Source organism: Antechinus flavipes, chromosome 2, assembly GCF_016432865.1.
Source record: "Antechinus flavipes isolate AdamAnt ecotype Samford, QLD, Australia chromosome 2, AdamAnt_v2, whole genome shotgun sequence".
NCBI classification, from domain to species: domain Eukaryota; kingdom Metazoa; phylum Chordata; class Mammalia; order Dasyuromorphia; family Dasyuridae; genus Antechinus; species Antechinus flavipes.
In genome coordinates this window covers 227,351,456-227,476,385 of record NC_067399.1, presented here as the reverse complement: position 1 = coordinate 227,476,385, position 124,930 = coordinate 227,351,456, and the positions used below count along the sequence as shown (strand labels likewise).

General features: G+C 35.6%; 1 protein-coding gene across 1 annotated transcript; it reads right to left on the bottom strand.

Annotated features, from left to right (window-relative positions):
- Positions 1–11,070: 11,070 nt before the first annotated feature.
- DNAJC27 (DnaJ heat shock protein family (Hsp40) member C27) lies at positions 11,071–65,859 on the bottom strand. The gene is made up of 7 exons (XM_051976357.1): positions 64,604–65,859; positions 49,832–49,914; positions 41,812–41,881; positions 36,327–36,491; positions 25,232–25,354; positions 20,012–20,172; positions 11,071–14,578 (listed from the first exon to the last, which is right to left on the bottom strand). Exons 1-7 carry the CDS (start codon positions 64,688–64,690, stop codon positions 14,446–14,448), a joined length of 822 nt encoding a protein of 273 aa, XP_051832317.1. The 5' UTR covers positions 64,691–65,859; the 3' UTR covers positions 11,071–14,445.
- Positions 65,860–124,930: the final 59,071 nt, after the last annotated feature.

The following is a 124,930-nucleotide window of genomic DNA, read 5'->3' as shown; positions in this document are numbered from 1 at the left end:
CTTAAAAAATAAAAAGTAGAAAAAGGAAGTCATTCACTTCATTTCCTATAGACTTATTTTGGATAGGCAACATGGTGTGGTGAAAAGAACACTGGGTTCAAACCATAACCCATCTCTTATTACCTGTGTGAAATGGGACAAATCACCTAATTTGGGGGAATAAGTGGCCTCACCTTTTTCATAAGAGGTTGGACTAAATGGGTTCTTAGATGTCTCCTTGGCCCTAAGATCCTATGATTAAAAACACATCTAAAAACTCTTCCAACTCGAATATTCTATGTTTCTAAGATTCTATTATTAGGGGGAGTCAGACTTCATTCAAAGTGTCAACTCATGGATTGAAGACGGACTTCAGAGAAGTATCTAGAGACATCTCATAGAATTTCCCTAATCCTGAACTTAAAAAAAAATTAACAATTTTGTCAGTACCTTAGATCAAGTCACAGAGGGCATGCTCATCAAATTTGCTAATAAAATCAAGTTTGCAGAAATTAGAGATTTAAGGTTGGAAGGAACAGTAGCAATCATCAAGTTCTATCCTCTCAATTTTCAAATGAGAAGTTGAGATCCAGAGAGATTAAGTGATTTGCTTAACTTCACAGATGCATTAAATTAAAGATTTAATTTAATTTGAACCCTGGTCCTCTCACTTCAAATCCTTCCTTTATGTTTGCTATGACAAATTGAAGGACTAAGAATCAAAATTATCTCAGTGGACTAGATAACTGAACCAAAGTCATAAAGATGGAATTTAGAAGGGTATGCAAAATCTAGAATTGTTGTTTTTCAAATAGTACAAATGTATGATGGAAGTAAGTATTTATTAAGAATTTGCTATGTGCTTTACAAGATGTCTCATTTGATTCTCACAACAGCCCTGAAAGGGCATCATAATTATTATCCCCCATTTTACAATTGAAGAAACTGAGGCAAACTAATGTTAAATAATTTACCCAGAACCACACAGTTACTATCTAAGATTCAGTTTGAATTTAGATCTTCCTGACTCTACTCCAGCATTCTGACACTATGGCACTATAGTACGCTTCATGTTTAGTGGGAATGAATTGACTTGCCATCAGTTAATATAAAAAAAGATCTGGGGTTTTTAGATAGACACATATTTTAAGGTGATTCAACAATAAGTTGGAGATGCTTTTGTAATTAATGTTAGGTCACGTTAATTGAATTCAAGAATTTGTCTAATAGCATCTCGCACAATGCTTTGCACACAGAAATTACTTGTTGAGTTAATTATCTTCCTTGTTCAAAACACTGTGCTAGAGACTGAGGGATATAAAGCTGGATAAACCCTGTTAAATATCCCTGTTCCATTTTGACATAGGTAAAACCAGTGTTTCTGGGTTAGCTAATCCATGTGCCATGCCTGAATAAAACCCCAGGTGGCGCCCCAGGTTTGAATTACCAGCTCAGGAACTATGTAGGTATGAGAAGGACCTAGCTCCTAAAATCCTCTCTCTTCACTGTCAATCATCTGAAGTCAAGACTGGTCCCTCCCATCCTTTCCCCCTAAAATGGGGATAATAATTATGATGCCCTTTCAGGGCTGTTGTGAGAACCAGATGAGATATCTTGTAAAGCACGTAGCACAGTGTTTGGTACCTAACAAATCTTCGTTAGATGGGGAGGGTTCACATCCCTTTTAGTGCCCCAGCCCAGGTTTCTATCCAGTCTTAGTGAAATCCGAAATTCCAACTCCCGATCTAGGTCCAACGTTTCCCAGGTGTGGCCCAACATTATTTATTGGTGGGCGACTGACCCATAAGTCTTTTGGTCTAAAAGTAAAAGCCGGGGAGTAGTCTTTGTGGTGATTCATCATATTTGCTTCTCATCATCTGGCTGAACCTGTAGCCAACACCAGTCACTGTATATATAGGCTGTTCAATGTCCTTCTAGTCTTCTACGCTCTGAATTCAAGTCACCAAACATTTATTAAGCACTGACTCTGTGGCAAGCACTGTGCTGAGCACTGGGGAGACAACAAAAGGCAAAAGACAATCTTTTGCCTCATAGGAGCTCACAATCCAATGGGGAAGTGGGGTGTGTGGGGAGACAACATGCAAACAACTATGGAGAAGCAAGTTATATAGAAAATACATTAGAGAAAACCCATAGAGAGAAGGTATAAGCATTAAGAGGAATCAGGAAAGGTTTCTTGCAGAAGGTGGGATTTTAGTTGGGGCTTGAAGGAAACCATGGAAGGCGGTGGAGATAATAAAGGAGAGTCCTAATGATGGGAATCAGTCTGAAAATGTAACCACGAGATAAAAGGTCAGGAGGACCCAGGACTTGCTGCTTCTTATAGATCTGGCATCTTCCTCATCAAGCACAGCGCTTCTCTTTTCCAATATCCCCTTCTTAATGGGACTTGTAGATAATGTAAGGATTCTGTTTCAATCCCCTGTGACTATTTTATTCTATACAGCTCATCTTTTTAGAATCCTCAATTAGAAATTTCCTTGACCATATTTGTTATAAGGGTTTTGTTTTTCTTTCTTTTAAGTAAGGGAGTGGGTGGGAGAGAAGCAAAATAGATTTTTTTTGTTAATTGAAAAAATAAAGTTAATTTTTAAAAGATGTAGAGATTTGTGTTTCCTCCATTTAATGTGTCAGGTTGTTGATTGAGATCTTTGACCTCGTGTATATGTAATTAACACATTGGAGAGAAGAGTTAAATAAAATAGGTAGCTACTTTCAATAAGGAACCAGGTTTTGTATTTTCCTATCTCTTTCTCTCTGATCTTGACTACCTGGCTACTTTCTGCTGCTATTGCATGCCATCATTTAGTTTTTCTTTCTTTCTTTTTTAAATAGCTTTTTATTTACAAATTATATACATGGGTAATTTTACAGCATTGACAATTCTCAAACTTTTTGTTCCAACTTTTCCCCACTCCCTCCCCCAGATGGCAGGATGACCAATACATGTTAAATATGTTAAAGTATAAATTAAATACAAAATAAGTATACATGTCCAAATCGTTATTTTGCTGTACAAAAAGAATCAGACTCTGAAATAGTGTACCATTAGCCTGTGAAGGAAGTCAAAAATGCAGGCAGGCAACATTTATTCTTTCTTACTGCCTAGTTCAAAGCCCGGTTTTATCTCCCCCCTGGGGGAGTACAGCTATAGAGTGAGAGAGCATTATTGTGTTCAATTCTGGGAACCACGTTTTAGGAGGAATATTGATAAGATGGAGACTATTTGGAGGATGGCTACCGGAATTGGGGAGGGGGTAGGGAAAGGGAGAGAGGCCAAGGGTTTCAAAACAATGTCATTTGACAATCAATTAAAAGAACTAAGAATACGGAGCCTGAAAAAAGAAGAAATTAAAAGGAGATGTAATTGCTGTATTCAACAACTTGAAGAGCTGTTATATAGGAACAAGTAGACAGTGATATTCCAGAAGATAAAAGTAAAATCAATGTTTAGAAGTTACAAGAAGCAGATTTCAGCTCAAAAATAAAAAATAATAATTTTCTGCAAGAAGAAACATACCAAAAATCAAAAGGGCTACTTTAGGAACAAATAAGATCCATCCTGCTGGAATGTCTAAGAAAAGTTGTCAGAAATGCTGGTGTGGGCTCTTGTATGGGATGGGAGTTTAGATTAGATGGTTGAACCACGAATTGAATCACAAAGTTTAGATCTAGAAGGGACTTATAGAATACATTCATTTTAACTAGTGAAACCATGATAAAGCTATGCATTATTGGTGCAGCTATTTTGGAAAGCAATTTGCAATCATGTCTATAAAGCTAGCAAACTGTGAATACCCTTTGACTCTGCTATACCACTACTAGGCTTCTACTCCAAAAAAATCAAAGAAAGAGGAAAAGGATGTTTATACAAAAATATTTATAGCAACTCTTCTCATAGTAGCCACACATTGGAAACTAAGGGGGTGGCATTTTCCATTCCAAGCCTATTGGAATTGTCTTGAATCACTGCATTGCCCAGAAAAGCCAAGTCCATCATAGATCATTTTGGTTCCATTTTTTAAAATCTTGTTTTGTCTTTTCAGTGACTCACCTTCCTAATAGTACTTTATCCTCATAGCAATATGGTTATGCAAAACGACCGACAAATTAACCATGTCTGACAACACATTTCTCATCCTGCATCCTTGTACCAAGAGGAGAGAGACATGCTTCACTGTCAATCATTTAAAGTCAAGATTGGTCCTTCCCATCCTTTTCCATTCCCTTTTTCCCTCCACATTCTAAAATTCCAGCTAGCTCTCAGATTCTAGGATTCTAGTTCAGGCACATTCCCCAGCACAGCCAGTTGAGAAAAATCTCTCTAATGTTTGAGGAGGCAATAATAAGCATCGACAAGACTGACCAGGCTGTGGGGGACTATCTAAAGGTCCCACGGTCTCCATAGTAACCCTAGCTTAAAGGTACCAACTATAGAGAATAAACATAGTTTATTTTATTTAATGTAATATAATAAAAATGTATTATTTGTACTTGATCTATAAGGAAGTTGAGATTATTAATTGAGCATTTTAGTGTATAAAGAGATTTCCTCAGATGAGGATAGAGAAAAGATCTAAAAGGCATTACTAGTTATGGTAGTCCTATCTTTGGATGTTTTGCTGTTTGGAATGTTAGTATTACAGAAAGGTCTAACCCCTAATTACCAACATAATAAAGCCCCTTGGGAAAATAAAATGGAAACCAAATTTTTATGCTTGTATTACCACTTAAAATAGGAGGAAAAATCCCAATGCTGCCTGAACCTTGCTCCTGCAGGAGGAGCTACTACACCACTATAGCCTGGGAAGGAATCCAGCAGATGCAGCTGGGCAGGACTGTGAGCTGGCCTTTGGCTTTGATTTAACTTCAGCCCTGGGTAGATCCGAGATCACTGACAGGTCAGGGAATGGGCTACTGTAACTATTCTACTCAAAGAGAAGTTCGAAGGAAATCAAAGAATTGTTCATACATTTTTTCCCAGAAGTCTGTTTAAAAAATGGAAATAGGAAATGCTTATTTCTCAGTCGAACAAATAGTAATGCATGTTTCCATTCAATTCAGTTGCATTTTACATCTAAAAAGGAAGGGAAGTAGTAAGCAGTGGCACAGTACAAAGCCATGGAAGAGGGGTGGGATTGTACAAAATAAGCTCACTGCAGTGACAGTGAGGGTGGGGTGGGAGAGAATTGCTTTGGATTTTGAGTGGTGTTACATAGCCAGAATACCAAGTGAGACAACTGATTTTAAGTGCTTTACAACCTTAAATCACTACATAAATGTCACATAGAATTATAAGATAATTATATAAACACGCATGTGTTTATGTATATATGTATATATGAATGCATATATATGTTCATGTGTGTACATGTATATACACAATGTGTATATATACATGTGTGTATGTATATATCTCCCCTAAAGCCTTGTATCAACCTCTGCTTTCACCAATTTGCCATATCCTTTAATCCATTCTATTAATTTGCTTAACTGTAATTATTATACCTACCCTTTCTTGTCTTGTCTTGTCCTGCTAACAACCTTATCCTTTTGGAGTCTGCTTCTTCAGATTTGACTCCCTGATCCTCCTTAATCCTCTTAAACCCCTGATCTTCCTTGATCCTGTTTTTATTTCCCTTTCTTCCTTTCCTTTTTGTTTTCTTTCATTTATTCATTCATCTATCCATTAATTTATTTGATCCTACTTCTCTTTCAACCAGAAATAGAATCTGAACCAATATTTAGGCCTAGAGAATGTTCCCTTTCAAAATTTCTTGTTTCTGCTAAATTATCCTTTATGTCTTCTCTGAAAAGTGCACCCCAGCCTTACTTTCTTAGCCAAATCCCTTTAAGTCACTTACATGGTTTTCTTTTTTTTCCTTATTCAACTCAAACTCTCTCTTCTTCTACTTCTCCCATAGAACCTGGACGTGACATTGGGGAGAGAGAGGGAAGGGTTGGTAACTATGAGATTTTATAGATGGCAGAGTAGTGTAATTGTAGAGCAAGGTTTTAAGGAACCAGCTTTGTGGGTGTGTTAGCTATTGAGACCCAATGTTTACACTGCATCCTAACTGCCCTTCCTTTGGGGATGGAATCTGTGTCCCTTAGGAGTTCTGCATGTATTTCTGGCTCACGTGGTATGCTAGCCCAGAGCTAGAGACTGGCTGCAGTTTAGAGGCTGTGAGAGGATAAGGTGTTGATAAATTAGAGCAATCAAAGAGTAAGTGACGGCCAAAGACATAAGATCCAGAGTTCAGAGTTCAGAGACCCAATACCAACACATACACAGAGAGACATTCTCTCTCTAGATGCCAGTTTTTTTATCTATAAAATAAGAAACTAGATCATCTTCAAGGAAAAATACCCTAAAAATTCTGTCTGAAAATGGAATGAGCTGATTGGGCTAAATAGAAGGTTCTGTCTGACGGAAGGCTTTCAAGGAAAAGTTAGGTGATCATTTGTTGGTAATGTTTTAGGAAGGATTCTCCTTCAGGTATGGGTTAGATGTGATCGGACCCTCCATGTTTATCTTGTTACCTTGGGCTGATAAATCCTGGAGATTTCTTGGGATCTTATAAGACAAATTTTTGTCAGTTTTTAAAACAGTTTAACTCGTAGTTTCTGGATGCAATCTATTTATTTTATTCTCCAATTTCAACACCTAAAATTTACACAGTATCTAGATCACCATTATAAGTCTGGGCATGGTTTGGAAGAGAAATGTCATTATAAAGAAGGCGTTTAAGGTGTTAATGAGGTTTTAAACTAGTTTTACATGTGTTATGCCAAGATCTTTATATAAGGTAAAAATACTTCTTTGAATGAATGAATAAGGGAACAACAAAAATGATTAAATAAACAAATGAGTCATACCTAAATTACCAAACCCTGGACAAATTTATGAGTGGGAGTTTATAAACAAAGATCCCTACAGGAAAGGGGGAAGAGAATTTTTCTCTCTTCTTCCTTTCACTGCTCCCATCTCTCATTACTTTGAAGGGGACACGAACCAATGGGAAACACAGTTATCCAGCAGACAGCAGAAACACACTTTGTGAAAAGAAGTGAATATAAAGGGTCAGTCATTTGGCAAAGGAAGTAGCTTCAAGAAGTGTGATTCCCCTTGGCAGCAGAGTAAGTCTTTGGAGAGAAGCAAACCCTGGGAACCTAGCCGAGCAACCCTGTAGCAGAGATTTTGTATTCACAGTGACATGTGTGGTCTGTAGAAAAAGACCTTGCAGACACAGTAGTACCAGATGCTGTGAGCTGGATTTGGAACAAGTCTATAGGAGTGCTTCCTTTCATTGTATTCTGCATTTGATTCCATTCTTTACATGAAGCATATGCTGTTTGTGGAAGAATGTAGCCCAAGTTGATGAGGACATTCAAGTGTTCAAGTGACTTCTACCAATTCAAGAGTCTCATTAAAGCATCATCAGCAAATCTGTATTATTCAATATTATGTTATTATGTTTTATAGGATTATTGTTGAACAGGTCTTTGCTGGATGCCCACATTATAACCAATTTTTCCTTAGCCTTGATACTGCTTTTTAAAAATACTGGCATGAAAATAAGCAGCAGATACCCATTCTTCTTGCAGGAATGAGGGGATAGTAGGATAGGGAAAGAGAACTATTTGTAATCTTGAGACAAAGTTTGAAAATAGTGTTTCTTATATGCTAGTAACCACAGGGGATTCTGGTTCTTTACTATAACTCAAAAAAGAATAGCAGACATATCATGACATAGAAGGTAGATATTTAGCTTTACAGAGGGAATATAATGTAGTAGCTAGAGTCTAATTTTAGAAACAATAAGACCAAGATTTAACTCCTTTCTCTCACATAGAGTAGGTCTTAGGTCACTTAACTTTTCAGAGTTGCATGCTGTTCTCTTGATTTTAAGTTAGGTGAGTTGCAGATTCTGTAGAGGTGGAGTTTCTAGGCTTTGAAGTCCCTATGATATGGTGCAGCCCTTAGAAATAACCTCAAGGATAGTTTGGCCTTGCAAACAATGTAATTAAAAATAATGTATTTCATCCTTTGGGTTATCGTGCCCCAGTTTATATAACCAGGATGTTGGGCCCACAGATACTGTTGGCTGTCAGATGATAACAGGGTTTCTGAGACTAATGAGCAACAGTAATGAGGTGCTTAAAGTTAACGCAGGTGCAGAACAAAATTGAGTGCCCACCATTGGACCTAGTGACATTTCAGGCCTAAAAACACACTTCTGGATGGCTCTTCGTGCCCACGAACTCTGCCCAGGGAACTATGGATACTACACTTACATACAAAATCAGAAACAGACCACTCCTCAATTTTACCTCTAAGGCATAAAATTAACATATCCCTGACATGAAGTACCTGGTTTCTTTAACTTATCTCTATAAATTTATCTTCTTGCTCCTGGCCTTTTTTTAGAATTTACCCTGCTTTAATTGACATTACAATTGTAATAAATCTTGACTTGGAAATGGGTCTGAGCTGCAAATTCTTTTGAGACACCTTGTCTCTCACTTTGTTTGGAACTCCAACATTTTGGGGATCTCCCTTGAGCCCTAACACCTACACTGGTTAATTCTCTCCAATATCTGATATTTTTTGGGTCCTCTGTAGTACATCTCACCTCTCAGTTCCCCTCCCTTTTGGGGCTATATCCCACATGGCTGTCTACTTGGCCTGTCTCTTATCCAAACTCTCAGTGATCTTTACATAGCAGATTGTTAATGTCTTCCGCATAAAGATCTGTTGGGCATGTGTCTTGAATATTGTTACAAATCCTATTATATTTTACTTTGACGGGGGCTATGATTTCATGAATGTGGGTTTGTCTTGTCATGATGCAGTTCACAATCTATGCCCTTACATGCGCTTGTAAATTCTCCTCCTCCCCTCCCCAGGCAATTGGGGTTAAGTGACTTGCCCAGGGTCACACAGCTAGGAAGTGTTAAGTGTCTGAGACCAGATTTGAACCCAGGTCCTCCTGACTTCAGGGCTGGTGCTCTTATAAATTCTTAACCAAGAAGTCTCTCTTTTGCATTGGGAAGCTTCATTGGAGCTTTTGGCATTATATGGACACCACTGGTGCACCAAGCTATGGGTTATCCAACTTTCTCACCTGATGGGCCTTCACTCCTCATGAATCTCTGATGAGATCCTTTATACCCTTTTGTCCATAAGTAAATGAGAACAAAAGTATACTCATCAAGCATTTTTCTTGAGGGTGACTTGCTACTTTAATTCTTCAAGAATGCATCATCCTTAAAACATAGATAGCATTTTTAAAGAGAAAAGATTGGTGTCCCATTTCCCAAAGTTGTTTTCTTCCTCCTATTCAGTTCTGGGTCCAATTTGCTATCCATATATAGTATCTCTATGGATTGACCATCTAACCATAAAGAACACGGATAATAATCACCTTTCAGTCAATTACTTTTCCTCCCCATGTGGTTGGTGAGATCAAACCTTTTTGAATAATCTTAAAAGAGATGATTCTATTGTATTCTGAGGCTTAAATCGATCAATACAATGTCATCTACTAATGGGAGTACCTGGAGGATTTTACCATCTAGAAAATTTTTCTTTAATTTATACTTTGCCCTGGATATTCTTTATAACAAAGGCAAACACCTTTAATAAGAATATCTTGTTTTATTATTCTCTTGATATTAACAATCACAAGGCCACGTGTTCATAAATCTTAAATTTTAAAAATTAAATGTATTTGCTTTAGTCAGCAAGTAGGGTTGGCTGAATTTTTCACTTAATAAGTTAAATGATTTCTCTGGCTAAATAAATCAAAGAGCAGTAACTTATTAAGGGCCTACAGTGTGCCTGATATTATGCCAAGTGCCTGGGATAAAAGAACAAAAAAAAAAATCTGTTTTCTCTAGGACTTTACATTCTAATGGAGGAGACGTGTATACAGAGTAAGAAGATACAGAATAAATGTAAAATTATGTTAGATACAATGTAATTAAAAAGAACATTAATATTACCAAGAGTAAGGATGATCCTGCATTAATTCAAGAATCTATTCCTCTGAACTTTCACTCAGATGTGTACAAGGGTACCAACACATTTTTTTCCATGTTATATCTTTTTAAGCTTCAATATTTTATCAACCATAAATGTTCAATCTAATAACCAAAGCATCAATCTCATTGTCCGAGTATTTGGAAAGAAGACTCATAAATACAAATTTCACATTTTTTAAGGCAACTTCAAGCATATAAAACAAGACTAATGAAAAAAATAGTATTTTTTCCAAATTTTGCACAGAAAGTAAAAAGCCTCTAAGCGCATGAAAAATAATCATTTGAAAATAAAGCTTTATTAGAAATATAGCATTAAAGTAATCTAAATAAGCAGTTTATAAAACTATAAACTTCAAGTTGTCTCCTAAACTACTTAAACATAAAGTTTAAGGAATCAATATATTTCTTAAAATATCGCAAACCAAAACATCAATTCCTATATTAAAAATAGAAATTTAGAAAGCAAAAAACCTCCAGTGTGTTTAAGAAGTAATAGGTAAATGAATTTTATATAAGTATATAATCTTTAGGGATGCTGCTGGTTTTTTTTTTTTTTAAATAGCTGAATCCCTTAAATTTAATGGATTAAGTATATAACCTTAACTAATTCCCTCTGCTTGGCATGGATTATACTAGCCTAAGGTACACAGGTTTCTTCCACAATGTTTTTATGACTCATGATGTCATAATAAGCTATGATGGCTATCATTAAAATAAATTCATTCCATATACTAAATTTTGAAGCCTTTTTTCCTCTTTTATTTGAAGGTTTAGATTTTTAAGTTTTCTGAGTACCGACTTTGCACTGCTTTGGTAATAAACTTCTAAGTTCCCTATAGTGTCTTTGCATTTATATGAAGTCTTCTCTTTGTCCAGGAATCAATTAACTAGATTATTTTACTCTGTATGTTCAATATAATGTGGACAACATATTATCCAACTTAAGAAAACCAAATAGAAAACTGCACCTTTTGATAAAGCTCAAAGCACTTTAATAAGTTTAGAATAACATAATGGAGCCAATCATTCAACAACCATTTATTAGGAAACTAACAGGTGCAAAGCAGTGATGATTATTCTCCCATCTTACAAGTGCAAAAATTGAGGCATCTTTTTTTTTTTTTTTTGTCCAAGGACATACAAACATACAAGTATAACTGGCAAGTGTTGCAGTCAATGATTTAACCTATTGTATATTTTATTAGATAACACTGCATTATACACAAATGTAGAATACAGACAAAACTAGTGTATTTGAAGTTTGGCTTTACCTTATAAAAATACATAACTTAAAGGCAAGTAACAGTTTCATTCAAGACATAAACACTTTTAAATTAAACATTTTTAGTCATTTCAACAAAAAGAAAAATAGGTATACTCAACCTAAAGATTTGAAACAAGGTTATGCATGACATTCACATTTTAAGAGGGAACAATACCAGAAGGGTGTCATCACAGAAAATGCTATGACTTATTGGAACATGTCCATTTTCCAAAAGAAATAATTTTTATCAATATGGCCTTTATTTGCATGGCTTGAAACTGCAGTTTGGTTTGCTGGAAACAATATGATTCATAAAACATCAGAAACATGACTTCTTTTCATATCTAAAGTGAGCATCTCTAAATTGTTTCAAAACAAAACTTTAAATTTCTATGACCTATAAAAAGCTTTAATTAAAAAAAATTTCTATGACCTATGCTTTCAAATTCCTCTATTTTTCCTTTTCAGAAAATTGGTAATGAAAGGCATCTTGCTGGATCCTATCTGGCTGAAAGTTCAACATATGATATATTTATTTATATATAGATATATATATATATATACTCTGCTTGACAAGTTTGACAATGGTACTAAAATGGAAAAAATAGAATTACAGTCTGAATAGCAAGTCAAAAAGAATATAAATGTTAAGGTATTTAGGTATGTCGTTAAATTAATGCTTGAGCTTTGTAAACAACTGCTAAAATGTTATATCCTAAAGAATGATTTGTTTTCCAATAAGAATTGCATTAAACTATTATTTTTATCCTTATCCTCTATGAAAGACATTAAGTCCTCTGAAAGAAACCCAACTGGCTCAAGAACTCTTACAAGGTTGAACTAATGTATACATATTTTCAGCAGGAGGTTGTTAGATTTATACTTTGAGATCTGCAGGTTTTCTTAACAGAAATATGGTTTAAAAGCCAGTACTTGCCAAACTATAATTTCCTAGTAAAACATGCTCTCTTGTACCTTCAAATCCTGCTCAAGGATCATAGTAGTAACTGCCAGGATCCTGAGCTTAAAAACTAAACAAAACAAAAACTTCTCCAAAACATAAAGGACCCAGAATGTTAGTATAGCAGCTATATTTCTGAAGTTGCTAATTCTGGAAATCATAGACTTATAAGACCTATGGATCAAGAGTGAGCTTTAAATCTCAATGAACCATATTTGCATTAAAAAGATAACAGCTGAGATGCTCACTGGAATTCTACTTGCCATATTAACCACTCATGCACTGAAGCTGGGCTAAAGCAATCCACCTATTATGATACCAAAAATGGGTAGTAATTTTGCCCTTTATATTGTGCCAAAGAATTCAGGATGCTCTATGTACATGGCAATTGGCTAATGATGGTATGAGAAGACTCCCTTATTCAGCTGATCTTTTTACAAATTCCAACACTATATTTATTTAAATATGATAAAGACACATAAAGCACATGCCAAGCCCATGAGGACTCTAATTTGGCTAAGGACTTGTTATACAGGTATACTATGTAGGCAACTAATCTGTGTAGTTCAGTGATCTGAGACTAGTAGAGCCAAAGGAAAACCTCACACAAGCAAGTTATTTAAAAAGTGCTGAGACCCTCAAACTGGGACTGAGGACCCTGTAATAAACCCTACTTACCTGAAAACATATCCAATCATATCAGACCCATAATTGTGGGGGGGAAGGGGAAGCAAAAATAATCTTTAAAGCATCACTACATAATGACAGCAAAGATTGGAAATAATGAACTTTGAGTTAACTAAAACCAGAGCAAAATGTAGCCTGATTCTAGCAGCATGAAAATATGGCAGCTTTAAGACATATAATACCACTAGGCTCTGACAATTTGGTCTGTCTTTCCCCGTAGGCTGTAAAGTAAGCTCTTGCCAAGTCTAAAGGTCCAACTATTCAAGCTTTTTGTATAATAAATGTGTCTATAGACCTCAAAGGCCAGTTAAACCTTTTTTTTTTTTTAGCAGCCAAAGAATATGAGGCATACTCAAAAAGTAGTCAGATGTCTTACATAAAATTACATTTGAAGATCTTTATTAGTTTGTAGCCATGAGACTTTTGCGTGATGAGAAGGGATGCTATGGTGGTAAACATGATGGTTTTCCTCTAGGTAAAATTAATGTTTATTGTTTTTGAATAAATATTGCTATATAAAAACTTGGGAGTCCAAGAAAAAAAGTGTCAGAAAGCACTTTCCTCTTCTCTTCCAACAGAATCTTTTTTCCATTACCATTCCGATATTCCCTACTAGATCTTTCAGACTGATTAGTTTAGGTAGCATGTCTAAACTAGAGGATGGAGAATATATTAACTAAAAGTATAGGGAAGAGAGAAAGAATCAGGGTGGTAGGTGAAGAGGAAAGAAAAGGAGAGTTGTCTTGGGAAGAGGAGGGGAGTGGTAGAGGAAGAATCATTTCCATTTCCATCCATTTGTGAAGAGAACTTCAACCTGTCCTGAGAGACTAGGATTTACTCTCCTGGTGTAAGATATTGAACTATATCCTTCAGGAGATATTGATGAGTGTCGGCTCATGAGAAGGAGTTTAATTTAGAGCAATTCAGCCCATTTCACTGAAGTCAAAGAGATAGAATGAGTTCATTAATTCTAAAGTGGCGATTAACATGCCATGCCACTCCAAATTCCTAAACATTCTCCTTTCATTTTGAGAGTAAAAACAAATAAATTCTTTCATGATGTCATATTATGGGAGAATGTTCTATTCCCTGCTTTCATTCTTGATTTATCACTCAAGTGATGAACCAAAGTAAAATATAATTGAGAGGTGACTCTCACCCCATGGAAGCCGTATGGCCTCACCTGAATGAAGTATCTATGAAATGATACTACCACCATGTTTATAAATAAAGAGAAGAGAGTTATCAGACTGTAAAAATGGGCAAATAAAAAAATGAATGATATGAATCACAGCTCTTCACATCTGAAAACAACAAATTTTTTTTCTTCAAAAATTTCCAAAAAAATAGTGATAAGAATCTGAAATTGTGTATACACAAATGCACAGAGCAACAATCCTGGGTGAGGTCTCAATTCTTTTTCTCTCTGGAAAATGGAATTATCTAGTGGAGATAAGTACTTGTCTGTTTCCTGCAGCATTCTAGGTTATTTGATGTTTTTTAGGAGGGCTGTCCGGGCATTCACAACTGCCTTGAAGGCATCTTCACTCCCTGGAGCCATACACTTGTCTGGGTGGAGAAGTACTGCAAGTTTCCGATAAGCTTTGTTCACCTCATCCCTAAAGAAAAAGAAGATATTTATTATTAACAACATGGTTAGCCTTTAACCATTTTATTTTGATTTCTAATAATATTTCTTTCAGTTATGTTATTTAATTTAAATAATTGAAATTATGTAATTTAAGTGAAATAATTGAAAAGACCAAAATAGGCAACACATAGTAACAACAATTTTATATTAATTGGGATGCAGGGCAAGGCAGAATAGGGTAGCAAAAAGAACAATGAACTAGGAGTAAGAAGATTTTTGTTTAAGACCTGGATTGGCCACAAACTCTATTTGTGACTCTGGGAGACATACTTAATCTTCTTGGGCATTAGTTCACAAAAACAAAATAAGAGAGGTAGTATTTCTAAAAGTACATGATTAAATAATTAGAGTGGGAATTGATCAGGAAAGGTTTCATGGAACAGGTTTCTGAAGAAAGGGAAGTTTATAGATTAGCAAAATGAGGATTTTGCATTTTACTTGGGTTAACAGCAAGTACAAATGTATAGATGACAGAATGAATAGAATATGGGCTAGGTCCTACAGGTTCAACATTGTTGGAAACAATGAGAACTAATGTTGCTCTGCAGAGACAGAACTAGGGATGGGCAAAGTAGACTGCAACTCATGGTACAACATGCAGGATTGCATAGTGAGAAACTTTTCTGAAAAGGATTCTGTACAACTAAGCACATTTCTAATGCCTGACTTTATTCTCTGTACACAGGTCTTTGTTTGTGGGAGATTAAGCCACATGCTGCAGTGAAGGGCTGAACCCAGAGTCTGACAACTGCAACTGCGAGATGAAGACAGAGTAGATTCTGCTCTGAACTACCTGGGCCCACAGGGAACGAAGGATTCCAGCAACAACCATCAAAGTACTAAGGATGAAAAGACAGAGTGGGCCAGACAAATGCAGCATTCTCTGCATTAAGGTAACTGACCTAATTTCGCCTAACCTCTTAGATTTTGATGATCTGAAAACATATTGATACTAACTTGGTCCAGTCTTCTGGTTCTTACTTCCTCTCCCCCCAACTCAGAACATCCTTCATCTGCCCTTTTCTCATGCTGATGTTTGCCTACTTGTCAGCACATTTTCACAGTGCAGTCTAGTAAAGAGTATATTAGACTCAGAAAAGACTTAGATTCAGATACTTTTACCATTTGTTAGCTGGGTATGACCATAAGCAAGTCACTTAATCTCTGAATCTTGGTTTCCCCCTCTGTAAAATGGGGAAAATCATCTCACACAGGGGACAGTTATGAGGTAAGTACTTTGTAAATATTAAAGCATAACACAAAGAAGAACTCCTACAGGAGAGCACAGCATACATTGGAGTTTTCTCTTTGTCAGCAGGATAAACAGGACTGAACAGGTCCTAGGTTCAGTTCAAAGTGTTCAAGGCCCTTCCCGACCAAGGACACTCTACAGTCTCAGTCACAGTGGCCTTAGGCATATTGTGCACAGTGAGACAGACTGTCCTACCTTATTGAAAATAGCTCCTTGCTGAACAACGGTATGGGTAAAGGTTTCTTTCAGGAACTGGAAGGGATTTCTGACATTCCTCTAAGAATGAAAATTGCTCACAAGATGATATGCAAAACAAGTTAATGTATATAAAGTGTTTCTTACACCTTAAAGTACTATATAAATGCTAGGTATTATTGCTTTTATTATTATTATGTGCCATCTCTGGTAAGGACAAGGAACCTCCTTCCATTCCCGATAGAACACTTATAATCTGGTAGATTAGTTTTTGAAAATTCTTGGCTATGCTCTTATGTAATGAATGAATTAGTCCAGGCGGATGTACATACTAATAAATGTGTTGTCTATACTTATTTGATAATATTTGACATCAAGTTTTATATTGTCATGAGAAAACTGGGGTAAAGGATATACTTAAGGGTATCAAGGCCAGCATAGCTTTGTTATATGGAAATCTATCCTGGTAGGGGATGACACATGAACTAATCTACGTGCCATTATAACTTTTTCTATAGCCCTAGAGTCTGTTTCATAGTCTATCTATTTTTTTATTGCTGATTTTGAACCAGAGAGTCTAAGCTTTGGTGAACTCTGGAAACTTCTACTAACTTTATGGACTTGCTCTTGGTCCAGAGATCTGAACAAGTCCAGAGACCTGTTTTAAATGATCATTGGTCACCCACTACAGTTTGGACCTGTGACCCAGAAGACTAAATAGTTCTATTTAGTTCTCAATAGAAACCACTTTCAGGTCAGCCTAAATGTAACCCATCAACATCATTTACAGTAGTACTCGGGATCAACTGGCTGAGAAAGGAAACTCAGAAGTCAGATGAATAAGAAGACACAAGACAAAGGTGTCATGGAAGTAAAGGGAGGAAAAAATATCCAGGAGCAGGAAGTGGTTAACAGTGTCAAATGTAGCAATAAACTTAGCCTGAGGAAAAAAAAATTAACTGCTAATAAATTATTGTGTTGGTGTATAGAGATAGTTGCCATTGAATGGCAGAGTTGGAAGCAAGATAGAAAATATGAGGAGATGGGATTAAGAGAATAAAATAGAAGGATCTCCTTGGCAAGAGAAGGTTCTCCTCTTCAGAGACTATAGCAAAATAGACGGAAGCACTATGTAGAGAGATGCTGATATACAGCGTCAGGAAGAAAATGGAGCTCAATTTTCTCAATAAGTAAATGGTAAAGTCCAGCTAAGAATACCAGGAGAAGGGTATAATAGAGAGCATGAGACTGAAGAGAAGAATTGAAATAGCTACTTCAAGGAGCATATTCCTATGAAATATGAATAGGGTAGGAAAAAGAATTGCTGTGTAGCATTTGAGATTGGATCACATAATTCTGTGGCAGTTTGTGACATTTTCCAATGACAATGAGCAGTACACAAGTCAACAATGAGAAGCAGTTAATGAAGACAACCCAGAGTTCAGTTTTAGTAAGGTATAAGTAGCATAAGGACAAGGGAGTAAAAGATTTAAGGGTAGAAACCTCTGAATAATCGAACTAGTCAACTACAGGGTCAAGTACTTGAAAAGAGTAAAGGAAAGTCAGATTGATAGGAGACCAGGACAAAGTGAAAGAGCAAGAGGTCAATGAAGATTAGGTTTAGGCAGAGTAAGGTAAAAATAGAGATGAAAGGTTAGGAGGCTATAACTAGAAATACAAATTTCAGACTTCAATATTGGGGAGGTAAAACAGTTCTACTGTTCTGTAAATTTATGGTATGACTATCCCTGTGGAAGGCTGAGATAAAGAGAAGATATGACAAGAAAGCTGAGGAAGCAGATGAATTAGGAAGTCAAAAGTTATGAGAAAACACCAACATACATGTATACTGAAGTATCCACATTTGAGGAAAAAGCTTGGGCATAGAAGAAGGCTGTTACCAAGGTACTAAAATAATGATGGAGAATGGCTTGAAGATTGGTAGATCACAGGATCACAAATTAAGAACCAAAAAGAACCTAACAGCTAATTTAATCCAACCTCTTCATTTTCTATCCCTGGAAAAAGAGATCTGGAAAGATCAATTAACATGCTCAGGGTCACATAGGTGGTATATAGCAGAGGCAGGCAGAACACAGGCTCTCTGACTCTAGGAGAAACACTATTCGGAGTACATAGCACACTACCTGGCACAAAGTAGGCACTTAACAAATGCTAGCTAGCTGACTGCAACAAAGACCTAGATAGAATGAACTACACAGAAGGAGAGCTTGCTGAAAAAAGGGAGTTTCCAACTTGGTAGGTATTGATCCTGAATCACAGGGATGTAGGCAAGGGTAAAGGAGAATTTTCTCTGCAGAAGTTGGATGAAATACTAGACAAATCTATAATTATGGGATTTCTACTTCTAGGGTCTTATGATGACAGAAATAGGGAGATGGGGAAGAGAAATAATGTCCATCTGTTCCTTCTACAAACACCAAGAAAGAAGATAATGGACCTGCAGGTAAACCAGGTTAGACAATTGGATCAGTAATAATTAGAGATAGAGATTTCAGGGACCTAAATGAATTCATATTTGACACCAATTCTTTCATCCCACTGCCCAATGGCCATCTATTATGCATCCCCTGGGAATACCTTGAAATTGGAATATTAACTAGGCTCCTGCATGGGCCTGATATCTGAGTCCTGGTCCTAAGCAAAGTTTGATAGTGAGAAGTCTGACATCTGGACATCTATTATAGAGAGTTACAGCTAAATAAAGAGAAATGAGTAATACCTAAACATGCATTAGCAGGTTTTGTGACAAGAAGGTGCTCAAAGGCAGGTAGGAGAATTAAAAGGGCAGTGTCATAAAACCAAAAGAGTATCCAGAAAGAAAGCGAAATCAACAGTGACAAATGTTGCACAGAGACCATGAAGATAAGAACTGAGAAAAAACCAAGAGAATGGGTAATTAAGATAGTAATAGTAACTTTGGAGAGAAATTTCTTCTGAGTAATGAGATCAAAAATTAGATGACAAAAAAATGAAAAGAGAAGAAATGAAGGCAACGAGCACAGACATGCCATAAGGGGATGAACTGATAGAATTAAGGAGGTTTTGTCTGGAAGATGTAGGAGTCAAGAGAATATTGCTATTCTAGTATCTTAAAAACCACCATGGAGAAGAGTGATCTTTTTTCTTCTCAGCTCTGGAACTAGAAACAAAGGCTCTAAGTTGTAGAAAGGAAGATGTAGTTAATATTGATGTAAAAAACAAAACAAAACAAAACAAAACAAAATTCTTCAAGGCAACTCAGTGGTACAGTAGATAGAGTACTGGGACTACAGTTGAGGAGACTGGATTCTTGAGTTTAAATCTGACCTCAGACACTGAGTAGCTGTGTAATCATGAGCAAGTCACTTAACCTCGGTTTGCCCCACTTTGCTCATCTGTAAAATGAGCTAGAATGAAAAATGGCAGACCACTCTAATATCTTTGCCAACTGAAAACAACATTTCTTCACTATGAACTGGAATCAGCTTCCTTGGGAAAGAATGGGTTTTTTCAATTTCTCTCAATTGAAATATGGACAGAGGCTGGACAACCACATGTGGGGGAATGGTAGTTAGATATGGATTGGACTAGATGGCCTCTCATATCCCTTCTAACTTAAATCTTGTGCTTACTATATAATTAGGATTCTCCTATAAATCTGACTCATAATTAATACTGAGGCACTCACTGTGGCAGACTGAATGGAGAGCAAACTTCAGACAAAGAAATCCTGGGCTCAAATTTCACTTCTGCTGATCTGTGTGAACCAGGGGAGCAAATTGCAGACTGAAGCTTCGGTAACTCTTTAAGATTCTAAGCTAAAGAATCTTAGTCTGCACTGGTCAAATTTCCTACACCAATGAAATCACTGGTTCATTAAAACCCATCTATTGAACTGACCAGGAGTCCTAGGATGGTACCCAACACCATGAATCCTTGAAATATTTTTACCTTGTGGCTCCAGGTTTGACTCCCAACATATCCCAGCTATCTTTGCTGTTTCGAATCCTGCGAATGTTATCAGCTTGTTCTTTGGTGAAACTTATGCTGATATTTGGTATAGGACGTTTCCCTCCATTTTCACAAAAATCAACTATGGCAGAATAAAACATCTGTAAACAAAGCATTATAGAAGTGATTTTAGGAACAGTGGACTTGGCACTAATTTATTATGCCAATGAAACTTGTTAAAACTCAATTATCTTTACAAGTTACAAATGAAGGTGTTAAAGGTGTTAAATAAGTGTCCAGTTCAGAAGTACAAACAGTGGAGGCCCCCTTATTCAGCCCAGTTCACCAGCAGAAAAGGGTGATTTAGGGAGCTCTTCTCCCCAACTTTTCTGCCAATATCATCATCCCTTTTTTCTTTCTCTGCTATCCTCAAAAGGAGAGGATCAGGTTCTCTTCTTCCTCCTGACCCTTAGACTCATTTTTCTCTTCTAAATGGTTGTGGACCTAGCTCTTCTGCCACTGTTGCTTCTTCATTCACGAAGAGGACCAGTGACATCACAGGATGACATCTTGCCTAGTACATGAATTCGATTAAAGGGAGGTAGAGCTGTGCAAAGTCATAAGTCTCCCTCTCCCCTCTACAGTCCTGGAAGTCCAGTGGCAAGACAAAAAGTCAGGAACAACTGGCAATGGCTTGGGATGCAGCATCCTGCCTCTTCTGGACCTCCCATGACATCCCCAATATGGCTAATCAGAATACTTGGATGAGCAGGGAGTTACCAACAACGAATGAAAAAGTATTGAATTACTTTCTATGTGCAAAATATTGTGGTAGGCACTGGGGATACAAAGAGAAAAATAACTTACACCTCTCCCCCCACCTTTGTCCCCAGTGAGCTCACACTCTAATGGAGATAAACAACAATGCAGGAATTTGCAGGTATAAGTCAAATAAAAAACCCAGAGGTTCTTAGGGTATAGTAGCAGTGTACATGCTAATGCATTATTTTTGTATCATATTCTTTAATAAAACATGTCAGTTTTCTAACACTGAAACATTTCACAGAACCTAGGACTTCTAACACTAAGAACTTTCTTTTCTGGATCTTCAATAACTGTGGTTGCTGAGGAAGCACAATTGCAAAAAGAGTTAGTTGCCAGGCTACTTCCTCATAAGGGCTATTTATCCCAAAAGAATGACTACTGGGGTAATCCAGAAGCTGGTTCAATAACACAGAGGGAGAGGGGAAATTGGATTTCCCTTTTAGGCTTATCTCCTTTCATTAAAAATTAGCAGGCAGTTGGCAGAGGTGATAGCAGGCTCCTTCTCCATAGGCGTTACTCCCCTAGAGGACTTCTATGGTAGCCAGGCTGGAAAAAGAGCTGGTAGTCTGGAGGGTGCTGCTGTCCCCAGGACTCTTGGGCCCACTTGCTTCTCACTGATTGTTAGTTGACAGCTAGTATAGGTAGTAGTGGGAATAGCAGGCCCCTTTTTCACAGTGGCTAATGCTCTGAAAGTTGTTTGGTGGTCAGGCTAGAAGCACAGCTGGTAGTTTGTGGGGCACTCATGTTTCTGGGGTTCTTAGGTTTGTTTCCCTGCTCCTAGTTATTGGTTAGCATTTGATATTGGGAGTAGCTGGGCCCTTCTCCACAGAGGCTGCTTTCCTATGTGCTGTATTTAGTGGCAAGGTTGGAAGGAGAGGTGGTATTATGGAAAATACTACTGTTCTCAAAGCTCTTAAGCTTGCCTGCCCTTCCATGGCAATTGAATGGCAGTTGGTATAGGTGGAGACAGGCAAGGTAAGTCCTTTTCCCACAGGGATTACTTCTTGGATGATGGTTATGGAAGTCATACTAGAGTAGAGCCAGTGGTCTGAAAGGTGCTGCTGTTCTTTGGACTTTTAGGTTTTTTTTGTTTGTCCACAGCAGTTGACTGGCTGTTGGTGTATATGTGGAAGAGATGGCAGGCCCTTTCTCCATAGGATTGCTATCCTGAGTAGTAGATGTGGAAATCAGTTGAAAGTAGAGTCTAAAGGACTGAAAAGTGGGACTGTGAGGCCTTCTTCCTTCCTACTTTTTAAAATTATTTTCTTTGAAATTTTTAATCCTTTTTTTGTGTATATCAGAAGAATTTTTGTGGTCTGACCAAAGACTGACCAAGCAAATTAATTTAGATGGCAATATGTTGTACATGGTTTATAGTAATTTTGAATAAAATTTCTCTCTTCCTGCTGGGTTTTGTTGACGATATACGAAAAAGCTAATGATTTGCATGGCTTATTTTTCCTTTTAAAAAAATTTTTTTTCTTCTTTTTATCCTATGCTTGACATACATCAAATAACAAATAATTTTAACATAAATATTTTCATATAAAAATAACAGAAAAAGGTTTGTACATGAAACTAAGCATTTCCATAAACAAACAGCTTGTTCTCTTTTTTAAAAGTATATGACAAATTAAATGTGTTGTTTCAGAAAAACTACAATGTTTATGTCTTTCTCCAAATTTCCATCTATTTTATTCCAAGTTTTAAAAAAATTCAACAACTCCTTTTTTTTTTTTTTGTTTAAACATCATTATTACTCATTCACTTCCCAAATTCCCTCTATAATTAAAAAAAAAATCCAACCCTTTTCTAGTGACAAAAAGACTGGCAAAAAAAACTAATTTATATGTTACCCATATTTGAAAATGTTTATCTGATACTGTGCTGATTTCTATCACCTCTCTGTTAGGAAAGATGCTTTATCATCAATTCTCTGATCAGAGTTTTTAAATCTTTTGATTTCTTTATAATTATGTAGTGACTATAAAATTTTTTGGCTCACTTCATTGTATCAATTCATATATGTCTTTCGAGATTTGTATGCATTCTTCCCTTTTGTAATTTTTTATGACATAATAATACTCTATTACATTCATATGCCACAATTTGTTCAGCCATTCATCACTTGACAGGCTATTGCTCTCCTTTACTGAAAAAAAACAAAAACCAAAAAATATCAAACATCCCATGAGTGGCTTTGAAAACAGCTCTATATTTAGGGATACTAACAATCTAAAAAAACTAAACAATGTCTTTATGTACTATCTGAAAGAACACAAATATAGATTGATTACTTCCTTTTCTCAACAATATTTCTGAGATTTTTCTCATCTCTCATGAGATTTTTATCAGTTTCTGAGAATTTTTTCTATCTTAAGTACAAAATTTATATTGTTACAGAAGAGTTATGGGAGGTTCTAGGACCTTATTAATAGTGTGAATTTGAACCACTGAACTTCAAAACATCTATAGTCACTGCAAGTAGGTTATTTCCTGTTAATGCTGGGTTTCAAAGTTGTTCGGTAAGAATATTGACTGTGAAATCATTTTTCAGCCCAGTTAATTTGGAATAATCTTACTATGATATATGGCAGGACTTTTAAAGACACAAAATAAAACAATATTCATTGATATTCATTTAGTTACCAACCTATTAAGAATCACTCACTCAAAGGAAAAGGTTGACACAAGTAAACCTTTAGCAAATCATTGATGGCTCTGAAAAATATACATCATGGATGCATTTTCATTCCTATACTTTGAGGGTATAAGTCTGGATCTACTTGAGCTTTATGTAGACAGTTTTCTTTTCTTGTTCAGAGACTAAAAGGGACTCCAAATTGTACCACTCAGTCATAGAATTTTACAAAGTTCTGTCATCACAGGAATCAGATGTTGGAATTATTCTAGGAGGGGATTTAGCTAGCTAACTGGGCTTATACCCCAAAGAGATACTAAAGAAGGGAAAGGAACATGTGCCAAAATGTTTGTGGCATCCCTGTTTGTAGTGGCTAGAAGCTGTAAAATGAATGGATGCCCATCAATTGGAGAATGGCTGGGTAAATTGTGGTATATGAATGCTATGGAATATTATTGTTCTGTAAGAAATGACCAGCAGGATAAATACAGAGAGGCTTGGAGAGACTTACATGAACTGATGCTAAGTGAAATGAGCAGAACCAGAAGATTATTATATACTTCAGCAACAATACTGTATGAGGATGGATTCTGATGGAAGTGGATTTCTTCGACAAAGAGAAGATCTAACTCAGTTTCAATTGATCAATGATGGACAGAAGCAGCTACACCCAAAGAAAGAACACTAGGAAATGAATGTAAACTGCTTGCATTTTTGTTTTTCTTCCCAGGTTATTTCTACCTTCTGAATCCAATTCTCCCTGTGCAACAAGAGAACTGTTCGGTTCTGCACACATATATTGTATCTATATTGTGACATATTTAACATGTATAGAACTGCTTGCCATTTGGGGGAGGGGGTGGAGAAAGGGAGGAGAAAAATCGGAACAGAAGTGAGTGCAAGGGATAATGATGTAAAAAATTACCCTGGCATGGGTTCTGTCAATAAAGTTATTTTAAAAAATAATAATTTAGCTAGTTAAACACTCAAGCTAGACTGCCTACTTTTGTGCCCAACTTAAACCAATGCTCTCCTTACATTCCTCCTACAAATCAAGGTTTATGATGATGTTGGGAGGAGCCCAACCCTCTGAAGAAACATACTTCAGAGTCAGGACAAAACTTTCAGGGACCCATATCTCATTATCTCTCTTAAAATACCTGTGGATTCACATCCAAACAGTACCTACGCTCTCCATCTCTATTTCTCCTGCCCGCTTCCTCAGTTTATTCACTGTATACTATCCTTTCACTCTTCCTCTGATTTGTGCCACTAATCATTCTAAGTACCACACTAATTTTTCATCATCTCTATATACTCATACTTTGCTCTCAACAACACACTTGGTAACAACCTCCCAGGGACCTCAGAAATTGCCCTTACTAATCTTTTATAACTCAGGAGGGAAGAGGATTATCAATAGTCATTGATAAGGTCTCAGATGATACCCTTTCTTAATTTCTCAGTAAATTGCTAATGTTCAGTTAGGGGTCAAAGGAAGACTTTTGGAAAATTCTTGTCTTATTTCATATATATGATATTCATGATATTCATATCAGTCTATAATAAGTAGACTGAAAGACAGGTAAATAGAGAGAAATTTCCCAACTATCATGAAGAGGCCTATTTTCTAGGAACAATGAATGACTCACTCATTCTCTTAATAAATATATTTTCTTTTGCTTTGCTGGTTTCTTAGAATTAAAACTAAAACATGACATAATTCTGGCATAATCCTTATACGACTAAATTACCTGGAACATCTCATTGATTCCTTCTCCGGTTTGTGCTGAAGTCTCAAAATAAAGGAACCCTTTGCTTTCAGCCCAAAGACGTCCTTCACTTTCATCTACACAACGATGCTTGGTACAATCAATCTTAAATGAGAAAAGAGAAAGTTGTATGTAATAATTTTTGTATTCCTATTAGAGTGGATTAGCCAAATATTTCATTTAAAATAAGCACCAGTAAAGTTAAGTGATGTTCCAAAGCATTATTAGCAGGAATGAAGGGAGAAAGTGGAGTAGAGAAAAATAAAAATAAATAGGTAATAATGACAGAAAGGAGGAAAGAGAAAGAGAAAAAAAAAAGAAACAAATTCATTGAGTAGAGAGCACTGAAAGTGATCAACAACTGCTTCAGAAGCTACTCAATCATTAATGTTCTAGTTTACCTACCCTATGCAAGAATCAACATCAGGAGTTAAATTATAGAACAATTGTATAATGTATATGAAAAAGAAGAAAAAACAATTATAATTATTGAATCATATTAATAGAATCAATGATATTAAGAATGATTATAGATACTTTGTTCTTCTTGCTGAGTATTCAGCTGATACATAATTAACTTTCTAACAACATTTAAATGGAGTGATCTGTGTCTTCTGGGATTTTACAGTCTATTGTGCTGTAAACGGGACATATATCACATTGCCTATCAATGGATCTCAATAATTAATTAATTGAATTGTGGAACCATAACAAAATACACCAAAGACAGTTAACATACTATTATGGAAGGTTTCCTTTGCGCTTTCTAGTACAACTCATGTAGGAATACACACATGTTTGATCATGCTGATCTTCAAAAATAACAAGAAGAATAACATTTTTGTAACACTTTAAAGTTTGCAAGAGAACAACTAGATGGCTCAGTGGATAAAGCAAGAAGCCTGAAGTCAGGAGAATTCATCTTCCTGAGTTCTAATCCAGTCCCAAACACTTCCTATCTGTGTGACCATGGACAAGTCACTTAACCTTGTTGGCCCCAGTTCCTTATCTGAAGGAAATGGCAAGCCACTCCAGTGTCTTTGCCAAGAAAATTTTAAATAAGGTCATGAAGATTTGGACATGACAACATTGAACAACAACAAAGTTTGCAATGCATTTTACATTTGTTATCTCATTGTAACTTTACAACAATCTTATGAGAAAAGTACTCTAGGCATTATTATTGCCGTTTTGCAAATGAAGAAACCAAATCATGCCTCTGAGTGGTTAAACAACTTGTTTACCATCACACCGATAATAAGTGACAAGATCTGAAGACAGATCTTCTTGACTTCAAGTTTAATGTTCTATCCACTATGCCATACAACTTGAATATTACAAACCTGAGGGCAACGTCACAGTTTTAATACAAGGCTGCAAGTCTGTCCTTCAAAAGCAACACCACCTTTCCTTGGGACACATTTTGTATTTGCACTTTTGTCCACTGTAACGGAAAAGCTAGGAATAGTAAGTCAAGTCAGTACTAAAAAAAAAAAGTTAAATTGCTTGCAGATAAGCTGTGCTGGACTATCATTATGAGGTATGGTGGCCAGCAGGTAGGAGGAGATTTGAGAATAATGTAGTGGAGTCTTGTAGCAATTTGGATTGCTTACAGAAAGCTTCTAAGTCCCAGGTGAGAAACGCTCCGTTTGAGGGTTCGTTGACTCTGACTGAATGGTTCCTATAATGTCTATCTAGCAAATAAATTCTCAAGAAAATAGGGGAAGGCCTTAGAAAGTGATGTCAAGAGTATAGCTGCTAATGAACTTATAGCATATCACTGCTGCCTACTTCTCTCATGTATGTTACGCTACATAAAAGTCCATACATTATTATTGTGTTGTTGCTCTTGTGCTTGTCTGAAAGAAGTGAAATCTATCATGATTTTCTAAATCTCTTTCAAATATTAAACTTAATTAACCAAATAAGTTTTATTTTAGTTTTTAAAATTTTATTTTATTAAGAAAACAGAAAAGGAAAATAACACAAAACAAAACAAAATTGTCATGTACCCAGTAGAACATCAGGAAGGATTCAAAATATATACCAATTTCCACTTCAAGAAAGAATATATAATAGTAGAAGAAATTGTATTTGCATGTGTCCATCTTTTCTTTGCTTCCTTGTAGGTTGCTCTTTTTTTTTCTTTGCTGAGCACTTTTTAAACTTTATTCCCATTGAATCTTTAATTTTGACTTTGTTTAAAATCAATGATTACTAGCTGTACTTTTTTTTCTTAATAATTTCTATTTCTGATCCTTGTTGTGGTATTTGTATATATCTCTTCTTTGCTAGATTGAATGTAAATAGCAATTGTTTATGCTTTGGCCAAAACTCTGAAGGTCTTCCCCTCCCAGATTTTTATATTTGGACTAAGTGAAAGGAGATTCTTGGCCTCAATTGCTACTCTCAATCACTGAATGGGGGCAGCCTCAGTCAAACTGAGATTTGTTAAAGATCTTAGCTGCATCCAGGACCATCTCCAGTCATGCTGATCTCTATCTGGCCACTGAACCCAGAAAGCTCTGGAGGAGAAAGTGAGCAGGTGACTTTGCACAGCCCTCCTTCACTTAAATTCATTTCACTTATGTCATGACATCACCTCCCTGATGCCATGGTTCTCTTCCAGAATGAAGAGCAAACAACAATAATCCCTGCTAACTCTTCTGCTTTAATTCTGCTTCTTGATTTGCCTTGCTGCTACTTAACCTTCCCCCACCCAGGGATCCCTCCTTTGTCTTCTTCTCCCACTTTCTGCTTTTTTCCCCTCCTACTTCACCCCCTTTTTAAAATAGATTTTGAAGGGTGCTATACTTTTCATGGTATATATATATAGTATTGTCTATTTAATCCATTCCAGAACTGTGAACCTTCCCTCCCCCTCTAATGCCTCTATTTTTCCGCCATACCTCATTTGTATAACACAATTACTATTTTTATCTTTTTGTAGATAGTTTTGCTTTTTTGAGTCAGATTATACTCAACTCTGGCCCAATCTTTCTTCTGAACTACCCAACTGCTGATATCAATCTTAAACATATAGTAACATTTCCATGTAACAAACATAAACAGTTAGTCCATTTTAAGTTCCTTGAAACTGATCTTTGGGGGCAGCTAGGTGGTGTAATGGATAGAGCATCAGCCCTGAAGTCTAATAAGAAGTATTAATATAAGTACCTCCAACAGTGGAAAGAGTGGATGTGCCTCTAGGTTCACTTCAGCTCTCCCCTCTGATCTGGAATCCCAAATCAAAAATCGTCCTTCCTGCAAGTGCCGGCCTCACTGCCTTGGCAGTTACTGTGTGTGCTGGCCCCTTCCTGCCTAGGGTCTCATCTCTGCACTGGGCTGGTGTTCTTAATCAGCAGAGGTTCACTCAGTCTTCCTGAGCTCCACAAGTATGACAGGCTAAGCTCCTGCAGAGCTAGCCTAGAGGTGTTTACACTTTACACAGGTTAATCTCTGGCCTAAGGTTTTTCTTAGGTCTTTTTGGGTTGTACCAGAAGGACCCCTATTCTATCCTAAGTCTTTTGGATTTTTCACCAGACTATATTCACCCCGAGAAACAAATTGGTTGTTTGCGAGGAAAATCTGGAAAGCTTGAAATTTACTGAACTACTCCCATCTTTCCAGAATCCTCCTCTATTTTAGTTTTTAGTTTTTAGTTTTATTCTAATATCTCCTAAATGCTTATAGATCAGAATATTGTCTTAAGGATTTTCAGTTTCTTTCTTTCCATTTTCTCCTCTGTTCTGTCTTCCCATCTTTTTTTTTTTTGCTTTCTTTTTTTTTTTTTTCCTTCTGAGGCAATTGGGGTTAAGTGACTTGCTCAAAGTCACACAGCTAGGCAATGTTAAGTGTCTGAGGCCAGATATGAACTCAGGTCCTACTGACTTCAGGACTGGTGTTCTATCCACTGTGCCACCTGGCTGCCCCTTCCCACATATATATATATATATATATATATTATATATATATATATACATATATATATATATATATATATATATATATTTAATTTGTCTTTATTTTGATTTTAAAGATATACTTTTCTTCAGTATTTTCTCCAGGAGAAAAATGACTTGGGTGTCCCTGTATTCTTATGGGAAGAAAAATCAGAGCTGGAGAAAATGAGGGTATTTCTAAAGAAAAAGGCCCAGGAAAATGTCAGAAGTGGTGTCAGCTCTTTTCAAGCTCCTTTTGCTAGTGGGTGGAATGGCTTCTGTGACATTTCAACATCATTGTTATGATGATCTCATGAAGACCTTATACAAAATATATAACAAGTGCTTCCACATCATTAAAATTTATAGCATTTGTCACAGCATCAAGGGAAGATATCTCTACACCCTGGAATTCAGTGACTTCTCTGGAATGCATGAGCTCTAGGAGCCAAAATTTAAGTATGTTGGAAACATGCATGGAAATGAGATGCTGGAGAGAGAGCTGCTGCTCCAACTTCACGATTTTCTGTGTGAAGAGTACCTCCAGAGGAACAAATGCATTGTCTGGCTGATTCAAAACATGAGAATTCACATCTGACCTTTCATGAACCCTGATAATTATGAAATAGTTATACACCAAGGCCCAGACACCAATGGGTATCAATGGCCAGACCGAGCCAATGAAATAGACATAAACTGAAACTTTCCAGATCTTAACACCCTACTTGTACTACAATGAGAAGAGAGTTGGTGGGGGGAAGGGAGAAGGAAGACAGAGGGGGAGAGGGCCAACCATCACATACCCCGTCCAAAAAAATGAGTCACCACTAAAGAATTCACTGAGCAAAAAGACCTTGTCAAGGCTTCCCAAGGCAAAACCCTCCTAAAGAAGATAGCATTCTGAGAAACTGGACCCAGAGAGGTAGTTCTTGATTGTGTAGCAGGGTTTAGTTAAGAACCTAAAAAGTAGAGCCACACAGACCAAGGCAAGAAAAGAGGGCCGAGAGGTATACTTGATGAGAATCTATTATTTTGCTTGATATTAAATAAGACGAAGCTATCTATTTTGTTACCTGTGAGGAATTTAAATACAAAAGTAATTTAGAAGAAAATATATTTTCATTTGTCTTTTGTTTTTATATTACTTAAAATTTCCCCATGATTTTCTCTTTCTTTTTTCAGTGAGTCATACCATATTACAATGTTTTCTAAAATACAGTAAAAATGATTAAATCATTAAGCAAAGTACGTGCCTATGGATTTTAGATTTCTGCAAAAGAATGGGGGTAGGTGTTTGCTCCCATTTCTCCTTTAGTACCATATTTTTTTTGGTCATTGTCAAGCCCTCCAAAACTGACTGTTTTTATCTTTTATCATCTTTGCCAATAAGCTGAATTTGAGGTGTAGCCTTACAACTGCTTTTGCATTTGTTTTATTATTAGAGATTTAGACTATTTTTAATATGATTATTAATAATTTGTAATTCTTTTGAGAACTGTTTATTTATATCCTTTAATTATTTATCTATTAGAGATAGCTTTTGATTGACTATATTTCTATTAGTTGTCTCTACGTAAGATAACAAACTTTTATCTGAGAAATTTGAAAATAAAATTTTTCCCCATTTAATGTTTTCCCTTTTGATTCCAAATCCATTTGTTTGTATAGATTTTCATGTAACCAAAATTATCTATTTTAACTTTCATACTTTCTTTTCTCTTTCATTTGGTTAAAAAATAATTTCCTATTCAGAGCAGGAAGAAGTATATGATCTATTTCTCTCCTAATTTTTTTAATGGTATGAAAAATTCAATATTTAAATTGTGTCTCCATTTGTTATAGAATGTATTTAAAATGTTGATCTAAATCTAATTTTGCCAGACTGCTCTCCAGTTTTCCTAGTAGTTACCAAATAGAGTGTTCTTAAGTAATTTATTTTAATTTTTAATAGATTTTTAGTTTTCCAAATACATGCAAAGATAGTTTTCAACATTCACCATTGCAAAATCTTGTGCTCCAAATTTTTCTCCCTCCCACCCTCCCACAAAGACAACAAGCAATCCAATATAGGTTAAATGTGGGCAATTCTTCCAAACATTCCATATCCTTCATGCTGCACAATAAAAATCAGATCAAAAAGTGAAAGATAAAAAAAGAAAAGAAAAAAAGAAAAAATAACAAGTAAACTAACAACAACAAAAAAAGTGAATATATTATGCTTTGATCCACATTCAGTATCCATAATTCTCTCTCTGGATGCAGATGGCTCTTTCTATCCCAAGTCTATTCAAATTGCCTTGAATTATTGTTGAAAAGAACCATCACAGTTGATCATTACATAATCTTGTTGCTATGTTCAATGTTCTCTTGGTTCTACTCACTTCACTTAGCATCAATTCATGCAAGTCTTTCCAGGCTTTTCTGAAATTAGCCTGCTCATCATTTCTTACAGAATAATAATCCAATGCATTCCTATATTATAATCACTCAGCCATTCCCAATTGATGGGCCTCCATTCGATTTCCAGTTCCTTGCCACTATAAAAAGGGCTGCTACAAACATTTTTGCACATGTGGGTCCTTTTCCCTTTTTTATGATCTCTTTTGGATACATCCCCAGTAGAGACCCTAAAGGATCAAAGGGTATACACAGTTTGACAGACCTTAGGTATGATTCCAAATTGTTCTCTAGAATGTTTAGATCAATTCACAAGTCCACCAACAATGTATTAGTTTTCCAGTTTTCCCACATCCTCTCCAACATTTATCATAATCTTTTTCTATAATTTTAGTCAATCTAAGATGTATGAAATGGTACCTCAGAATTATCTTAATTTGCATTTCCCTGATCAATAGTGACTAAGAGCACCCTTTCATGTGACTAGAAATGGTTCTGATTTCTTTATCTGAAAATTGTCTGTTCATATCCTTTGACCATTTATCAATTGGAGAATGGCTTATATTCTTATAAATTCGAGTCAGTTCTATATATTTTAGAAATGAGGACTTTATCAGAAACAATGGATATAAAAATTTTTTCCCCCAGCTTTTTGCTTCCCTTCTAATCTTGGCTGCACTGGTTTTGTTTGTACACCACCTTTTAATCAAAATTATCCATTTTGCATTTCATAATGTGTTCTAGTTCTTCTTTGGCCATTTCCTCCCTTCTCCATATATCTGAGAGGTAAGCTATCCCTTGTTTTCCTAATTTGCTTATAGTATCACCTTTTATGTCTAAATTATGAATCCATTTTGACCTTATCTTGGTATAGGATGTTAGAAGTTAGAATGCATAATTTCTGTCATACTGTTTTCCAGAATTCCAAAATTTCCAGCAATTTTTATCAAATAATGAGTTCTTATCCCAGAAGCTAGAGTCAAACACAAAGATTACTAACGTCATTGACTATTATGTCTCATGAACTTAACCTATTCCACTGGTTCACTATTTTATTTCTTAGATAGTACCAAATGGTTCTGATGACCACTACATTATGATCACCACCTATGTCTAGGTAGGACACCTCCTTTTGCATTTTTAAATTAATTCCCTAGATATTCTTTACTTTTTATTCTTCTAGATGAATTTTATTATTCTTTTTTCTAACTCTAAGTAATTTCTTGGCAGTTTGATTGTTATGGAACTGAATAAGTAGATTAATTTAGGCAGAATTGATATTTTTATTATATTGGTTTGGCCTACTCATCAGCACTTAATATTCTTCCAATTATTTAGATCTAACTTTATTTATGTGAAACGTGTTTTGTAATTGTGTTCAAATAGTTCCTGGCTTTACCTTGGCAGGTAGATTCCCAAATATTTTATATTATCTACAGTTATTTTAAATGGGATTTCTCTCTCTCTTGTGGTTGGACTTTGTTGGTAACATATAGATGATTTATGTGGGCTTATTTTATAAGCTACAACTTTGGTAAAGTTGTTAATTGCTTCAAGTAGTTTATTAGTTGACTCTCTAAGTATATCATCATATATCATATCATATATCATATAATCATCACATCTGCAAAGTGATTATTTTGTTTACTCATTATTTACTCTATAATTACTTTAATTTCTTTTTTCTTCTCTTATTGCTAAAGCTAACATTTCTAGTACAATACTGAATAATACTGGTGATAATAGGCAATCTTGTTTCCCCCTTGATCTTACTGGGAATGCTTCTAGTTTATCCCTGTTACATATAATGCTTGCAGATGATGTTAGATAGATGTTATTGATCATTTTAAGGAAAACTCTATTTATTTTTGTGCTAGCTAGTGTGTTTATTTGGAATGGATGTTGTATTTTTGTCAAATGCCTTTTCTGCATATGAGATTATCATATGATTTCTGTTAGTTTGGTTATTGAAATGGCCAATTATGTGGATAGTTTTTCTGATATTGAACTAGCCCTGCATTCCTGCCCGGTATAAATCCTACCTGGTCATAACATAACATCCTGGAGATAAGTTGCTATAATCTCTTTGCTAAGGAAATTAGTCTATAATTTTGTTTCTAATTATTTATAATTTTTCCTTTTACCCAATATCAAATGATTTTGACTATTGCTGCTTTATAATACAGTTTGAGGTCTAAAATTTTTATTGTCATGGCACTGATAACTTTATTATTTCATTTAATAAACAAAATATGGTTTTCCCAAATGGGCGTTATTTTGTTATCTAGCTTTATAAAGTAGCTTTCTTGGTAATCTTATTAATATAGCATTAACCCTGAAATTAACTTTGGTAGTACTATGCATGTTTTTGATTTTAATATAATTATACTGCTTTGATGTTTTACCATCATGGTGTAAATCCAAAATGGTCACAGCAAATGACTCCTTAACACAACTACTATACTCTGACAGAATTTTATTTAAAATTTTCGAATCAAAATTCATTAATGTTATTGGTTTATAGTCCTTTTGTGCTTTTTCTTTCCCTTTTGGTATCAGGTCTTTGTTTATTGCACAAATAGTTTGGTTAGAATGCTTTTTTATTAAAATTTGGAAAAGAGTATTATAATGGCATTGTTATTTAAAAAACTTATAGAACTTTTCCTTAAGCCTATCTATAGCAGAACTTTTTTTTTTATTATTATTTATGTAGTTCCTTTTGCATCTAGTTCTCTTTTCTTTTATGAGATTGGATTAAGATTTCTATTTTATGTTTTTTTGGTCCAATTGTTTTATATTTTCCAACAATAATTCTCTACTTCTTTTCTGTTTTCAATGCTATTATGTAATTGTGCATAATAGGTTCTGATAATTATTTTTTTCCTCTCTTGGTTTAACTGTGATTTCACTTTGTTCATTTTCTATTTAATTAATTTGATTTTTTTGCCCTTATATAAGTTAGAATGAAGAAGGGACCCCGAAACTTTAAAACTCCTTGAAGGAGTGAGGGACCCCACTCGAGGGAAATAAGACAAACAGTTTCATTCTGTTATCTAGGTGGGATTGGTTCAGTTAAAGAAACTCATTCAATTCAAATTCTGGCTCAAGCTGAAAACCAGCTAGTAGCTGAGCCAACTTGGGACTCCACCCACTAGCCCCCTTCAGCTTGTAACCAAAGTTCCTATTATAAAAGGGCCAATCTAAAATCCTCTCTTTGCAGAGGTTCTAAAAATGCCATGCTATGCCATGCTAGGCTATCCCATGCTGTGCCAAGGAAACCTCTGCCTGCTAGAATAATATTCTTTTCCAGTGTTACCTTCTCTTTACCCTCACCTATTTCTCTAAAGAGACTCTATGCCTCTCTGTTAGGATTACTAATCTTGGTTCCCAATCCCTATAATAAATCTCTTTTATCAATCTAAGTTTTCGGGTTTGTAAATTCCTTTACAGAGAATCTCTGCGCTGCCAGAAGGGGGTTCCCCAAAACTCCCTACCCTTGTGCCGAATCCCAAGGGAGTGCAGGGGAGCCAAACCTCTCCATTTGGTTCCCTGAACCCCGAACTTGCCACTAGACCTTATCATTTAACTCCCTGACCACCAGAAACCCTAATCTCATTTTGGTTCCCTAAATCTAGACCTTACCATTTCGTTCCCATACTGGGAGCTCCAAAAACTAGACTTCACCTCATCATATTTTGGTTCCCTGATTCATCAACCTCATCAAGAATACCAAAAGTTTTATCAGTCTTTGTTAAGTCTTTTCAATGAATTATATTTTAGTTTCATCAGTTCTGTAATTTTTTCAGTTTCAAATTTATCTAATTCTGTTCTCATTTTAAATATTTCCTCATTTGTGCTTATTTTTCACCTATGCATTATTTGCTAGCTGAAACAGAAAAGTTATCTTACTGAAGTGGAATTTGAGCTGAGTTCTTGAAGGAGATCAAGAAATCCCACGAGATAAAGATGATGAGGGTGAGCTATAAAGGAAGTCATGATATTTTCATGGAAAAGATTCCCAACAGCAGCTATCTTAAAAGTCTGTTTTTAAATTGTCTCTGATTCCTTAAAACAATGATATCAAAGTTAAATGGAAACTGCATACTGATTTAGACAACTACAAATTAACATTATATTTTATTGTATTTTAATTTGTTAATCTTTTCCCAATTACATTTTAATTTGGTTCCAAGTCTCTGGGAAAATATTCAAGGCCATATGCTGCCCTGAGGATACAATTTTGATACCTCTGTCCTAGAAGATGTGAAAGTTCACACACTTCCCTTAAACTTCCCTTTCAGCAATTTTTAGTTCAGAAGATATGCTCAAATTCATATTCCATATTCATATTCTAGCCCTGGTCTCTGAGGCTCTCTCCAACTAGAGAGTCTGTGGCTTTCAATTATATGGGGGGATGATCAGTCCTCATTTGATGCCCCAAGCACTGAGACTTCCAAGAATCATTTTATAAGAGTTAACAACTAACCTCCAATGTTTATTAAGCAGTGTGTGCAGTATTTGGCACTTGATGTTCAGGACCCATTCCTTCTCAGTATCACTGTTAACAATATTCCCCTTCTGTTCAGAATGCTGGCAAATTCCTTAAAATGTTGCCAAATCTCTGGTAAAATATATTACTGATATAAAATGTTTTTCTCCAATGGGTTATCAAAACTGAAAGCCAGAACTTCAAAATATTATATCTAATCCTTTGATATGTTCAATAACAATGTAATTACCTTATTGGCGCAGACTGTAAATATAATGTTGTCCATGTTTCCATGAGGTCCAAGCTCTTGCTTCATTTCTGCCAGCCAGCTATCAAGAGCCTCAAAAGAGTCCTTCTGGCTAACATCATAAACCAGGATGACACCCTGTGTGTCTTTGTAAAATTCATTTCGAACCTATAAAAAGATAAAGACATATATTTAGGTTTCTCATCTGTTCTAAAATTTTTCATAAATTTTGCACATATAAAAGCAATGCAATCAGAATAACAAGAAGAGATATACAACAGGAAAAACATCTTTTTAAAAAATTCCAAAATCCCAAAAATATGAACTATAGCCAAGTTACTTTTATCTAAGAAATGTATAGTATTCTTCAATCATGTTTCATAAATAACTAAAATGAATATGTACACGAAATGAAACATGGCATTAGAGTAACCAATGGTCTCGTTGTTTAACTCTTTACACTAATACATAGATGGAAGATAAGTTGAGAAAAGCAAAAGACTAGTAAGTCCTGATGCAAAAGAAAATTAACAGCCTAGAGGACAATAGATACAATGTTTATAATGATGCAAATGAAAATAATATTAAAATTTAGGTTAAATGCAACTAGTCTTGGTTTCAGATAATCAATTTAACTACTTTTTTAGGGGGGTTTTGTATAAAAGGCAGCAATAAAATTTTTTTAAGAAAAAAATTAATAGCATTATCAGTAAGTTAAGTGAGATATCATATAATAGTGGATAAAGAGCACACCTCAAAGGCAGGATGACTTTGATTCAAAATCCTACCTCTGACAGCATATCAGTTGTGTAACCCTGCTTAATAATCCCTCATGCCCTTGGCAATGCTCTAAGACTTAAGTTGAAAAGTTGGTACTCTAGTTTAGGTAACTCTCTAACACTGCAAATTGCAAAGAAGAGGCTGAAGGAATTTTCTCATCCAGGAGTTTCCTACATGACTGAAACCACAGATTCAGTACTTATTTTTATCAGTAAATTTCAGAGAAAGGAAGAGAGGAAAGGGCCTAGATTCAAAAAGTACCATTTCTGCCATTTTGAGGCAAAAAAAACAACAACAACAACAAAAAACATTTTAATTCCCAAGCTTAGTTTGCTTACTTCATCTTGTTGTTCAGAAAAACAAGGCTGAAAGATGACAGAATTTCAGGTTATAAATAAAATCAGGAGAAGGAGGAGAAAATTTATACTTATCAGGTTAATTTAATCTGGCCTGTTATAATTATCTAAAGTTAAACATCTGTCAGACAGTGCTAACTCTCTCATTAAAGCTAATCAAACTGAATGCATATTTGAAGGGTGGTCAGCAATATGGTATCTATATTATGTGGGGAAGTTTTTCCCTTGGGATGACATGCTAAAGATGGCTTTCTAAGATATAAAACAGGTGACCAGAAATAAGCCCTTGGTAAGTCATTTGGATAATTGGAGAGAAGACTCTACTAGGAAATAATGACACTGTTAAGGAATAATCAGTATGCAGTGGGATCTAAGCTATCAGAAACTGGGACAAGTAAAGGGCTGCTAAGATTACTGCAAGTGCTATGTCCTGACATATATTAGGTGAGAACAAATTTCAGCTACAGAAAAGGGAAGTAATTTTGACTTTTGAGAAAGAAAATGTTTCATAGAACAAGGGCTACATTGGCAAGAATGTTAACTAGATCTAGCTACTCTAGATCACTTCAAAGAACAGATTTCTGGTGGTGATGGATTTAAGCAATTTCTACTGATTTTTTCAATTCTGCAACACTACTCTCTTTAATGTGGGTTTTCTTTTGGCTCTTTCTTCAGTCTGTGTCACTTCATACAAATATTCTCATGTTGCTCAGAATGTTTCATATCCATCATTTGTATGGTACTCAATTGAGTGAAAATACATTTCATTTTGTTCAATTGTCCTCTAATCATTGAACATTTTGTTTCCAGCTTTTGCTATTACAAAAAAATAAAGGTGGCATATTTTGTAGCAGTAAAGAACTGGAAATAAAGTAGATATTCATTGAATAGAGAATGGATAAACAAGCTATAGTTACATGAATGTAACATAATATGATTATACCATAAGAAATGACAAATATAAAGAAGAGAAAAGCATGGATGTTTACAAATTCATTTGGTGAAATAAGTGGAAGCAGAAAAACAAAATATAAAATGATAATATAAAGAAAGAACAAAAACATGAAACTAAAAACTGTAATTATTAATGACTAATTAAGAGCTAAGAAAATGCTGCTTCTCCTGAGTGCTGCCTTACTTTCTTTGAAAAGACAGAAGACAATGAACATGGCATATTGCATGATGTTTGCTATGGCTGGTATTACTGAACTACTTTTCTCCTTTTTTTTATTTGTTACAAAGCATGGATCCCTGGATAAGAGAGGAAGAAGGGACAGAAGTGGGAATTAAGGTGATGTAAAAGCTAATGAGATCATTAAAAACTTAAAAATAAATATTGCTCTTAATATTTTTGTGAATATTTACTTTTCTTGTTTTTAAGAAGCATTCTTAGATTATGGTCTCAATAGTGGAATCTTTGATTAAAAGGAAGTGAACAATTTAATAATTTTTCTTATGTAATTCCAAATTCTTTTCCAGAATGACTTTAGAAATTCACTATTGCACCTGCAGTATCCGGATTAGCGTGCCTCTCTTCTAATAGTCCCTCCTACAATAAGCCTTCCCATTTTTTATCTTTTGCTAATTTTACAGGCATATCCTAGACCTCATAGATATTTTTAATTTGTGTATTTCTAATTATTAGTGATTTTGAACAACTTTTAAAAATTTATGCTATTAAATCAACTTGTTTGTATTATTATTTGTTTATATTGTTTGGATTGATAGTTTGTATTTTTTTTTTAAACTTGTTCATATCCTTTGATTGCTTGTCTTAGGAAATGGCTTCTTCTGGGCATTATAGCAGCACAAAACTGAAAACAAAGTGGGTTCTGAAATTATTGAGAGAAGACTTTATTTTTGTTGTCCCTTTGGATTTCTACTTTGTCTATAGGTCATAAAGGGAATGTTGTTTGAATGATAAGAAAAGATTCTAAATAAAATGGACACCTATACACAGGGATATGTGCTGTATAAATAGAATGGTATCTTATTTTTGCTCCAAAAAATAATTATTAGGAATATGTAGAAATATGAGGTTTGTACAAACTAAAAAGCAAAATGGTCAGTCAGAAAGATATAGGTTCAAATTCCACCCACTACCCTTTATTGGTTATATGATCCTAGCTATATGACCCTAAACATCACTTAAACTCTCTTTCAGCTTCTTCATCTATAAAATTTAGATAATACTTTTAGTTCTCACTTTATAGGGTTGTTGTAAGGCTCAACAGAAATGTATTGCAAAAGCTAAGCAAATCTTATAGCACTATATAAATGCCAGTGGCTATAATTGCTAACTGAGGCAGAGTTAAGTAAATAGTCAGAAAGATTAACAAAACAGCTATAATAAAGGAATAGAAGTACTTCCTCTAAAAGATAGCATTGCAGCCCAGTCCAGCCCAAATCACCAATATGGCTCCACTAAATCAAGTTTAGGTAGTGGCTTATTTGATTTAAATAGTACCCCTTCTACTCAATTCTACCCTCAAACATTCCTCCTTATCTTCCTTCCCTTGCCCAGCCCAGCCTAGCCCAGCCATACTGTACTTTTACTGGTAAGTTTTTTTTTGCACTTCCCTTACTTATTCTAGATAATATTGTGGTTTATAAGACTCACTATCTTTGCATCTTCTTACTCTTCCAAACATTTTCACTTGAGGTACTGTGATCTTCAAGCAACACTGGATCCCTTCCTTTCCTTCTCTGGGTTATTTTTCATTTTAAATAATATTACTTCCATTTTTACATCTTTTAAAAAATATCTACATTTCTGGATACATCTCTTACTCCAGAGACACTGTTCTTCAATGTACCATGAATATGTTCCAAGGAAGGGAGGTAGAGGGAAGAGTCATTTTGAGCTCATAAACCTGGAAAATTTGGGTAAGGGAGATAAATCACGAGTGTTTTAATTTCTTGCTGAGAGAGAATTCACATAATACTTAGGGCAGAACTCAGGAAAGGTCATTTTAGCACTCTGCTATGAAAGAAGGATTGAAATTTATGATTCATATTACTGGATTCCTAAGACATAACCAATTATTATTAACCCTATTTCAAGAAATGACATAAAAAACTTGAACAAATAAGTATATGTAGTTAGGTTACTGCTCAAAAGACAAATTACAAGCATAATTTAGGTTTACCTAGTCTACATTTATAGTATAGATACTGCTGGTCTCCAAACACCTTTGATTTTCGCTGGCTATCCTTTATGCCAAGAATGTTCCTTCTCATCTCTGTCTCTTGGCTTCCCTTAAGATTCAAATAACTCCATATTCTTGAATAGACCTTTCCCCCATCTCCCATTCCCTTATTTCTAATGTCTTCCTTTGGAAAGCAGGTAGTGTTATGCCACAGTCAGTTTCCATAATTATCCTGACCTAGTCTCCCTGCTTCTCAGTCCTGCAAAACCTCCCCCTACCTCTTTATTAGAATATTTGATAAGGATAAAAGATCTTAGATTTTAGAATATCAGAATGCCTCTCCCCATCCATAGTCATGAAAATTTCATAGTCATGAAAAAAATGACTATTGGAATGTCAGATATCATCTTATCAAGATGCCTCTCCCCATGTCCAGATGCCTCCCCCTGATTATGTCATCTCATCTCCAGAGGGTCACACCACTGCTCTGACTCCGCCCCCGCCTCAGTCTACCCAATGAGTCTGAGCCACATGTGTATATAGGTCATTGAGAACTTTCATTATTTGCTGGATTCTTGGAGACCATAGTCTCATTCAGCCCTGGGACCAAACCATGGATCCATTTGGTCCCAGTATATCTCTCCATTTAATAAATTATTAAATACTCTCTAATCTCTATCTTGCTCAGTTTCTGCGGCATTACAGTAGCTATGTGGCAGAATAGATAGAATGCTGGGCCTAGAGTCAGGAAGGTTCCTCTTTCTGAGTTCAAATCAGGACTCAGATTTGTGACCCTGGGTAAGTTGCTTAATTCTGTTTGTCTCAATTTCCTCAACTATAAAATGAGGTGTACAAGAAAATGGCAACTACTCCTATATCTTTGCCAAGAAAACCCCAAATAGGACATGAAGTCAGACATGACTGAAATAACTGAATGATAACAACATCCCTTGGAGAATATATGCCAGTTACACTGTATATTATATGTTCAATTATTTATTTACATACTGTCTCCTCCACAAGAATATGAGCTTCTTAAGGGCAGGGACTATGTTTTTGCCTTTCTATAGTATCCTAAGTATTGAGCACAATAATAAACCAAATAAGGACTTATTGGCTAACTAAAAAATAAAAAAAACAAAGAACAATGACCCTACATTCATGATATTGCATATAAACCTTCATAAAAATTTTTTTTCTTACCTCATAGAAGAATGGATGTCCAGCCATATCAAAGATGTTAACTTTAATTTCTCTGTCTTTGATGTATACTCTGAAATGTCCAAATGGAAATCATTTCAAAAGAAGCCAAAGTTTGTATAGAATATTAATAGGGCTCTTCAAATTTGCATGTCATTTGTAAATTTTCTTTTAAAAATTATTTTAATTTTTTTTTAAGTCTAGACTACCTCTGTATCATATCACCTGAGCTGGAAATGCAAGGGCTACTTGCAATCTTCCTCTGATTGACTCAGGAACTTTGACTAGTTAGTGCTGCCTTAAGCAACTTCTTGCCTCCCCCATTCCCAGGTAGTAAACAAATGAATTCCAAATTTAATGCAGATACCAAATCAGTTTAGCCTGCTACAGTTCAGAATTTAAAAACTCAAGAGAGATCTACCAGCTACAACTGATAGCCTCAATAACAGATTTCAGGTGTGTACCACCACTCCTAGCTACTTACACATTTTCAAAAGACAAAATTATCTTTAAAAGTACATATTTCTGGATATGGAACATCTTGCACAATATACAAAAAGAAGCTCCAAGTGAGTATATGACTTTGGTATAAAGGATGATGATAAACAAATCAGAGAATCAAAGAAGAAATTACCTGTCAGAATCTGTGGACAGAGGAAGAGTTTATGATCAAACAAGACAAAGACAATATCAAAAGAATAAAAGGAACAATTTAGATCACATAAATTTAAAGGTTTATGCATGGACAAAACCAAACAAAGCTAAAAATGGAAGAGAAGCAGGTAATTTGAGGAATTTTTTTTCTTGTTTCTCTGCTAAAGGTTTCATTTCTAAATTGCATGGGAAACTGATTAAAATGTATAAGAATGTAATAAGAGCCATTCCCGGATTGATAGCTAAAAGATATGAATAGGCACTTTTCAGAGGAAGAAATGCAAGCTATCAAAAGCCATATGAAAAAAATGCTCTAAGTCACTAATAATTAGAGAAATGCAAATTAAAATAACTCTATGAGGTTTTACCTCACATCCATCAGATTGACAAAGCTGACAGAAAGAGAAAATGAGAAGTGTAAGAAAGGCCATGGGGGGAAAAGGTAATTAAAGCACTTTTGGTGAAAGTGTTACTGGTCCAGGGATTTTGGAAAACAATTTGGGAATCATATTCAAGAAGTTATTAAATTGTGCATACCTGTCAATCTAATGAAACCATTTCTCATGCAGATTAGATTTATACTCCAAAAAAGATAAAAGAAATATAGGAAGTGAGCAGAACCAGAACTAGGAGAACAATTTATACAATGACAATGTTATGGTAAAGTTAAACACCTTAAAAAACTTTAGAACTCTGATCAATTCAATGACCAATGATTATTTCAGAGTTCTCATACAATCTCAAGTAGATATTATCTCATGGATTTCTACTAGATTCAGTGCATTTTTGAGACATGTTTTGGGATATGGCCAATAGGGGAAAATTAATTTTGTTTGACTAAAGATGGATATTGTTTTTCTTTCTTTGTGGCAAGAATGGAGGAAATCAGGAAATGGAAGAGAGAGAAGGTGGATTTTCATCAATTGAAAAAATTTTTTTTAAAAATGCACCATATAACATTTCTCTTAAAAAGAAAAACAAATGTTAACTGTTTTCCAAGAAAGCCCAAGAACCATTGTTCTTCATTAAATTTGACAGATAACTATCATATTTTAAATACAGCGACATTTAAGATTTATGAAGCACTTGTGATTGTGGAGTAGACATTGTACTGAACATATAAAATACATTATAAACCTCAAATATTTTGCCCTTATAAAGTATTCTATATGCAAATAGGCATGCTTTTACAAAAGTAACATCAAGACTGAACTATTAGTAAAATCTTTAAGATAAATAATTAATCAGGTAAATAATCTATACTTGTGAATAACATTTAATGAAAAGTAAATTCGTTTTTCTAAAGTACCATGTGCTTTTTCTGGCTCTCTGGGAAATTTATTAGCCAAAGAAGTTGTCTCTTAATTGTATCCTTAATAATATTAGTAATACTGGTATTTAATACCATTAATTTGAAATAATTATGACCACTAATACAATTTGTATTGACCTCATTAATTCTAAGATCTAAAAGAAGGAACTTCTATTGATGATGTCCTAAATGTTCCTGCCTTCTTCTGATAGCGGAATTATGCCACCCTCTAGATCTATGGCTATGCTGGCAGAAGCAATTAGAGACCAGAGTTTATGACAGATTCATGGCTAATGTATGTATAATGAGGGCCAGAAGAAATATATATTTGCCTACAGTCTTGCTGATCTGGATCAAGAAGGTTTGAAACTGAAAATGCAAGAGAATTGGATTATCTATTGAATGAAATAGAATAAAATTATTAAATAAAGAAAATTACCCACAGATACCCACTAAATCAGACCCCAAAGAGATCAATGTGAGAAGAAAATCAGTGAAAAGGTCCAATAATTCACATGAGATAATAGCCAAGAAGTGCTGTAGTTAAATTCATAGACTCAAATCTCTATACACAAATGCACAAGTAATTGTACTTAATAAGTGAATTAGAAATCTTAATGTAAGAAGGTAAGTTCAATCTCATAGTTATTACTGAGGCTTGCTAGAATGTTATTCATAGTTAGAGTTGACTAAAAAAAGATGTAGCTTATTCAAAAGGAAATAAATAGTAAAAAGTGACAGTGGAATAGAATTAAAATCAGTAAGGTTATTACTTATTACTAATCCATAAATTTAAGTCAAAATATGATAAAGGATCAAAGGATAGAGAAAAGCAATTCTGAGGTAAGAGCATACTAGAAAAGAAGGAATGAGATAAATTTGGGAAAGAGTTAACAACCCAAACAAGCAGACATGATAACAATGAAAAATTATGCAATGCTTTCCATCATCCCAAGATACTTCCTCAAACGAAAATCTATCTTTTTAAAAAATAAACAGCCCAGATTTACCATTAAATCCTTCTCTTTCATCTTCACAGAGGACCATATGTTACAAAACAATTTTTTTAAAAGAAAGAAGAGGAAGAGAAAAAAATTTTAGTGAAATTTATCAACACATTGAAAAATCAATTAGTCGAGGAGAATCTATTAAACTCCTACTTATATGCGAAGCAAATACTGTGTGAAGCACTGAGAATACAAAAAATGCAAAAGGCAGTCACAGTCCCTGTATTCCAGGAACACACAATCAAATGGGAAGGTAACCATTAAATTATTATGTACAAACAATATGAAAAATGTGAGATAATCAAGAGGGACAAGGTACTAGCATTAAGAGGGCTTGGGAAAGGCTTTCTATAGAAAGAGCATGGGGGGACAGCCAGGGAAAACATGCATAGTTAGTTAATAGAATGTTGAATTTGAGGAACAGCAAGGCTGACAGTGCAACTGGATCATAGAGTATAAGGAGGAAGTATAACATAAGAAGACTGGATAGGTAAGACAGAGTCAGGTTATGAAGGACTTTAAAAGTCAAAATAGAGAACTTTATATTTTACTCTGGAAGTGATAGAGGATCACTGAAGTTTACTGAATGAAAGGATAGTATAGTCAGACCTGCATTTTAGAAATATCAATTTGACAGCTGAGAGGAACTTGAAGTAGGAAAAAGCTTGGGGCAAGGAAAACAATCCTTGTCCATATCAGAGGTCATAAGAGCTTGCACTAGGGTAGTGATGGGGTCAGAAAAAGGGGTTACAAAAGTAAAATCACAAGGACTTGGCAACAAACTGAATATGGGAGGATGAGAGTAAAGAATTGATGTATATGATATCTAGGTTGTAAAACTGGATAACTGGGATGATGGTGGTACTCTTGATAGGAAAATTAGGAAGAGAGAAGGGTTTGGGAGGAAAGAAAGAGTTCCATTTTGAACATGTCAAATTTAAGATATCTATGGGACACCCATTTTGAGATGTCTACTAGGTAACTAGAAATGCAAGTTTGGGAGTTAGGAAAGAAGTTAGGGCTAGATAAGCAGATTTATGAATCATCAGTACAGAGAAAATAAGCAAATCCAGAAATGAGATACTAAGTGAAAGAACCAAGGAGATAAGAAAGCCCAGGACAGAGCCCTGGAGACAAGGACCTGACTTGGGTTAAAATCCAACAAAGGAGACAGAGAAATGAGATCGTTTTGCCTTAGTAACCTATAGATAACAATATGAAGAAGGTGACATGTCAAAAACTGAAGAGAGGTCTAAAAGGATGACTGAGAAAAGGATTTGGCCAATTAAGTAATCACTGGTAACTTTGGAGAGAGCAGTGATTTTCAGCTTACTGATATCAGGAGCCAAAATGTAGAGAACTTGACATTATATTCAATAAACCTCATCTTTTCTTTTCTTTTTTTTTTTTTTGTTTTTGCTAAGGCAACTGGGGTTAAGTGATTTGCCCAGGGTCACACAGCTAGAAAGTATTAAGTGTCTGAGGTTACATTTGAACTCAGATGCTCCTCAGGAACTTCAAGGCTGATGCTCAACTTCATCTTTTCTTTAAGTCTCTCAGTACCCTTTTTCAAGGTTTATCTTAGGTTCCTTTGACTCGTGTTTGCATTTGAAAGTTCCTATACAACTCTGGTCTTTGTTTCAGAAATATTTAAAGGTCCTCTATTTGTTAAGGCTACATTTCTCTCTTTAGAATCGTATTCTTGGTGTTGTCTCTATCATTTGTTCTTTGGAACGTTGTATTCCAAAATTTCCTCTTATTTTTAGCAGAATTTATGACACTGACTATGGATTTCAGGGTATAGAAATACATTTTTCTGGATTCTTGTACTATTTTTTCTTTGATGTGGCAACTCTAGATTAAAAGTTAAGAGTTTATATAGTACTTCACAATATTATCTCATTTTATTCTCACAACAACCCAGAGAGGTAGGTGTCATCACTGTCTCCATCTTATAGTTGAGGAAACTGAGGTAAATTGAAATTAAATGTTTTTGCCCAGAATCACACAGCTATTAAGGCTAAATTTGAATTCAGGTCTTCTTGACTCCAGTTCCAGTACTTTAACTACTGCACCATCTAGCTATGAAAATTGAGGCCTTTCCTTTGGGGTTTCATTCAGGAGATGGCAGATGCATTTTTTTCTGTTTTCACGTTGTCTTCTAGTTCTAATAGAATTTGGCAGTTTTCTTTTTTGATTCCTTGAAATACATTGAGAGGCTTTTTTTTTTTTAAGTTATGGTTTTCAAGGACTCAAGTGATTCTTAAATTACTTCTTTTTTGACTAGTTTTTCAGGTCAGTTGTTTTTGGTATCAAAGACTTCACCTTTTCTTTCTTTTGTTTTTCTTCATCTTTTGATTTTGTCCAATATTTTTTGCTATCTCAAAGTCACTGATTTCTTTTTGGCCTGTTATAGTTTTCAAGGAATTTATTTCTTGGATAAGGCTGATTACTTTTTCTTCTAAGCTATTTATTCTCCTTCCAATTTTTTCAAAATTTTTATTTCATTAAAAAACAATCTTGCTCAATTTCTTCCATATATTGATATAATACTCAAGGAAAGCCCATTTTCCCCTTTCATTATCTCCCTGGAGTTATTGCAGATGTACTTTCTCTTTGGGGTGATTTTTATATTTACAATAGTAGATGTTTTCTTTGATTTCCTTACTTAAGTTTTAGTTCTTAAATTAAGGCTTGGTTCAAGAACCAGGCTCTACTGTATTTCTGAGTGGGATAATTGGCTCTGCTTGGTCTCATCCTGGGTCGGTCCCTTGGATTCCTATGATGATCTCCCCCAAGTTTAGTTCCTCACCCACCAGATCTTTAAGTGCCATTTTGCTAGATCTTAAGAGTCTTCTCTAGCATTATAAGATACAATACCCTGAGACTCTGGACCAAGGATATCTTTGAATGTTGCTACCCTACTTATTACTGCCCACTGCCAAAGTCCTCACCCTGGGGCTTTCTGACCACTCTGAGACTTTTTGAGTAGATCCTCTACTCTTTCTGCCTCTGGACACAGAGCTCTGAAGGCTTTACACATGCTATTTCTTGGGTGCACTGATAGCCTACACTGCCTTGGCACTGGCTTTGTCAGCTTCTCTTTTTCCTATTACCTTACAGCTTGTGGGATGACACAGATATGAAATGTATAATATGACAAAGTATAATGGGCTACATTCAGGAAAGATAAAGACCCAAATCAATATTATCACAGATTCACTTAAGCACTAAAGCATGCTAAGCTTAAGTACTTCCAAAATAAACACAAAATCAAATGTTTGCCTCTCTTACGCTATCCCTACACTCATCATCAATGGTACCACACAGATGCTCTCCTCCCAAACTACTGGTACAAATGTTGACAAAGCAGAATGGCTCACCATGGCACTATTGGCAGGGTCTATTCATGTCCCTATTTGTCTGCCAGGTACTTTTGTACCTTACTGCTTCCTGATGGAAAAAACATATTTGATAGTTTTTTTGTATCTTGTCTCCCCCCCACCTGCGGGGCACACAATTAAAAAAAAAATTCTTCCAATGCAGCCCCCTCTTTTCCCACTAAGAAACATGAAGCCCAGAGAAGTGAAGTGAATGCCTGACCTCATAATTCTAGCTAACCTCTCAATCAAATCTAAGCAAACAATACTTCTAAATCACTGACTGAATGCCAGGCACTGTTCTAGACACTGGGGATACAAACTCAAAGAAACAATCCATCCTTTCAAGTAGCTTCTTATCTCTTTACTCTAGGGTCAATGCTATTTCTATCACACTCAGCTGCTTCCATCCTAAAGAACGTTTATTCTACAGGAGGCTATCAGATAAGAAGCACAAATGATCATAGGAATTATAAACAAATAAGGGGAAAGAACATTTCTCCTAGCAAAATTCTTTAACTTCTACTGAAATCTTTTTTGGATTGTTCACTTGGGCTGGGGAGATGACCCTAGGTTTATGAAGATTTTGCAGGATATGTCAAGTTCTACTGGGTCATACCAAATAAAAGAAAATATGGATCAAGTACATTGTACTTATAAGTATAGAGTCCATATGTTTGTTCCTTAAGACTCAGGAGAGCTGAGCTCACAGAGTGAGCTATCACGTGATCAATACTTTTTGGCCACAGCAACTCGTGAAAATCATATGCTAAGGGACTGCCTGGTGTATTTGTGAAAGGAGCACTTGGGTCAATGAAATCAGAAACTTTTAAGTATCAAATAAGAAACAAATTATAAATTTTCCTCTTGATATTTTGGCAATTCCATTTGGGGTTTTTTTTTTTTTTTTTTTCGGTTTGTCTTTTTGAAGTAATTGAAGTTAATTGATTTGCCCAGAGTCTTATACTTAGTATGTGTTAAGTATCTGAGGCTGAATTTGAACTCAGGACCTCCTGACTTCAGGGTTGGTGTTCTATCCATTGTGCCATCTAGTTGCCTTGGCACTTCAGAAGTACCAAATATGTACCTGCTGAAAAGATAACATATGGGGATATCTGTGGCTTCTTGAAAAGTTCCATCTGAATCTGCTTTACTTGACTACAGTATACTTTTTGTTACAAGGAAGGACTTTTATTTTGGGGCAAAGAGTTGAGTAGTGGATTCTTTTACCACCTCATCCCATCCCCCCAAAAAGAAGAAAATATCAGAAAATATTAACAAGATATTTAAAAATATACAGAAGTATATAGAAAGAAGCAAGTTTTGAACAAGATATAGGAAAGAAAGGCAGTTTTGATACTCTTGCATTTAATTCAATATATACTTTGAAAAGAAATTGTCCATAATAAAATAAAAATTCAGTTTCCCATACAATTCTCTTTCTATTTTTTAATATGTTGAGACATTTGCATTAAGAGAAATTAAATTTTTAAAAATGTTCCACCTATCAATTTAAACCATTCCTATATATTTGCCTTTATTCCTATTTTCTTCAATTATATATTATCATGGTTCTTGCTTTGAGAGTGAATTCTATACTATTAAGTATAAAGAAACAGGATTTCTGATTTTCTGTGTAACTTATAATCTAAAAGAAATAATATACTCACTTTGTGACTCCATAGTCAATTCCTATCGTTGCTAGGTATTTGGACACAAATCTCTTCTCACAATAGCGTTTTATAATACAGCTCTAAAAATAATAAAATACAAATATGTGATAAATATATATAGGTACATTTATAAAAATAAAAATTCATTGTTATGTTCTATTAAAGAAATTGATATTAAAAAGTAACAATAAAAATACTTGAAGCAATCAAGAAATAAAGTGCATATAAGAAGAATGTTAAGAATGTTAAAGAACAACTAAAAAGAACCTTTCTTGAATATTATGGAAGACTTTTTTTCCTAGAAAACTGGAATGTATAACAAAGAAGAAAAGGATAAATGTCTAGAAAACAAACATCCATAATGCAGTGGGATGATAAAGGGATATTTCATTTACATACAAATGATTCAAAGTTCCTGTAGCACTTAAAATTTTTTTAAATTTGTTACTCACTCTATTTCCCAAAGGATGAAGTTTATGAAATTAAACAAAGTAATATGAAAATCAATTTAAATTAATTTTAAAAAGAGAACAAAACCAATTCAAGGGGGCAGAGAAATAGATTTTTACCAGGCAACTGGGATAAGTTCCTTATAGCAGTTGAGCACTGAAATAACCATTAAGTTTCTTGACAACCAAGGCAGAAAGGGGAGCATAATGAACTACACAGTTCTTATTGTTTGATTTAAAAAATCATCAAGTTTGCCTAAAAGTGAAAACTTTTTCCTACCACTGAACTCTAAGAAAAATTTATCACATAGAAGATTTTGGCTGACAGAATGCAGAATGTCTTCAATTAGTTTTTAAAACAAAACACCTAAATATTATTTAAGTGGGCATATATTATGGTTGCTTTCTATAAAAGACCAATTAAAATATGAAATCTAAATTCAGTGAAAATACATCTTCAGGGAGTTGAGATTATATAGTCTTGACATATTGTTTCATAAGACAATTAGAAAATTTAGAATGGTTTCTGCCTTCACATCTTTACCATCACCAGAAAATTTTCTACCTCACTGATCTCTGAAATTTCCCTAAATTCAATCTCTATTTCTTGTCATCTTTCCCTCAGTCTTACTCTTGCTAAAATGTAACATTCATTATCAAAATCCAAACTTTCTAGCTTTCTCAGTCTATTATACCTGTTCTGGACCCACTTTCTTTCCTTTGTAGTCATGGCTCTGTAGTTCACCAGCTCATTATTAGTCTCTTTCAAAAAAAATAGGTGTCTCTCAAAAATATTGATTTATTATTAATCTATAGTTTCATGCTGCCCAGAACGAGTGGACTTCATAACCAAATGACCATCTGGGTCATCATCACCTTCGATCCTCCTCTCGTGTCCTGCTCTAAGATCACCCAAATCAACAGATACTTCCCTTGTCCTTTGGCTAATTCCATCCTGCACTCTTAATTGGAGCTATTTACAGTCCCCACCTACAAGGTGAAAACCATCTTCTCCCACCTTTTCTCAGATTCAGCTCAAATCTCTTTATCCCCAATTCTTATCCTTTGCTTTCTCTACATCCTACTATGTCTTCTGGAAGTATCATTCTATCATAAGCTAATTCCTTTTTGTCCTAGATTTTTTTCTTCTTACATTCTAGCTTTTGATACTCATAAAAACCTGTCAGTTTTCCCATATACAAAATGAAGGAAATAATGCTAGTACTACCTATCTCACAAGGTTGTTTTGGGGACAAAATATTTTACACATACACATGTAAATACTTTGTAACCTTAGAATTATAGAAACATAGGTTGTTGTTTTAAACATATTTATTCATTCAAAATAAATAAAAGCTATTTACTGTTAAAGGAGTTGAATTATTAATATTTTATTAAGCCCTTAAGTATGTTATTGTTTTTATGAAGTGAACACTCAAAAAAACTTTTACTGACAAAGCTAGTCCTGGGAGAGGAAAAAGATGCTAGCTTTATGACAAAAATAGGGAACAAAAGAGGCAAGGCACTATTTACTAACAGAGTAATTACATGTAACTTTATTGTTGGAATCCTTACTAACTGCTAACTAATTAGAGTTGATCTAATCTTACAAGAAGATGTTTTGGGCAGAACCTGAAACAAGGTACTAAGTAGAACTAAGTTCAATGAGTTCACACCTCCCTTGAAGCTCGTTGGGCCAGAGAGCACTATGGGAGAAAACCCATAATCCCTCTCTCTCATATCCCACAATTCCTCCCTCTTGGATAAAAGAAACAGACAGAAGCTCTCGGTCAGATTTCAGTAGAGTTACGCCAGAAGCCCTCTCTCCGAGGCAAGGCAGAATATTTTCCATTTGGCTGGCTGGTGGCAGAAGTGTTCTTGAGAGAGGAAGACGCTACAAGTCAAGATTTCACTGGAATGACATGAAGACTGGAGCTGGCTGGAGGCTGAAGAAAGTAGAGGCAGAGGCTGAAGGACCAGACCTTTGGATTTAAAGACATTTGGAGAGAGCTCTTGGAACCAAGCAGAGAGATAGGCCTCTAAGCTAACCGGGCTATATTGGAGAAAATAAAAGATCTGAACTTTCATCACCTGGCTGTATTTTGAGAAGAAAAAGTTCACAACATTTTGGCGCCCTGAACGTGGGACAAACAGACTCCTCAGTGGATTTCAGTGGAAAAGCTCCGATCCTGATTCAAGTGGAAAAGCCTCTGATCCTGATCCAGTGGAAAAGACTCTTCAACCCAGAAATTAGAGTGAGTACAACAAAGAAATTTTGTTAAAAGAGTTAAAGTAGAATTTCATCTAAGATGGGACAGATATTTAGAAAAGAGCCTGTTTCTGTTCAAGGAAAATGTTTAGAGAGCATTGTCAAAATTATGAAAAGCCAAGGTTTAATTATAAGTTTACAGCAAATCACTGAATTTTTACAAACTGTAAAGGACATATGTCCTTGTTTCTCTCTTGATAAGGAATTAGATCTAGATGAATGGAAATTGGTTGGAGAGGATCTTTGTCAATTCTATGATAAAAATGGGCCTAACTCAATAATTAATACATATAATGTAATACAATTGGCTATAAGAAGTTATTTAAGTGATAGAATGATGAAAAGGAAAGTACAGGAGGAAGAAATGCCAACTTTACTAGGTGAAAAGGAGGACGAATCAGATGAGAATGGAGTTAATTACAATTCTGAGTATGATACTTCACAGCAGGAGGAATTAGGTGATTCCACGTCTCATGACCCTCCCCCCACAATGAACCCTTCATGGGTGGAACAAGGGGGAGGGAGAGAGACAGAAACACAGTCAGCTTCTCCTATAAAAAATGAAGGAGAAGATATAAATGCATATCCTGTGATTGAAGAGCTCAACTCCTCAGGTCAGAAAGGGAGAAGATACACTCCTTTTAATTTGGAAAAAATTAAAGATTTGAAAAAGGGTTGCACTCTTTATGGGGCTACATCATCTTATGTGAAGATGTTACTGGATAATTTATCTTATGAAATCCTAACCCCGAATGACTGGAAATCCATAGTGAAAACTTGTCTAGAACCGGGACAAAATTTATTGTGGCTTTCGGAGTTTCATGAATTATGTAGGATTCAAGCCCAACGCAATAGGCAAACAGGAGCTGTTGTACAAATCACTTTTGACCAACTAGCTGGTGAAGGTCAGTATGCAGAGAGTTCAGAACAGATTTATTATCCCATAACAGTGTATGAGCAAATTTCTAAGGCTGCAATAAAAGCTTGGAATTCTCTCCCTGGACAGAAAGATGGAAATAATGCTTTCACAAAAATAGAGCAAGGTCCCAATGAACCTTTTGCAGATTTTGTGAGACGTTTACAAACAGTTGTAATAAGAACCATTGGAGACAATGCAGCAACAGAAATAATGACTAAACATTTGGCTAAGGAAAATGCCAATGAGATTTGCAAGAGAATTATATGGGGGCTAGACAAAAATGCTCCTTTAGAAGAAATCATTAGACGCTGTGCCACAGTAGGCACAAATGCTTATTATGCCAGACTATGATGAACATGGAAAGACAAGGTCCTTCTTGGCAGAGGAATTCTAGAGAAACTCGTCGATGTTTTCACTGCGGAAAAGTTGGACATTTGAGAGCTCATTGTAGATATGGAGATAGAGTGAGAAGACAGGGTGAGAGAAAACCCAAAACCCCATGTCCAAAATGTAACCAAGGCTTTCATTGGGCCTCTAAATGTATATTGACCCAGAAGAATGAGAGGCAGGGCCCAGCTCCAAAGTATCAATCAAAGGACAGGTGGGCATGATAGCAGCTGAGGTTACACCCAGAGAGACTTTAGAAATTCAGAACTTTGATGTCATCAACCAACAGAAAAGCAATCAGGATTACAGTTGGGAAGAATACAGGCCTTTTAAGACAACAAGACAATATCCAATGCAAACAGCTCCAATGTAATTACCAGATGATGAGGAGAAATCCCAAAAGTGGTAAATAGAAGAGAATTAGATAGGTTAACTGCTTGGGGAAGAGGATCTGCTTATATTTCCACAGGTGGAAGAAAGAATCAGATGGCTGACAATGAGACTGTCAAAAGGACTCTTAAAATCTTCAGAAATCATTGGGTTCCCTGAGATGAAAAATTGTTGATGAGACTTTTGCAGTACTTCAGAGCTTACAGGAATTATTAGATTCCTGGCACATGAACTAATGGACAATGGATTCCTTATGGACTATTTCTAGGACTTATGGACATTTGTAAATTTTCAGGTCGATTTATGTTGTTACATTACTACTAGCCTGTGTTATATTACTATGTGCTTATGTATTTTAAGCAATTGCAAGAATCATTGGATTTCTTGAGATGAAAGATTGTTGATGAGACTTTTGCAGTAGTTAAATTTTCATGTTGATTCATGTTATTTGTTATATTACCACTAGCCTGTGTTATATTGCTGTATGCTTTTGTAAATTATGTATAATGCCTCCCATATTGATGGATTTATGTATACCATGTATATCTGTTACAAAGTTCTGGCCCATATTGATGGATTTATGTGTACCCCTTCAGAAACCCCCTATGTTTTAAAACAAAAGAAAGGGGGAGATGTTGGAATCCTTACTAACTGCTAACTAATTAGAGTTGATCTAATCTTACAAGAAGATGTTTTGGGCAGAACCTGAAACAAGGTACTAAGTAGAACTAAGTTCAATGAGTTCACACCTCCCTTGAAGCTCGTTGGGCCAGAGAGCACTATGGGAGAAAACCCATAATCCCTCTCTCTCATATCCCACAATTCCTCCCTCTTGGATAAAAGAAACAGACAGAAGCTCTCGGTCAGATTTCAGTAGAGTTACGCCAGAAGCCCTCTCTCCGAGGCAAGGCAGAATATTTTCCATTTGGCTGGCTGGTGGCAGAAGTGTTCTTGAGAGAGGAAGACGCTACAAGTCAAGATTTCACTGGAATGACATGAAGACTGGAGCTGGCTGGAGGCTGAAGAAAGTAGAGGCAGAGGCTGAAGGACCAGACCTTTGGATTTAAAGACATTTGGAGAGAGCTCTTGGAACCAAGCAGAGAGATAGGCCTCTAAGCTAACCGGGCTATATTGGAGAAAATAAAAGATCTGAACTTTCATCACCTGGCTGTATTTTGAGAAGAAAAAGTTCACAACACTTTATATATAAACCACTGTCCCTTAAGAAACTTCTCTGGAATGAACCATTCTTCCCTCCTTCTCCTCCTAATCAGAAGTCCAAGAGCTTGGACACTTCTGTGGAACAAAACTGAAAAAAATTCTTAAGAATTAAAGTTCATGGGTGAACTGGGATGCAGCCAGGTAGCAGCACTTTGGGAGGAAACTGGATACTAACTGTAATCAATGAAATGATTCCAGAAATTGTTCTCTGACCCCCTTTCCTCCCTCCTTTTAAGATTTGAAGTTGATGGTTTGTCTCTTTATTTATTTTAGGGTGATTTTGGGTTTGGGGGAGATTCTATTTTAGTTTAAATGATTTGTACAATATCTTCTGAGGTGAAATTTGATATATTTTTTCCTGATGAATTAGAAGTATTTGACTATATTATCTAGATTTGATTTGTTGACTTTTTTTTTTTTTTGCTAAAGACTATTCTTTAAGATTTTACTTCTGATGAAACCAAATGGCAGTAACTAATTTGTTTACTTCACATTTGTATTTTATATTTTCCAGGGGGAAAATATTGCAAATTGTAAATAGTTAATATAACTATCATATTATGACCTGTGATGTTGGCAATATCAAACAAGGTTGAAAAGAGAAAAAAATAAAGTTTATTTATTGTTCAAAAAGGAGGTGGGGCAGCTAAGTGACGCAGTGGATAGAGCACCAGTCCTGAATTTAGGAGGATCGGAGTTCAAATATGGTCTCAGACCCTTAAGACTTGCTAGCTATGTGATCCTGGGCAAGTCATTTAACCTCAATTGCCTCAGTAAAAAGAAAAAGAAAAAAAGAAAAAAAAAGAAAAAAAGAATTAAAGTTCATGATACTCCCAATTGTTCTATTACAGACAGGAAAATACTGGCAATGGTTTAGGCTACCAAAGCCATAGACTTTGATGAACTATGTTTTTATTTCTCTTTATCCTTATATTTATCTTAGTATAATGACTTCCAAAAGAGTGCTACAATCAGAAAAGATAACAATTAGCAATGACTGTAGCTTTACCTAAGACACAAAAAAGCTTTATTTTTCACCACATTGATCTGGCTAAGTGCTAATATTCACATACAATGCCTAAGTTTTACATGATATGGAAGGTGAGGAAGGATGGTGACTCTAAAGTCAATGTTTCTACTATGTTACAAGCAACTATGTACAACATAATATACTTCTAGTTTTTCTCTCTTTTCAAACTAAGAAGTAAACCAAAACTGCATTTGGAGTCCTTACATTCCTTTTTTGTTTTTTCTTTTCCTCAGTTAAACGTTCTTCAAATCTTTTTCCTGTTCCTATCATCTAATGTCTCCTTTCTACTTAATGATGCTATGCTATCAAAAAAGGAAAGACTATTCATACTGATTGTCCCAAGCTTATGTGTATTCTCAAAGAAACACATAATGCTGGATCTAGAAGGGAACTTAAATGCCATCTTTTCCTGCTACAAAATTAGTGACCAGAAGTTACAGTCAAGATAGTGGAGTAAGACAAAGCAATACAGCTCAAATTCCCCAACAACTCCAACAACACTCTAAGAACACCAGACCAAGCAGTAATTGTAAAATTAAAAAAAAAAAAAACCCTAAAATAAGTCATCTTTCCAGATCAAGATTACAAATTCAAGTTAGTAAATTGCAAATTCAACTTTGGGAAGGTGACCACAGCAAGACCTGCATAACATTGGTCACTAGGATCATGGACTCAGTACCCAGAATTCTGAACTAAGCCAATAGCATGGAGATGCCTTCATCCAATCCCACAACTCCCACTTCTAGTTTAGTGCCTAAAAGATGAACTTAGCTCCTAGAAGTGATTGTGGGCCCTCTCCAGGACAGCATCACAAGGTTCTCCTAGAAGGGCCAAGTTCACAGACTCAGCCTCTAGACTTCCCAACTAAGCCAGCAATGCCAGAATGCTCAGAACAGACTGCTGGAAGAAGAAAATTTTTTTAAAAAAGAAAGCGCTCTTATGAGATCAAGGACACAAACTTGAGAGAATAACTTCAACATATCTACTAGCAAAGGCTCAAAGAAAAAGACAACTTGGGCATAAATTCAATCAGACTTCCTACAAGAAATGAAACAACAATTTTATTTGTTTTTTAAAGAAGCTAAAAATGATTTTATAAATGAAATTAGAGCACTAGAGTAAATGATTGGAAAAGAAATGAGAGATAATAAAAAAAGAACTGGATAGGAATTAACAGCTTGGCACAAGAAATATAAAGCCTTATCCAAGCAAAAAGAAGAAAGGAAGGGAATCAGAAGTAATCTGATGCAATGACCAAATCATTCCAGAGGACTCATGATGAAACATGCTACCCATATAATGATACAGAGGTTATAAGACTTACAAATAAGAACTGACACACAAAAATTTTTGAGCATAACCAATGGAGGAATTTGTTTTAGTTGCTTACATATGATTACAAAAAGAATTCTGTTTTTCTTTCAGAGTGAGGGAGAAGATGGAAGAGAAGAAAAAAGTAGATTTTCACTGATTGAAACAAATCTAAAATTTTTTTAATCTCAAAAGAAATATGCCAGATCTCTTGGAACCACAGGACAAAGTAAAACTAAAAATAATCCATATCCTAAATAAACCTCAAAAATAAAACTCCCGGAAAAAGTCACAAGCAAAATCCAAAACTTTCAGGTGAGAGGAAAAATCCTGCAAACATCCAGAATATGCTAAGGAATAATTATCAGGATACCACAGGATCCTCATTTTAAAGGAGTGGAAACCATAGATTAGGTTGTCTAAAAGATAAAAGATATAGACTTACAACCAAGAACAACTTATCCTGCAAAACTGAATATAATCCAACAGAGAAAAATGGATTTTTAATAAAATATTCATTCCAATCATTCGTGATGGAAAGACTGAATTTGATGATATAAACTATGAACTACAAATTAAAGAGAATTAAGGTGTAAAGAGAAATGTAAAAAAGACAAAGCAATAATAATAATAATTAGGCAATCAGAAAAGACTTTAAAAGAATAAAGTGGTTGAATTATAATGGAGGGGGTGATATAAGAATGCACTAAGAACAGTGATATCATCAAGAATCACAGTCAAATAAGATAGTGGGCCTAAAAGTGGTTTTTGTTATAATCTGATGATTTTAAGTGAGGAAAGGGAAGGGAGGGGAAGACAGAAAAGAAGGGGGATGGAGGGATAACATAAACTCTCATAACTAGGAAGAGCAACAAATAGAAGTTTAAACAACTTACGGGGTATGGGAGAGGGAGACATCACTTGAATCTAATTTTGAATTGACGCAGAGCCTAGTAAGCAAAACAAAGATAATTTTATACTATAATGGGATAAAAATGAATAATTTTAAAGAACTCCAATCAATGTAATGATCAGTCACAATTACAGAGGATTGATAATTTAGAATGCTACCTATTTCTTGATAGGGAGGTGATGGACTAGACATACAGAGTAAGACATGCATTTTTGGAGGAGATCAATGTGAAAAACATGATTTTCCTATTATGCTTATTTGTTGCAGAGGCATGAAGTGGACAGAGAAAGGCAAATGTTAATTGAAAAAATGTAACTTAAAAAGTATAATAATGACCAAGATTTGCCTCAAAGAAAAGCTATGGGAAAACATCTCCCCTTCTTCTGTGCAGAGGTGGAGAACATACATGTAGAACACTACAGATAATCATAGATTTTTCAATAGGTTGGTTAATTCTATTTAACTTTTTTCTTTTCTTTTTTTCCTTCTTTATTATAAGAGAAGATCTTCAAGGAGACTGTTATGGTAAAGAAAGGAGGTCATATAAAAACAAAAGAAAATAAATTATTTGGTCCAAGACCATCAATTAACTGAGGCCCAGAGAGGCAAAGTGATTTGCTCTTAGTCATGCAGCTAGTTTCGAACAAAAACTGGGAACAAGATCAAGGTTTCTTTTTAAACAAACAAACAAACAAACATTTGAGACTGACCTGTAGGAATGTAGTTTTAACTAGTTCAGGATAGTTGTAACAAGCAAAAGACAAAGTCAAAAGGGGTCATCTGTGTCCAATAATCTTCTACTTACCAAATCCAATGACTGTTTCTCAGTCCTCATTCTTAACTTCTCTGTAACATTTTGACCAATCTCTGCCACCAGGTATTCTTTCCTTTATGGGTTTTTATGACCCAGTTCTCTCTTGGTTTCCTTACTGCTCATCTTGAATGCTCTTTTTCAGTGTCTTATTAGATCACCTGCCTCAGCTCTGGATATAGCCCAAGGATCTAGCTGGGACTGCAAAAATTATCAATGCCAATCTTTTTTTTTTTAAAAAGTAGGATAAAAATGATTATCTAGAAATGAAACCTCCAAAAAAGTGATGAAAAGGCAAAAAAAGCACTTTAATACCCTCAAGTCATGATGCCTGAATGAACTGCATTTCAGCACTGAAACAATCTGTAGACTTAATTGTTGAATCAACGTCTGATTGTTGGAAAAACTGCAGAGAAGGCTGCAGGATGAAAAAGAGGCTAATGTCCTAATTTTCAAAAAGGAGAAGGTGAATTATTTAAATTACAGTCTGCCCATCTTGATGCACAACGCTGCAAAAATTTTGAATTATTGAAGGTCTGTAAGAACTTGAAAAGAGAGCTGGTGATTATTTTAAATTTAATGTATTCATCAAGAACAAGTCATTACAGATTAAATTCATTTTTTTTTGACAGGATTATCCCTATTTGGATGAGGAAAATACTATGATATAGTACACCTAATTTCAGGGAGCAATTTGTCAATCTACTATTAAAAGAATCTTATGGACAAAATGAAAAGAAAGAGATGTGGCATTGATACAGTACAGTTAGATTACTGTTAAAATTCAAAATTCTGTTACCAAGGATCCAAGGAGTTGTAACAGATTAATGTCAAACTGGAAGTGGGTCTCTAGTGAGGTATATAATAGAGCTCTTTTTGTCAATTTCCTTCAATGGCTGGAATGAAAGTAAATATGGAATATTCACAAAATCTACAGATGGCATAAAGCTATGCTACACTTGATTTGCTTGCAATGGAGCTTGCAATCCACTCAAACTCTCAATTCCTTTATACAGGGATTATATATAATCTTCAAAGGCTTGAATACTCTGTGGAGGATGTTAGAGTCAAACACTGCTTCAGGTACAGATTGACCTCTACATGACCTCTGAGATCCCTTTCAATTGTAAAATGTTATGATTTCATGTTTTTATGGTTAAAATGTAATGAGGGAAAATAAGTCCTGAAGGGTGGTGGGAATAAATTAAAAAGGAATCAAGGGGTTCATTCAGACATATGAAGAATTGATGGTCAAGGGAGAAGAAGGAAGAGCAGCCTGAGTGAAGTGGGGAGAAAGGACATTCGGAAGATAGTGAGCCTTGAGAGCCTAAGGGAAGGGAAAGAGGACCCCAAGAGGAAAGGGGAGTAAGAAGGGAGAGGTACTAGAGTCATCTACTTCAAAATTTTGTTAGGACATGCCTGGTTTCTTTTACCATTCTCTTCCCACTTTTTCTTCCCTCTCGTATACCACTCCTCCCCTCTCTATTCCAAACTGTTAGTCATGTCCCCAGTGAGCCTAGCCTAATTCTGTCTGAAGTGTCAAAGAAAGAGGTGGGGGAAGAGGATAGCCAGCCAAAGTAAAGTGACTAAGGTGAAATTCGCCTGAGGGAAATTTCACAAGGATGGACAAAAATAAAATGTGTACATTAAACTGAAGATTTAGACAAGGGCAACTCTGTGTGCAGCCTGATGGAAATTATGCACCACCCAAGTTTCCCCCTGTTTCATCAAGAGGCTTTTCCTATACCAAGCAAGTTTCTTAAGGAAATAAACCGGGAAAAGGATAATTCCATCAATGATGGACAAGAAAAATTTCTAAGACATAACAGCAAATCAATCAACAAGCACTTATTAAGTGCCTACTATCAGCAGGCACATAACTAGATGTTATGGATACAAATACAAAAATGAAATCCTGTCTACCTTCAAAATTGTTATGTTCTACTGGAGAGGTACATGTTAAGAGAAAAAGCCAAAATAAGTCAAGAAGCATTTATTAAGTGCCGACTATATACCAGGCACTGTCTTAAACTCTAGAGATACCAAAAAATAAGATGTAGGGGGGAGACACACAACAGTTCCTGCTCTCGTGGAATTCATAATTCGATAGAGGAGATAATACACAAACTTATATGTAGGAATGGGATAAATATGAGATAATCAAGAAAGAAAAAGCACTAATATTAAGGGGGACCAGAGAGACTTTTTATTAAAGGTAAAAATTTAGCTGGGACTTGAAGGAATCCAGAGAAGCCAGGAGACTGATGAAGAGATAGTTAATTCCAGGGATGGGAAACAGAGAAAATGAAACAAGTTGGGAGATGAATTGTCCTGTTTGAGTAACAGCAAGGAGGCCAGTGTTACTGAGTCACAGAGAATATGGAAGAATGGAAGATAGAAGAGAAGAGAGAATTCATCTTTCCCTCAAACTTATCCCTCTTATGAGCTCCCCAGTTATCCTCTCAATAACCAAGGTTAAAAATCTCAGTGTCGTATTCAACTCACACTCTCATTTACCTCATACATCCAATCAGTGAACAAATTTTGTCAACTTTTTAAATTACTCAACATTTCATGTCTATGCCTTCCTTTCCACTTATTCAACCACTACTTTAGCTCAAGTTCTCATTAACTCTAGGTTGGACTATTGCATAATAACTCAAGTCTTTCCCAACTCCAATCTGTCCTCCATAAAGCCACCAAAGTAACTTTCTTAAAGTTCAGGTCTGACTACTATCACTCCACCCAACTTCCAGTGGCCCCATATTACCTTTAAAAACAAATATAAGTTTCTGTGTTTGGCACTCACAGCTCTTCCCAACCTGGCCATTTCCTATTTTTCACAAACCTTCCTGAGAAGGTATCAACTCTTTCATTCAGCCAGAGTGATCTATTGGTGTCCTCACAGTGGACATGCCATTTCTGGGCCTTTGCATTGGCTGTTTCCTATTCCTGTAACTTACTTCTTCACTTCTACTTCATATACCCCTAGTTTCTTTCAAGATTCAACTCATCCAATTCTGCAAGAGGCTTTTCCTGGCCATCCTAGCTTCCCCTCTGTTTTGTATATACTTTATATTATGCAGCTAACCAGATATATCTGTTTTCTTCCCCATTAAAATACAAGCTCTTCAAGAATGAGGACTATTTAGTTTTGGTCTTTATAGAATCTCTGTAGAATAAACAACAACAATAACAATAACAATAAGCATTTATATAATGCCTGAAGGTTTACAAACCTTCTTAACAATCTTGGGAGTTAGTGAATGTCTGAGGTTGGATTTGAACTTAGGTCTTCCTGACTCCACTCAGAATTCTGTGCCACCAGCTACCTCAAAGATAATTAGGATAATTATAGGATAATAGGATAATTTTAATAGGATAATTTAGAATAATTTTTTTTAAGTTTCACAAATCCATGGCTTTATTTTTTATGTTTTTATTTAAAACGAAAGAAAAATTAAAAAAAAATTTTAAGACAAAAAAAGGAAAAAAAAAAAAAAAAAAGCATTGTCATGTCCCCAGCAGAACACCAGGGATTTAAAATATATAACAACAAATTTCCATTTCAAGAAAGCATATATAACAATAGAAGCCAGAGATAACATTTGTTATGTATCTCACAGGATTCTCATAGGATCAAATGAAAGAGCAACAAAGAATTATGCAGAGTTTAAAGCATAATGACTTTTATATTAATAAAAAGGTCACTGAACTCAAGTCAGTTGGCTTGGGTTTAAATCCTGACTATGAAATTAATCCCTATTTAAAAATCCTTAGTTTAATAATAATAATAATAATATATAATTATAAATTACATATTATATAAAATAATCCCTAAGACAGGATTAACTATTAGGTATGACACCAACTGACTGGAAATGTGGGGAGGCTGAGTTAGAAGAATGTACATTCTCATTATGAGAATTGTTTTAAGATAGAAAGGATGTCCCTCCTCATATAAAGAACTCTTCTCACTTATTTTAAAGCAGAGAACATCAAGGATGATTCCCTACATTAGGAAGGAGGGTCCTAAGGTCACAAAAATAGAGCTGGAAAAGACAGGTCATCCTTTTCAAGCTCCTGAAATCCAGAGAAGTAAAGTAATTTGTCCAGAGTCAATTAATGAGAAAAGTGGCATAAACCCAGGTTTCCTGCCTCCAGATTTTAGGGATGCTTCTTTTTTACTTCCACTGCTCGGTCTCCCTGGTTTCTTTCAAGATTCAGTTCAAATGCCATCTTTTTGCAAGAGGCCAATTGTCCTCCATCTAATTATGCAAATACCTCATAAGTGCCTAGTTATTTACATATTATCTTCTTCGTAAGATCATATACTCCTTGAGGACCAGGGCTGTCTTAACACTGAATCCACAGGAGCAGGCACACAGTAAGCACTTAATAAATGCTTGCTGGCCGAACCACACAGCTTCCAAACGGACCTGGCTGAATGACTTCTAAGGTCCCTCCCAAATTTCAGATTCTAACAATAACTAGCATTTGTAATATGCTTTAAGATTTGAAAAGCTATGTGATCTCATAGTTTTATGCCTGGAAGTTGGGACCACTTGTTGGATGACGTCTTTAGAAGACGTCAGAACCATCGCTTCCTTCTCAGATATCCTAAGATTCCATCCTAAGCTAGGGCAGTTATTTTGTCTTTTATAGGGACTGTATTTGAGGGGCTGGCCAGCTTAGGGCAGGCAGTTGAAAGAGCTCGGGCTCTGGAGTCAAGGAACTAGGTTCCCTATTTGATCCTGTCATCTTCTACCTGTGTGACCTTGGTCAAATAACATTAACTTCTCGGGGATAAAGTTTCTTTTCTATAAACAGAGGGAAGCTAAACTCGAAGATCTACTCCTAAAGTTCCTAAAAAAAAGGTCCTCTTCCGCCTTCCCAAGCTTGCCCCCGGCGGGGCAAAACGATGGATAGGCCTAAAACCTTTGAGTGGCCGCCGCAGTAGCCAATGGGAGACGGCTCTTCCGCCTAGCCCCGCCCCTCACAGTACTCCTCCCTTCTCTGCCCCGCCCAGCCCCGCCCCGCCCCGCCCCCTCCTGGCTCGCGGTACTCACTTTTCCCACTTCTGCGTTGCCCATGGAGATGACTTTGATGCGCAGGGACCTGCCTGGCTCTTTCCGCTTCGGCATACCGGCCTCCATTTGCCTTATGGCCGCGGGGCTAACGAACAGGTCGCAGTCGTTTTTTCGCTAAGCTCGCCAGTCTCTCAGGCCTTCGCCGCCCAATCGGGGAGCCGCCGCAGAAGCCGTCGCCGTCACCGTTGCTACCTCAGCAACACGACCCGCCATAGCGGGCCAGGCTGCCAAGCGGCAGGCGCGCCTTGAGCCTTAGGCTCGCGACGAGTCTCGCGAGGACAAAAGAGGGGTCGTGACGTCACTTCCTCTCCCCCTACCAGTAGTCGTTCTGAATCCTTGTGGGCCGCGAATGTTATTCCATTCGGGTTCTTTTACGCATTGATTCGCGAGAGCTTTATTTTTTCTTTCTCCAGCTTCCTGTGGAGGCTCAATTATTTGCAGGCCACCTTTGTTAGAAACCCCCTGGTTAGAAAGATTGCGATCCCTGCCCCCTTTTCCCCCCCAGTGTAGGCCACTTTCCTGTGTATGCTGAAGGGCCTCGGAGTAGTGGGATGTGCCCCAGTGGCTCAGCTGTTTGGGCCTGTTTCCTCAGCAAGACTGGAGACTTAGACTATGCAGTGTCTTTAATCCCTTCTCCCTGCGTTAACACCCCTTTTCACCTCACTTTAAGTCATCTTTATTAAAATATAAACTCCTTGAGAATGGGGACTGTCCGGTCTTGCTTTCGTATTGCCTGGGCTTGGCACTTGGGAAATCTCTTTAATAAATGTTTTGCCTTTCGAATGGAGTAAAATAGGTTTTGTTATGGCTGTGTAGGGCCTCAAGATGCTTATAGCAAGGTAATAAAATGTGTTCACCCCAAGTTGGGAATTTTTCTTGATAAAGATACTGGAAGGGGCAGCTAGGTGGCGCAGTGGATCGAGCACCAGCCCTGAAGTCAGGAGGACCTGAGTTCAAATGTGTTTTCTCACACTTAACACTTCCTGGCTGTGTGACCCTGGGCAAGTTACTTAACCCCAATTGCCTCAGCAAAAAAAAAAAAAAAAAAAGATAAATAAACTGAAATGGTTTGCCATTTCACCACTACTCCAGCTTCCATTTGGCAATTTAAGGTATTTAGTAACCCTTCTACTACTCCAAAGCCGATAATCCATGTCTCACTGGACTGGACAGCCCCGTATTTCTTACGCAGTGTAAAAAATAGAAAAAAAAAAAAAAAAAAGAGGAAGCCACAAGAAACTATGAAATTGAGAGAGTAAAAATGTGCATAGAGGCAGTTACCAAAAGAAGTAGGATCAGGAGTCAGGTTGTGTTGGCTTATTGGAAAAGGAGGATGTGGGAACTGATGCTATGTTTTCCAACCCCTTCTGATACATCTCTGTTGCCCCTATTATCTCCAAAGTGTGAATTCTGTTGTCTTTTTTCATTCTTTTGACTCCCTCATGAGAACCCTGTGCTTTTTAACCTGGATGTGAAGAACGTCTACTTAACTTTTATTTGTATGTTCGCTTTGTCTTCATGGATTCTACACATCTGCTGGTCTGGGTGTATTTACTGGCCATACCCTTGTGAGACAGCATTTACAGGGAATGGCATTGCTGGAGAAGAAAGATCAAAAACTGAACTGTTTAGCTAGTTTGCTGTCAGGGAGCTGGGAACTAAAAGCTTTAAAAAACAAATAAACAAGGGGCAGCTAGATGGCACAGTAGACAGAGCACCAGCCCCGAAGTCAGGAAGACTTGAGTTCAAATCTGACCTAAGACACTTCACATTTCCTAGCTGTGTGACCCTGGGCAAGTCACTTAACCCCAATTGCCTCAGGAAAAAGCCCCCCCTCAAAAAACAAAACAAAAAACAATAAAAAAAGATACAACCTTCTGTTGTATGGGGCACCGACAGAGCTTCGATATTTAGAAATCTATCTTAGCAATTACTCAATAGGAGATTAGAGAGGGGGAGGTCAACCAGGGGTGCCTAATCACCACTTTACTTTTCTATTGTGGGCATTGCAATAAACTGTTGGCTTTTTTTGAGTAAAAAAAAAAATGACCTTCTGAAGCTAATTAGAATAAATAAAATATAAAATATTTTAAATACATATAAAATAATAAAAACCTAAATGATCTCAGTGATATGATTAGCCCTAATTATAGTCCTTAGAACTTTTGCTTATCAGAAGGCATTCATAGAATGTTAGAACTATAGCTGTCTTAGCATTTAGTCCAAACTTCTTATTTTACAGATAAGAAAATGGTTCAAGAGAAGTGGAATGCCAAGTTAATGGCAAAGCTAATATAAAGTTTGGATCTTCTTGTTAATTATACTAACATACATTTCAGTTAGCTTTGATAAATAAAAGCTTTTTGATCTAGTTGCAAGCATAATTTGACCAAAAAAAAGTCATAATGTAGTACTTTTAAAAAGAAATATGGGGGCTGCTAGATGGAACAGTGGATAGAGCACCAGCCCTGGAGTCAGGAGAACCTGGGTTCAAAGTCACTTAACCCTAGTTGTTTTGCCAAAAAAAAAAAAAAGAAAAGAAAATATATTTTAAAAAAGAAAATATATTTCTTTCAGAATTGAAAAGTGCATGTATGAATTAAGAATTACTTCCTAGGTCTGTGATTTCATTGGTGTGGGACACTTCTGGAATGGAAGTCCTTAATAACATTAAAATATCATTTTTGATGTAGAACCTTGAGAATGACCTTGATAGCAGAGAGTTGAGCTTCCCAGATCACATAGTAAATTTCAGAAGCAAATTTGTGGTTTAGAACAAGATACTGAAAAGTGCCAATGATTAAGCCTTGTGAAGCATTAAATCACCTTTCCTTCCTTGAATTATACAAAGAATTATAAAAACTCATCAGGTTTGCTAAAGGGCCTTTGATAGAACAATTAAGAGTTTCCCACTAAGTAAAATGAAGAAGCAGTAACTTCTCTTTCTACCACTAGATGACTCTCTCCTACAAAACATGGGGAAATATGACTTGGTATAACGTTAGGAAATCTGTGGGAACAGTTACAAAAAGATTTTGTTTATTGATAGAGTAATTAGCATCATGTTTCCCATATCCTGGACACTCTTCTGACTCATCTTGTCATGAAAAATCCCTTCATCATCAGGAGGACCAACTCCATCATAGGCATTCCTGAATACTCTTGTTTATCTGTGTATTTGTAGTTCTATCCATCTATCCCAAGAATATAAATTTCCTGAGGACAGGGATTATTTCAGTTCTGTCTTTTTTTAATCTCTAGAACCTAGCAAAGTGCAGGTATATAAAAGGTCCTTACTAAATGCTATTGAATTGAATTGTTGAATTCAATTCCCCACTTCTCTAGCATTTTATTACAGGAATTAATATTAGAGACTCGGAGAGTATAACTAATATTTTATTGAGAGCACTCCCCTCCTCTCACACATATGAAAGCCATCCAAAAGCCCAATTATGCCTCATTTCCCCCTCATCTTTATACTGGGAAGTAGGGAGTAGAAATATAGGCATTAAGAAAATGGGGTAGCTAGGTGGCACAATGGATAGAGAACCAATCCTGAAATCAGGAGGACCTGAGTTCAAATGTGATCTCAGACACTTAACACTTCCTAGTTGGGTGACCTTGGGTAAGTCACTTAACCCCAATTGCCTCAGCAAAATAAAAAGAACAGAAAAAAAATTAATGGAACACAGAGTAGTATATAATAGGGAGTAGAAATATAGGCATATTTCTCTTGTTTTAAGAAAATAATGGAACACAGAGTAATATATGTTGTTTCAGCTCCTCAAACTTTATTTTCTCCATGACTACATGTTCAATTGATGCCCTTATTAATTTACTAATAGAGTTGTAAGTGCAAAAAGGTAGGTCATTTGGCCAGCATCAGATGCCTAAGAGTAAGGCACGTAGTACGAGAACTATATTGAAGAGGCCTCAGGTGACGTAACTCTTCAAGGAAAATAATGCTCCAGCCTAGGATTTATAGAATGGTCAATTGTCCTTATAAAGACTTTGTTATCTCAACAGACACTACAACTTTTTCCTATTTTCTCTACCCAAGATTTTTAGATGGCAATCTCTCCAACATTTTGATACTGTATTGCCTTAAAATCATCAGGCTCTATATATTTTATGATTAACTGTGGTTATGTTAATGTATTTTGATTGCTCTTCCAGAATATTCTGTACCAACAGATCAAGAAACAAACCAAATCTTAATTTTTTTCATTAGAACAGAATTACAAAACAAATTTAAAAAGCAAAAGCCAGAAGTAGAATTGATTTATGATTTTCTCATTATTTTATATTATACTTAAACTGGACTCTTTGCTATTCCCTGTTTGTGACATCCCATCTCTTGCCTTCATGATTTTGTACAAATAGTCTCCCATACCTTAAATTCTTTCCTTACTCCATTTTTCTTAGAACCCCTGCCTCCTTCCAAAAGTGAGCTCAAGATTCACCTCTTAGAAAAACTTTACTGATCCCCCCAGTATTAGTCTATGTATTCCCTACTCTCTATCACATAATCACAAAATTTGAGATTTGGAAGGGTTTTCAGTGACCCAACATATCTATCAAGTGGTCCTCCAGTCTCTAATTGAAGACTTTCAAAGAGGAAATACATAGACTTTGTGAAATGTAGTCCATGTCCTCTTCTAGACAGCTCTAATTGTTAAGGAAGTTTTCCCCTTGACATTAAGCCTAAATTAATTTCTTTGAAACTTCCACCCATTACCTTTGGTTTTGTCCCTCTGAGAAGAGGGAGCAAAAGAACAAATCTAATCCTTCCTTCAAATATTTGAAGACAATTATCATATTCATCCCCAAACTGTTCTTCCCAGGCTAAAAATGCCCAATTTCAATTTATTTCATCTTGGTAGACCACCTCCGAATGCTTTTAAGTTTATCAGTTCTCTCAGACAATGGTACCCCAAACTAAATCTAGATAAATTCTTATGAGGACAAAGTGCAGAGGGAAATTCCAGAAACTGGGCTACTTTTAATGTAATACAAAATTATATTACCTTTTTTCCTGCCATATCACACTGTTGATTCATATTGAGTTTGCAATCTATTGACATTGCCAGATCTTTTTCAGAACAACTGCTATCCATGCCCTCCCCCATTTTAGATTTGTGAAATCGGTTTTTTATACCTAAGTGAATACTTACACCTTGTTCCCCAACATATACTTTTTAATCCAGTGACACTGGAATACTGGCCATCCACAAACAAGACACTCAATATCTTAGTTTCAGGCATTTTTTTCTGGCTATCCACCTAGCCAAGAACACTTTCCCTCCTAGCTCTGACTATTGGCCTCTAATTTCCTTACCTCCAGGAAGCAAATTCCAATGCTTTTCCTCTCAAATATTTTCTAATTATCCTGCATATAGCTTGCTTTATATATATTTGTTTGCATATGTCCCCCATGAGATTGTAAGCTCCTTGGGATCAGGAACTGTCATTTGCCTTTTTTGTATCCCTAAAGCTCAGTATATATTAAGCATTAAAAAATATTTAATGATTGGGGGCAGGTAGGTGATGCAGTGGATAGCACACTAGCCCTGAAATCAGAATGACCTGAGTTCAAATCTGATTTCAGACACTTAACACTTCCTAGCTGTGTGACCTTGGGCAAATCACTTAACCCCAATTGAAAAAGAAAATTTGGTGATTGATTCTTTTGAATTTCATCTTATTTAATTTGCTCCACTGTCTTATAGCCTGTCAATATCTTTTTGTATCTAATTCTGTCATACAATGTGTTACTTCTCAGTGTTTTATTACCTGCACATTTGACAGGTGTGCCATATATCTTTATTCAAGTCATTGATAAAAATGTTACATCATACAAGATCAAGCACCAAACCTGGGTCCTCCACTGGAGACAACCTGCCACATGTACATTAAACCACCAGCAAATGTCCTTTGAGCCTAGCCATCTAATCAGTTCTAAATCCATATGATAGTATTGCACAATCCATATTTTCCATCTTATTAGAGAAATATTATGAGATACTTTATGAAAAGCTTTGCTGAAATCCAGACAAATCACTATGTATTTAGTTTGTACATAGTCTGTTTTTACTAATAGATAAACATGATATTTCCCCCTTTTAAGTTACCCAAAGGAGTGTTTCATTTTTATCTTTAATTCCCACCACTATCACAGTGCCTGGCAGACACAGAAGCATCAGTGAATTGTCCTGAATCTTTTTTGGCTCCCGTGAAACAAAGGAATAAAGTCTTCCAGCTCCTGGGCTGGAGAGAAAAGAGCCACTGGGACAACACGGGTATGATGTGTGCAACTCCTTTCACTTCTCCCTTTCTGAGGAGCTTACTGCATCTCCCTGCTGCCTTTGTTACTCCATCCCCAAAGCAATGATTCTTCTTTGCCTCTGAAATGACTGTAGCCATTATCTACTCTATTGTTTCTTTTTCCTTAGAGAGAATGTTCATGTTATTTTTTGAGACTCTCCAGCCAACATGCCTGGGGATAATCAACATATTTCTAGCTCTTTTGTTAGCTTCATGGTCCTGCCAGGCCTCGTACAAAATGATTTCTAAAAAGTTGTGTAGACTCTCTTTTGCCCCACTAATTAGCTTCCCCACTTCTTCCTATCTAAACGTGCCCATCACATTCTCTACAGGAAGTCCCTCGTGTCTCGCTGGTAGGTTAAGACAAGTTAAATCCTCTCAACTCCCATAATGTCCCTTGCACTTTGGCATCAATAAGCCACAAGGAGGCCACTTAGTAATGCTGAATGGAGTCAGGAACCTTGGCCCTGCATTCCTGCCACTAAGACAAAGTCCCAATTCCCTTTATAAGACTTTTGTGCTCTTTTTTGGTTGCTCAGTACATCACATTTTTGTGCTTTCTTCCTGGTTCTCTGCTATGATCGAGATATCTGAATCCAGGGAGGTGAGGCATTAATTATTTTATTAGGTTAACATAGGTATAATCTCTTAATTTGCTATGGATGAATCCTAGACATTAATTGGTTTGTTAGGACTTTTAATATTCTATGACAAAAGTCAAAAACAAAACTTATCAGCCCAATATTCATCCATGCCTAGGGTCAGGAAGGTTTAGTTTAGTCTGATTTTTTTTTTTAATTTTTCAGATTTCCTGATGCTATTGCTGTGATAGTTCCTGGTATCCATGGAAACCGCACAGAAAATGTGGGAATGAAGAGCAAGGAAGAAGAAAGCAGACAGCAGCCTAAGGAAAGAGCATCTGTGATTTGTACAGGATGCCTCCCCCTCTCGGTACCTTTAACCAGTTCCTTGCTGCCTCATCCACTCACCTGCTTTCTACCTGCCACAAATAACAATGATTCTTTATCTTCTCCCTCACCCATGTTCAAGTTACCTTAACTCAGCAGTTGGAAGTTTGGCATAGATTCAAAAACAAAAAGACTCCCTATGAATCTGGGATAGTCCACATTCATGTACCTAGAAGTCACTTCTTTATTGAACAGGAAAAATGAATGTCACAAAATCCATGCTTAAAGTTTATTCACTTTACTCATTGGAGCATCTTCTAGACTCTCCCTCAGAGCATAATTATTGTTACTTTAGATATAATTTTAACAATCTGGTGATGTGAGAGTGAGTATATCAGACACAAAGATAATATATGTGCATATATATGCCCATATATGAATATATGAGTACATATGTGTATATATATAGGACGTGTGTGTATGTGTGTATACACACATACACATAATACACATGAAAGTGCAGAGTGCATAGTAGTGCAAATGGAGAGAGCTGTCTTCAAAGTCAGGAAGACTTAACCTCAAGTCTCACTTCTGAATAAATGTTTGACTCTGAGCCAGTCACTTACCTTCTCATTGCTCCACACATTCTCTAAGACCATAAATTGCAGAGCGCTTGCTATCTTACCTTGTTAAAGGAAACTTCCTCAATAGAAATTTCTTATACTAATAAAATGACAGATATGGACCAAGAAAATAGTGTACTAAAAATATCAGAAGCAACAAATTTGCAAGGATGCATATGTGTGCCTGACTATATTATGTCTGAGAACCATTCTGGGTCTGTCTGTCGGCATGAATCTGTGTTTGAATAGCCATGTGGAAGTCTGTAAGTACATCAAAGTGTGTGATGATGGTAGATGAGAAAGAGAGCATGTGTAAGTTTTAATTTTGTGTCTCTGTTTGTATGTATATTTATCATGTGTATGGTTATATGAGGGCATCTGTGAATAAGTTTTCTGTCTTTTTATGCTTTGGTGGAATGTGTGAATGTGCCTATGAACTTGTAATCTGTGAGTGTGCATTTCTGTGACTATATGGAATGTGTCAGAGCATCCATGATAGAATTTGAATTTCTGGATTAGTCTATGCATTTAAAGATACATTTCCTAGTCCAAAAGGTCAACTATGTTTTTGTCTTTGGGTCTTCCTGTATCTCATAATTTCCTTCCTTCCTCCTACTTTGTTGCATCCAATTTTCCCTATCCTAAGTTTCCTATGTACAGCTCTGCTCTCAGCTTATTGCTAACTATTTCCTACTGAGACATTAATTAGCAATTGCTAAAGGTATCACTCCTATAAGGAATAAGAATTTTAATTCCTTTTAAGGCCAATTTCTCCCAGAAACAAAGGCCTAGGTTTTTTAATACCAATATTCTATCAATGTAGTATGTTGGCTAGTCATTCTTCTCTAAAAAGTTATAAATGAGCATTACCCAGATAATAATGGCAAGATGTATGGTAGAGGTGAACAGCTGCAGCATACAACAAATAAAGATCTATAGAGCAGAACCAGAGTAAAGTCTGTCATCAAAGACATCTGATCAAAAAAGAATATAGGTTAGTCATTTAGAAAGAGCAAAAGGTAACTGATGTGATAGCCCTGGTGTTTCATTGACCCCTTCATGATATCCAGAAAATGTAAAAATGGCTTCAGTATGTTAGCTGATGTCTCTATCGTGAACATCTCTGTGATAGGACATGGACAAAAGTAACTCCTGATAGACAGGTAAGGATGGGCTGAGAAGTTTATTGTAGAAAGAAACATCCATGAGGATAGAACCATATATGTATTTGAGAGTAAGGGATCCTGGGAGTCCAGAAACTTTCAAGACTCCAAGAATGAATCCCTAACATGAAATTTCAAAGCGGAGTGGAAAGTTAAGAGAGCCTACCTGCTATTTTCCATATTCTATTTTGTCAGCTTAGAAGGCTTATATGTGTTATCTGCTTATGTGAATACATTCATATAATTTCCCTGTCTTTCTCAGCAACTATGGCCTTCTAGTTTATATATATATATATATATATATATATATATATATATATATATATATATATATATATATATATATACTTACACACATATACCTATAGATGCACATGTGACTCTTTTTATAAACATCCATTTCTTTTCCATTGTGATTTAAAAAAAAGATAGTTTTTATTGCAAATTGTGCACATAGTAGTAAGTCAAAAAACATGCACATACTATGTTTCTAGCATGTTATATGCACTGAGGATACAAAGAAAGTCAAAATCAGGGTCTCTGACATCAAAGAACTTGAAGTCTAATGGGGAAAACAACATACAAGTAATTCTGTACATATAATAGAAAATAATCTCAGAGGGAAGGCTCTGGGGGGGACCCAGAAAGGTTTCCTGCAGAAAGCAGGATTTGAGCTGAGTCATGAGGGAAGTCAGGGAAGCTAGAAGATGGAGGCCAGGAGATAAAACATTACAGACCTGGGCCACTGCCAGTGGAAAGGTAGAGCGTTGGGAAATGCAATGTTAGATGTGGAAAATTGCTAGTAGGACAGTATAGTTGGATTGTAGAGTTCTTAGAGGGGTATAGAGAATAAAACACTGCAAAAGTAGGAAGAGACCAGGTTGTGAAACGTCTTAAATACAAAATATTTTGTATCCTTCATGAGGAATTTTTTCGACTGGATAATGGACATGGTTTGATCTTTAGGAAAATAGCTTTGTAAGCTAAGTGGAGAAGATAGATTGGTGTGGTGAAGAGACCAACCAGATTTGTTGTAACATTCTAGGTATGAGGAGGCAAGGGTCTGCATCTGCATCAAGGAGGTGATAATAATAACAACTACGTTTCTGCTTCCTCAGGTCTCTAAGGGAAGCTGTCTGACTCTCTGATCTTGGACACAGTGCTTCAAGTTCCAAATCCCCAGGACTGTTACTCTATCATTCTGAGGGCAACAAGGTTAGGAAGAAACTTAAATTATTTTATGGTCATTACCTTTGCTGATCCTTATCTAATGGAATCATGGAGTTTTGAAGCTGAAGTGGACCGTAGAAACCATCTGGCCCAATCTTTTCATTTTACAGCTGAGAACACATAGCTAGCTCTCTATCCACAACACCAAATTGTCTCTTGTGAACATCAAATAAGAAAAAAAGGTTTTTTGGTAATTATGAAGTACTATATTGATATAAGTTTCTATTTTCTGTACCATTCCTTTGGCAACTTAATCATATATCTGACATGAACCTGTCTTTATGGTAAACACTCCCATACACAGAACCAGAAAGAAGACTAAAGATATATATATATATACGTATGTATGTATGTATATATGTATGTATCAAATCTATCATACACTTGGAAGAGAGAGGGTGATAGGGAAACAAGGGTGGCCAAATGAAAAACTGAAAGCTAATGAGGAGGCGTGTTGTCTTTCTTGAGCATGTATCTGACACATGCCTGCAAAGACTCATCAAACCCACTAAGTTCTGCCCACTTCTGCTGATTCATATAGGAGCAAATAATAGATAAAACCTGAGATGTGTCTGTAATGACTTTTTAAGTCTCAGGTGTCTTAAGGGCACAGGTGGTATCTTCTCCTCTTTTTTCAATTAAAAGTCTTGACTTTGGAGGGAAAAAAGCTGAATAAATAATGTTTCCTATTTCAGATAATAAAGCTGGTCCATGACCCAAGAGTTATAGGGGATTTCAACTATCCAGAAAACAAATGGAAGTCTAATGTTTCTGAAAGAAGTTGTTATCTTTCAGTCATTTCAATCATGTCTGACTCTTCATGACCCCATTTGGGATTTTCTTGGCAGAGATATGAGCGTAGTTTACCATTTCTTATATTACAGGTGAGGAAACTGAGAGACAAGTGTTTTGTCAGGATATACATCTAGTAAGTATTTGAGGCCAAACTTGAATTCAGATCTTTTTGACTCCAGGCCTGGCACTCTCCCTATTGTGCCACTTAGCCATCCCAGCTCAAAAAAAGAATAATAAAGTCTTGACAACTTATTAGTAATTTTGTTTTTCAAAAGGAAAAGAAATCAATAGAGACCTACTCTAGATGTGATTATGACTGGCTTTGGATGTGAGACATATCAAAACCATGCCATCTTGGAATTTATAATAGCAAAGGAAATGAATATTGAGTATAGTCAGATATGTATCCTAGAATTTAGGAAATTAGATTTTAAATGTAGGACAGCTCAAAGTCTGAAAAGTTTGTTGCTGCCCACTTTTATATGTAAAAAGGAAAAATGTAGGTCAGAAGAGTAGAGAACAATGATCTTTTCCTCTAATCTTAACCTTTCACTTGTCCAGATTAATTTATACTGCAATCATAAAATATTTTGCAAGTGAAATGAACTCTGTGAGACAGCTTCCACCATACCTTTTTTATCCTTCATTTATCAGATTCCCATTAAATAAGTTTTTTGGGGGTACACAGGATATAGATAAGGAATTAAGTTATAATTACAACAATTTTCTAAGTCAGATAGAAATTTGAGGCAGAAGCTTTAATTCTACTAGAAGTAGGAAGCAGAACAAAGAAGGATTAAGATGCCTATGGACTCTACCTACTTGAATAGTCTGTCTTCCAAAACAGTTTAGACCCTATCAGTTAAGACACTGAGAACTGACTGATTTCTTTCCCTATAAAGAATAAGATTCACAAAATTGAAGCCTGTAAAGGCTTTTCTTTCTCACTAAAATTTAAATTTATATTAACATGATGTGTCTGTTCCTCTTTCCCCCTACTTCTAGATTATTAAAAAAAAATTAGCAAAACCAAATCTTCCTCTTTTGAGGATAAGATAGGAGGTTGCCCCTCCTTAGCCTTGTGAGGTGGAAAGAACTCTAGATCTGGAGTCGGAGGACTTGAGTTTAAAATATAGTTCAGAACTTACCATCTTTGTAATCTTAGGTAAATCACTGAATCTCTTTTGGTCTTGTTTTCCTCAACTGCAAAATGAGGAATTTGGACCAAATGACCTTGAAAGAACTTTCCATCCCAAATCTACACTCTTCATAGATGGGTAAATGGGATTGTGTCCAAAGAAAAACAATTAGGATGGTAAAGGCCTTTAATTCCTGTGGGATTGATTGAATTGAGTATGATTATCATGGAGGACAAGATAACACAAGTGAAAATTGAAAAGAGGTCCATTTAGATTTGGATGTCAGAAAAAAAATTCCTAACAACCATTTCTGCTTAAGAATGGAATGGACTACTTTTCAAAGTGGTGGGCTCTGTCTCCTTGGAAGTTGAAATGATCATTTATCATGTATATTACTGAATATCCTATAGACATTTTATATATGTCTAAAATTGAACTCTTTATCTTTCCCCAAAAAAGTTCCCTTCTTCCTAAGGTTCCCATTATTATGGAGGACTCCACTAGCTTCCCATTTACCCATATCCAATCTGTTTTCAAGACCTGTTGATTTTACCTTCATAACATCACTCATATACTTAGTTTTCTCTTCCCTGACACTACCACTATTAGAGGCAACAGCTTATTGGTGAGTTTGCTTGCTACAAACATCACCCCCAGTCTATCCTCTCCTCCAATATCAAGGTGATCTTCCTAAAGTGCAGATAGAACCGGGTTTCTCCCTCATTCCATAAATTGCTTTGACTGGCATTCAGAGAACTTCATGAAAAGCTCCTTGCCGCCTTTCTAGTTTTCTTATCTACCTTTGCCTTTCATACTCAGGGATCAAATGATTTTAGCCTCTCAAATGACTCTGGCCTCCTTGGTTTTTTTCAGTTCAAATCACTCCATCTTTCACTTCTGACCGGCTCTTCCCCATGTCTGAATTTCTCTCTTTCTCTCCTCACCTCTATTTCCTGATTTCTTTTACTTTTTTCAAGACCCCATTAAAATCTCACCTTTTACAGGAAGCCTTTACCAATCCCCCTTAAATATAGGGCCTTCCCTATTAATTGTATATTGTCTGCATGTCAATATGTATTGTCTGTATCTTGTATAATTGTTTGCATCTTTTCTTCCCTATTTGATTGTAAGCTTCTTAAAGGCAATAACTGTCTTTTGCCTTTCTTTGTGTCCCCAGTACTTAGCACAGTGCCTGACACATTGTAGTCATTTTATAAATGCCTATGGACTAATTGATTGACTAAATGAGAGTAGGGTTCCCCTTTGTGTATGGGTTGGGCTATTGACTAAATGACTGACTACGTAAGAGTAGGGTTGAACTAACTGGTCACTGATGTCCCTTCCCATTCTCAAATTCTCTAATTAATTCGATTCTATAATTCTATTATTTACAGGAAAGGCCCAGTAGGTGGCAGTAGTAACAAAAGCCCAATAGAGGAAAAGAATATTGGATATTAATAGGTGGCTGCCAGTAGGGAGCAGGTTGAGTTAAATAACATCATCAAAAAGAATTGGTGGCATCAGAGGCATGAGCATCCCAAATAACTGGACATGTGTGTTCACTGAATACATGATCTCTATATGTGAGCATTCTATGTGTCCACTCTTCTCCTGATGGTATTTAAGAGAGTGTATGTCCCAGGTTTATGGAGGGGATGCTCTTTTGCTACTTTTCTTATTATTCTGTATCAGTAAATGTCTTTGAACTCATTATATCTTCTGGCTGACTAGTATCAGTAAAATATCAGTGAGGGCTCTTGACTATGATTTTGAATGGAAATAAATAGATTCACAGAGTTCCCTGAAGCTGGGGTAGTTTTTCTAGTGGTTTATATGTCATAGAGATTTTCCCAGGTGAAACAAAAAATTTGGAGATGGGTTAGATGTGATATCCTCACTAGAAATAAAAAAGTATATAGCCAAAGGTTAATGGGAAACTATCAAAGGCAACATTTGAACTATACAACTTCAGGTAATCTTGACAACAAAGAAAAGAAAGCATTTAAGAAACTCATGAATTCATAGAAAGTGCTTTTATGTGTTCAGATTTTTAAAAGACAAATTTAAAAGAGGATATATAATACAAAAGAAGAACAGTAGCCTGCAAGAAGAGTACTACAAAGTTGAAGTTGAAAGCCTAGAGAGAGGAAAATTCTCAAAATATGAACAAGAAAAGGTTTTTAAAGTTAAAATTTGTCACAAGGAAAAGAACAAAGAAATGATAGGTCCACTGTTGACAGATGGCATAATAAAGAATAAAACTATTCTCTCCTAATTTTCCTCTCTAATTAAGCAAGAAATTTCATCTTTAAAAAAGGAAGAATAGAAAAATTATACAAAAGGAAAATGTAGCCCAAAATAGATGAAGAGATATTTTAAAAAGTATCTTTTCTGTTTCTTTTAAATGAGTTAACATCTCTGGGAGCAGACAAATTATATCTTAAGATTTTGAAAGAGCTTTCAGATGTGATTAAAAAACAACCACAACCCAGACTGTAATTAAAAAAAAAATAGAGAATGGAAAAAGTGCCAAAGGACAAGATTTAAACAAGTATTGTCCTTATTATGAAAAGAGATGAAACAGACACGATAGAGAAATAAGCTTGAAGTCAATATATCTGGCAGAACTAAATTGTCAGGGCAAAATCTTAACAATGATTGGTGAAATCTTGAAAAAAGGAGTGCAACTATTGTTAGGCATATGCCTCAAGAAAGTAAAAATGAGAAAGATCCTATATTTGTAAAAATATTTATAGCACTTTTTGTAAAAGTAAAGGATTAGAAACAAAGTGAATACTCTGCAAATGAAAAATTGTTAAATATGTAATATGTTGCTGTGTGTCATAAGAAACTGAAAAAAGAATTTAGAGAAATATGGGAACTTACTGAAACTGATCCAGAATAATGTAAATAGAAGCAAGAAAACAATATGGATAATTACAACAATATAAATGGAAAGAACCAAAAAATGATGGTGAAAGCTTTACAATTATAAAGAATAACTCTTTCCATCTACCCATATGAGTACAAAGGAGCAAGAAATGAGTGAAGTGGCAGCAAGGTCGATATTCAAACAAAGTGTGCCCACCAGAAGTGGCCCACAATCTACAATAAGAAGTGGATCTGGTGTGAGAATCCAGTCAAAGAAAAGCTATCAAGATACTAAAAGAACATCAAACTCAGCTACAAAATATCTGAAAAAGCCATCAAAGACACCTAAATTGATAAGAAGTGTCCCTTAAAGAGAAAGGATCTTTTTTGAATAAGGATCTTGTCTAACATGGTAATTAAGATGAAAATGCAAAGGGTAAGTGTCACTCATTATAAGTACCTGCATTATAGCTGTAAATACAATTGATTCAAGTGCCACAAGGACATGTCATGTACTTAACGCTTTGTTTCTGAGATAGCTAAATTAGGAGCAGCAGCATAAAGAGTGGTGATACCCAACCCTTGAGCAAGATGGTGAAGTTAATTGTGCTATAGTAGGTCATTAAGGTAGCTAAGACCAAGAGGTAGTTTTGAGCCCTTCGTGTGTGTGTGTGTGTGTGTGTGTGTGCGCGCGCGCGCACTGAGCACCTCAAGTAAAACAAAGATAAGGTAGACATATATCTCCTGCCTTCTATGACCTTATGGCTAATAATACAACATAACTAAGTTCTTATAAGAAGCACAAAATTCTATGGGAACACAGAATAGCAAAATCTTAGAGATTTTCTAGTACAGCCCTTTCATTTTAGAGTTGAGGCCCAGGGAGGTTAAGTGATTGGCTGAAATTAAGTGGAGTGCAGAACTGGGATTTGAATCCACAACCTCTGATTCTGGAGTTATTTTTTATTTTTGCTTCAATTTATCTCCTAATGAAAATTTTTCCCCCTATAAAGGCATAACTGCTTAATTGGCAAGCATATGCAAATTACAATTATGTCACAAATCATGGCAATATCACTTGTGGGAATATTTCTGTTCACCTGGGTGCATTCATTTTGTACTTTATCTCTATTAAGATGTCTATTTGAAAATGGATAAGTATGTGAGCAATCACAAACAGCATCGATCAGACAGTTACTTTTCTACTAACCAAGGCCAATAAGAAACTGACAGAGGAATTCCATCAATTCTAATTTTTAGCCAAATTAGAAGCTGTGGTGACAGCTTTAAGAACATGTTACAGAGGCAAGAGGACTATATTGGAGTCTTGGCTATGACAACCACTCAGATTCTCAGTTTCTTTAACTCTAAAATGAGTTTAGACTAAAGGAATCAAGTCAATAAGTCGAAATCTATGAGAATTTATTAAGCATCCATCACAGTACCAGGCACTGTAATAAATGCTGAGGATTCAAAGAAAGGTAAAAAACAATCTCTGTTCTCAAGTACCTAACAGTCAAATGAGGGAAACAATGTGTAAGCAACCATGTGCAAACAAAATCTATACTTTAGATCCATACAAGACCCATAAATTAGAGATAATCAACAAAGGAAAGTCATGAAGATTAAGGAGACTTTGTAAAGGCTTCTTGAAATTTGGCTGAGAACCCAAGAGACCAAGATGAGGAGGGAGAGCATTCCAGATATAAGGAAGAGTGGGAAAAAAATGCTTTGACTTGGGATATGGGGATACTTCTATATGTGGAGCAACAATGAGGTCAGTGTTATTGGATCACAGAATATGTGGAGGGGAGTAAAATGTAAGAAGATAAAAAGGTAGGAAGAGGTTAAGTTGTGAAGATTTTTGAATGCCAGGGAATTTTATATCTGATTCTGAAGGTGATAGCTACTGAAGTTTATTGAATAGGGGAGGGACTTTTAAGGGCATTTCCAGATCAAAATCTATTATTTTATATCTTAGATGAAACACAGAGTTTGGAAATAACCTGCTCATTCAAATTCACAAACGAATCTATGATTTATTAATGTATATGTCCCCTCCAATAACACATCCAAGTGCTCCACTTGTCCCCTATACTCCGCTCTGCAATTCTACCTGGTTCTTCCCAGCTCATCACTTCTAATCTAATGATCATGCAACTAACTCAAGCCTTCACTGAAATCACTTTCCTCAGCTTCCTCTTCCCTCTGACTAGAAAGTTGGAGAGTGGAATACCAAATTCCTCCAAATGCTTTCCTTGGAGGGCAGAAACTGGATTATTGCTCAATCTGTTCTGTTTCTGCTTCTTTGCCTAGTTTCAACTCTAGAGGACAAGATAACCTTGCTCCAATCAGATACCATTTTCCTTTATGTGTCGTCCTTTTATATGTTGTCTTCCCCTCCCCTATTAGAGTATAAACTCTTTGAGGGCAAGGACTATCTTTCTTTTTAGTACTTAGCATAGTGCCTGGAAATAGTAAGGCACTTAACAAATGTTTATTGGATTGGATTGAATTGTCCACCTCCTCACAAGGGACCATACAACATGCTTTCTTTGCTTTATCTTTATATGCTAATGGAGCAGATGAATGGCCCATCAGTTAACTTTGATCTTGTTACATTACCAAGACATCTTTTTCACTCAAACATTATTATATAATTTAACTTTTTCCTCATTGTTGCCAATTTGTTATAAGTCACAGTCTACTCACATGCACCATTTATTCCATTCTAAATACTAAGATACCAAAATAAAGAAATTTTCTTATAAAGTGTACTGGCTTGTTTAGGGATTAGGAAGGTTATGTTCCTTCATTACACAGAGATCCCTTCTATTATACCTTAAATCATATAATAACTAAAACCAAATTTAATATTCATAATTTACATTTCCATGGGGCTTTACCATTTCCACTTCTTCCTCCCTCACAATAATCTGGAGCAGATAATGAAAATATTCCTACTCTCATTTACAAATGAGGAAATTGGGTGGACTCAGGGAAAGAAGTAGTATAGATTGTCTGGAGCCTAGTTTGTGAAGGAGAGTGAGGATCCAAAGAAAATTGACGTCAGTGGATAGAATCGCCTTAGATTTTATTCTGTAGCTGAAGGGGAATCATGGAAAGTTTTTGAACAAAGAAGTGATAGGAAATGTACTTTAGGTAGATGATTTTTGTAGTAGCTAACTAGAGTAGTGACCATGAAAACAGAAGAGAAATGAATGTGGAGACCCCAGACATGAAAGAGATAGATTAAATAGGTCATGAGAACTAATGTGAGAATTAAGGGATAATATATGTGTATATCTATGTTGATAGTCATGGAATAAGACCAGTTCCTTCTGGCAATTTTTTTATTAAAAAAAACACCTAGCTAAGCTGAGTAGCATCACTACTTTAAGAAGTAATTCTCAGCTCTTAAACCAAAGGACAGCAGTAAACAGAAGACTTTATGTCCATAGAGATTAGGATATCTATTAGACCTAAATTTTTCCATCGTATCTGAGTCAAAGCATATTATTATAAAAAGTATCCTGAGAAAAGATATAAACTTATAGATTACCTAATGGTCATTAAAATTATATTTGGTTTAACAACTAAACATCTTCCTAAGCAAGGGAATATGAAGTTTATGAAAAAAGAAAGTAAATGTAGTGTTTTATGATAGTTTTAAAATATGTACTTAAAAATTTACTCTATAGGCATTTAAATAAACACATATGTATGTAGATATATTCCTCTATTTATATGAGAATACATTTCTATATGACCCATGATCAAGAACCCAAAGTTCTTGGTTTATATAAATGAGATTCAATTTGGGGTACTTCTTATACAAATTCATGCTCCCAACCAGAGTGTTTCCTTAAAATCAGTCAATCAAAATTTATTAAGTACTTACTTCATACCACATTGTGCTAATCACTAAGATACAAAGAAAGACAAATGACAAGAAGCTCACAATCTAATAGGTTACAAAAGAAGTGAATAAGAATCTTGCATAATTGCAAACAACTATGGACATACAAGCAATAATCAGAATAAACTGGAAATCATAAACAAAGATAAGACACTAGAATTAAATGCGGGGAGGGGTTGAGAAAGGCTCTTTATAGAATGACATTTTAATTGGAATCTGAAGGAAACTAGTCTTTTAGTGTCCCACTTTTTGTGACTCAATGGACCATAGCACATCAGGCCCCTTTTTCCTCTAATGTCGCTTGAACTCTATCCAAACTTATGTTCATTGCTTCCATGACACTATCTATCTATTTCATCTCTTGCCTTCTCCTTTTGCCTTCAATTCTTCTCACCATCAAGGTCTTTTCCAATGTTTTCACAATATGTGGTCAAAGTATTTAAGCTTCTATTTTAGTATTTGCCATTCCACTGAATAGTCTGAGTTATTTTCTTTAAGTATTGACTGGATTTGCTCTTCTCAGTGTTCAAAGGACTGTAAAAAGTTTTCACCACAATTTAAAAAGGACAATTCTGTGGCACTTAGCTTTACTTATAGTTCAACTTTCACAGCCATGCATTATTACTAGAAAAATCATATCTTTGACTATATGGACCTTTGTCAGCAAAGCAACATTTCTGCTTCTTAGTATGCTGTCCAGATTTGCCATAGCTTTTCTTCCAAGGGGAAAGTATCTTTTAATTTCATGTCTGCATTTGCCATCTGCAGTGATCTTTGAGCCCAAGAATATAAAATCCAACACTTTTTCCATTTCATCTCCCTCTATTTGGCAAGAAGTAATGGAAATAATTGACAAGATCTTAGTTTTTTTTTTAAATATTAAGCTTCAAATCATCTTTTACACTCTTCTGCCCTCATCAAGAGGCTTCTTAATCCTTCTTCAACTTCTGCTTGTCATCTTGGTCCCGCCTACATAGCTGAGATTATTGATGTTTCTCCATGCAACCTTAATTCGGGCTTACATGCCAATATTAATACTGATGATTCTCAAATGCACAACCTGTCTGCCTGACACAACCTCCCTATTGATTCCAATCTCACATCTCTCACTACCTTTCAGACATCTCAAAATGGATGTCCAGTAATACCTTAAATATAACATATCCAAAACAGATCTCATTAATTTTTTCCCTATACATTCTCAACTTCCTGCCTTCTCTTTTCTTGTAGAGGGCAACACCATCCTCTGAGTCCCTCAGGCTTGAATTAATGGTCATCTTTAACTCATTATCTCTCACTCCCCAATATCTAATCTATTGCTAAAGCCATTGATTTCACCTTTGCAACATCTCCCTAGTATGCGCCCTTCTCTCCTATGACACTACTGCTGCTTTAATGCTTTTATTATCTCATGCTTAGACTATTGCAATAGCCTACTAGTGAGACAGTCAGTTTCAAGTCTCTCACCACTCCAATCCATCCTTTATTCATCTACCAGAATGATATTTCTAAATCACAAATCCAATCATATTGTCCACCTCCCTATTCAATAAACTCCAGTGGTTATTACCTCTATGATCAAATACAAAAAGCTTTTTTTCACATTCAAAATCCTCCATAACGTAGTTCCTCCTTCTACCTTTCTAGTTTTCTTACACCTTATTACCTGCTGTGTACTCTCAGATCTAGTGACATTCAGCTTCTCTGTTTTATGACCAAGATGCTCCATCTGTCTATTCTGGGCATTTTCCTCTGGGTGTCTCCCAGCCCTGGAATGCTGTCCTTCTTCAACTCTGCCTCCTTACTTTAATCCCCCACTTTAAGCCTCCACTAAAATACTGATTTTTACAAGTAGCTTTTCCCACCCCCTCTTAATTCTAGTGCCTTCCCTCTTAATTATTTTCTACTTATTCTGTACATAGCTTATTTATATATACCTACTGTATATTGTCTCCTGTTTGCATCTAAATTCCTTGACAGCAGGAACTGTCTTTTGTGTCCTCTGTGTTTAGCACAGTGCCTGGCACATAGCAGCAGTTTAATAAATGTTGATTGATTGATTTAAGGACTTTGAAAGCCAAACATGGATTTTATATTTGATGCTGGAGGTGATAGGGAGTAACTGAAGTTTATTGATTAGGATGGTGACCTGATTAGACTTGTGTTTTACAAATGGTTGCTTTGATAGCTAAGTAGAGGATAAACTGAACTAGGAAGGGACTTGTGGCAGGCAGACCCATCAGCAGGCTGTTACAATAGTCCAGACATGAGGTGATAATAGTCTGCAATAGAACTGTGGCAGAGGGGAGAAGAGGGTGTATATGAGAGATGTCATAAAGTAAACAACATATATGGGTGAGGGGAGAGAATCAAGACATTGCTTCCTGCACAGAATAACCTTTCCATTAAGCATTTGACAATGGCTTTTGCCTTTCTTGTCTATAAAAATTGCCAGTTATAGTTCAAAATGAACAAGCCTTGATGCATTTAGTACTTTGCTTATTCAGGAGAAATCATGATCCTAGTCCTTAGGAATTTACAATCCACATAATAGAGAGTTTCTTTTCTGTAATGAGCTGTTCTGTAATGAAGGGTTCGGACTAGCTGACCTCGGACGTCCTTTTCTAGCTCTCGAGCCTGTGATATAGTAATTGCAATGTAGCCTCTCTTTGCAATACTTATTGACAATTAATTCTGTTCCACAACAATATTAGCAGCCTGGCCCTTGGAGTTCTGGAGTCTTAGTCCCATTCTAAGCCTTGCTCTATAATGAAGTGCATATCATTAGATGAATAAGCAAGTGAGAATGTGGGGAAAAGAAGGAAGGAATTTTTTTTTATTAAAGCTTTTTATTTTTCAAAACATATGCATGGACAATTCTTCAACATTAGCTCTTGCAAATCCAATTTTCCTCCCCTTCCCCCCCCAAATGGTAAGTAGTCCAATATATGTTAAACATGGTTAGAAATATATGTTAAATCCAATATATGTATACATATTTATACAATTATTGTGCTGCACAAGAAAACAAGAAGCAAAATAAAATGCAAGCAAACAACAAGAAAAAGAGTGAAAAGGCTATGTTGTGAACCACACTCAGGGAGTGGAGGAATTTTTAAGGGTGCCAAACATAGAAGTACAAACTGATAGTCATGCTAAACTGTAAATTAGGTGATCTCATGCCTCCTTGTCAGAGGCATACAATGGAAAGGAGTAAATCATGACTTATTGTATATAAACCTTTATTGTTCACACATAACATTCCTCCTTTTTATTCTTCTCTCTTTCTTCCTTTGTCTTTCTCTCATTTCTCATGTCTGTCTCTCTCTCTCTCTCTCCCCATTCCTCCTTGACTCTCATCCTTAGGTATTCTAATTGCATAAGACAGTGTCTATCTATTGTCTCCCTCTCTGTGTCTCTCTGCCTTTCTCTTCCCCCTTTCTTATTCTCTCTCTTCCTCCTTTTTCTTCTATTTCTCTCACCCACACAATTTGAGTCACAATGTTGGGTGAGGTTTCCATCTCAATGGCAAGATGCTTAGTCAGAGCTCTCTGAGAACTTCTCCTTGCTCATTAAGTTGCTCCCTGACTTTCCCTGCCTGTTAAAAAAAAAGTGTATAATCAGTTCTTGCTTCCTGTTGACATCTGGACCTTTGAAGAAGGCTGCTGGGGATTTTTTGGCTCATTTTATTGAAACAGTTTATACCTTTCCTAGGTTAGTGAAAGGTGGGGATCCAAGTAAAGCCAAGAACCAGTAGCACTGACAGGCAGCCATAATGAAGGGCAGGGACAGCCAAGACAGAATAGAGAGTAACTAGCAGTACCAAAACTGTGACTTTAAGAGGTAATGCTATTGTAATGGAAGGAGCAATTTAGAGTGTCAAGTAAAGAATCAGCAGCTGCAAAGAAGCTCCTGGTACTCAATAACATTTAGCAGTTTAAGGTTTGCAAAGTTCATTTTTCACAACAATAACAAAAGGTAAATAGTTCAGTCTTATAAGTGAAGATCATAGATTCAGAGCTGAAAAGGATCTCAAGTATTATCTTATCTAATCCCTTCAATTTGTGACCCAGAAGAATGATATATTTACCATAGGAAGCTGATAACAGAACTGAGTTTTGAACCAAAGTCCAAATAACAATTTCAGGTTTCCCACTATTTCCCACTCTCATGGGTCTTTACTTTAAATATGAATAAATTATCCCGATATAGACTGGCATTTAAATAAATTATTTCAGGAATTAAATTAGCTGCTAATTTTTCTGAGTGTGTCACTGCAGTTTTTATGCAGGCACATGTTAGATCTGGATTAGCCTGTTTGACCTTTTCTCTTTTTTTTTCTTTTTTCCTTTTTTTGGGTTGTTGTTGTATTTTTATATATTTTGATAAATCTTTTTCTGTCTGGAGGTCTTTTTTAATGAATATTTTAATTTTTCCCCAGTTACATTTTAAAACGATTTTAACATTTGTTTTTAAAAATCTGAGTTCTAGATTCTCTCCCTTATCTCCATCTCCAACCCCCATTAAGAAAATACATGTGAAGTTATACAAAACATTTCCATAAATCATGTTGTAAAAGAAAATATAGCTTTCTCCTCCCTCCAAAAAAAAAAAAACTTCAAGAAAAATAAAGTGAAAAAAGTGAAAAAGACAGAGAGAGAAAAAGAATATGCTTTAATCTGTATTCAAACATAATCAGTTCTTTCTCTGCATGTGGATAAGATTTTTCATCACAAGTCCTTCAGAATAGGATTATTGTATTGCTGAGAAAAACAGTCATTCATAGCTGATCAGCTTACAACATTGCTATTATTTTGTACACAGTACATTTTTTTCTGAGAGCATCCTGTTCATCATTTCTCACAAAACAGTAACATTCCATCATAATCACATACCATAATTTATTCAGCCATTTCCCTATTTATGGGCATCCCTCAGTTTCCTTTTTTTTTTTTTGCCCTGAGAAGAGAGTTGTTAAAAATGCATATTGTCCTTTTCCTTTTTAAAAAATTACTTTGGAGATTCATACCTAGTAATAGTATTAATATATCCAAGGATATACATGATTTTGAAGCCCTTTAAGTATAGTTTATATAGTTTTTATCATTTAGTAATTGAGATATAGCTCTTATTTTTTTATAAATTTGACTCGGGATGTGGGAAAACTGGAATACTAATGCATTATTGGTGGAGTTGTGAACTGATCCAACCATTCTGGAAAACAATTTGGAACTATGCCCAAAATGATCCAGCAGTGTTTCTGCTGGGCTTATATCCCAAAGAGGTCATAAAGGAGGGAAAGAGACCCATATTTGCAAAAATGTTTTGGCAGCCCTCTTTGTAGTGGCAAGAAATTGGAAACTGAGTGGATGCCCATCAGTTGAAGAATGACTGAATAATTTATAATATATGAATATTATTTTTCTATAAGAAATGATCAGCAAGATGATTTCAGAAAGGCCTGAACTGATGCTGAATAAAATGAGCAGAACTAGGAGATCACTGTACATGGCAACAACAAGATTATAAGATGTTCAGTTTTGATGGACATGGCTCTTTTCAACAATGACATGATTCAGAACAGTCCCAATGATCTTGTGATGAAGAGAGCCATCTACACTCAGAGAGAGGACCGTGGAAAGTGAGTGTGGACCACAATGTAGCATTTTCACTCTTTTTGTTGTTGTTTGCTTGCATTTTGTTTTCTTTCTCTTTTTTTTTTTTTTACTTTTTGACCTGATTTTTCTTGTATAGCAAAATAATTGTATAAACATGTATACATATATTAAATTTAACATATATTTTAACATGTTTAACATGTATTGAATTACCTGCCAACTAAGGGAGGGGATGAAGACAAGGGAGGAGGGAAATTTGGAACACAAGAATTTGGAATTCTGCAAGGGTCAATGGTTAAAAACTATCCATGCATATGTTTTTCATGCAGTCCCTTCTGTGTTTGAGAAATGAGGCCTTCAAAATGTTTGTAGCAGCCCTGTTTGTAGTGGCTAGAAACTGGAAAATGAATGGATGCCCATCAATTGGAGAATGGCTGGATAAATTGTGGTATATGAATGTTATGGAATATTATTGCTCTGTAAGGAATGACCAGCAGGATGAATACAGAGAGGCTTGGAGAGACCTACATGGACTGATGCTAAGTGAGATGAGCAGAACCAGGAGATCATTATACACTTCGACAACGATATTGTATGAGGATGTATTCTGATGGAAGTGGATTTCTCTGACAAAGAGACTTAACTGAGTTTCATTGGAGAAATGATGGACAGAAACAGCTACACCCAAAGAAGGAATACTGGGAAATGAATGTGAACTATTTGCATTTTTGATCTTCTTCCCGAGTTATTTTTACCTTCTGAATCCAATTCTCCCTGTGCAGCGGGAGAACTGTTCGGTTCTGCAAATATGTATTGTATCTAGGATATACTGCAACATATTTAACATATATAGGACTGCTTGCCATCTTGGGGGGGGGGGGAAGAGGGAGGGAGGGGAAAAAACGAAACATAAGTGATTGCAAGGGATAATGTCGTGTAAAAATTATCCTGGCATGGATTCTGTCAATACAAAGTTATTATTAAATAAAATAAAATTAAAAAAAAAAAGAGAGAGAGAAATGAGGCCTTATCAGAGAAATTTGCTTCAAAATTCCTTTTTACAATTACTATTGCTAACTGTATTTTCCCCCATTTACTCTATTCCCTATCCCTCCTCAAAAGTATTTTGCTACTGACCACTCCTTCTTTCAATATGTTCTCTCTTCTATCACCCTTCCCCCTTCCCATATTCCATTCCCCTCCTACTTTTCTGAAAGGTAAGATAGATTTCTATACCTGTATTGAGTGTATATGTTATTTCCTCTTTGAGTCAATGTTAATGAGAGTAAGGTACACTCACTACCCTCTCCTCCCTTCTTCCCCTTCACTGTAAAAGTTTCTTATAAAGAAAAAGGTTTTGACACTTTTATGGCAGATAATTTACAGCATTCCACATCTCCCTTTCTCTTTCTACCAGTACATTCCTCTCTCACCCCTTAATTTAATTTTTTAAAGATATTAACCTTTCATATTCAACTCACACCTGTGCCCTTTTTTATATATACTCCTTCCAACTGCCATTAGGAGAAAGTTCTAAAAAGTTACAGATAGCAAGGTAAACAGACAAAATTTTATTAAGTCCCTTATGACATCACTTTCCTGATTACCTCCTTTTAAGTCCTGTACTTGAAAATCAACTTTTATATTCAGCTCCTGTATTTTTCATCATGAATACTTGAAAATCCTTTATTTCATTGAATTTCCATCTTTTCCCCTAAAGAATTATACTCAATTTTGCTGGATAGGTGATTCCTGGTTGAGATCCTTGTTTTCTTGTTCTCCAGCCTTCCAGTTCTTTAATGTAGAAGCTGCTAAATCTTGTGTTATCCTGACTGTGGCTCCACTAAACTTGAATTGTTTCTTTCTGGATGTTTGCAATGTTTTCTCTTTGACCTGGGAGTTTCAGGATTTGGCTATAATGTTCCTGAGAGTTTTCATTTTAGGATCTCTTTCAGGCAAATTCTTTCAACTTCTATTTTATTCTCTGAATCTAGAATATCAGGATAGTTTCCCTTGATAATTTCTTGAAAGATGATGTTGAGCTCTTTTTTTGATCATGACTTTCAGGTAAACCAATAATTTTTAAATTATTTCTCCTAGATCTATTTCTAAGTCAATTGTTTTTACAATGAGATATTTCACATTTTTTCTATTTTTTCGTTCTTTTGGTTTTGCTTTATTGTATTTTGATTTCTTAGAAAGTCATTAGCTTCCATTTGCTCGATTCCAATTTTTAAGGAATTATTTTCCTCAGTGTGCTTTTGAATCGCCTTTTCCAATCAGCCAATTTCACCTTTTAAGGCATTCTTCTCATTAGCTTTTTGTATTTCCTTTTGTACTACTCTCAATTTCATTCCTATTTTTTCCTCTATCGTACTTGATTTTCAAAATCCCTTATGTGCTCTTCCATAACCTGAGCCCAATTCTTATTTTTCTTGGAGGCTCTGGAAGAAGCTTTACCTTTGTTATCTTCTTCTTAATATGTGATTTGATCTTCCTTGTCACTCTAGTAACTTTCTATGGTCAGAATCTTTTTCAATTTTCTGCTCATTTTCCTAGCCTATTACTTGGCTTTTAATTCTTTGTTAAATTAGGGCTCTGTTTCCAGAGGAGAGGGTGCACCGTCTCAAGCTTCAGGGGTTTTGTGCAGCTGTTTTCAAAGATCCTTCAAGAGACCTGACCATAAGCATTCTTTTCTGCTCTGAAACTGTTAGGAGTGTCTCTCACTCCACAATAATTGTAAAATCTAGTGTGCTACTCTTTCTGTTGTTGTTTGCTTACATTTTTGTTTTTATTTCCAGGTTAGTTTTACCTTCTTTCTAAATCTGATTTTTCTTGTGCAACAAGATAACTGTATAAATATGTATACATATATTGTATTTAACATATACTTTAATATATTTAACATGTATGGGACTGCCTGCCATCTAGGGGAGGGGGTGGAGGGAAGAAGGGGAAAAGTTGGAACAGAAGCTTTTGCAATGGTCCTTGTTGAAAAATTACCCATGCATATGTTTTGTCACAAAAAAGCTATAATGATAAAAAATTAATTTAATTTTTTAAAACTCTAGTGTGCTAGTAACAGTCCTTTCTCAGTACTAATAAAGAGATCTTTTGTGAGCTAAGGCTTCTTGAAGCAGCCACCACCATCATTTCCCACTGTCTACTTTTGATATTCTGGTTTTCCAAGATCCTCTCACTTTACTGACACATTTTTCCTAGTGACCTTCCAAATAGTCTTTGATGTCTCTGGGTTGAAAGATTTAGAAATATCCAGTGCTGTTGCTGATTCAAAGGTCCCTAAGCCTATTCCTGCTTTGCTAGCACTTGGGCTGGGGCTTGATCCAGGGTCAGGGGTTGCCAGTGCTTCCTGCAACTGGGCTCCCACCCTGCTGCTACAAACCTTTCCTGCTGATCTTATGATTTGTCATTGGCTGAAAAATTATTCTACTCTGTCTTTTTGTACGTTCTGACACTGATTTTCTTAGAGTCATTATGTAAAAGAATTTGGAGTGTTTGGGGGAAAGCACAGTTCTTGCCTTTATTCCACCATCTTGGTTCCACATGATCTAATATCTTTCCAGTTTGATGCCTTATTTTTTTTTTTTATTTGTCTACTTGAGTATTTTATTTTTTCCAATTACATGTAAAGATAGTTTTCAGCATTCATTTTAATAAGATTTTGAGTTCTAAATTTTTCTCCCTTCCTCCCTTCACCTCCCTCCAAGACAACAAGAAATCTGATAATAGATTATACATGTACAATCATGTTAAAATATTTCTATTTTAGCCATTTTGTAAAAGAAGAATCAGAACAAAAGAAAAAAATTACAAGAAAGAAAAAACAAAAAAAAAAGGTGAATTAGTATGCTTCACTCCCCATTCAGACTACATAATTTTTCTCTGGATGTGAATAACATCTTTTGGAATTGTGTTTCTGAGAAGAGCTAAATATATCATAGTTGATCATCACATAATGTTGCTATTATATAATATTTTTTACTCACCTCACTCGGCATGATTTCATATAAATCTTTTCAGGTTTTTCTGAACTCTAACTGCTCATCATTTCTTATAGCATAATAGTATTCTATTACATTCATATACGATAATTTGTTTGACTATTACCCAATTGATGGACATCCCTGCAATTTCCAATTCTTTGCTTCCACAAAAAGAATTGTTATAAATATTTTTGTTCCATGTGTGTCCTTTTTTGATTTCTCTCTTTCTTCTTTTTTTTTTTTATTTTGGCATACAAAGTTAGTAGTGATATTGCTGAATAAAAGGGTGTACACAATATGAACAACCCTTTGGGCATAGTTCCAAAATGCTCTCAAAAATGGTTGAATCAGTTCACAATTCCATCAACAATGTATTAGTGTTCCAATTTTCCTACATCTCCAAAATTTATTATTTTCCTATTTGGTCAGTCTGAGAGGTGCAGGGTGTAGAGTTGGTAAACCAACCTCAGAGTTGGTTTAATTTGCATTTCTCTAGTCAATAGTGATTTAGAACATTTTTCCAGTATGACTATAAATAGCTTTAATTTCTTCATTTGAAAATTGCCTCTTCATTTTCTTTGACTATTTATCAATTGAAGAATGACTTTTATTCTTACAAACTTGACTCAGATCTCTATATGTTTGAAAAATTGGGTCTTTATCAGAAACATTAGTGATAAAATTATGTCCCAGATTTTTGCTTTCCCTCTACTCTTGTTAGATTGGTTTTGTTTATGAAAAACTTTTTTAATTTAATGTAATAAAAATTATCCATTTTTGTATTAATAATGTTCTTTGTTTCTTATGTAGCTATAAGTTCTTCCCTTAACTATAGATCTGAAAGATAAACTATTTCTTGATCTCCTAATTTGTTCATAGTGTCACCTTTATGTCTAAATCATGAACTTATTTCAATCTTATCTTAGTATGGTGTGAGGCATTGGTCTATACCTAATTTTCCCAGAAATTTTTGTCAAATAGTGAATCTTTATCCAGGAAGCTGGAATCTTTGGATTTATCAAACAATAGATTTAGTCATGTATTACTGTGTTTTCTATAGCTAACCTTTTCCACTGCTCTACCACTTAGTTTCTTAGCCAGTACCAAATAGTTTTGATGATTGCTACTTTATAATATAGCTTTAGATCTGATAGCAGGGGTCCTCAAACTTTTTAAATAGGGGGCCAGTTCACTGTCCCTCAGACTGTTGGAGGGCTGGACTATAGTAAAAACAAAAACTTTGTTTTGTGGGCCTTTAAATAAAGAAGCTTCGTAGCTCGGGATGAGGGGGATAAACATCCTCAGTTGCTGCATCTGGCCCACAGCCGTAGTTTAAGGACCCCTGTAGGAGTAGGTCATGTTCCTTTTAATTTTTTTCCTTATTAATTCCCTTGACATTATTGATCTTTTGTTCTTTTGGTAAATTTTGTTATTTTTTTCTAGTTCTATAAAATAATTTTTGGTAGTTTGATTGGTATGGATGATTAATTAATTAATTTTTTAAAGCCTTGAATTTTTCTTTTTCTTTTTTCTTTTTTTTGTTGTTTTCTTCTATGAATTTTATTTTATTTTAAATAATAGCTTTTTATTTTCAAAATATATGCCAAAAAAGTTTTCAAGATTCATCCTTGAAAAACCTTGTGTTCCAAATTTTTCTCCTTCATCTCCCCCACTACACAGCAAATAATCCAATATGTGTTAAACATGTATAATTCAAGGTGATTAATTTAGATAGAATTGTAATTTTTATTATATTGATAATCTATCCATGAGCAATTAATAATATTTTTTCAATTGTTTAGATCTGAATTTATTTATGTGAGAAGTATTTTGTAATTGTGTTCATAAAGTTCCTGGATTTGCCTTGGCAGATAGACTCCCAATTATTTTATATTGTCTACAATTGCTTTTGGTGGAATTTCTTTTTCTATCTCTTGCTGGATTTTGTTGGTAACACATAGAAATGGTGATGATTTATGTGGATTTATTTTATATACTGCAACTTTACTAAAATTGTTAATTGTTTTAAGTAGTTTTTAGTTGATTATCTAGAATTCTCCAAGGATATCATTATATCATCTGCAAAGACTGACAGTTTTGTTCCTTTATTGCCTATTCCAATTCATTCCATTTCTCTTTTTCTAATCGTAATATTGAATAATAGTGGTGATAATGGATATCCTTGTTTCACTCCTGATCTTATTGGAAAAGCTTCTAGCTTATCCTCATTACATAAAATGCTTGCTGATGGTTTTAAATAAATACTACTTATTAAGGAGTTTTAATGGAAACTCCATTTGTTTTTATGCTCTCTAGTGTGGTAATAGGAATGGATGCTGTATTTTGTTGAAAGCTTTTTCTGTATCTATTGAGGGAGTAATATGATTTCTATTAGTTTTAGTATTTGTATGGTACATTATGCTGATATTTTTCCTAATATTGAACCAGCAATGCATTCCTGGTATAAATATCACCTGGTCATAGTGTGTTATCCTCATGATAAATTGCTATGATCTCTTTGTTAATAGGTTATTTAAATTTTTTGCATCATGTTGTGATAAAGGAGTCACCTGCCAGTAATTGCTGGAAGTCTAACTCAGACCTGTAGAAAGGATCTTTTCATGTGAGAGGATGATGATGATAAAATGTAATATCTTTCTGGAGGTCTCTGTTCGGGTGCCAAAATGTACTGACCAGATTAGCTCTCGGGAGGATCTTGGGTCCAGCCCAAGTCTTTGGTCTTAGTGGAGGGGTGAAGTAGGCAGGAGAGCCACAAGATTGGTCAAGGATGGAGTGTAAATACCTCAGTATGATTACATCATGATACTCAGACAGGCATAGCCCCAGGAGGAACCTGGGACCACAAGTGCATTTGAAGTGTTGATGATCAACATGTCCTGCAATTTACATTAATTTTCACAGCTGTTGAAGCGCTGCCAACACTCTCATCTGTTTCTATTCAATGGAAAACTGATACACTAGTGTAGGTAGAACAGTGGCCCTTAACAATGAAAAAATTCAGGCCTTATTAGATATAGTACAGGAGCAACTCGACCAAGGACATTTACAACCTTCTCTAAGTCCTTGGAATTCCGCTGTATTTGCTATTAAAAAAATCTGGAAAATGGAGGATGTTGACTGATTTGAGAAAAGTAAATGGACAGATGGAAACTATGGGAACTCCTCAGCCTGAACTTCCATCTCCTACTCAATTGCCTAGAGAATAGACATTTGGCAGGGGGCGGGGGGGAGGGAGGGAGTTATAGACATTAAGCATTGTTTCTATTCTATCCTTCTGGATAAGGAGGATATGAAAAGATTTGCCTTTTCAGTACCCAGCGTTAATTTAGCTGAGCCTTATAAAAGATTTGAATGGACAGTTTTGCCACAAGGAATGAAAAATAGCCCTACTATGTGTCAAATATATGTGACTACTGCTCTTACTCTTGTAAGAAAAGCTTTTCCAAAAGTTATGTTATTATATTACATGGATGATATTTTGGGATGTGCACCTGAGGAGCTTATGTTAGAAGCATGTCTACAAAAGACCATAGAAACACTAAGGAACTACAGTTTGCACATAACTCCAGAAAAAATTTAAAGGCACACTCCTTTTCAATATTTAGGATATGAAGTATATCCTAAGGTGCTTACAGTACAAAAGCTTTCTTTAAGAACAGAGAAGTTAAATGACTTTCAGAAATTGATAGGAGATATCCAATGGATGCGTCCAGTGTTAGGCTTAACTACCTATCAATTACAACCATTATATGACATTTTAAGGGGAGACACTGCTGTAGACTCACCATGCCAGCTTACAAAAGAAGCTCAAGAGGCTTTGAGAGAAGTTGAACTGGCTTTATCCAATGTGGTTGAAAGCGTTACTCAGAAACCCTTGGAAATATCAGGTTTTTTTTGCTACAAAAGAGTCACCTACATCAGTCCTTTATCAAGGACAGAGTATGATAGACTTAGGAAACATCTGGTGGGTCTATCTCTGACTACATGTGATCCTCCCAGCACAACCAGACCAAAGCCTTACTAAGACTGCTGCAGGACTTCAAAATCTAGAGGATGTGAGACACATGAAATGATGGACAATAGATTGGTTTTGGATTACCTCTTAGCTGCTAAAAGAGGTGTGTGATTGTTATTTATATACCCTCCTTCTAGGACTTATGGGCACATATAATTGGTCATGTTGATTCATGTTATTTGTTACATCATTACTAAACTCAAGAAAGAAACAAAATACAAGCAAACATCAACAGAAAGAGTGAAACTGCTATATTGTTGTCCATATTCAGTTCCCACAATCCTCTCTGAGTGTAGATGGCTCTCTTCATCATAAGATCATTGGAACTGAGCTGAATCATCTCATTGATGGAAAGAGCCTTGTCCATCAGAATTGATTATCTTATACTATAACAAGATTAGAAGGGAAACAATAAATTGGGGAAACTTTTTTTACATTTAAGGGTTCTGATAAAAGCCTCATTTCTAAAATATATAAAGAATTGACTCAAATTTATAAGAATTCAAGCCATTCTCCAAATGACAAATGGTCAAAGGAACAGACAATTTCAGATGAAGAAATTGAAACCATTTCTAGTCATATGAAAAAGTGCTCTAAATCACTATTGATCAGACAGATGTAAATTAAGACAACTCTGAGGTACCACTATACACCTCTCGGATTGGCTAAGATGACATGAAAAGATAATAATGATGAATGTTGGAGGTGATGTGGGAAAACTGGGACACTATTACATTGTTGGTGGAGTTTTGAACTGATGCAACCATTCTGGAAATCAATTTGGAACCATGCCCAAAGGACTATCAAAATGTGCATACCTTTTGATCCAGCAGTGTTTCTATTGGACTTAAATCCCAAAGAGATTTTAAAGGAGGGAAAGGGGATCCACATGTGCAAAAATGTTTGTGGCAGCCCTTTTTGTAGTGCAAGAAACTGGAAACTGAGTGGATGCACATCAGTTGGAGATTGGCTGAATAAGTTATAGTATGTGAATGGTATTGAATATTATTGTTCTCTAAGAGATAATCAGCAAGATGATTTCAGAGGGGCCTGGAAAGAGTTACATGAACCGATGCTGAGTAAAATGAGCAGAACCAGCAGATCATTATACATGGCAACAACAAGATTATAAAATGGTCAATTGTTATGGACATGGCTCTTTTCAACAATGAGATGATTCAGGCCAGTCCCAATGATCTTGTGATGAAGAGAGCTATCTACACTCAGAGAGAGGCCTGTGGGAACTGGATATGGATCACAACATATTTGTTGTTGTTTGCTTGCATTTTATTTTCTTTCTTATTTTTTCCTTTTAGATCTGATTTTTCTTGTGCAGCAAGATAACTATATAAATATGTATACCTATATTGGATTTAACATATATTTTAACATGTTTAACATATATTGGATTGCTTGCTATCTAGGGGAAAGGATGAAGAGAAGAGAGGGAAATTTGGAACACAAGGTTTTGCAGGGGTTAATGTTGAAAAATTATTCATGCTTTATATAGAGAATATATGGGCAGACATGCACAACGAGTTGCACAATATGAGCAAGTGTTGCTTGTGAGAGAAGGAGAGAATTCAAATTCTTTTGAATTGAAGATGGAGGTTAATTCGCTTAGGCAGAGGAAGTATCTATGATGAACTCATGGATGTACACTAAAAAATGCACATTTATTTTCAGTGAATGATATCTAATAAGAGGCAGTATGGTGCAATAGAAGAAGGATGGAACCTGAATCCAACATGCCTTTAAGAGCTTCAAACTCAGATCTGACATATCCTTGTGAAGTGAGAAATAATATTTCTTGCACTGTTTCACAGGGTAGTGGTAAGGAATAACAAAGAGCTAAGTAACTCAGATTTATTGTGAAACTAGAGGTAAATGTTTTCATTGGTATTTCTCAATTCCTTCCTTGCTGTATAGATGCTTTTTTCTAAACTTACATGACAACTGGTGCCATGCACTGACGTATTGGGAATTACGAGTTCCTTTTCTCTTGATTAATGTCCTAATTCATTTAAGGCTCATAAGTCTCACATCCTATATACTGTAACCTATTCAACATGTAAAGGATTGCTTGCCATCTGGGGGGGAGAGGGAGGGAGGGGGAATATCGCAACAGAAGTGAATGCAAGGGATAATGTTGTAAAAAATTACCCTGGCATGAGTTCTATCAATAAAAAGTTATTTAAAAAAAAGTCTCACATCCTAGCCCCCATCCCCAAGTATGGCTTTTTCTTGGGCATTATTTATGTGTGTATATGTAAAATACATGTGTGTGTTCAAGAATTGCACTGCTGACTCTAATTCTGTAATTGGGATAGGAATGGAGGAATATACAAAGAGACTCTCAATATTGCTCAAAAATATCTCCTTGAAACTATAATCAGGATTATAAATGGAATCCCACTAATGTTGAAAATACCTTGCTTAAACAATTTGACTATCTCATTGTCCACAACATTATTAATGCCAGTAGAACAATGGGACCAGCACCAGGAATTAATAGTCTTTCTTCTCAGAGACCAACTTTGTTTCCCAATTCTCAATTATAGCATCTTTTCCATATCCATAATAATTATAACAGCACAAAGCTGTTTACACCATCAGCAACAGTGTGGGGTCAATACTGGCTTCAGAGGAGAGTAGACAAGGGACGCTTTGTGAAGGACAAATGCAAATAGTTCCTACAACAGAAAGAATGGAGAAGCAGGATCCATCTCTACTCTTTACCTCCAGTCTCACAATTTAATTATGCCCTTTGGCTTCTTTCAAAGGGGTAGAAGCAGAGATGATAGAGTTACATATTATAATTATTTTTCTACATGATAGTCTCCATAAAAGCTTACTCTAGGTGACTGACAAGGAATAAGCAAAGTATTGAAAGAAAGAAAGAAGAAAAAGAAAGAGATAATGAAAAGAAAAAGAAAGATAAGAAGAAAAAGAGACAAGAAAAGAAAAAAGGAAGGAAGGAAGGAAGGAAGGAAGGAAGGAAGGAAGGAAGGAAGGAAGAAAGGAAGGAAGGAAAGAAGGAAGGAAGAGAGAAAGAAAGAAAGAGAGAAAGAAAGAAAGAGAGAAAGAAAGAAAGAAAGAGAGAAAGAAAGAAAGAAAGAAAGAAAGAAAGAAAGAAAGAAAGAAAGAAAGAAAAAAGAAAGAAAGAAAGAAAGAAGGAAGGAAGGAAAAAAGGAAGGAAAGAAGGAAGGAAAAGGAAGGAAAGAAAAAAGAAAGAAAGAAGAAAGAAAGGAAGGAAAGAAGGAAAGAAAGAAGGGGAAAAAAGAAAGGAAATAGGGAGAGAGGGAAGGAAAGAAAGAAATACAAGAAAACCTTTTATACATTAAAATATTTATAGCAACATTTTTGTGTAGCAACAAAGAAACTGGAATCAAAGGAAATGCTCATGAACTTGGGAACTGACTAAATAAGTTATGGCACCTAAATGTAATGAAATATTACTGTGCTGTGAAAAAAAATGACAATTAGAATGGCAACAGAGAAGCCTAGGAAGACATAAAGTGATGCAAAGTAAAATAAGATGACCTAAGAAAACAATGTACACAATAACTATAGCAATGTAAATAGAAGGAAGTCAACAAAACAACTAAAACAGAATACTGTGATGTTTCAATGACAGAGTTTAACCCACAAGAAAGGGGTATGAGTCCCGACTCTAGGTAGAGGTATGTGTATGTAGGGACAAAATAACACCTCTTAGATATGTTTCTCAGTTTTTCTGGACTATTTTTTTTCATTTTTTTTCTATCTTTTATTATTATGTATGATTCCCTGGGAAAGAGAAGGAAGATATCTACTGAAAAATGTACATGTTGTAAAAAAACAAAAGATATCAATAAATTTTATTTTTGAAAAATCCTTCTACCACATTTCAGCTACTGGACCAATTAAAAAAAACACATCTAAATGTCATGAAATGTTTTGTTTGTTAAGTATTTAATTTAAGAAAAGAAAGTTTTTCTGAAGAGCTTACATGTGTAAGTCATCAGTCTTGCCTAAATCCCCTAGACCCTTAAACTTTTAGACTTACAGGAGAAAAAAAGGCAATAGAAGAAATAAGCCTACCTGATGGTTAAAATCAAGGGCTGAAATATTCTGACAATTAGTCCTCTCCAGAGTGGACGCTAAATCACCCCTTTGGCTAATGACTTCAATCTGAAGGCATAAATAGCCTGCTGGTTAATCTGCAGAAGACAAAAACCTAGGAGGAACAATAAATATTGTCTGGCTTAAAAAGAGAGTCAAATTTAATAAGATAAAATGTAATGGAGATGAATATAAAATCCTAAACTTGTCTTTAAAAGTTGAAATTCAGGGAAGGATTCTGGAAAGATGGCATAGTAGATTGGTAAATTTCAAACTCCCCAGACTTCCCCCACAAATAGAAAAAATTTATGCTTCAGGGCAAACATAAAAAGGTGAAAAATCAAGAAGACTTGAGGCAGAACAGGGGTCTTCCTGGTACAATTCAAAAAAATCTGAAGAAAGACCCCAGGGTTGAGGATTAATCCATGTGAAGTGCAAACACCTTCAGGTTAGCTCCACAGAAACAACAAGTGGGGAGCTCTAGGGTGATCTGGACCTGGGCGAGAAGAAACCAGCAAGTGGTAAGTGCAGTAGAAGTGGTACAGGAATGCTGCTGGCTGCAGGCACTTGCAGGAGAGGGGAGCTCTTGGTTTGGGATTCCTAGTCAGAGGAGAGAGCTGAGTGAAGCCAGAAGTACTATTCTACCACCCCATAATTATAGGTGCTTACAGTAATACCTCTTATTTAAAAAAAAATGAAACAGTAAAAAAAAAAGAATCCAAACACAGAAATTTACTACGGGAATAGAGAAGACTGGAGTACATCTTCAGAGGAGGACACTGATGTAAAAAAAGCTTCTACACCAAAGAATAACATGAAATGGCTCCCTGCCCAGAGAGAATTTCTAGAAGAACTCAAAAAAGAATTTAAAAATCAACTAGGAGACACTGAGGAAAAACTAAAAAAAAAATATATATATATACACAAAATCTCAAAGATGAAAATAATTCTTTGAAAATTAGAATTGGGCAAGGGGAAACCAGTGAAACTATAAGAGAATAAGAAATAAAGAATGGAAAAATAGAACAGAATTTGAAGCATAAATAAAAGACAGATCGTGGAGAACAGAACAAGAATAGAAAACATAAGAATAATTGGACTGCCTGAACACTGTGACCAAAAAAAGAATCTTAACCAATAATGCAAGAAATAATCCAAGAAAAATGTCCTGGAGTGATAGAACATAAGGGGAAGTAGAAATAGAAAAAAAAAATCCACTGATTACCATCTCAAGGAGATCCTTTGTGGAAAACACATAGGAATATTATTGTCAAATTTTGAAACTTTCAGGTCAAAAAGAAATTTCTGCAAAAAACAAGAAAAAAAAACAATTCAAATTGGAATTGTACAGGACTTATCAAAAACTACAATAAAAGTCCTGGAATCAAATTTACCAACAATCAAAAGAACTAAGCCTGTGGCCAAAAATATCATATCCAGCAACATTATCTATAATATTGAGAAAAAATGGACATTCAACAAACTTGCAGATTTTCAGGACTTTCTATCAACCAAACCCAAACATAACAGAAAATCAATATATAAAAGCCAGTATCAAAGATTAATTTCAAGAAACTCAACATGAAGACATTGTTTTTTTTAATGTATGGGAAATTCATATCATATGTTGAAGATTGACATCAATAATAGGATAGCTCAAAAGATTGGGACAGAGTTAAGGTAAAAAGAGTAATTATGTTATACAAATGAGGTACAGAGGAAGAATAGACACAGAGGCATTAGAGGAAAAAGGAGGGCTCATAGTTCTGAAGACCTACTCACATCAGTAATGAATTAAATAGGCAATACTACATATGTACCATGAAGGGTATAGCAACTTCCAAAATATATTAAGAAATAAGGGGGAGGGATGGGCAGATGGAGAGGCAAAAGATTAGGGAAGAAGACAAAAGAGGGATCCATAGGTGGAGGGAGTTAAGTAATAGCAAATTAAGGAGCAGAATCAAAGCAAAGAGTTAGCAGGGATAGGAAAGATGTGAAGGTGAGAGGGAAGGGATGTGTGTGTGTGTGTGTGTGTGTGTGTGTGTATTTATATATCTATATATGCATATATAAATATATATTTTCTTAACTATAGTTTGCTTGGGGGTGAGGAAGGAATGAAAGGGGGGAAAAGAATAAAGTAAAAAAAGGTACACAGCAGAAAACAAAAGCACAGTTTACAAGGAAGTAAAGAAAATATGGACATTTATGAATATAATTTCTTCTACTAACATATACATGTATATATATATACATATTCTTGAACTAATAATTAATTTTTATGTATTTTGAATCCTGATGTTCTGCTGGGCACATAACAATGTTCTCTTTTGTTTTGTTTTATTTTACTTTGTATTCCTTTTCTGTTTTTCTTATTGTTTTTTTTAAATAAAATTTAAAAAACAACAAAAAGTTGAAATTTAGAAGCATAGGATAAGGAAAGTTGACTAGATAATATTTGAAAATCATATGAAGATTTTGTTGTTTAATCATTTTTTAGTTATGTCTGACTCTTCATGATCCTTTTTAGAGTATTCTTGATAAAGCTATTAGATTGCAATTTTCTTCTCTGTTCTTCATTTTACAGATGAGGAAACTGAAGGAAACAAGGTTAAGTGACTTACCCAGGGTCACACAGCTAGTACGTATCTGAGGTCAGATTTGAACTCAGGAAGATAAGTCTTTCTGAATCCAGAACTGGCACTCTATCCACTGTAACTTCTAGCTTCCTTAGTTGTTACCGATTTTAGGGAACTATAGCTTGGAATTTTAGAGGACTTTAATGGTTTAACATAGCTAAAACAAAACAAAACTCAGTATGAGCACAAGTTGCACTAAGAGACTTAGGGATTAAGATGGGCAATAGTTGTGCAATACCCTGATCATACTCCTTTTGGAATATATCGCATTGTGTTCACTTTTGAGATTCATGTTCAAGGGATGACAGACAAGTTGACTAAAAGAGTGCAGCTAGGATAGTGAGAATATCAGGTTCCTGTTCTATGAAGATGAGTTAAAGATGGAGATGGTTAGCTTGGAGAAAATCTAGGGTCTATATATGGGAATGACAGCTGTGTTAAAGTATTTGAAGAGTTGTGGAGTGTAGTACTAAACATACTCATTTTGGCCCCTGTGAAATGATGGGTAGAACTTAGAAAGTCAGATTTAGATTTGATGTCAGTGGAATCATCAGGCTTGGCAATGGGGAATGGAGGTTGAAGGAGGAGAAGTTTCCCTTTACCCTTCTTAAATTTGGGAGTTTATGACTACATCTATTCTCTCTCCAACCAGGTAGCTTCTATGCCTTAATTGTCGCCTTTGACTCAACCTTTGCAGAGAGCAGGGGAGAATAGAGGAAAGATTGGATTAAGGACACATGAATTGAGCCTCACTCTTGTATCAACCAGGAAAAAAAAGATGCTCTGATATGCTTTCATTTTAGGATTAAAATATTTCCACCTTCATATGGATGGCCTATCACTATTATTTAGGAGCTTGTAAAAATTTTTTTAACAAATATCATAATCACCAAATTCTCTGTTTCAGCTCAGAGTCTCCAAGTTAGGAAGGATCCAAATATTTTGGAACAAATCGAAGCTCCCTGTCTTGTCTAAATTCTGTTTTTTTCCCCCAGCATTCATTAACAACCTTCATTAAATTTCTTCTGCAAGCAATTCTTATACAGACATGCATCACCAAGGATTTAAGGATGATCACAGTTTTTATATGAAAAAACTAACAAATAGAAAGAGCTTAAAGAAATAGAGACAAATATATAGGAAACACCTGCTAGGGACAGGTCCAAGGAGGGAGCAGTGAAAGACAAAACCTTCTGCAACGTTCTCTTTATTTTCCTTTTTAAAATCAAAATGTTTTCCAGTCAACAAAAAAATCTATTTCCTTCACTCCCCAACTAAGAAAGAAAGAAATATACAGTTTTTGCAATTAACACATAGTCAAGAAGAATCTAGATAGAGCACCAGTCCTAGAGTCAAGACGACCTGATATTAGACATCTAGTATTTAAAACTTGGGGTAATACAAAATAAATTCCTGAATTATCTAAGTCTATCTCTATGCTTTTGAATCCTTCCCCTTGATGACTCTTAGGGAGCTCCTAGGGCAAATGTAGCAATTTTTGAGAACTCCTAAGGTTACCCATCCTTGGGAATGCTATAAACAATGCTGGCTGTCAGAGAACAAGCTGTTAGTCGGTAAGCCATAAAATTCAAAGATGGGAGCTGCTCTACCTTGATCCAATACTCTTCTCTAAAGATATATACCCTTTATCATTTCTCGTAGCACAATAGTATCTTATCAAATTTATAATTTAATAACCATGGCTAGCATGTTAAAGTTCACAAAGTGTTTTATATATGGTATCTCATTCAATTCTCATAGCAATTCTGTAAGGTAGATGCTGTTATCCAAATTTTACAAATAAAAAAACTGAGACTGAGAGAAGTTAAGTATCTGATGTAGAATTCAAACTCAGTTCTTCCTTCCTCCAAGTCCAGCATTGTAGCCATTGTGCTAGAATGTATAACTTGGCTGCCTGACTTACATACTACATGTACAGACAGCCATTCATTCCTCAATTGATGGGCACCCCCTCCATTTCTAATTTTTGTGTGTGTGCAGCTTTCTCAAAAGATTTAATCAATCAGCAGTCTATAGTTTCTGGATCCACCACACAAAATACACGTAGAGACTTCTCTATCCTTCTCCACCACATCTTTTATATCACTATCATTGTTGCTGCTAACCATTGACCACGCCCAAACATTTGCCCACTTTCTTTTGCTGTAATCTTTTTTCTTCCTTTTCTGTTGCACTTTCTGTTTTGAACCTCCCCGTGAGTCTGAGTTTGCAATAGTTTCTGTCTCTTTCCAGAGTAGAAGAGAATGCTCTCCGTGTGGAATACAATTCCCAGAATTTGCATTTGGATTTTAGAGTTATTTTTTCCCCCAGTTACTGTGAAGCCAGGGCTGGGGGAAAAGCAACCTATCCAACATATTGTTCCCTGTTTTTTTCCTTCCTGGTGCAAATTAAAAGGTCATATTTGATCTTCAGGCTTCCTTCCAGGTATGTATTTCTCTTCATCAGAGGAGTAATAAGAAAGATGGTATTTGGGTGACATCAGGAAAAGCTTCCTAAGAATGAGTCATCCAGGAGTAGAATGTGCTGTCAGAAAAGATGCTGAGTTACTCTTCATTAGAGAGTCATAGGATCACAGGATTATAGATTTAGAGTTGGTGGGGTCAAAAGACCCTCTTTTATAGGTGAGGAAACTGAAACACAGAGTAAGTTGTTGACTCACTTACAAAAAGACAAAAGAGGAAATGTCATTGAAACCTAATAGTTCCCCTTCCTTAATGCTTTTGGGCTGTCATTATGAGATCTAGGACTGCTTTTTTGTGGCTTAATCTGTAGCTTTGTCTTCAGTATCACCTTTATGGAGACTGAAGCTACTTATTCCTGGAGCGTATTCCTGGAGTGGGAGTGTTTGGGCAGGAAGAGAGAGAGACTGGGACAGTTTGCTCCCTTGAGTCAGACTTGCTTTATAAATTAACAGAAGTTCCAGACCTCCTCCATGCTGTCATGATTACAGAGCTGTCTCCTTTCCCAATCTGAGCCCAGATCAAACACAGCACATAATCCCTGGTGTGTGGTAAGAGGTATGAGATGCATTTTTGGCTCCAGGGAGAAGGCTATTTTTATTACTCTTTAGAATGGGGAAATTGCATTCTATGTGTCTCTTGGCTTGTCTGTACACTGTGTTTGTGTGTACTGAATTCTGTATTTGTATGAACCAGTAAGTGGTTTGTGGACAAGTGCTTATGCCCAGGTTTACCACTGGGTTGGAATAATTTGTCCCAGAGGTCATGGCATAAAAAAGAATTCCAAAGAGTTGGTCATTACACTCCACTGCTCATAAACAACTTGGACAGAGTAGCCTATTGCTGCTAAAATAAGGAATAGAGTGTGAACTCTGCCAGCCTAATTCTGCTGGTATGGACACAATGCTAGCTGGGATGGAAAAGTACTGGAAAGGATGATGAAAATGAATATGATGTGGAGAGGAGAAATATGGTGTCATGGGGAGGAAGGAAAAACAGAAATGAGCAGATGATTAGTAAATGGTATTTTCTGAAAAGAATAAATAACTTTTTTACAAAAAAGGAAAAAGAAGCAACTAAGTGGTATGGGAGACCTCTAGAGTCAGGAGGACTTGAGTTCAAATATAACCTCAGATACTTAGTGATGAAGTCCTGAATGATATTTTGGAAGAAGAAAAATTAAAGACTTGATCCTTCAGGCAAGCAGGCAGAAGGCCCTAATGGAGATCAGTTTAGGTCCAGGGTCCCACACTTTGGGGTGGTGGTACAGTCTGAAATCCAAATTATGTTAAATGCATGAGATCTACCCTCTGCAGAAATCCCAGTCATGTCCCTGAGGTTAAATTTTCCCTATGAAATGTATTTATGGATCATTCCATGGTTGCTACACTCCTTTGAGTCAGTCCACTATTCTTTACCTCTCCTTCTCCATGCCACATGGTATCTCCCCTAACTCTACTATACTTACCAACCCCACTTCTCCTTACAGATAATTAACTCTTTTAAGGTGCTAAGTCTCTTTCAGGATTTAGCCTGTCTGTTAAGGGCATGACTCAATCACATGGGGTGCTCCCTTTCTACTGGGTAAGTATGAGTTCCACTGAGGTACTTGTCTTTCATATACTCTCCGTCTCTATTTCATATTTACCATTCCCCTCATTTTGTTTGTAACCTAGTCCCCTCAAAAAATTTACTTTTTGCCAAAGAGAATAGCCATTATGAATTCTTCCCATGACCAAATCCCAACTTTTGGCACCTACCATCATCTGATATCACCCACATCACCTTGGAACTTGAACCAAATCATTTAATGTCAAACCCCACATCATAAATTACATCACTTAGTAGTTTGTGACTCTGGGCAAATACTTAATGAGAAGAGGAGTGGAGAGATATCCTTCCTCTAGTCTTTCTCATAGTACTCCCCTCTGCTCTCTTATCAAAAACTGTTTTGGATTAGCAGGCGAGCTGGAAATCATGTACAGCTATGAATAGTTGGTAAAAGTTTAATGCATTTTGGGGGGTATTTTAATAGGAAACTTGCAATGATAGAATTTCATGCAACATCAACAGAATGTTCTGGTGGGGCTCCTTTCCAGAGTCCCTTAACTCTCACCACTCTGAAGGAGATGGACCATTAATTTTACCCTCCTTCCAGGGGAATGAGGCTTTAAGTAAGAGTAGCTGCAGGATTCTCCCTTGGTTTCTTATTGCAATAGTATCCAATGGATTACTAGGAAGCTACTGTTACAGGTCAGTGCCTGAAGGAATTGGTATCCTCGGGCCAAGACTGAGAGAAAATAAAGGCAATCATAAACTCTAGAAGGGGAAAAAGTAGGAGAGAATTTTTTTCTACCTCTTCCCTACTGATGCTCTATTCCCTCTGAACTCAATATGAACAGTAGAAATATAAGGAAATTTTAATTTCTTAATTGACTTGTTTCTCATCATTCATTTGGATTATAAAATAGTCCCAGATAATTGTTTATATATGTGTGTGTATGTATATATGTGTGTGTATTTAAACTAACTTAGTAGTCCTGATACAGGGATATGTTCTAAAGCTGACCAAGTGTGAATAGAATCTTCACTTAGAGCTGAAAGGGACTTTAGAGGCTATCTAATTTAACCCTCTTAATTTAAAGATGAGCAAACTAAGATCCTAAAAGGTGATTTGTTCAATTTCACACAGGTAGTAAGTGGCAAAGTTAGGACTCAAACCAAGATTCTCCAATTTTAGAGTCAACATGTTTTCCTAAGTTCTATTCAACCTCAAAGAAGGAAGTATCAATAGTTGAGATAGACATCATTTTAAGCAAACCTCATAAAGAGATGTAAAATTATAGATTTGTAAAAGTTATTATAGGTATCAGTTACTGCTGAGAATGAATGAAAGTAGAATTAAAGATTCTTATTAAAATTATATTAATATTAAACTATATCTGTCTTAGATAAAATTCTATTTCTTCCAAGATTCCAAGGTTATCAATAGGTAATTTGATGAACTAATACATTCATAATAGATATGTTTTTCTCTGAGTGTATCATTCTCCATCAATGACAATTGCAATCCATACTAGTCTTCTCATTCTCCATTGCCAATGAACTTCTTTAGATCCTCCCTGGATGATCTATTCAACATGTTATAAGCTTTCCTTTAGGGGTTTAATATTTTGGAGAAGCTACTACAACACTGGGATTGTGCAGCCCACCTCCTTTTCTAGTTATAGATTGGACAATACTTGTTAATATCTTTTTTTAACCAGTTTTTTCTAATAAGTCAAACTCTTTAATATGCTGCATCCTTCTTCCTTCCACCAGGCTCATTTCCATTGCTCTTTGTGTCTCCTGAAATCTGATCATTCCAAGATTATATAATTGCATGGTTTACACTCAAGTAGAACCAATAGAAGAACATTGATGTTAAAAAGGTAGATATTGGTGGAAGGGAGTTGATTGGGATTGGTTTGGTTTTTTTCTCTATTTGAAAAAAATTTAATATATCTTATTAAATATTTTCTGATTACATGTAAAATTTTTAAAAATATTTTTAGTATTCTTTTCTTTTTAAATTTTCAGTTCCACTATGCCCAAAGGGCATACCCTTAACTTTTTGCCAAAGAAAATAGCCATTGTGAATTCTTCCCATGACCAAACCCCAACTTTTGGCACCTACCATCATCTGATGTCTACATCACCCACATCATCTTGGAACTTGAACCAAATCACTTAATGTCAAACCCCACATCATAAATTACATTACTTAGTAGTTTGTGACTCTGGGCAAAACACTTAATGAGGAGAGGAGTGGAAAGATATCCATCCTCTAGTCTTTCTCATAGTACCCTTTGATCTAGCATTACCACTAATGTATTCCAAAGTAATCATAAAAATGGGGAAAGGACCAAAAGGAATACAAAAATATCCATGACAGCTCTTTTTGTGGTAGCAAAGAATTGGGAATTGAGGGGATGCTCATCAACTGGGAAATGGTCAGACAAGTTACAATATATAAATGTAATGAAATACTATTGTGCTGCAAGAAATGATGAGCACGCAGATTTCAGAAAAACCTGGAAAGGTGTATATGAATTGATTCTGAGTGAAGTGAGCAGAACCTGGAGAACATTATACATACTAACAGCAGCATTGTGCAAGAATCAACTATTATAGACTCAGTTTTTCTCAATAGAGTAATGATCTAAGACATCTTATTTCAAAAGACTCATGATGGAAAAGGCTATCCACATCCAGAGAAAGAACTATGTGGTCTAAATGAGAATTGAATCATACTATTTTCATTTTGGGGGTTTTTTCTTTCTCATGATTTTCCCTTTTGTTGTGATTCTTGCTTATGACTAATATGGAATTATTATGACCAATATGACTAATGTGGAAATATGATTAATATGATTGTGCATGTATAATCAAATCAGATTGTTTGCTTTCTTGGGGAGGGAGGGAGAAAATTTAGAATTCAAAAATCTCATAAAAGTGGGATTATTTCTTTTTATTAAATCTATTTTTGTTTTTTCTTCATCTGAAAAGGCAACTAGGTGGTACAGGGGATAAGAGCCCTGGGCCTGGAATAAGGAAGACCTAAGTTTAAATCCAACCTCTGGCACTTACTAGCTGTGTTCCCCTGGGCAAATCATTTAGCTTCTATCTGCCTTAGTTTCCTCATCTTTAAAATAAGCTGGAGAAAGATATGTCAAACTACTTCAGTGTCTTTTCCAAGAAAAACCCAAATAGGGTCATAAGAGTAAGACACAATTGAAACAAATGAACAATATTGCTTTGTCAGCTCAAGATTGCTGCTCCTGACTTTTAAAATTTAACTGAAATATATTAGTTCTGCTCCAGTGCTTTAATTTAACTCTGTATGTGTTTTTTTTTTGTTTCAAATATGTTTCTTATAAACAACATATTGTTGGATTCTAGTGTTTAAATCATTCTGCTAGTGGCTTCTGCTTTATGGGTGAACTCATTCCATTTTCCTGTACAATTATAATTATTAATTGTGTTTTTTCCTCTGTAACCCATTTTATTATTGCTTTTCTCTCCCTTTTTATTCTATTCCCTCATCAAAAGTCTATTTTTTTAACCACTGCTTCCCTTAATCTATCCTTCTTTTAATTATAACATCCCACTTCCCTTATTCCTTTCCTTTCCCTACATTTCCCTTCCCTTATATTTCTACATACAACTGAATGTATGTATATTTTTCTCTTTGAGCTAATTCTAATGTGAGCGAGGTTCAAGCATTGCCTGCCATCTTACCACCCACATTACCCTCTTCTCTGTAAAAACTCTTGCTTGTATATCACTGTCATTGAGAGAAAATTCTCCCTATTCTATCTCTCCCTTCTACCAGTGCATCCCTTTTTTTTTTCCCCTTCATTTTTTTGGGGAAGAGCATTTCAATTTAATTGACTCATCCATGCCCTAGGTCTATGTAAATTCCTTTTAATTGTCCCTAATAATGATAATTGTCTTAGAAGTTACATGTATTATCTTCCCAAATAAGAATGTAAACAGATTAACATTTTGAGGCCCTTTTAATTATGCTTCCATATTTACTCTTTTATGTAAGAGAGCCTTGTGTTTGTCAAATTTTCTATTCAACTCTAGTCCAGTGCTGGATAGCATTCTTAAAGAGATCATCAGGGAAAACTGCCCTGACATTCTAGAAACAGAGGAGGAAATAGTCATTGAAAAAATTCATCCATTACCTTTGGAAAGAGATCCTACAATAAAAACCAAAGGAACATTGCTGGGAAACTTTAGAACTATAATCGCAAGGAAAAATTACTGCCAGCTGCCAGACAAAAGCCATTCAGGTATCAAGGAGCAACAGTCAGAATTTCTCAGTATCTGTCAGTATCTACAATAAGGGATTGGAGGACCTGGAATACCATAATCTGGAAGGCAAAGGACCTGGGATTACAACCAAGAATTAACTACCCAGCGAGACGGAGCATCATCTTTCAAAGGAGAAGATGGATCTTCATATGAAGTAACAGTTTTTCAATCATTTGTATTAAAAATCAGAACTGAACAGAAAATTTAATCTTCAAACACAGGACTCAGGAGAAGCATAGAAAGATAAACAAGGGGAAAATATATTATTTAAAGTTAAATTGAGAAAGAGGTAAGAGAAGGGGGGTTATAATAGAAGACAGGGCAAGTTAGGTGGGTTAAAGGTTAAAGTAGGGTGGGTTAAAAACAAACAGTACTAAGGAGTGACAGGGTGGAAAGAGAAACAAGAGCATATACAGGGGAGAAAATAGGATGGAAGGAAATACAGAGCTGGTAATCCTAACTGTGAATGTGAATGGGATGAACTCTCCCATAAAATGGAAGTAAATAGCAGAATGGATTAAAAAACAGAATCCTACAATATGCTGTTTACAAGAAGCACATTTGAAACAGAGAGATACATAGAGTAAAAGTAAAAGGCTGAATTTATTATTCTTCAGTTGAAGCAAAAAAAAAAAACAGGAGTAGTAATTCTGATTTCAGATAAAACAAAAGTAAAAATGAATCTAATTAAAAGAGTTAAGGAAGGAAAATACATCTTGTTAAAGAGTATTGTAAACAATGAAGTAGTATCAATATTAATTGTATATGCACCAAGTGGTAAAGCATCCAAAAATATTAAGATATTAGAGAAGATATTAAGCCAGTTACAGAAAGAAATAGACAGCAAAACTATATTAATGGGATACCTCAATCTTCTCATCTTGAATGCCAAATTTTCTGTTCAACTCTAGTCTTTTTATCTGGAATTCTTGAAATTTCTTTATTTCATTAAATATCCACTTTTTCCCCTTGAAGGATTATACTCAGTTTTGCGGGATAGATTATTCTTGGTTATAAACATAAATCCATTGCTTTCTGGAATATCATTTCTAAGTCCACCACTCCTTTAATATAGAAGCCACAAAGTATTGTATGAATTCTAACTTTGGCTCCACAATATTTGAATTGTTTCTTTCTGGCTATTTAGAGTATTTTCTCTTTGGCCCAGAGCCTCTGGAATTTTGTCTATAATATTCCTAAGAGTTTTCATTTGGGGAGCTCTTTTTAAATAGGTGTTTGGTGGAGTTTCTTCTATTTCTATTTTACCCATTGATAATTTCCCTTGATAATTTCTTGAAATATTATGTTCATGCTCTTTCTCTGATCATGGTCTTCAGGCAGTCCATAATTCTTTTTTTTAAATAGCTTTTTATTTACAAGTTATATGCATGGGTAATTTTACAGCATTGACAATTGCCAAACCTTTTGTTCCAATTTCCCCCCCCCCCCATCCTCTCCCCTAGATGGCGGGATGACTAATACATGTTAAATATATTAAAGTATAAATTAAATACAAAATAAGTATACATCAGTCCATAATTCTTAAATTATCCTTCTTTGATCTATTTTCTAGATCAAGTATTTTTCTGATGAAATATTTCACATTTGCTATTTTAAAATCATTTTTTACTTTATTTTATTGTTTCTTAATGTTTTGTGGAGTTAATAGCTTCCAATTACCCAAATCTCATCTTTAAGGAATTATTTTCTTCAGTGAAATTTTGTACCTCTTCTTCCATTTGGTTACTTTGGGTTTTTTAAGTAGTTCTTTTCTCCAATATTAAGTAGTTCTTTTCTTCAATATTGTTGTGCCTCTTTTACCAATCTGTTAATTCTACTTACATACTTTTGCTGCATCATTATTTTTTTCCATTTTTTTTATACCATTCTTCTATCTTTCTTTAACTCTTCCAGGAATTATTATTGGACTTAGATTCAAGTCTTTATTTGTATCTGTTTTCATAATGTTACCTTGATCTTCCCAGTTACCATAGTAGCCTTTTTATGCTTAAATTATTTTTTGCTGTTTGATCATTTTCTTAAACTCTATGTCAAAGTTGGACTCTCCTCACTGTGGAATGGGGATGAACCATGCCAAAATTCAGACTTTTTATGTGCTGATGTTTTCAAAGCTAGTTATGAGGGTGTACAAATTTTTGGTGCTTCCAAGGTGGTGTGATCCTGGGAAAGATGTGGTCACTACTTTCCTGATCTGCACTTTAGTCTTACCCAAGAAGGGTCCCTGGTTTCCTGCAGTCATAAACTGCACTCTCTTTGTCTTAGAACAGCAACAAGGAACTTTACTCCCTTAAGATCAACAGCTAATACTTGCCCCTTCCCCACCACCCTCAAACTACAACCCCAAACTGCATATGGAGAATAGAGTTGCCAATCAGTGCCAACTCTATCCTGTGACAGCAAAGGGTCCCTTGTATTCTTTTTCTGGACAGTTGTCTGATTCTCTGTTTCTGGGCTGAGAGCTTCTGAAGCTGCTATTGCAATCACTGTTGCTGTCAATGCAAATGTGAACTCTAGATAAGCCTCTACCCTGGTGTCACACATTTATGCTGATCTAAATTTTCTAGGCCGGAAAAAGGTCTCTCTCTGATCTTTTGTTGACTCTGCTCACCAAAATTTGAATCAATGCATGATTTTAAAGTTGTTTGAAATGGAATGTTAAGAAAGTTCAGTCAGGTTTCTTCTAATTTACCATCATGGCTCCACATGGGATTGTTAAAAACATTGTTCAGTTTCCCAAATGGGAATCTAGCCTTCTATTTTCCTATTTACTGCTGAGCACATCTCAATGCCTACCTAAAATATATGTTACAATGAACTGCCTGAATAGGTTTTCCATCTAATTGAATGTTATAATCTAAGTAATATATTTATCAGCAGCTCACAAATGTTCACATTTATATAAAGTTTCAAGGCTGATAAAGCACTTCCTTCTAACACCCTATGAAGTAAGCAGCACAAATATTGTGTTGTCCCCATTTTAGTGATGTAGAAACTGTGGTCCAAAGAAAGCAATGATTTGACTGACTGTCATAAAACTAGGTAAGAGTAGGAGTTAGTATCTAAATAGTAGGCACATTCTAACATGTAGTTCTCCCATACATTTTCCATATATATTCTTTGATTATTTGTTTCTTTCCAGTATAGACAGACAAATCTTTTTTGAATGGATTACATATAAGAGATTCTTCAGGGTTTTTTGGTTGTGAAATAAGCAACTTGAAGTTATTTGAAAATAGGAACATCTATGAACCTTTCAATCTCGGAGGAATTTCTTATCTATTTGGAACTGCCCATTCTTTTTTTCCCCAAAAAATAGATAATAAGTATTAAGTGACTTGCTCAGGGTTATATAGTTAATAAGTATCTGAGACTGGATTTGAATTAATTTCCTCTGACTTATAGGGCCAGTACTATATACACTGTGCCATGTAACTGACCATTCTTAATGATTTTTGATGAAAACTTTTGGTGACTCTATATCTCCCTGTTTTGTCCCTTGTTCAATTAATATTTTTAATCAGAGAAGCCAGGAATAAAGTTGTTTTTGTGGTTGTATGTTATCTGCTATAAAGAATCACTTGTGAAAATTTATCTGTTTTCTTGTTATCAAGAATACCCTTAATAGGTATACAGATTATTTTCATAAAGATTTTACTGAGGGGAAAAGTAGAACTATGATTCGGTAATTTTTGGTGGTCACTTTTTTGGATAATAATGTCATCTGTGATTTTCCTTTTCTTCTTTAATCATTTTTATCTTTGATGCAGTATTTAAAAAAACTTTCCATCATTGTAAATTGGAGTAGTCATGGAAAGTATTCTCATATAAGAAAGAAATCTTCACTTTTCTTAGAGGTGTTTTCTCTTTGAGGCAACTGCTTATTACCAGAGGAACTTCCTTTTTGAGGAATGAAAAGGAGTGGAAAAGAAGGAAAGAAGGAGAACATGAAAAAGAAAAGAGGAAGGAAAAAAGAGAAATCTGTTATACATCAGATATTCCCTGGTAACATATATATTGAAAGTTGTCTCTCATTGGCCTCGAAATTATATCTTTACTGAAGACTTTTAAAACTCCATTCTCATATTAACACAATTAAAAATAAATAACCTTCATAATTTAACCTGTGAATATACTCCATGCAAATTGTATAAGTATTTTTTAATCAGGCTTCAATAAAATCTTTCTTCCTACTTCGATTCTTAAGCAGCCCTACATAGAATCATAGATTTAGAAATGAAAGAGGCTTTAAAGGGCCATTGTGTTCTATATTACAGATGACAAATGGCAGTATTTTTTTAAATCTGATATTTTTGTTTCATTAATCCCAATAATTTTTTTGACAAAGTAACTGCAAGAAAATCTTTTTAAAGTACTGAGTAATAACAGATAAAAGGGTTCTTTACTTTGACAAACCTATGATAATCCTAACTAATGATAAAATGCACTTGATATCTCTCTGTAGAGTGATACCAGAAATGATTTTTGCCATTCCATTGTATTTAACTATTTGTGGTATATCAGGAAATGATTTGTGTAAAAACAAAGTCATCAAGAAAACATCTTTCAAATAAAAAAAATCGTTCCATCCCTGACCCATTAAAATTTTGTTGCCTTTAGCTCTGAATTTCAAATCCAAATACTCTTCTTCACTTAATTTTTTTGACTGTTATTTCCTCTGCCTCCTATAGTTATTGAAATGATAGAACATAAAAGTGATAAACACAAATTATTACAGAAATGCTGGTGGATCTGTTCTATTTCACATTCATTTGTCTTTAGTTTCCTCTATAAATACTTTGGGGATAATCTGGCTTAGTTGTGTCACTCCCCAGGGTTGTAGACTTATTTCCCCTTCTATTGTTTTTCACTGTTCTGTCATGCAATACTGCTTATAATCTTCCATTATTTTCTAGAACATCAAATGAATGAAGTTTGTATTATAAGCTGATGCTGTCCTTTGCTACCTTGTCTCTGTTTTTTGCATGGCAAAGAGATAAATGTTAATGGCGGAGGTGGTTTTCTGATTTTTCTGAGTTTTCTTTTGGTGATTATTTCATGGAGTCAATGAAGATTTCTCAGAGACTATAGGATATAGTAGATCAGACCTTAGGCCTAAATTTCAGGAATTCATGTGATTCTTATTCTCAGAGGACAGTAGGGTGGAACAGGTCAAATCCTAGATCTAAGCTTCAGGAGGTTAAGTGACCCCCAGGAAGTAGATAGCATTGTTGACCATTGGGTCAATGATTACTTCCTTTTCAATCCATCCAATGAATTTAAAAATCAACAGGAAGGTGGGTATAACATGCATATTTTCTGCTATATAATCTATTCTCTGCTTCTGCCATGTGTCACATGCCATGATGGACTGTCCAGGAGCTGTGCGTGGATTGCTGCTTGAAAGGATCGAATAAATGCTGAATCATCAATTTAGGTGAAAGGGATTTAGCACCCCGTTCCACGAAAAAAAAAAAAAAAGAAGATAATTTCATGTTGTTGCTAGTTTTATCTATTTCCTGCATGTAAGACTCAATAGCTTGTTTGTAAGATTGTGTTGGAACTGTTGTGAATCCCAAAGAAAGAACACTGGGAAACGAATGTGAACTATCTGCATTTTTGTTTTTCTTCCAGGTTATTTATACCTTCTGAATCCAATTCTCCCTATGCAACAAGAGAACTGTTCGGTTCTGCAAACATATATTGTATCTAGGATATACTGCAACATATCCAACATATAAAGGACTGCTTGCCATCCAGGGGAGGGGGTGGAGGGAGGGAGGGAAAAAAAATCGGAACAGAAACGAGTGTCAATATAAAGTAATTATTAAATAAAAATTAAATGAAAAAAAAAAAAAGGAACTGTTGTGAATGCATTTGCCCTTTGGGAACTGGACTGAGTGTATATGTAAAACTGAATGAATTGTGTGGGATGCAAAGATCCCAACTGGAATTGACTACTCAAAGACATGGTACAAAACAGAAAATTTCTCTATTTCAATTCTCAAAAGAAGCAGGGCAGTTCCTTCACCAGAAAGTCTGGAGCAAGGAAAGACAATTTTTCAGAAGTAATGAGGATAGTTATATAGTTATGGTTTAGAGAAACTCTATTTGCCCATCCATCTCATGTTAATCCTTTTAAAATCATTGGCCAACTTGATCTTTATTCCTTATTTGTCTTTGGAATACAGGTGGGCTTTTTGTGGTATCAATATCTTGGTTAAGCAATAAATATTTCAAAAATGTTATTAAGAAAAAGTAGTCTTTCTTGCTTCAAAGGTAAATAATTAATCAAGAAGAGTTTAAGGTTTCTAAATTACTGAGCTAGTAACTAAGGGGATTTGGTCTGTTTCAGGCTTTTCTTAATCAATCAGATAGGGATGGCCAGTTTAGAGACTTCTTGAGTATCTCCAAGCCATTAAACAATTAGTCAGATTTTTCTCTAAGCAGTTGAGTAAAGGTCAAAGGGTTATCTCTTAAATGTTTTCTGCTGGAAGAGCAAATCTTTGCTCTTCTCCCAGAACCTAATAATTAAACAGATCCTTGGTGCTGAGTCTTCCATCACCCAAGGTTATTATTCTGAGAAGTCCTCAGTTTCCCCTTTCACTCAGAATAAAAAGGCATTTATTAAGCAATTCTATGCACCAAATACTGTTTTAAGTGCTGGGGAGACAAACACAAAAATCAAGATAGTCCTTGCTTTCAGGAATCTTATATTCTAATAGGGAGAAACAACACATATAATGACCATGGACTCATATTTTGATTTAGACAGTGTATTCACCTCATTAACAAATTGTTGGTGTTTGTCCTTCAATCTTGAAGAAGACCCTGACAATAAGGAGTGAAATAGCCCAGGCAATAAAATTTAAGATGGCCATAGTAATTCATAATTTAGAAATAATTTATTTGTAACTGGCCTAGATGGTGTGCATGGCCAGGACGGACTTCCAGTAGGATTCTGGCATGGTTCCGTGCCCAACTGAAGTAGGGACAGCCTTATAAGCATTCTTGTTCACCCTTGCTGGCACCTTTGACATTACACAGTGACTCCACTTTACAGGAGGGAAGATACAATGGCAGATGTTTGAACATAGATAGGGATCAGGGTTAGGTGATATTCTAACATGGAACGGATATTCTTGGGAGCATTGTTGATCTGGCACTTTGAAGTGCAAAAGAAGTCCCCTAATCTAGCTGAGCAGATCCTTCTCTGTGCCCTTTAAGCTAAGACTGAGGGAGGGGAGGGGAGGCCAGTTCTTTGTCCATTTCAGAAGGTAATGTCAAAACATGGTGAATTGGATTTACATAAGGGAGGGCTCTGAAAAGTCACCCACTTCACTTTCTCCTCCAGAATCATCTGGGTCCAGTGAGAAGATTTAGATCAGGAGGAGTAGAGGTGGTCCTGGATGCATGCAATGGGAGACTTTGGCCTTTTTAAACTACGATCTTTAACAGTTCTCAGTTTTGACTAAGGCAATGTCCATTCAGTGATTAAGGCTAGGTAAGAATTGAGGCAAAGAATGACTCTTTTACTTAATTAAAAAAAAAAAACACACACACACACACACCAAAGATCTGGGAAAGGAAAACCCTAAGGATTTTAGGCTAAAATAGAAACAATTACTATTTTTATTCACTCTGAGTTAATCAAGGCCAAACAATGATCGATTAGGGCCTATCAATTAGAGCAGAGTATTTTGGGTTTAAGGCATGGTCCTCAAGAAAGAAATCTAGCTCCTAATCCTGTTTTAGCCCCTGTTTTAGGTATAAAAAAAATTCACATTCCTTTGGATAGAGCTTCTGCTGATAAGAGTATGATAAGGAAGAAAGATTGGAAGGGAGGAAGGGAGGAAGGAAGGAAATGAGAGAGTGAGGGAAGGAGGAAAGGAGGAAGGGAAGAAGAGCTGTGTTGCCCAATTGATCAGTTCAGTTGGATCCCCAGTGAGGCAGTTCTATTCACAGAGGTTGTTATTTGTCCTTCACTCTCTTTTTTTTTTTTTTTTTTTTTTTTAATAATAAATTTTATTTTATTTAATAATAACTTCGCATTGACAGAATCCATGCCAGGATAATTTCTACACGACATTATCCCTTGCAATCACTTATGTTTCGTTTTTTCCCCTCCCTCCCTCCTCCCCCCCCCCCAGGATGGCAAGCAGTCCTATATATGCTAAACATGTTGCAGTATATCCTAGATACAATACATATTTGCAGAACCAAACAGTTCTCTTGTTGCACAGGGAGAATTGGATTCAGAAGGTAAAAATAACTCGGGAAGAAAATCAAAAATGCAAATAGTTTACATTCATTTCCCAGTATTCCTTCTTTGGGTGTAGCTGTTTCTGTCCATCATTTCTCCAATGAAACTCAGTTAAGTCTCTTTGTCAGAGAAATCCACTTCCATCAGAATACATCCTCATACAATATCGTTGTCGAAGTGTATAATGATCTCCTGGTTCTGCTCATCTCACTTAGCATCAGTCCATGTAGGTCTCTCCAAGCCTCTCTGTATTCATCCTGCTGGTCATTCCTTACAGAGCAATAATATTCCATAACATTCATATACCACAATTTACCCAGCCATTCTCCAATTGATGGGCATCCATTCATTTTCCAGTTTCTAGCCACTACAAACAGGGCTGCTACAAACATTTTGGCACATACAGGTCCCCTTCCCTTTTTTAGTATCTCTTTGGGGTATAAGCCCAATAGAAACACTGTTGGATCAAAGGGTATGCACAGTTTGATAACTTTTTGGGCATAATTCCAGATCGCTCTCCAGAATGGCTGGATTCGTTCACAACTCCACCAACAATGCATCAATGTCCCCGTTTTCCCGCATCCCCTCCAACATTCATCATTGTTTTTTCCTGTCGTCTTAGCCAATCTGACAGGAGTGTAGTGATATCTCAGAGTTGTCTTAATTTGCATTTCTCTGATCAATAGTGATTTGGAACACTCTTTCATGTGAGTGGTAATAGTTTCAATTTCTTCATCTGAAAATTGTCTGTTCATATCCTTTGACCATTTATCAATTGGAGAATGGCTTGATTTTTTATAAATTTGAGTCAGTTCTCTATATATTTTGGAAATGAGGCCTTTATCAGAACCTTTAATTGTAAAGATGTTTTCCCAGTTAGTTACTTCCCTACTAATCTTGTTTGCATTCGTTCTGTTTGTACAAAGGCTTTTTAATTTGATATAATCAAAATTTTCTATTTTGTGATTGGTAATGGTCTCTAGTTCATCTTTGGTCACAAATTTCTTTCTCCTCCACAAGTCTGAGAGATAAACTATCCTATGTTCCTCTAATTTATTTATAATCTCGTTCTTTATGCCTAGGTCATGGACCCATTTTGATCTTATCTTGGTATGTGGTGTTAAGTGTGGGTCCTTGCCTAATTTCTGCCATACTAATTTCCAGTTATCCCAGCAGTTTTTATCAAATAATGAAATCTTATCCCAAAATTTAGAATCTTTGGGTTTGTCAAACACTAGATTGCTATAGTTGACTATTCTGTCTTGTGAACCTAACCTTTTCCACTGATCGACTAATCTATTTCTAAGCCAATACCAGATGGTTTTGGTGACTGCTGCTTTATAATATAATTTTAGATCAGGTACAGCTAGACCACCTTCATTTGATTTTTTTTTCATTAATTCCCTTGAGATTCTCGACTTTTTATTGTTCCATATGAATTTTGTTGTTATTTTTCTAAATCATTAAAATATTTTCTTGGAAGTCTGATTGGTATAGCACTAAATAAATAGATTAGTTTAGGGAGTATTGTCATCTTTATTATATTTGCTCGGCCTATCCAAGAGCACTTAATATTTTTCCAATTATTTAAGTCTGACTTTATTTGTGTGAAAACTTTTTTGTAATTTTGCTCATATAATTCCTGACTTTCCTTTGGTAGGTAGATTCCCAAATATTTTATGCTATCAACAGTTATTTTGAATGGAATTTCTCTTTGTATCTCTTGCTCTTGGATTTTGTTGGTGGTGTATAAGAATGCTGAGGATTTATGGGGATTTATTTTGTATCCTGCTACTTTGCTAAAATTATGAATTATTTCTAATAGCTTTTTAGTAGAATCTCTGGGGTTTTCTAGGTATACCATCATATCATCTGCAAAGAGTGATAGTTTGGTTTCCTCATTGCCTACTCTAATTCCTTTAATCTCTTTCTCGACTCTTATTGCAGAGGCCAGTGTTTCTAATACAATATTGAATAATAATGGTGATAGTGGGCAAGTCCTTCACTCTCAAAGAGAACCATAATACCTACCAGGAAAGTGATGCTATGACATGCAAGTGAGTTGAATTTAATTGTGGGTGAGCTGTGCAAAGTCACCAATCTCACTTTCTCTTCCAGAGCCATCTGGATCCAGGGGCAAGATCTATATCAAGATGACTGGAGATGGCCCTGCATCAACAAAATTAGAGAACCAGGAAAGGAAATATTTTCACAACTATACATAGGAGAATACTTCTTAGTCAAAAGGGATGAAAAAGATCATCGGAAAATAAAAAGATCATAAGAATAAATTTTTACATGAAATTGGAAAGGTTTTGCTCAAATAAAAACAATGTATTTAGAAATAGAAGGAAAATATTAATTGTAAAAAACATCTTTACAGCTAGTCCAGAGTTTCATAAGGATATTGTGGAAAAGGAAAGTTTATCAAGAATCTATAGTACTAGGAGTTGTGAGTTGCCTTTGCTCCATATTCTGAACTTGAGTCTCACTACCACTATACTTTAAGTTTTAGCCTGCTTTTCAAATGGATTGTGTATATTTACAGTGTGAATATGTATCCCCAACCTGGGACAGAGGGAGTGTTTTATGAAGAATCTTTTTGCTGTGTTACTTGAAAAAATACTTTTGCACAGAGCTAATTGAATCTATTGGCTGATTGCTAATGGAAAGCATACTGGAGGAGGCTTGAGCAACAGTGTAAGGCTATAGCCCCAAAGGGTTACCAGAGAACTTAAGGTAAGAGCCATTTGGGGTGACTTAATTTTCAAGGAAACTTCACCTCTAGTGAGTGTGCAGGATGGAGACTAGTAGATTGACATACTCTTTGAGGAGTAACACAAGTTCTGATTTAATTGTGATTCCAAAACTAGAAAGGAAGTGGGCAAGGTTTCAAAATAAATTCAGGAGCAAAGTGTTTAACAAAAAGACAGTAAGGAGGATAGAGAAAAATGAAGCATGCTTTGGATTTCCTTAGTGGACCTATGGAGTGGGGAAAAGGGGAGAAAAACAGGGCCAGAATTCTAGAGCCAAATGGGTTAAGATTTCAAAGGCCTGGCTTTAAAGTGACAGTAGAAGATAAAATGAAGGTAGAACTTGTAATGTCCTGATTTGCTTTCTGGAGATCTTGGGACGAGCATTTGTTAGATCAGAGTAATCACCACAAGAATAGCCAGGGATAAAGTCCAAATTCTTTATTATCTCCCTCACAGTCTGTCTCCTTCACCTGGGACCTGGCTAGCTTTTTGGGCCTTGGTCTCTGTGGAGGAAATGCAGGAGAGCCACTACGAGGCTGATGTAGATGAAATGTCTCTCATCCAGTCCTTGTTGGCTCTTATGTACTCTATTATAATTACATCATTGTAGGTGTCAATCTTGTAGAACTATATTTAGTACTAAGTTAATGTAAAACTAGATAACCATTGTCTTATTAATTCCACTGTGTTAACACCTTCACACTAACTAAATCATACTGAGCCTTAAGTATATTTCTCCAAAGTTCCTGCCCTTTACATAGAACTATTAAATTCTTATATTTCTTCTCTTTTTTCTGCCAAGGAGAATTATCTTTGGACCTAAAAAGACCAAATAAAAATGTCTGATAGGAAATAAAAACCCAAGATTAAGTAGGGAGGTAAGAGTTGCCACCTGAACTTAATGAGTTCTAGTAATCTGGTCCAGATAAACTACTTCCCAGAACAGGTGTATGCCTTTGTAAGGGATGCTGTGAAGGGATCTTTAAAGGACTGTGGAGAATAGGGAGGGCCTATAGGACTGGGGCAAATGTTCTGATTTCTTTAAGTGGAAAAGAGTGTATTCTGTGGATTACATATATTTTTTATATTGTTCTGAGACTGCCAAATAAACTAAGAATACTTATTTAATCTTGACTGTGGAATTTTGCCTATTTTTTGAAAATATTATAAATTGTAACTGCAAAATAGCTTAGGGGAAAGAGCTTTTTTTTCCTAACATTTCCATAAAAGTAATGTTATGAATGAAATCATAGATCTCCCTCCACCCCAAAAAAATCCTCAAGAGAAATAAAATTTTTTAAAAGTATATTTCAATTTATATTCAGATATAATCAGTTCTTTCTCTGGATACTGATAGCATTTTCATCATAAGTCCTTCAGAATAGTTTTGGATCATTGTATTAGTGAGAATAGCAAAGTCATTCACAGCTGATGATCATCCCACGACATTGTTATTACTTTGTACACATTTCACTTTGCTTGAATTTGTGGAGGACTTTCCAGGCCTTTCTTTTGAAAGAGATTTTCAAAGGAATGGGGAAATCCTGCCCA

Excerpts from the sequence above, each read along its gene's own strand:
- DNAJC27 (XM_051976357.1), bottom strand. The coding sequence starts at position 64,690 with ATGGAGGCCGGTATGCCGAAGCGGAAAGAGCCAGGCAGGTCCCTGCGC. Across the intron at positions 41,882-49,831 it reads ATTGACTATGGAGTCACAAA|AGTATACATCAAAGACAGAG; the intron begins GTGAGTATATTA and ends TGGACATTTCAG. Across the intron at positions 25,355-36,326 it reads TTACAGTCTGCGCCAATAAG|ATTGATTGTACCAAGCATCG; the intron begins GTAATTACATTG and ends TTCTCATTTAAG.